The 144,179-nt window shown below is 42.1% G+C and overlaps 1 protein-coding gene and 1 long non-coding RNA gene across 5 annotated transcripts; one reads left to right on the forward strand and one right to left on the reverse strand.

Moving 5' to 3' along the window:
• The first annotated feature begins 1,127 nt into the window (after positions 1 to 1,127).
• Positions 1,128 to 65,631, forward strand: LOC118401232 (uncharacterized). Of its 4 annotated transcripts, none has more exons than XR_008075458.1 (4): positions 1,128 to 1,257; positions 63,805 to 63,975; positions 64,131 to 64,313; positions 64,416 to 64,791. It is a non-coding gene; the product is annotated as an uncharacterized LOC118401232 (long non-coding RNA). The 4 variants fall into 4 exon arrangements; XR_008075456.1 differs by lacking the exon at positions 1,128 to 1,257 and adding an exon at positions 57,834 to 58,998; XR_008075457.1 differs by lacking the exon at positions 1,128 to 1,257 and adding an exon at positions 65,477 to 65,631 and having other exon boundaries at positions 61,421 to 63,975; positions 64,416 to 64,558.
• An 11,907-nt stretch (positions 65,632 to 77,538) lies between these two features.
• On the reverse strand, positions 77,539 to 88,321 carry LOC127910615 (lysM and putative peptidoglycan-binding domain-containing protein 4-like). The gene is made up of 2 exons (XM_052474957.1): positions 87,643 to 88,321; positions 77,539 to 80,494 (listed from the first exon to the last, which is right to left on the reverse strand). The coding sequence occupies exons 1-2, from the start codon at positions 87,907 to 87,909 to the stop codon at positions 79,913 to 79,915; spliced, it is 849 nt and encodes a 282-aa protein (XP_052330917.1). The 5' UTR covers positions 87,910 to 88,321; the 3' UTR covers positions 77,539 to 79,912.
• Positions 88,322 to 144,179: the final 55,858 nt, after the last annotated feature.

The following is a 144,179-nucleotide window of genomic DNA, read 5'->3' on the forward strand; positions in this document are numbered from 1 at the left end:
ATTTAGGAAATGAGGTGCTAAATGTGCTTTCATGGTTACCATAAATGATAGCATTTTGGCTTATTGCAGAGAGACAGTTTTTCAAGTAAATGTTAGTCATTCGATTGAAGTTCCTTACATTGTGTCTTGATGGACTACAATCAAAGTGAGTAACATTCAACCCTGCAATTTGATGATGCTTAAACAACATGTTTATTGACTTTATTATTTACCTCTTTTCACAAGGATTTATTTAAGGGATGCATTTCGACAAACAACTCTTGATTCTTTCATTATGTGTAATGATAAATATGTGTTTGTTACTGATTACTGTATCTATCTCTGTGTGGAGAGTTGCTTTCACTAGCTTAGCTGAGAGGGAGATGGGGAGCGGAGCTGTGTGGATCTCTTCTTTATTGTACTTGGTTAGCAGGGACTGCAGGTATTGATTGCCGTTGGGCTGAGATGAGACAACATTGCTCTAAACTCTTCGACGTGCGAAATGACTTATGGATTTTCTTTCCCCTTAAAGCCCCTCTGATCCCTCAGCCTCTCCTTTCCTGGTGCTTATAGATGGTAGTAGAGGGAAAGGAGGGAGCCTGTCAGTCACTGTGAGAGACAGACATGTTGCTCATACACTCCCTCCTCAACAATGTCTGAAGAAGAAATGTCAGGTGATGAGATGGAGAAGAAGAGAGGTCAAGGAGCAAATGCACATAGCTTTCTTAGAGGTTTAAGGGTATGTTCCAAACGTTTGACTCTACTGCCAGGGGAGTGCACTACAACTCTATTCTCCAACAACTTTCCTGCAAATAATACTACACTCTAAAGTTCGTACTATGAGAAAAAACAATAACTGCCCTGTTCATTATCTTGATATTTCTGCAGTCCATTCAGTAAGTTATTATAGAGGCCTAATGTGTTTCTGTCCTTCATAGTCAATTGAACTGGATCAAAATCATTATCATGCCATCTCAAAACTGCAGCGCCACTTAAAAACAAATGTGAGCTTTGGTGATATTTACAGCTCATGCTCCTTGTGATAATTATGGCTCAGCAAGTCAATCAGAGGGAAACTAACAGCCTGAAGGGCCCCTCCCACTGAGCAGCAGCATGTCTACCCTGCTCAACGATAATGCTCAGGAGATGTTGACTTACTTAAATGAGATGGATGTCCTTCCATGCTTCACAGCTTATTTTCTCCAGAAGGGGTCCTGAGACATTTGTGCAGCCAGTCGGGACTCTCTCGTGTGGTGGTTCTTGCACATGCCCATATTGGTGAGTATAATTTGCAGTAATTTCCTGCTGCTATTTGTTCAGTGCTACTTAGAGGGCCGTGTTGGAAAGCAATACCCTCTCTCCTGTGTGCCCACAATGCCTAACCTGCATCCCCTGAACTAGACATAGCACAGTCTATCTCAGCATTGGATATATAATTCAGTTTGTCTTAAGAATTCCATTGGCTTCACCACGTTTGGCATGATTGTTGTTGTTGTTCTTCATTTGTTTTGTACAGATTTGGTACTATATATGCTGTAAATGAAGTAACAGTTGTTGTTGAAAAGTGATGAGGCCATGTTTTAGAATTCCAGAACAGAGACAACAATTACAGTATACCTTTGGGAAAGGTAGCAGAGTTCCACCTTCAACTTGTGATTGATATCCTTGTATGACAGCGTTTTTCACGCTTTTATTCAGGCGGAAGACATGAGATATGTAATATACTCAGTATTAGTCCTGTTATTTTCCTTGCATGGCAATGTTGTAAAAAATCCTAAGTACCAAGAGGAAATATTATCACTGTCACTGTTGATCGCTGTTATTATGATCCATACCATTGATTTGTTACTTGTTACATGGTACTTGGTTTTTCTTTGCATTTTATCAACTAACCACATCGCAAAAATCTTGTGAAAATATAGCATGGATTTGACCCCTGATCCTCAATGAAAAAGGCATGGAATTACTGAGCTGTTGAACTGGAATATATTTCCCTTTTATTGGCCATGGTTATAAATGGTTTTCCTCTTTATGATGACTGAGGCTCGCTGCATTATGCTGCATAATCCCCAGTGCCTCCTCTATGTTATGTGATCCAGGTGGCAAGCCATCCAGGCTACCACTATTCTACTATACAACACATTGCTGCGTTGATAAGGCATCCGTTGTGTTTATGGCAAAAGAGGACATGTTGACTTTCTAATGCTATGAAGGCAGTAGATTGCCTGTTAAATTATTGTAGCGGTAAAGGCACAGGAAACAACAGTGGCTTCAGTGGCTTCTGTATTTCAGAATACCACAGTTAAACAGATAAAGCAGGAAATGAATATAGCAAAATCATAGTTTACCACTGGAAAATGGGTTGTGTTGTTAGGGTACTGTGTAGTGTTACTGTGTAGATCTCTGCACAAGGATTTTCTTGCTAATTTGGAACAAGCAATTTAGATAAACATGAGGGTAATTTCTGTTATGTGTGCAGACTGAGCATTCATGATTGCTTATTTACAGTATGTCCAGAAGGAAATTATGTTTGTACAGTGCTCTTCCAAAAGTGGTTGAACACTAGAAATCAAAACATGATTGATATCCTGTCTAGCATTGTTCTAATTGTTCACAGAGGGACACTGATAGTATAGTTTTTGATAAGACATAACCTCACTGAACTGGCATTCTTAGCTTGGATGACTTGATGAAAATCCTGCCATGCAATACTGCTTGATGAGGCCCTAATATTGCAGCAGGACTGAAACAGATAACAAATATTAATCACATGTTGGGACAAAAGGACACCTTCACTCTGACACACCCATTATTTCTGCTTTCATCTCTCAATCTGGTCTCCCCTTTTCCTAAACCACAAATCAAATATTTCACATTGTCAATGTGAGCGAGGACTGGGATGTGACTATGAAAAATGACAAGAAACTGCAAGATATCTTAGACCACTTTGGAGGGAAAGAGATTCTCTCAGCCTCATAGCTGTACATTTTTATGAACTGGAGACCATAAGCTGGCTACAAGACAGAAATGTTTTTGGGATACATAACCTAACAGAAAAATAAGTAATGAGATCTCATTTCCATCTCAAATGTATAACAACAATCAATATTTTCATATGCACAGCATACTAATGAGATTTATAAAGAAAATAGAGGAGCATTTCATTTGCAGGCTACATGCACAATTTGGCATTTTAATGCTAGAGCATCGAGCTGATCTGTACTTTGTGGCTTATGCTGAGGGCGTCAGCCACACTCCAGCGTGCCATTAATTCGTAGCACACAAATGGAACCGAGCACAGGTCCCTGCCACACACAGAGACCTCCTTAGCTCTCCCAACTCATTCTCTATTCAAGCCAGGTTCCACGCAGCCACATTTTGGCACCCAGTAGAACATGAGCGGGAAGACTATGGGGAAAAGAGGAAGAAATCTTGGACAAACTTGAAAAGACCCTCTGTCAAAGTTTTAAATAATGCACTGTTCAAATCCGAGAGGATCGTCTACGCTGAAAGGGGTCATAAATACAACACACATGTTGTGAACCCCAGAGAATGTTGGTTCCATCTGTGCTTTAAACAGAAGGAATTCTACTGGAGATGAACATCGGTGAAAAAGGGCACTACAGTTTGTGTGATTGATGTCTACCCATCAGGCTTTCAAATGAGAGTATCTGTGTTTTAGGGTCCTCTAATACTATGTTTTACTATGTGCATTTTATGTCCATATAAGAATAACAATGGATTATTATCAGTACATGTGAAAAGTTATGTCCAAAAAATATATATCAAATTGGTGTCTGCATTAAGCATGTAAAATTCTATGATTTAGGAAAACATTGGGTATGTTATGTACTCCATCCAATCTTTTCATAAACCATAGAGTTTTACATGCTTAATGCAGACACCAATTTGATATATATTTTTGGGACATAACTTTTCACAGAATAACTGTTTATATATGCTACCACAGAAGTGTCAAATGGTTTATAACAGTTGTTGTTATCCGGCAAGTAGCCTAGTGGGGTGGCAAGTAGCCAAGTGGTTAGAGTGTTAGTGTTGGACTAGTAACTGAAAGGTTGCAAGAGCAAATCCCTGAGCTGACAAGCTTAAAATTGGTTGTTCTGCCCCTGAGCAAGGCAGTTAACCCACTGTTCCTAGGCTGTCATTGAAAATAAGAATTTGTTCTCAACTGACTTGTCTAGTTAAATAAAGGTTTAAAAAAAATCCATGTTACAAACCTCTAAAGAGAAATCTGATCTTTTGATTACACGTTTTATAGACTTGAGCTGCTCCGCAGTTCCATTATGTTAACTCTGACATTTGTGGGTATGTAGACGCCTTTGTGATGCCCTTCTTGGTGTAGTTAAATTGTGTGTAAAATAGTGGGAGTGCTTCAGCTGATGCAAGACTCCCCAATACAACGAGCTGGAGAGAGGCCACTATCATTATAAAGGACGTGTCTATTGTAAAAGCCTGTTTCCTTGGAAACATGCCCTGAACTCACTTGCTTCCACTTTAATCTCTCCAGCCATACCCTCTACTCTCTAGATGAGTTGATGCTAAGGCATAGAAATAGTCTAGGGCTTATAATAAATGGATCGTCTTTCCCATTCCTAGTTGCCTAGCTTCGGACTCTCTCAATTTGTCTGGTTAGCGAATAGAAATTTACCCTGACTTTATATAATACCATGAGCTTTCTAGTCTACTCCTATGTGAGAGGGGATTTGCTGAGTGGAGGATCATGATTCAGAGAAGAACAACACTCCCAAGGAGAGGTAAGACCTTTGCCAATACCCAATTAAGAGTGTAAATCACACTGATCGCATGATGTCATTAAACAAAAGCACATTTTCTTTACTCTGGCTGATAGAACAGGACATATGATGCTCAGACCTACATGAAATGGTCCCACCAGATTCAATTGATTTACTATTGCTATCACATACTGTAGTGTTTTGACTTGCAGTATAAGGCACTGTAATATGACAGCACTTGCCAAAATATAAAACATGTTATTAAGCCATATGACATTTTCAGTCTAACAGCGAAAGAGGTTGAAAGTACTGCCAGAGTTCTCTAGACGGTCACAGTTCAAACATGAATTATGTAGATCTCTTGGTCACACCTTTAAGTGGTTTACGCTATGCCTCATGCTTCCCACATTGTGGATTGCAAAGTTGTGTCCTGCAACTTCTTCTGCAAAAAAGTGAATTCATCCATCAACACATTGCACAGCTTTAACTGATGACTAGGGCACCAATGAGCACCGAAAATGCTAAGCCGGCCTGTATGTATGATGAAATTAATAAACTCAGAATATAGGATCAGTGTCATTCCAGGTATTGTTGCTAGCCTACACAGAGGCTTTACACTGAGTACCTGTGACCGTTGTCTTTGGCTATTGCCTACATATTCAAATATTTTAAATGAAGCTGGAGCCATTCTCATCTGAACAGAGTGGACATTCCGTCTGGTTTAAGGACTAGTGATGAGTAACAAGGAGAGGTAAATCCATCTCTCCCTGGTGCTGAGAGGCCTGTTCCTCCAATCAGAATGTGTGCATTCTTTGCAGGGATGAAATCCCTGTGGCATGCGGTTTTGGGGTCATATTCAAAATTCCACCCTTTGAGGAATAGATTTAACTTCACCGTTTCAAATGTAATCATGTTTATTGGTTGCGTATACATATTTGCAGGTGTTATAGCAGGTGCAGCGAAATACTTATGTAACTAGCTCCAAAGGTGCAGTATAATGTCTCGCAAATGCAATACAAATACACAAATAATCCCAAATAATCCCAAAACAAAAAATCTAGAAATGTCAGGACAATAAATTATAAATACCTGATGTGTATAGAAAACATATGATTTCGAAAAGAAAATGTTAGGTATATTAGGATGTTATGGATGTTATGTTGAGAATACAGTATATACAGGACTTACACAGTGAGTAAACAACAATATATAAACAGAATATGAGGTGACCAGTGTTCAATGTCTCTATATACTGTACATGCAGCATTCGTCTCAAGATGCAGGGCAGAGTACTGGACAGGTAGCTGGCTAGTGATGACTGTTCAACAGATGGCCTCGTGATAGAATCTGTTTCTCAGTCCCGACTCTGAGGCACCTTTACCGTCTCTGTCTGCTAGATGGTAGCAGAGTGAACAGAACCGGGTGGCTGAGGTCGTTAATGATCTTCTTGCCCTTCCTTTGACACCGGGTGATGTAAATGTCCTGGAGGGCAGGCAGCATGCCCCGGGTGATGCACCACCCTCTGGAGAGTCATGTGGTTGAGGGAGGTGCAGTTACCATACCAGGAGGTGGTGCAGGCTGACAAGAGTGCTATCAATGGTACAGTACATGTGTAAAGGTTTGTGAGGGTTTTAGGGGCCATGCCAAATTTCTTCAGCTGCCTGAGGTTGAAGAGGCACTGTTGCACCTTCTTCACCATGGTGTTGGTGTGGTGGGAACATTTCAGGTCCTGAGTGTTGTACACACCAAGAAACTTGAAGCTTTTGGCCTTCTCCACTGAGGCCCTGTCAATGCGGATGGGGGTGTGCTCCTTCTTCTGTCACTTATAGTCTACAATTAGATCCTTTGTTTTGTTGATGTTGAGGGGGAGCTTATTTTCCTGGAACCATTCCGCCAGGGCTCTAACCTCCTCCCTGTATCTGTCTCGTCGTTGCTGGTAATCAGGCTGTCGTGCCGCCAGCAAACTTGATGATTGAATTAGAGTTGTGTGTAGCAGGCTTGGGCGGTATCCAGTATCCAGTCATACCTTCTTATCAACTCGTGTCATCCTGGGATATTTGGTAATACAGGCACTGAACACAAGGGGCACTATTTTCAAATCCCACTGAGCCTCTGTAACCCGAAGGTTAGCAATGCTAGACAGTACATGTAAAACCCCATAATAAATGCTTGCTAAAATGCTAACAAGTACATTGCTAACATTTTATACAGTCTCTGACAAACTATTTGCAGGACAGATATCCCAGCTCATAAAGTTATACAAGTAGCTAAAAATGGCTAGTTAAGATTTGTTGCACGCATAAAACAAATATTAGACAGCAAGGCACCTATAGCTGTACAGCCAATCACCAATATGTTTGCTAGCAAATGTAGCCTGTCATTACAGCCATAAACTGTGATGCATTTTCAAAATGCAAGATACAGAAATAAACTGCGTTTTACACCTACATTTTGAGATTAATGTCATTTACGTTAGCAGTCTGTCACGCCCTGACCTTAGAGAGCCTGTTTATTTCTCTATTTGGTTAGGTCAGTGTGTGATTTGGGTGGGCATTCTAGTTTTCTATTTCTTTGTTGGCCTGGTATGGTTCCCAATCAGAAACTGTTGTTTATCGTTGTCTCTGATTGGGAATAATACTTAGGCAGCCTGTTTTCCATCTGAGTTTGTGGGATCTTGTTTTCTGTTTAGTTACTGTTGCCTGACAGAACTGTGCATTTTCGATTTTGTTATTTTGTTTGAGTGTTTCAAACAAAAATAATCATGTTGTATCCTACTTTCACCACCTGGAGGGTGGTCCGTCAGAAAGTCCAGGACCCAATTGCACATGGCGGGGTTGAGTCCCAGGGCCTACAGCTTGATGATGAGCTTGGAGAGTACTATGGAGTTTAATGCTGAGTTGTAGTCAATAAATAGCATTATTACATAGGTATTCCTTTTGTCCAGATGGGATAGGGCATTGTGCAGTCTGATGGCGATTGCGTCGTCTGGACCTGTTGGAGGGTATGCAAACTGAAGTGGGTCTAGGGTGGCCGGTAAGGTGCAGGTGATAGTCATTTAGTTCAGTTGTCTTTGCCTTCTTGGGTACAGGAACAATGGTAGCCATCTTGAAGCATGTGGGGACAACAGACTGGGATAGGGAGCGATTGAATATGTCCGTAAGCACACCAGCCAACTGGTTTTCGCATGATCTGAGGACACGGCTGTCGTTTGGGGCAGCAGCCTTGCGAAGAGTTAACACTTTTAAATGTTATACTCACACCAACCATGGAGATGGAGAGGGGGGGTGGCACAAGTTCTTGTTAGTGGGCCGCGACGGTGGCACTGTATTAACCTCAAAGTGGGCAAAGAAAGTGTTTAGTTTGTCTGGAAGCGTGATGTCGGTGTCCGTGACATGGCTGGTTTATATTTTGTAGTCCGTGATTTCCTGTAGACCCGTCTCGTGGCTGAGCCGTTGAATTGTGACTCCACCTTTTCCCTGTACTGGCATTTTGCTTGTTTGATTGTCTTGCGTAGGGAATAACTATATTCAGTCATATACCAGACCTCTTTTCATGGTTAAATGCGGTGAATCGCGCTTTCAGTAAAAAAAAAAAATCCAGTTTTGTGCGATTGTAATAAGGTCAACTCCAGGATGCTGGCCTTCTAGGCAGAGTTGCAAAGAAAAAGCCATATATTTGCGCTGTTCTCTGAAGGGAGTAGTACACAGCATTGCACAAGATCTTCACTTTCTTGGCAATTTCTCGCATGGAATAGCCTTATATATATATATTTAAAAAAGTAAAAACTTGATATTTTACTCAGAGTATTATTAATATCACCTCCCTTGTCTGATATCTTAACTTTCTATATACCACAACATCTAAAGGTAGAAATGTCATGATTTAGGTCATTACGTAGAATGTATGAACACATGACTGTAAGTCGCTTTGGATAAAAGCGTCTGCTAAATGGCATATATTATATTATATATTATAAAATGTACTGCGACTGGATAATCCCTGTCGTTTCTCCTGATTTAACTTTTTTGTTCACTAAATCTCTGTTTGACAGGATGAGAGGTTTTACCGACATAGCACAGCCCAGAAGGATATTTAATAATGTAAATAACATGGGTGGTGGAATTCGTAATAATGTAATTTATTTGGAACCGTTTTCTTGTATGTGGGTGGCGGAAATATTCACACTTCATCATATTGTTGCACTGTGCGCATCCTCTGCATTTATAGCTACCATTTGGAAGAGAGCATAAAAGAGCCTGGAGATTGACTTTTGTGGCTGGCAGTTGGCATGAACCAATTTATTGCGTAAATTGCGATCTCTCCTATACACAATAAGTGGTGTATTTTTAAATTCAGCCGGCATATGGAAATTGGTCCCAAGGATGAACCAGACTTGTGGAGGTCTACAATTGTTTTTCTAAGGTCTTGGCTGATTTCTTTGTATTTTCCCATGATGTCAAGCAGAGGCACTGCGTTTGAAGGTAGGCGTTGAAATATATCCACAGATACACCTCCAATTGACTCAAATTATGTCAATTAGCTTCTAAAGCCATGACATACATTTCTGGAATTTTCCACGCTGTTTAAAGGCAGTGCATGTAAACTTCTGACCAACTGGAATTGTGATACAGTGAACTCTTAAGTGAAATCAATTATTTGTGTCATGCACAAAATAGATGTCCTAACCGACTTGTCAAAACTATAGTTTGTTAAGAAATTTATGGAGTGGTTGAAAAACAAGTTTTAATGACTACAACCTAAGTGTACGTAAACTTCCGACTTCAACTGTAGATAGAGACATTGAATACTGGTCACATATTCTGTTTATATACTGTTGTTTACTCTGTGTAAGTACTGTTTATACAGTCGTGGCCAAAAGTTTTGAGAATGACACAAATATTAATTTTCACAAAGTCTGCTGCCTCAGTTTGTATAATGGCAATTTGCATATACTCCAGAATGTTCTGAAGAGTGATCAGATGAATTGCAATTAATTGCAAAGTCCCTCTTTGCCATTAAAATTAACTGAATCCCCCAAAAAACATGTCCACTGCATTTCAGCCCTGCCACAAAAGGAACAGCTGACATCATGTCAGTGATTCTCTCGTTAACACAGGTGTGAGTGTTGATGAAGACAAGGCTGGAGATCACTCTGTCATGCTAATTGAGTTCAAATAACAAACTGGAAGCTTCAAAAGGAGGGTGGTGCTTGGAATCATTGTTCTTCCTCGGTTCACCATGTTTACCTGCAAGGAAACACGTGCCGTCATCATTGCTTTGCACAAAAAAGGGCTTCACAGGCAGGGATATTGCTGCCACCAAAGTTGCACCTAAATCAACCATTTATCGGATCATCAAGAACTTCAAGGACAGCGGTTCAACTGTTGTGAAGAAGGCTTCAGGGAGCCCAAGAAAGTCCAGCAAGTGCCAGGACCGTCTCCTAAACTTGATTCAGCTGCGAGATCGGTGCACCACCAGTACAGAACTTGCTCAGAAATGGCATCAGGCAGGTGTGAGTGCATCTGCACGCACAGTGAGGCGAAGACTTTTGGAGGATGGCCTGGTGTCCAGAAGGGTAGCAAAATAATCCACTTCCCTCCAGGAAGAACATCAGGGACAGACTGATATTCTGCAAAAGGTACAGGGATTGGACTGCTGAGGACTGGGGTAAAGTAATTTTCTCTGATGAATCCCCTTTCCGATTGTTTGGGGCATCTGGAAAAAAGCTTGTCTGGAGAAGACAAGGTGAGCGCTTACCATCAGTCCTGTGTCATGCCAACAGTAAAGCATCCTGAGACCATTCATCTGTGGGGTTGCTTCTCAGAGTGGGCTCACTCACAATTTTGCCTAAGAACACAGCCATGAATAAAGAATGGTACCAACACATCCTCCGAGAGCAACTTCTCCCAACCATCCAGGAACAGTTTGGTGACGAACAATGCCTTTTCCAGCATGATGGAGCACCTTGCCATAAGGCAAAAGTGATAACTAAGAGGCTCGGGGAACTAAACATCAATATTTTGGGTCCATGGCCAGGAAACTCCCCAGACCTTAATCCCATTGAGAACTTGTGGTCAATCCTCAAGAGGCGGGTGGACAAACAAAATCCCACAAATACTGACAATTCTGACTCCAAGCATTGATTATGCAAGAATGGGCTGCCATCAGTCAGGCCGTGGTCCAGAAGTTAATTGACAGCATGCCAGGGCGGATTGCAGAGGTCTTGAAAAAGAAGGGTCAAAACTGCAAATATTGACTCTTTGCATCAACTTCATGTAATTGTCAATAAAAGCCTTTGACACTTATGAAATGCTTGTAATTATACTTCAGTATTCCATAGTAACGTCTGACAAAAATATCTAAAGACACTGACGCAGCAAACTTTGTGGAATTTAAAATTTGTGACATTCTCAAAACTTTTGGCCATGACTGTACTGTATTCTTGATGTAGCTCACCCTAATATACCAACTACTGTACATAACATTTTCATTTTGAAATTATATCACATATCACATATTTATAAATAGGATATCTACTTTGTAGGATATCTACTATAATTAGGATATCTACTTGTGCATGACACAATACATTTTTCCAACAATTGTTTACAGACAATTGGCCATCACAAAGCCCTGACCTCAATCCCATTGAAAATTTCATGTGTCTCCTCCTCGCACTCTCCCTGAAGTGCGTGTCCGCAGTCCGGTATGTCCTGTGCCTGCTCCTCACACTATCCCTGAGGTGCGTGTCCCCAGTCCGGTACGTCCTGGGCCTGCTCCTCGCACTCTTCCTCAAGTGCGCCTTCCCAGTCCGGTATGTCCTGTGCCTGCTCCTCGCACTCTCTCTCAAGTGCGCCTTCCCAGTCAGGTACATCCTGTGCCTGCTCCCCGCACTCTCCCTGAAGTGCGTGTTCCCAGTCAGGTATGTCCTGTGCCTGCTCCCCGCACTCACCCTGAAGTGCGTGTCACAAGTCTGGCGCCACCTGTGCCTGCTCCCCGCACTCTCCCTGAAGTGCGTGTTCCCAGTCAGGTACGTCCTGTGCCTGCTCCCCGCACTCACCCTGAAGTGCGTGTCACCAGTCTGGCGCCACCTGTGCCGGCTCCACGCACTAGGCCTCCAGTGCACCTTTCCATTCCGGTGCATCCTGTACCTGCTCCTCGCACTCGCCCTGACGTACGTGTCACAAGTCTGGTGCCACCTGTGCTGGCCCCACGCATCAGCCCTCCACCTGTGCTGGCCCCACGCATCAGCACTCCCTGTCCAGAGCTTCCGGCGACGGTCCACAGTCCGGAACCTCCTGAGACGGTCAAGGTCTGGAACCTCCTGAGGCGACCCACAGTCCGGAACCTCCTGAGACCTTTAATTATGATTGTAATCCAGAGAGGTTAGAAAAACTATGTAGAACCTTTATGAGGCTATGGAGGGATCTAAATTGTGGATTTAAAAGAAAACATGAATCATGCGGTCTTTGTTTTTTAAGTCCATACATTTCTAGCACCTTGATATTATTGTTGGATCTAATATTAATAACAAACATTTCGATGGCCATAATATATAGATATGCTAATATTGGACAACCTTGTTTAACCCCTCATGACAGTTTAAGACTTTCTTAAAAGTACATATTATTTATGAATGTACACCTGTGGTTACTATACACAACTTTAACCCATTGTATAAGACATTCTTCAAAATTGTAATATTCCAGGCATTTATATATAAATTCCAATCATAATTTATCAAAAGCCTTTTCAAATTCAGCTATGAATACCAGACCTTGTGTCCCAAATTTGTCATCGTGTTTCCAGTCATAATGTTTCCAGTACTTGTATTATATTATCTCCAATGTATCATCCATGTAAAAAACCTTGTCTGATTAGGATGAAAAATATCCAATAATACCTTTTTTTATTCTATGCTCTATGAATTTTGCTAGAATTTCGCATCACAACACTAAAGTGTAAGGGTCGTCCAATTATTTTAATAGACTTGGGTCCTGTTTCAGTAATAATTAAATCAGACCTTCATGAGTATCTGATAATCTACCATTTTTATAGGAGTGATTAAAACATGCTAATAACGGTCCTCTGAGTAAATCAAAAAGGTTTGGTATATCTCACACCATCCAGCCCTGGAGTTTTTCCAGAATTGAAGGATTTAATTCCATCAAGAAGTTCCTCCACTGTAATTTGGCCTTCATATGAGTCTTTCTGTACAGCTGTTAATTTTACATCATTAATAGAAAATAAATCCATTCATTCACTTCAGTTAGTGTAGATGGAGGACACTGAAACTAAAACATAAGCTTAAAGTACTTTGCATCCTCTTTCAAAATATTATTTGGTGAATCATGGGTGACTCATTTGTAACAATTTCAGCAAATAATTTTTGGTAGAATTTCTATTTTGAAGATCAAATCAAATCAAATCAAATTTATTTATATAGCCCTTTGTACATCAGCTGATATCTCAAAGTGCTGTACAGAAACCCAGCCTAAAACCCCAAACAGCAAACAATGCAGGTGTAAAAGCACGGTGGCTAGGAAAAACTCCCTAGAAAGGCCAAAACCTAGGAAGAAACCTAGAGAGGAACCGGGCTATGTGGGGTGGCCAGTCCTCTTCTGGGTGTGCCGGGTAGAGATTATAACAGAACATGACCAAGATGTTCAAATGTTCATAAATGACCAGCATGGTCGAATAATAATAAGGCAGAACAGTTGAAACTGGAGCAGCAGCACAGTCAGGTGGACTGGGGACAGCAAGGAGCCATCATGTCAGGTAGTCCTGGGGCACGGTCCTAGGGCTCAGGTCCTCCGAGAGAGAGAAAGAAAGAGAGAATTAGAGAGAGCATATGTGGGGTGGCCAGTCCTCTTCTGGCTGTGCCGGGTGGAGATTATAACAGAACGTGGCCAAGATGTTCAAATGTTCATAAATGACCAGCATGGTTGAATAATAGTAAGGCAGAACAGTTGAAACTGGAGCAGGAGCATGGCCAGGTGGACTGGGGACAGCAAGGAGTCCTCATGTCAGGTAGTCCTGGGACATGGTCCTAGGGCCCAGGCCAGTTGAAACTGGAGCAGCAGCATGGCCAGGTGGACTGGGGACAGCAAGGAGTCATCATGTCAGGTAGTCCTGGGGCATGGTCCTAGGGCTCAGGTCCTCCGAGAGAGAGAAAGAAAGAGAGAAGGAGAGAATTAGAGAACGCACACTTAGATTCACACAGGACACCGAATAGGACAGGAGAAGTACTCCAGATATAACAAACTGACCCTAGCCCCCCGACACATAAACTACTGCAGCATAAATACTGGAGGCTGAGACAGGAGGGGTCAGGAGACACTGTGGCCCCATCCGAGGACACCCCCGGACAGGGCCAAACAGGAAGGATATAACCCCACCCACTTTGCCAAAGCACAGCCCCCACACCACTAGAGGGATATCTTCAACCACCAACTTACCATCCTGAGACAAGGCCGAGTATAGCCCACAAAGATCTCCGCCACGGTACAACCCAAGGGGGGCAACCCAGACAGGCCGACCACAACAGTGAATCAACCCACCCAGGTGACGCACCCCCCCCAGGGACGGCACGAGAGAACCCCAGCAAGATTAAGGCCAGGCAGCACTGGCTGATAGGGATTTTTTTCCCTTTACTCTTGTCAGATTGAAGCTTTACCAGATGAAAGTATACGTAAATACAATATATTATTATATTACTATTTTTTTATAAAAAAAAAAATATATATAAAAAAAAATCTGTTTTTCAACAAATGCTTCAAAGGCAGAATGTTTGTTTTAATTTTATTGTCATAAGACACTCAATGGTCAGACTTTTACAGATTAGTTTATCAAAATATTGTCATTTCATGGAATTATTTAAAAAAAAAACTTATGACGGATGCATATTTTGCATATATTTACAAATAAAATTACACATAAAGTCAAAACGACACAAGATATCCTCTGTAAAAGCCTGACTATAAGACCTAAGAACCTGTGTGTGGAATAAGGTGATAATATGTCCTTTGAAGACTGAGAAAATTTAATTGGCCGATAAAGATAGGCTAATGCAATTAAAATGTACTTTTCATAAATATGACCATTTATGTCACATTAATTAAACTCTTATTCATATATCACTTATAAACTGACAAATAAACATACAATATACATTTTACAAATACATTAGCACATTTAATACATTTGTTTCAAGCAATAGAGCATATGCTTTGACTACTGGTCTGTTGGGCAAATCCGCAATTTGGTCATATTTGATAAATCTTTGCTCAATTTGTCACATACAAGGACTTTGTATGGCTGATGAAATGTACTGAACATTAAGCAGCTATGCCTGCCCCATATGGAAGGCCCTCTTTGAGTTGTTGCTTGTGTCGCTTTACTTTCTTGACTGTCATGGGACCTGCGCCTATGCTTGGCCCAGTCCATTGAAGCAGCATCAGCTCTCACAACTTCTCTTTGATTGCTTTCAGTGTCACCATAGTGCTGTCAAGCCACAATTTGTCCATCACATTTGATATAGCAATGGCTCCCTCATTGAATGTGGCTACTTCCATATTGTTGCCCACGAAGACATATTACAGAGTTCAGGCATCCATTTGCATTATGGGTTCCTCCATGCTACATTATTTTGAGGAGGTTATCTAATGATAAACAGGTACCATATGCTGTGCAATCTCTCTATTAACCCTTGTGCTTTGCTGAAAAAAATTGACATCCATTGTGGTATGGGTCAGATTGACCCACTCAGTTTAAACACACTTAAAACAGTCAAAGAATCAAGTAAAAACAGACTAAACTTTATTTTGTCTTGTCAGACCTTTCAGAAAGAAGAAACACAAGAACATTTGATTTCAAAAACTCTATATTAAGAACTACTTGTGAAACATAATTCTCACAAACAAGCATTTTGTGTTTCCCCAAGTAAGCATTGTTTTTGTATTAACATTAACACTTAGGTGTGATTTGACACTATTGGTCAAAATGATCACATCAGTCTTTCTCTCCACATGTTGAACACAATGTACCTGTGTGCTGTCTGCAGATGTATTTATTGCATTCTACACAAGTGGTGCTGGTTTTACTGTCTTGGCGTGGGGGACAGAGCAAATTGTGTAGGCCCTGGAACAATTTGGATTACATTGGAAGCTGACAGACTACCTTGACTTCGTTGTGGTGACGGTGACCATTCTATATTACCATCTTTAGACTTCTATGTCCTCTCTTCTCTGGATGATGTTTGTTGTATGCTCTCTCTCTCATCTGATGGAGGAGATAGTATGGCGGAGTCCTCATCTGAATCCTCTTCACCAAAGAAAAATTCACAATCTGGATCATCAACAGCATTGTCTTCTATCTCTGAAACCTCTTCTTCTATTTCACTGTCACAGTCCAGAATTTGTGATAAGTCTTTATTGACTGAAAATCTTTTGCAGCTCATGTTTGAGTGTCTGTGTCAGAGATCTGCTGCTCTCGCACTGAGAAGGAGAAGCTTGGGAAACTCCTTTTCACCAAAATATAATTATACAAATGCAATCAGAACCAGTCAAAGCTAAATACATAAATACACCCGCTGGTGGTGGGGGGTCCTGAGACACAAAGGGGGGGAATAGTGGCCCAGACCCATGATGAGCCTTATCGAGGCGGGTGGGGGGGTCGAGACTATGGACAACACCGTACGAGGCCGCCAGATCATAAATCAATTGTAAACTCCCCTTTGAGAACAGTGAGGAGCAGACAGGCCCCAAGTCGGGATTATCTTAGAACACATCTAAGATAGTACTGAGGTGGACCACACTGGTCGTAAAGGAAGTCCAGTGGACTTGTCCACCTCCAAACAAATGGCAACAATAATCATTCCTTGCCATGTGTAGTAGTCACTACAAGACAACTAGTAAAATGCTCTAATCAAGTATTCCTGTAGGATAACATTTCAGAATAAATCGGTAGGACAACTGGACCCCTTGAGTACGAGTACCAATACCACAGTTAGTCCAGCAACACTCAGTAAGAGGATTAGTAACCCCGCAAGTTAAATTGCTATTGATAATAGCAACATAGGAGTCACTCAGAGTGCAACATGGGGAAGGGAATCTCCATTGCGCTCTTCCAATTGTTAACACACGCCACTAATAAATAGAACCCTCTGTTCAGGAGAAACGTTATTAGAGTCATGAACCACGATCACACCACATACGACTGGTCTAATACTTAAAGAGTACTTCCGTTATGAGGTTAGGTCCTCCATGGATAACATAGCTATGAAGTATACTTCTTCATTACCTACCGCCACTACAGTAGTGGAAGACAGTGACTGGTAGTAAAACCACTACAGACTCCCTCGACACCAATTCTGACTGACCACCAGGCATTTACCTGAAAATTACCTGACTCCGTCAGACTCATTCTGAAGTTGTAATCTGCCAGGATACTTGGTTTCCTTCCCTTGACATGTGCGCTTGCATAAGCATAAACTCACATGCACAACGGAACATCCAATTAGGATTTATGCTAGGATCACTTATTAAGGGTGCGAGCAAAATACCAGCCTTAGTAAAGTTGAACATTTATTTTGAGGCCTTTAACTCTACAGCTACAGCACTCACCAGTTTTCTTCCCAGAAGTCCATTGGTAATCCCCGTAGACTGCCCAAAACTAGTGGCTTACAGCTGTAGACTTATCATATAGTTATCAATTTAGGATAGTACCCTAAGCAACACCCCGCAAATTAGGAAAGCCCTAGATGTGACATTAGACAATGCCAGGATAGGGTCATTTTGCCAAGACCATGGACGTAGATAGAATACAGTCCAATTAGATGATTAAGGGGGCATAACAATATTTTGTTTTGTTTATGCTTTCATTCATTTTGTTTCATTTTCTTCCTCACTTAGAAAGTGATAGAGCCATAAACAACTTCCCCAAACTTTTTTTTTCCACCTTTATTTAACCAGGTAGGCTAGTTGAGAACAAGTTCTCATTTGCAACTGCGACCTGGCCAAGATAAAGCATAGCAGTGTGAACAGACAACACAGAGTTACACATGGAGTAAACAATTAGCAAGTCAATAACACAGTAGAAAAAATGGGCAGTCTATATACAATGTGTGCAAAAGGCATGAGGTAGGCGAATAATACAATTTTGCAGATTAACACTGGAGTGATAAATGATCAGATGGTCATGTACAGGTAGAGATATTGGTGTGCAAAAGAGCAGGAAAGTAAATAAATAAAAACAGTATAAAAACAGTATGGGAATGAGGTAGGTGAAAATGGGTGAGCTATTTACCTATAGACTATGTACAGCTGCAGCGATCGGTTAGCTGCTCGGATAGCTGATGTTTGAAGTTGGTGAGGAGATAAAAGTCTCCAACTTCAGCGATTTTTGCAATTCGTTCCAGTCACAGGCAGCAGAGTACTGGAACGAAAGGCGGCCAAATGAGGTGTTGGCTTTAGGGATGATCAGTGAGATACACCTGCTGGAGCGCGTGCTACGGATGGGTGTTGCTATCGTGACCAGTGAACTGAGATAAGGCGGAGCTTTACCTAGCATGGACTTGTAGATGACCTGGAGCCAGTGGGTCTGGCGACGGATATGTAGTGAGGGCCAGCCGACTAGAGCATACAAGTCGCAGTGGTGGGTGGTATAAGGTGCTTTAGTGACAAAACGGATGGCACTGTGATAGACTGCATCCAGTTTGCTGAGTAGAGTGTTGGAAGCCATTTTGTAGATGACATCGCCGAAGTCGAGGATCGGTAGGATAGTCAGTTTTACTAGGGTAAGCTTGGCAGCGTGAGTGAAGGAGGCTTTGTTGCGGAATAGAAAGCCGACTCTTGATTTGATTTTTGATTGGAGATGTTTGATGTGAGTCTGGAAGGAGAGTTTGCAGTCTAGCCAGACACCTAGGTACTTATAGATGTCCACATATTCAAGGTCGGAACCATCCAGGGTGGTGATGCTAGTCGGGCATGCGGGTGCCGGCAGCGATCGGTTGAAAAGCATGCATTTGGTTTTACTCGCGTTTAAGAGCAGTTGGAGGCCACGGAAGGAGTGCTGTATGGCATTGAAGCTCGTTTGGAGGTTTGATAGCACAGTGTCCAATGACGGGCCGAAAGTATATAGAATGGTGTCGTCTGCGTAGAGGTGGATCAGGGAATCGCCCGCAGCAAGAGCAACATCATTGATATATACAGAGAAAAGAGTCGGCCCGAGAATTGAACCCTGTGGCACCCCCATAGAGACTGCCAGAGGACCGGACAGCATGCCCTCCGATTTGACACACTGAACTCTGTCTGCAAAGTAATTGGTGAACCAGGCAAGGCAGTCATCCGAAAAACCGAGGCTGTTGAGTCTGCCGATAAGAATATGGTGATTGACAGAGTCGAAAGCCTTGGCGAGGTCGATGAAGACGGCTGCACAGTACTGTCTTTTATCGATGGCGGTTATGATATCGTTTAGTACCTTGAGTGTGGCTGAGGTGCACCCGTGACCGGCTCGGAAACCAGATTGCACAGCGGAGAAGATACGGTGGGATTCGAGATGGTCAGTGACCTGTTTGTTGACTTGGCTTTCGAAGACCTTAGATAGGCAGGGCAGGATGGATATAGGTCTATAGCAGTTTGGGTCCAGGGTGTCTCCCCTATGAAGAGGGGATGACTGCGGCAGCTTTCAATCATTGGGGATCTCAGACGATATGAAAGAGAGGTTGAACAGGCTGGTAATAGGGGTTGCGACAATGGCGGCAGATAGTTTCAGAAATAGCGGGTCCAGATTGTCAAGCCCAGCTGATTTGTACGGGTCCAGGTTTTACAGCTCTTTCAGAACATCTGCTATCTGGATTTGGGTAAAGGAGAACCTGGAGAGGCTTGGGTGAGGAACTACGGGGGGGGCGGAGCTGTTGGCCGAGGTTGGAGTAGCCAGGCGGAAGGCATGGCCAGCCGTTGAGAAGTGCTTATTGAAGTTTTCGATAATCATGGATTTATCGGTGGAGACCGTGTTTCCTAGCCTCAGTGCAGTGGGCAGCTGGGAGGAGGTGCTCTTGTTCTCCATGGACTTCACAGTGTCCCAGAACTTTTTGGAGTTGGAGCTACAGGATGCAAACTTCTGCCTGAAGAAGCTGGCCTTTCCTGACTGACTGCGTGTATTGGTTCCTGACTTCCCTGAACAGTTGCATATCACGGGGGCTATTCGATGCTATTGCAGTCCGCCACAGGATGTTTTTGTGCTGGTCAAGGGCAGTCAGGTCTGGAGTGAACCAAGGGCTGTATCTGTTCTTGGTTCTGCATTTTTTGAACGGAGCATGCTTATCTAAAATGGTGAGGAAGTTACTTTTAAAGAATGACCATGCATCCTCAACTGACGGGATGAGGTCAATGTCCTTCTAGGATACCCGGGCCAGGTCGATTAGAAAGGCCTGCTCACAGAAGTGTTTTAGGGAGCTTTTGACAGTGATGAGGGGTGGTCGTTTGACTGCGGCTCCGTGAAGGATACAGGCGATGAGGCAGTGATCGCTGAGATCCTGGTTGAAGACAGCGGAGGTATATTTGGAGGGCCAGTTGGTCAGGATGACGTCTATGAGGGTGCCCTTGTTTACAGAGTTAGGGTTGTACCTGGTGCGTTCCTTGATGATTTGAGTGAGATTGAGGGCATCTAGCTTAGATTGTAGGACTGCCGGGGTGTTAAGCATATCCCAGTTTAGGTCACCTAACAGAACAAACTCTGAAGCTAGATGGGGGGCGATCAATTCACAAATGGTGTCCAGGGCACAGCTGGGTGCTGACGGGGGTCGGTAGCAGGCGGCAACAGTGAGAGACTTGTTTCTGGAGAGAGTAATTTTCAAAATTAGTAGTTCAAACTGTTTGGGTATGGACCTGGAAAGTATGACATTACTTTGCAGGCTATCTCTGCAGTGGACTGCGACTCCGCCCCCTTTGGCAGTTCTATCTTGACGGAAGATGTTATAGTTGGGTATGGAAATCTCTGAATTTTTGGTGGCCTTCCTGAGCCAGGATTCAGACACGGCAAGGACATCAGGGTTAGCAGAGTGTGCTAAAGCAGTGAGTAAAACAAATTTAGGGGAGGAGGCTTCTGATGTTGACATGCATAAAACCAATACTTTTTCGATCACAGAAGTCAACAAATGAGGGTACCTGAGGACATGCAGGGCCTGGGTTTACCTCCACATCACCCGCGGAACAGAGAAGGAGTAGTATGAGGGTGCGGCTAAAGGCTATCAAAACTGGTCGCCTAGAGCGTTGGGGGCAGAGGATAAGAGGAGCAGGTTTCTGGGCATGGTAGAATATATTCAGGGCATAATGCGCAGACAGGGGTATGGTGGGGTGCGGGTACAGCGGAGGTAAGCCCAGGCACTGGGTGATGATGAGAGAGGTTGTATCTCTGGACATGCTGGTTGTAATGGGTGAGGTCACCGCATGTGTGGGGGTGGGACAAAGGAGGTAACAGGGGTATGCAGAGTGGATCTAGGGGCTCCATTGTGAACTAAAACAATGATAACTAACCTGAACAACAGTATACAAGGCATATTGACATTTGAGAGAGACATACAGCGAGGCATACAGTAATCACAGGTGTTGAATTGGGAAAGCTAGCTAAAAACAGTAGGCGAGGCTAATCAGCTAGCACAACAAACAGCAGGTAAAATGGCGTTGACTAGGCAACTGGGCCGACAGATAAACAAACAAGCAGAATGGGGTACCGTGATTAATGGACAGTCCAGCGTGCGTCAGCTGTATAGCCAAGAGATCAGTGTCCAGGGGGCAGCGGTGGATGGGCAGGGAAGCTGGGCTGGCGAGTGTTATCCAGGTTTTAAAAAAACTAACAATGACTAAATAGCTTGTAGCTAGTTAGCTGGTTAGCGTCTGGAGGTTCTTGAGTGTGTCGTAAAAATAAAATAAAAATTAAAAGTAATAGCGATTCCGTATCACAGTGGGTGAGGCAGGTTTCCGGAAGGTATAAACAAAATAAAAATCAAAGAGAGATAGAGAGTAAATGGGTTCAGAGTGTTTGGGATGCGGTGATTCAGATGGTTAGCAGGCCTGTGCTAACAAGCTAACAGTTCGTAGGCCCGGGCTAGACAAGCTAGCCGTTAGCAGGCCGAATTAGCAAGCAGGGAGATAGCGAGGGCTAGAGAGCTAACCTTTGGGGGACGTCGCGATGGGGTGAGTCTGTTTATTCCTCTTCATGCGGTGACATCGACAGACCGGTCGTGGGCCCGGGTAATTGTAGCCCAGGAGTATGCTACAGGTGCTCTAGTACGCTAGGTGAGCTGGAGACACAGCGTTTCAGAAAGCTCGCGGGCCTTGGCCAGCAGGTGGATCTTTGGCGATGTCGCAACGAAAAAGCCTGTTGAAACCACCTCGGACGATTATGTCGGCGGACCAGTCGTGATGGATCGGCGGGGCTCCGTGTCAGCAGTAAAGGGTCCAGGCCAATTGGCAAAAGAGGTATTGTTGGGCCTCTTCGGCTAGTCGGGAGATGGGCTTAGCTCAAGGCTAACTGGTGCTGATGGTAACAACCATCAGTTAGTGCCACAAGGGGGCTCATTTGGGAGGAAATGTAATCATATATTTCATGAGTGCGTGTGCGTTGTTAACATCTGCCTAAGTTACTGCCCAGATCTTCCAGTCTAGACGAACAGACTACGGGTCCGGAACGGCAATCCCAATCCGGACATCCGCTGCCCAGCCATGGAGCGGACTTCTTCATTTGCAGACACCCTACCCAGGTCGACCACCATAGGGGGACCACAACGATGGTCCACAACCAGGGCAAGCCACGGTAATTTTTATGTTGATTTGCAACATGCAGGTTAATCGCAAGATTGAACCCAACATGGGAGGACTGTCATGACGTTGGCCTGGGGATAGGTTTATGACAGTCATAAATACCTCTTCCCCCCTTTTTCCTCTCTCTACCCTACTGATGTTACATTTGAAAACCCCTTTAGTTAACATTGATATTCTGGAAACATCAGAAGGTGGGGGGAAATGAACTATATTCTGGTAATCCGACCAATTGAACATATGCGGTGGTACTTAATGAATATGATGTCAGTTCGGTTGTCATCTGATACATTCTCATCAATGATAAGATGACATAAACTCTACAGTGTAAAGTTTACACATCAGAGTTATCGGATTCACATGGAATTGTTGTTCAATTTAAATGTTTGAATATGAAATTATTCATGATGGGATGAAATGTGACTTTAGCTTCTAAAATGTGAGATTTGGGTTTTCATAAGGTAAGGCTCTGCTCAATCAGTGGCCCGCACCTGTGAACGGACATGGGCTATAAATCTTTTCAAACATGCCCTCCTCTCCCTTCCTATATAAAGCCTTGACAACAATATAACTTCCTGTTCCGAGGATGTGAGGATGACGGTCCGATGTCAGAATGGTTCAGATAACGAAGCCAACATCAGCATGAGCTTTGGTTGCGAATGGTATGAACTTCGAACTCTTATTTACTACAGAAGTGATACCTCCTAGCCGTTGAGTTAGAAACAGCAGATGCAAACGAGGGTCAGGAAGGAACAGACAGAGTATCCTGTCTATCACTTAATGACGTTACTACAACATATCCAATTGACCACCAGAGACATTCTTCAAAGGATAAAGGACTCGGTTTGGCAACACGGCCTTCTATCTACCACCAACCTACCGAAGCGTAGCTCAGAATTAATATTTATTGAATTTTCCTTTTCCAAATGGGCGGTAATTTAGAATGCATAAGATACTGTATTTACGATAGCACAGCTTCGCCCTATGTTCCTCAGTCTTCCCGCTCTTTCACTCAAACCCAGCCCTTTTGCTTTTGTGTAACCAGCTGTCATATCTGTTCCGCCCACTAAGGACGTTTTCCTTTGTGACATAATTGTAATCAAGTTGATTAATTATGTGTATGTGTAATTCTGTGTGATTAGTTAGGTATTAAGTAAATAAATAATGAAACCCAATTTTGTATTGCTGATTCAACTTGTTAGCCAGGGTTCGTGCAGATAACCAAGAATTTACAACTTTCAGATGAGACTGAATTAAGATGACGATTAATATTTATTTATTTATTTTATTTTATTTATTTCACATTTAACATTTACACTTAAGTCATTTAGCAGACGCTCTTATCCAGAGCGACTTACAAATTGGTGCATTCACCTTATGACATCCAGTGGAACAGCCACTTTACAATAGTGCATCTAAATCTATTAAGGGGGGTGAGAAGGATTACTTTATCCTATCCTAGGTATTCACCTTTATTTAACCAGGTAGGCAAGTTGAGAACAAGTTCTCATTTACAATTGCGACCTGGCCAAGATAAAGTAAAGCAGTTCGACAGATACAGTACAACGACACAGAGTTACACATGGAGTAAAACAAACATACAGTCAATAATACAGTATAAACAAGTGAGCAAATGAGGTGAGAAGGGAGGTAAAGGCAAAAAAGGCCATGGTGGCAAAGTAAATACAATATAGCAAGTAAAACACTGGAATGGTAGTTTTGCAATGGAAGAATGTGCAAAGTAGAAATAAAAATAATGGGGTGCAAAGGAGCAAAATAAATAAATTAATTAAATACAGTTGGGAAAGAGGTAGTTGTTTGGGCTAAATTATAGGTGGGCTATGTACAGGTTCCAGTAATCTGTGAGCTGCTCTGACAGTTGGTGCTTAAAGCTAGTGAGGGAGATAAGTGTTTCCAGTTTCAGAGATTATTGTAGTTCGTTCCAGTCATTGGCAGCAGAGAACTGGAAGGAGAGGCGGCCAAAGAAAGAATTGGTTTTGGGGTTGACTAGAGAGATATACCTGCTGGAGCGTGTGCTACAGGTGGGAGATGCTATGGTGACCAGCGAGCTGAGATAAGGGGGGACTTTACCTAGCAGGGTCTTGTAGATGACATGGAGCCAGTGGGTTTGGCAACGAGTATGAAGCGAGGGCCAGCCAACGAGAGCGTACAGGTCGCAATGGTGGGTAGTATATGGGGCATTGGTGACAAAACAGATTGCACTGTGATAGACTGCATCCAATTTGTTGAGTAAGGTATTGGAGGCTATTTTGTAAATGACATCGCCAAAGTCGAGGATTGGTAGGATGGTCAGTTTTACAAGGGTGTTTGGCAGCATGAGTGAAGGATGCTTTGTTGCAAAATAGGAAGCCAATTCTAGATTTAACTTTGGATTGGAGATGTTTGATATGGGTCTGGAAGGAGAGTTTACAGTCTAACCACCTAAGTATTTGTAGTTGTCCATGTATTCTAAGTCAGAGCCGTCCAGAGTAGTAATGTTGGACAGGCGGGTAGGTGCAGATAACGATCAGTCGAAAAGCATGCATTTAGTTTTACTTGTATTTAAGAGCAATTGGAGGCCACGGAAGGAGAGTTGTATGGCATTGAAGCTTGCCTGGAGGGTTGTTAACACAGTGTCCAAAGAAGGGCCAGAAGTATACAGAAATGGTGTCGTCTGCGTAGAGGTGGATCAGAGACTCACCAGCAGCAAGAGCGACCTCATTGATGTATACAGAGAAGAGAGTCGGTCCAAGAATTGAACCCTGTTGCACCCCCATAGAGACTGCCAGAGGTCCGGACAGCAGACCCTCCGATTTGACACACTGAACTCTATCAGAGAAGTAGTTGGTGAACCAGGCGAGGCAATCATTTGAGAAAACAAGGCTGTCGAGTCTGCCGATGAGGATGTGGTGATTGACAGAGTTGAAAGCCTTGACCAGATCAATGAATACGGCTGCACAGTAATGTTTCTTATCGATGGCGGTTAAGATATCGTTTAGGACCTTGAGCGTGGCTGAGGTGCACCCATGACCAGCTCTGAAACCAGATTGCATAGCAGAGAAGGTATGGTGAGATTCGAAATGGTCAGTAATCTGTTTGTTGACTTGGCTTTCGAAGACCTTAGAAAGGCAGGGTAGGATTGATATAGGTCTGTAGCAGTTTGGGTCAAGAGTGTCCCCCCCTTTGAAGAGGGGGATGACCGCAGCTGCTTTCCAATCTTTGGAAATCTCAGACGACACAAAAGAGAGGTTGAACAGGCTAGTAATAGGGGTGGCAACAATTTTGGCAGATAATTTTAGAAAGAAAGGGTCCAGATTGTCTAGCCCGGCTGATTTGTAGGGGTCCAGATTTTGCAGCTCTTTCAGAACATCAGCTGAACAGATTTGGGAGAAGGAGAAATGGGGAAGGCTTGGGCGAGTTGCTGTTGGGGTGCAGTGCTGTTGACCGGGGTAGGAATAGCCAGGTGGAAAGCATGGCCAGCCGTAGAAAAATGCTTATTGAAATTCTCAGTGGTGACAGTGTTTCCTATCTTCAGTGCAGTGGGCAGCTGGGAGGAGGTGTTCTTATTCTCCATGGACTTTACCGTGTCCCAGAACTTTTTTGAGTTAGTGTTGCAGGAAGCAAATTTATGCTTGAAAAAGCTAGCCTGCTTTTTGACTGCTATTGATGTAAAATATTACTAGTGTCACGGTTTTCATATGGTGAAGGAGAGTCGGACCAAACTGGAGCGTGTATATTGTGATCCATGTTTAATAAAACAAACGTAACACGAATCAATACAAAAACTCAACAAAACAATAAACGTAATGAAAACCGAAACAGCCTAAACTGGTGCAAACTAACACAGAATAAGGACGTCAAGACACTAAGGACAATCACCCACAATACAACCAAAGAATATGGCTGCCTAAATATGGTTCCCAATCAGAGACAATGATAAACACCTGCCTCTGATTGAGAACCACTTCAGACAGCCATAGACTCTCCTAGAACACCCCACTAAGCTACAATCCAAACTAAGCTACACACCACATACAAAAACCCATGTCACACCCTGGCCTGACCAAATACATGAAGAAAAAACACAAAATACTTTGACCAGGGCGTGACAACTAGGTCTTTAAGAGTTTATTCGGAAGATAACAGCTCCATAAATATTATTTTGTGATGCCCGAGTCTCTAGTGAATTACATTTACATGATTAGCTCAATCAGGTAATATTAATTAGGGAGAAATTATTTTATAGAATAGCATGTCATATCACTTAATCTGGCATAGCCAAAGACACGACAGTGGGAATGTGTCTCCCAGTGTCTGTTGGAAAGCAGACTTAACCAGTTTTTCCTCTAGGATTTTGCCAGTGCTATTACATGTATTTTTTATCGTAAATAACTCTCTAATCCTTGCAGATGACAAGCATACCCATAACACGATGCAGCCACCACCATGCATCAAAATATGAAGAGTGGTAGTCAGTTTTGTGCTGTGTTGGATTTGCCCCAAACATAACGCTTTGTATTCAGGACAAATTTGCCCAATTTTTTGCAGAATTACTTTCGTGCCTTATTGCAAACTGGATGAATTTTGGGGAATATATTTATTCAGTGTTGAAAGCCGAGTTTGGCCTTGTTCGACTGCAGTCCATCTCCCAAGGGGTCACTCACCCAAACCCACATGCAAAAAAGGTGTAACAAAAATCAAGGAGAAACATGAGACACAGCCATGAAGATCTTACCCGATAACATTCCATTTCCAAATCCTAGAAATATTTCACCTCAGATCTGCATCAAACTGCTGTTGACAGAGTAAAAAGTGTCTATGCACACATACAAATGTCCTGTAGGTATTACTGTTCCTTTGTCCCAGAGTAGGTACCTTCTACCTGGCATGGATTGAGTGTTGAGCACACTCACGTCAAATGTAACACAGCATGTCTAATCTTTTCTTTTAACCCAGCTTCTAGAACTCTATTCAATACCCCCATAGGATTGAGCCACGTGTCGGATGATGGTCAAATAAGGCATGGGGTGGATGGACTGTGTTTAGACCTGTTGCAAAATGCAAACATGCATCCTTGAAAGACCAATGCATTTCTAGCTTAAACTGAACTCCTCGTATTGACACTTGCAAATTCAGAAAAAAGACAGCAAAACGTGTAATGTGATTCATTCATATTTAATTTCCAAATATCCAGGGGGCCTAATTTGCTTTCATGGTTTAATGTTAGCTCTTCTCTGTAACAAGGACATTAAGATAGATCCTGATTGACATGCACACCTAGTAGACAACGCTTGCAACAAAAAGCTTGTCAGACTTGTGCACGCCTGCACACACGCATGATCTGAGACTACCCTGGAGATAATCCAAGTCCTTTGTTATTTAATACAGTCTGATCTACCACCAATCAATGCCTACATCCTACAACAAGACCATTGATTTGGATTCCAAAACACATTGATCCTCCTCACTCAATAAGTCACATGGGAGAAATAGAGGGTCATTGTGTCTTCTACGAAGGAAACAAAAGCAGAAGCTCTTTCTAAGGTATCCTAAGGGAGCCTGTTCTGAAGGTTATAAGTAGGTCAACATCAAAATAGTACTGCCTTGTAATGAAATTATTATAGCCTACAACATGCTGTGCATATAGAATAAACGTACCATGCTTCTACTTACATAAAGTAAATGTTCTTTTATAGGCTACAAGTTAGCATTTAACTGAGTTGCAATCAAAGTCTGTATGAAATGCAACATTGTCTAAAAATTAAACATTAGCATTGCATTTAGTTGTTAGTGTCTTTTTCAGTTTTCACATGCACAGTGGTGGAAATGTAATCAATTGTCATACTTGAGTAAAAGTAAAGATACCTTACTATAAAATTACTCAAGTAAAAGTTAGTCACCCAGTAAAATACTACTTGAGTAAAAGTCTAGAAGAACTTGGTTTTAAATATACTTAAGTATCAAAAGTAAAAGTATAAATAATTTCTTATTCTTTATATTAAGCCAACCAGACGCACAATATTATTGTTTCTTTTGTATTCATGGATAGCCAGGGGCACACTACAATACACAGACATCATTTACAAATAAAGGATTTGTCTTTAGTGAATCTGCCAGATAAAATACAGTGGAGATGACCAGGGATGATCTCTTGATAAGTGTGTGAATTGGACCAATTCCCTGTGCTGCTAAGCATTCAAAATGTAACCAGTACTTTTGTGTGTCAGGGAAAATGTATGGAGTAAAAAGTACATTATTTTCTTTAGGATTGTAGTGAAGTAAAAGTAGTCAGAAATATAAATACTAAAGTAAGGTACAGATACTCAAATAACTACTTAAGTAGTACTTGAAAGTATTTTTACTTAATTAAGGACATTACACCACTGCACATGCAGCAGCAATAGCTTCAGGAGGAAAACTAATCCTTAAAGTATTTTAACTTTCAGCAGGAGTAGCCTTCAGAAGGACATCAGTGTCCAACATCAAGCATATGTGGTGGCAGGGAAATGGTCTATATATAGTCTGTCTGGGATCTTTATGGAGGCCAGTAATGGATTTAACCATGATCCTGATATGAAGGGGACCTCGGTTCCACCAGTCCATGAAAGTTGATAAAGCTAGACAGTTTCATATTTGACAGCATTGCCGTGCTAGCAGTGCCAGTGGAAAGGCAATCCATTCAAGAGCTTCTCCAGCAGCCCTCATTGTTTTCTCGTAAAATTGTTTGTTTGAACACCCAGCATATATCCTCCATATGTATTTTTAGAATGCCATAATCAGATGAGAAGAAACTAATGCTACACACCACCTTATATCAAAAATGATTTGGAGCACTGCCTTGCCCTGCCAGACACTATCCAGAAATGCACTATCCATTTATAGTATGTTCTTCTTCTCACCTGCCACCCTCCTATCACCTTACATACCCTATTCATTTCCTCAATCTCCATCTGACTACAAGTGCTGCTACATTATCCTGTGAAAGCCAAGTGAGGAGAAAGCCTAAGGCCAATGGAAAGTTACAACTGGCAGGTGCAAGTCTCTCAGAGCTATCAGCTACACAGGACATGCTGGCTCAGTTCCACCAGGCCATGAAAGTTGATTAAGCTAGACAGTTTCATATTTGACAGCGTTGCCGTGCTAGCAGTGCCAGTGGAAAGGCAATCCATTCAAGAGCTTCTCCAGCAGCCCTCATTACAGAAGCATTTTCACAGGTACTGCCTGTTTCTCCCAGGAAAGTATTTCATAGTAAGGAGTAATTGCCTTGGAATGGAAATGTCTGGCAGATGTGACCTAAGAATATTCTAAGAAGGTGTTTGACAGAATGCCCATAGCCTTTACAAACTTGCCAATTAACTGTAAAATGTAAATATGTAAGCAAAGAGAGTGATGCAATGCATGTGTATTTGGACTGATCATACACATCTGCTTATTGCCTTCTTTATAGCATGCCATTACTGAATGGAATGTGCATAGTCAAAACAGACACAGGTGACATGAAACTGTGTGCACGACACTAATCACTTGCATTGAAAGTGCTGGTTAACTTAAAATGGCTTGTGATGACTACAATGGCCCTGGTAACGTCATCTGCTCATCAACTCACACCTCAGCCTTGAAGGCACCTGCACCTTATACACTTTCCATAATCCCAACAAGTTCCGATCTGATAGGATCCAGTGTAACATATGCCAAAACCGCATATCTAAAATGCTATCTCTGAGCAACCAGTTGAGCGTAAACCAATCTTACACTTGGCCCTTGTGATTGAAATCTGTATTTTCTATTACCTCTCTGTAAACAGATGGCAGATAAGGGAGACCAGGAGCTCTGAAATTATTTCCTTGGAGCCCTGCATGGCAATCCCAATGCGTGAAGTAGAGTCTCTCCTGACTGAGGTAGAGGTAGGGATGATTAACCCCAGCCTGTCTGTAGACCTCCCTGGGAGTTGGGAGAGCAGCCAGAACTAGGTCATCCAACAGCCCCTGACAGCCACAGTCCCTTCCCTGAGATCCCAGCCTGATGGCAGGGTCACATGCTAATTCGCTAATGCATAACCTCAACATGTATCCTATTCACTACCCCTACATTATGAAGGTGTATTGAATAGCCGGCATGCATGGGCATTGCCTCTGTTATTGTTGCTGTGTTACAGGGTATAGTACATGTATTGATTTCAAAAGAGGAGAATATGTGCTCAGCTATGAGGTAAACAAAATGCTGTGGTTTCTTCAGAGTAGCAACTCTCTGGCTGACAGCCTAATAAGAGCTCGTCTTAACTGAGAAAATAAGTTTAAATGGTTACTTTATTTCAGAATGTTTTTTTAAAGCTACCTGTATGTGTTTTATTTCCGTCATTTTAAAAAGCAGTAATACTGCTAAACGAAACGAGAGACAATGCCAAAGATATATTGAGGAACATTATATGGTGAATTAAGCAATAACTTCAAATAAACAAAGTTCCTCAGCTCTGTCCATAACCTCTCAGCTTTAAAACAGGCTGGATTTCAACAGTATGAATTACGGTCTGTCTATTGTAGTTCTTCTTCTGGCAGTGTGGGTTTGGATTAGTCCCAGACAAGAGCCAGTACAATCAGAAAAATGTCCTCCTCAGAGAGGGTACTATCCAGACTCAGCGCGAGAGAGTACTGCACTAAACAAACAACCGCAGAGTAAGCACACATTTACTCTTCTCGTAAAGGGGAAGCTTGACATTCATTGTATGTAATGCTCTATGATTAATGCAATCCCACCAAACTGCATATATTCTGCTATATTATTATTCTTAACTCACCTTCCTCAAATAGCTGCAAAACATAGAATGTACAGTATGAACTACAAGCAAGTAGATAGGCTGCATGACTGCACAAATAATATGTCATTTGCATACATGCTCACACCTGAATTACATGGAATTAAATAAAGCAGTGAGGCGAAGATAGTGTGCATGATACATCTACTGGGATTTTTAGGGAAATAATTATACACTTTGCAGAATTATCTAAGTCACAAGAAAATGATAGATTTTACTCCATTCTTAATTGAATGTAAAGATGATTCCACTCTTGTAAAAAGGTTGTTATTTTCTTTACATAATATACAACATATTTAACTGTACTGACCAGTCCAACTGGCGTAAGACTGCAAGTCCAGATCCTCACACATAATAATTTGTCAAAGCCAGGCAACAAACTAATCCTCAACAATAGCAGAGCATTGGAGGAGTTAGCACACCTAGTAGGTTGTCCTGGTGATGGACTCCTAAACAGATAATAACTTAATGCTAGGGCCATATTTAGAAGCAGCTGGAGGCAAGGCAGTAGAGGCAGCTGTTTTAGCTCAGACCAGCACAGCACTGAGAACCACCAGCAGCAGAGGAATGACTGGGGCATCTCTGCATAGCCAGCCAATTCATTTACATACTGTGCATTATCACAAAACATGTGTAGCGCTAGACATAAAGGATATGAGACATCCACACACAGCATTTAGATGCAAATGGCCTGTATTTAGATGCACAGCAGAATGCATTGTCACTGATGTACAGGTGAAGTATGTTTACTTTTGTATTCAAAGCACTGTTTGCTCTTTCATGCATGGATTTAGAAAACAACTCGTTGGAATTGAAGACATCGATCTGAAATAAACAAAAGATAAAGAAGCATTTCATGGGAATTTCAAACCAGTGGGCCTAATTAAGAATGAGCATCAACAGAGATGTAAATGTCGATGCTAGCGCTTTACAAGACCATATATTTATAGCACAATAAAACAAATTAGCACAGAGGGAAATTAAAACAAATACTTTTTACTGCATCAATCCCATATCATCTTTTGCAATTCAAAGGAGTCTTCTGGTTTGAAAAAATGACTCATAGGGGTTATTGCTCAAAACGTGGAATCTCTCTGGGAGGCCTTTGGGGTGAAAATGTAAATCACACCCCAACAACAACCCCTATGACCCAATTGGACAGTTGGGGGTAGAGATGGTGAGGGAGGAGGGAGACGCCTATATTACATATAGAAGAACTGTATCCCAGAAATGTCGCTTTATCATTAGGCCTCATTTATCATTGAGAGATAATATTGAATTAAATCAAATCAAATTTTATTGGTCACATACGCGTGTTTAGCAGATGCTATTGCGGCTGTAGCGAAATGCTTGTGCTTCTAGCTCCGATAGTGCAGTAATATCTAACAAGTGATATCTAACAGTTTCACAACATATACCCAAAATACACATACATCTAAGTAAGGAATGATTTCTAGATATGATCGTATTTGAAGCTGAGTGGATGCCACATTACAGTATATCCATTCCCTGTCCATGGCATCCCATCTAACCATTCACCACAGTCTGGAAGACCATTAGGACACATGGTGCCCTCTACTGGTAGCAAGTCTCTTGTGTTTGTGGTTCCAAAGAACATATCCAAGGTCCTCATTAAAAACCTTTGCTCACATTTCCTTGGCCACAAGACATAGATACTGTAATTTTGTGGCTTGGACTGGATGATTTTCTTGGACTAGATGACAGAGGTTCTCCACAGTTGCTTTCAGTATCCTGCTCTTTCTATTTAAAATGATACAATGTCTTTCTCCTTTGGTTGACTGATCATTTAAACTGCATACAAAACCTTCCATGACATAGACCACGTGTCAAACTCATTCCACGGAGGGCAGAGTGTCTGCAGATTTTCCCTACTCCCTTGTACTTGATTGCTGAATTAAGGTCACTAATTAGTAAAGAACTCCCCTCACCTGGTTATCTAGGTCTTAATTGAAAGGAAAAACCAAACTGAACTAGAATGGGTTTGACACCCCTGACATAGACTGACCAGGTGAATCCAGGTGAAAACTATGTTCCCCTACTGATGTCACCTATTAAATCCACTTCAATCAGTGTAGATGAAAGGGAGGAGACAGGTTGAAGATGGATTTGTAAGCCTTGACACAAATGAGACATGGATTGTGTATGTATGCAATTCATAAGGTGAATGGGCAAGGCAAAAAACTTAAGTGCCCTTGAACAGGGTATGGAAGTAGGAGCCAGGCGCCCCAGTTTAAGTGTGTCAAGAATTGCAACACTGCTGGGTTTTTCACAATCAACAGTTTCCCATCTGTATCAAGAATGGTCCACCACCCAAAGGACATCCAGTCAACTTGACACAACTGTGGGAAGCATTGAAGTCAACATGGGCCAGCATCCCATGCCCCAATGAATTGAGGCTGTTCTAAAGGCAGAAGGTGGTGTAACTCAATATTAGGAAGGTGCTCCTAATGTTTTGTACACTCAGTGTGTGTGCGTGCGTGTGTGTGTGTGTATATATATATATATATACACACACTCTACCTACATGCACATACTACCTCAACTAACCGGTGCCCCCGCACATTGACTCTGTACAGGCACCACCCTGTATATATTGTTATTTTTTTACTGCTGCTCTTTAAGTACTTGTTACTTTTATCTCTTATTCTTATTTTGAAACGTCACTGTTGGGCTCGTAAATAAGCATTTCACTGTAAGGTTGTATTCGGCACATGTGACTAATACAATTTGATTTGATATATACAGTACTAGTCAAAAATTTGGACACCTACTCATTCAATTATTTTTATGAAATAACACATGGAATCATGTAGTAACCCAAAAAGTGTTAAACAAATCAAAATATATTTTAGATTTTAGATTCCTCAAAGCAGCCACCCTTTTCCTTGATGACAGCTTTGCACACTCTTGGCATTCTCTCAACCAGCTTCACCTGGAATGCTTTTCCAACAGTCTTGAAGGATGCTGTGCACTTTTCCTTTACTCCTCGGGCCAACTCATCACAAACCATCTCAATAGGTTTGAGGTTGTGTGATTATTCAGGCCAGGTCACCTGAGGCAGCACTCCATCACTCTCGTTCTTTGGTCAAATAGACCTTACACAACCTGGAGGTGTGTTGGATCATTGTCCTGTTGAAAAACAAATGATAGCCCCACTAAGCGCAAACCAGATGGGATGGTGTATCGCTGCTGAATGCTATGGTAACCATGCTGGTTAGGTGTGCTTGGAACCAAAAATCTCAAATTTGGACTCATCAGACCAAAGGACAGATTTCTACCAATTTAATGTCCATTGCTTGTGTTTCTTGGCCCAAGCAAGTCTCTTCTTATTGGTGTCCTTTATTAGTGGTTTCTTTGCAGCAATTCGACCATGAAGGCCTGATTCACGCAGTCTTGATGTTGAGATGTGTCTGTTGGAAGTATGCTTGGGGTCATTGTCCATTTGGAAGACCCATTTGCGACCAATCTTTAACTTCTTGACTGATGTCTTGAGATGCCGCTTCACTATATCTACAAAATGTTCCTGCCTCATGAGTCATCCATTTTGTGAAGTGCACCAGTCCCTCATGCAGCTATACACCCTAGCAACATGATGCTGCTACCCCCGTGCTTCACAGTTGGGATGGTGTACTTGTCAAGGCTGTGTGGAGAGACGGACCAAGGCGCAGCGTGCTCTGAGTTCCACATCTTTATTTTTGTGAAACTTACAAAACAAGAAGGAAACAAACAACGAACCATAACATAAGCGGTGCAACATGCAGTAACTCCAAACAAGATCCCACAAAACACAGTGGGAAAATGGCTGCCTAAATTTGATCCCCAATCAGAGACAACGATAAACAGCTGCCTCTGATTGGGAACCATACCAGGCCAACATTGAAATAAAACACCTAGATAGGAACACCCCCCCTAGTCACACCCTGACCTAACCAAAATAGAGAATAAAAAGGCTCTCTGTGGTCAGGGCCTGACAGTTCTTTGGCTTGCAAGCCTCCCCCTTTTCCTCCTAACATAACAATTGTCATTATGGCCAAACAGTTCTATTTTTGAGGACATTTCTCCAAAAAGTACCATCTTTGTCCCCATGTGCAGTTGCAAACAAAGGCTTGCTTTTTTAAACAGAAATTTGCATACAGTAGCACTAATTCCAAAACGTTTTGGGACACTGTAAAGCCCATGGAGAAAAAGAGCACCTCCTCCCAGCTGCCCACTACACTGAGAATAGGTATCACTTTCACCAACATCGGCAAACATCTCAGCACCCCCTGCAGCAACTTGCCCAAGCCCCCACACTTCTCCTTCACCCAAATCCAGACAGCTGTTGTTCTGAAAGAGCTGCAAAATCTGGACCCCTAAAAATCAGCTGGGCTGGACAATCTGGACCCTCTCTTTCTAAAATTATCCGCCAAAATTGTTGCAACCCCTATTACTAGCCTGTTCAACCTCTCTTTCATATCGTCTGAGATCCCCAAAGATTGAAAAGCTGCCGGGGTCATCTTCCTCTTCAAAGGGGGTGACACTCTAGACCCAAACTGTTTTAGACCTATATCCATCCTGCCCTGCCTTTCTAAAATCTTCGAAAGCCAAGTTAACAAACAGATCACCGACCATTACGAATCCCACCGTACCTTCTCCACTATGCAATCTGGTTTCCGAGCTGGTCATGGGTGCACCTCAGCCATGCTCAAGGTCCTAAACGATATCATAACCGCCATCGATAAAAGACAGTACTGTGCAGCCGTCTTCATCAACCTGACCAAGGCTTTCGACACTGTCAATCACCACATTCTTATTGGCAGACTCAAATGACTGCCTCGCCTGGTTCACCAACTACTTCTCAGATAGAGTTCAGTGTGTCAAACCTGAGGGCCTGTTGTCTGGCAGTCTCTATGGGGGTGCAACAGGGTTCAATTCTCGGGCCGCCTCTTTTCACTGTATATATCAATGATGTCGCTCTTGCTGCTGGTGATTCTCTGATCAACCTCTACCCAGACGACACCATTCCATATACATCTGGCCCTTCTTTGGACACTGTGCTAACAAACCTCCAGACAAGCTTAAATTTCATACAACACTCCTTCCGAGGCCTCCAACTGCTTTTAAGTACAAATAAAACGAAGTGCATGCTCTTCAACCAATTGATGCCAGCACCCTCCCGCCTGACTAGCATCACTACGCTGGACGGTTCTGACCTAGAATATGTGGACAACTGCAAATACCTAGATGTCTGGTTAGACTGTAAACTCTACTTCCAGACTTACATTAAGGATCTCCAATCCAAAATTAAATCTAGAATCGGCTTCCTATTTTGCAACAAAGGCCAAACATTCCCTCGTAAAACTGACTAACCTACCGATCCTTGATTTTGGCGATGTCGTTTACAAAATATCCCCCAACACTCTACTCATCAAACTGGATGTAGTCTATCACAGTGCATTCCATTTTGTCCCCAAAGCCCCATATACTACCCACCACTGCGACCTAAATGCTCTCGTTGGCTGGCCCTCACTACATATTCGTCGCCAAACCCACTGGCTCCAGGTCATCTACAAGTCTCTGCTAGGTAAAGCCCCGCTTTAGCTCTGTTGGTTACCTTTATAATCCCTATTTAACAATTATGAGCCATGAGGTAGAATAGAAGTAGTGAGCTTTGTTATATTCAGACACCTGGTGAAAATACTAGGTGGATGTCTGTTGTAACCCCTACGTAAATGACACAGATGAAAGTCTGATATTAAATTAGACTAATTAAGCACAATATTGGGAGCAAATTGCATGGTCTGAAAAGTGCTTAGCCCTGTTTAACTGGGCTAATTTATTGCAATGGCTTCCCTTGCACTCCCATCAGGCGTTGCTGCTGCCTAATGGGTATCCTGAATGGGAATCCATAATAAATACAAATAGTAGTAGTTGGAATCTTACCGCACTATTCATGTATGCATGTCTACAGATTTAGATAATGGATATTCGCTATCGTTCAAGTTAAAATGTTTATTTTTTCTGGCCTATTCTCACTCGCTTTTAGAGTTACAGTATTATCTGAAAGTCAATGTGGGGGCCATTCTGTGACCTGTGAATGTGACCAATAGCGCTAGCTGTGCCACTAGAGATCCTGGTTCGAGTCTTGGCTCTGTCACATCCGGCCGCAACCGGGTGACCCGGGTTAGGGGAGGGTTTGGCCAGCAGGGATATTCTTGTCCCATCTCACTCTAGTGACTCCTGTGGTGGGCTGGGCGCAATGCACGCTGACACGGATGCCAGGTGTACGGTGTTTCCTCTGACACATTGGTGTGGCTGGCTTCAGGGTTAAACGGGCATTCTGGCAAGAAGCAGTGTGACTTGGCTGAGTTGTGTTGTGTTTCGTAGGATGCATAGCTCTCGACCTTCGCCTTTCCCGAATCCGTACGGGAGTTGCAGCAATGAGACAAGACTGTAACTACCAATTGGATACAACAAAATTGGGGAGAAAAAGGGAGAACAAAAAATCTAATAAATAAAGATTCTTCCCTCAGCTGTGAACCATTACTAACAGTGGATGGAACTCCTTGTGGGTATTAAAATCAAACCATCATTGCTGAAATGTCTTGGTCAAAGTGGCAAGGCATTCTATAGACTATGTTAACCCTCTGCAGTGCAAATGTTTGTTTTTCATCAAATAACAGCCAATCAATCAATCAATCAAATGTATTTATAAAGCTCTTCTTACATCAGCTGATGTCACAAAGTGCTGTACAGAAATGCCCACGGTGCCTAAAACCCCGAGAAAGGCCAGAACCTAGGAAGAAACTAGAGAGGAACCAGGGTATGAGGGCTGGCCAGTCCTCTTCTGGCTGTTCCAGGTGGAGATTATAACAGAACATGGCCAAGATGTTGAAATGTTCATAGATGACCAGCAGAGTCAAATAATAATCACAGTGGTTGTCGAGGGTGCAACAAATCAGCACCTCAGGAGTAAATGTCATTTGGATTTTCAAAGCCGATCATTCAGAGTATATCTACCGTTCCTGCTGTCTCTATAGAGAGTTGAAAATAGCAGGTCTGGGACAGGTAGCACGTCCGGTGAACAGGTTAGGGAGCCGCAGCAGAACAGTTGAAACTGGAGTAGCATCAGACCAGGTGGACTGGGACAGAGAATCATCAGTCCTGAGGCATGGAGGGCTCAGAGAGAGAGAGAGAGAGAGAGAGAGAGAGCATACTTAAATTTACACAGGACACTGGATAAGACATGAGAAACACTCCAGAAATATAACAGACTGACCCTAGCCCCCCGGCACATAAACTACTGCAGCATAAATACTGGAGGCTGAGACAGGAGGGATCGGGAAACACTGTGGCCCCGTCCGACAATACCTCAGGAGAGGGTCAAACAGGCAGGATATACTTTTCCAAAGCACAGCCCCCATACCACTAGAGGGATATCTCAACCACCAACTTACCATCCTGAGACAAGGCCGAGTATAGCCCTTAAAGATCTCCCCCACAGCACAACCCAAAGGGGGGCGCCAACCCGGACAGGAAGAGCACCAGTAATCCAGTGACTCAGCCCCTGTAATAGGGTTGGAGGCAGAGAATCCCAGTGGAGAGAAAAGAACCAGCCAGGCAGAGACAGTAAGGGCGGTTTATTGCTCCAGTGCCTTTCCGTTCACCTTCACACTCCTGGGCCAGACTACACTCATAGGACCTACTGAAGAGATGAGTCTTCAATGAAGACTTAAAGGTTGAGACCGAGTATGCGTCTCTCACATGGAAAGACAGACCATTCCATAAAAATGGAGCTCTATAGGAGAAAGCCCTGCCTCCAGCTGTTTGCTTAGAAATTCTAGGGACAGTAAGGAGGCCTGCGTCTTGTGACCGTAGCGTATGTGTAGCGTATGTGTAGGTATGTACGGAGGGACCAAATCGGAAAGATAGGTAGGAGCAAGCCCAATGCTTTGTAGGTTAGCAGTAAAACCTTGAAATCAGACCTTGCCTTAACAAGAAGCCAGTGTAGAAAGGCTAGCACTGGAATAATTTGATCAAAGTGTTTGGTTCTAGCCAAGATTCTAGCAGCCGTGTTCTGCACTAGCTGAAATGTATTTTGTGCTTTATCCGGGTAGCTGTAACGTAGAGCTTTGCAGTAGTCTAACCTGCATCTAGGGTATTGCCCAATGTTAAATTGTGTTCTTCAGTTAGGTGGTTAACTGACTTTTGTACTCTGTGTAGGTGGAGGGAGTCTGGAAGGGCATCTAGGAATCTTTGGCTTGATCAAGAATTTTTAGCACGACTTTTGATGATCCTTGGTTGGGGTCTGAACAGATTATTTGTTGCGATATCAAACATAATAAAATGGTGGTCGGATAGTTCAGGATTATAATGAAAAACATTAAGATCCATAACATTTATTCCACGGGACAGAACTTGATCCAAAGTATGACTGTGGCAGTGAGTAGGTCTGGAGACATGTTGGACAAAACCCACTGAGTCGATGATGGCTCTCAAAGCCTTTTGGGGTGGATCTGTGGACTTTTCCATGTGAATATTAAAGTTAGAATATTATCTGCCATGACTACAAGGTCCGATAGGACTTCAGGGAACTCAGTGAGGAATGCTGTATATGGCCCAGAAGGCCTGTTAACAGTAGTTATACAAAGTGATTGAGTAGGCTGCATAGATTTCATGTCTAGAAGTTGTTGTTTTTTATTGAAATTTGCTATTGTAAATGTTAGCAACACCTCCGCTTTTGCGAGATGCGCGGGGGGATATGGTCACTAGTGTAGCCAGGAGGTGAGGCCTCATTTAACACAGTAAATTCATCAGGCTTAAGCCATGTTTCAGTCAGGCCAATCACATCAAGATTATGATCAGTGATTAGTTCATTGACTATAACTGCCTTGGAAGTGAGGGATCTAACATTAAGTAGCTGCATATCCACACAAAGATATGCAGCTAGAACAGTATAATCTAAAACTGCAGCACATCTTCAGGGACACATCTACAGCATGTTGTTTCGCAATCGCCTCAAATGTAATTTCTGAAAGCCCATATGTTGTTAATAAAAATGAAGAAACATTTTAAAGGTGGCAAAGTATAGACATGTTGAAAGTGTTACTGTGTCTGAAAGGCTGTCTGGCTCAGTAGAACCAAATGAACATGTAAGAAATTATATGGTTTCTGCATGCATCATTCTAAATGTATGAATCATCAAACATTGCATGCTTGCGCGTGCATGTGTGCACACACACCTCACTTTGTGTGGAGGTGGTGAGTGTGAATCAGACCCAGGGGATCACGTCACATCATAGATAGCCACCATCGCCTAGCAACCTCACCCCCGAGGCCTAGAGGAGGAAGTGAAAACTGAAAGTTGATCCTCTTTTAAAGTATCATAATGCATCTTTTCAACAGGGGGACAAAAGGCTTAACCCCTTTGATGTTGATTTCTGTTTTGTTTTTATCAGCATTAATTTAGGATACCTGATACTTAAAATACCCATGTGAGGACCATTTAACGTCACATAATTTAGTACACACACTTTGGTATGGGATTTGATTGTATGTAGAGTAGTTCGTTTTTTTGTGACGTTTAAAATGATTACCATCATAATACTTGTCTCAAATTGTAAACAGTGCAATTTAATAATGCTACAGTAAACCAGCATTCCCTCTGTGTGGCTGTAAATTACTCTCAAGTTGTTTTGTTACCAAGGCAACTACTGTAGCTATCTAGTACACCTGCTAGCTACTTCAGTGGCATTTTCTGCCTGCAAATCTGCAAATGAACACATTTCTAGCTGCAAATGTGGTAAATTATAGCAATGGTGTTAAAGGGATAATCCACTTGGGCCTCTATGTTTTCTCTGGAAAATATTGCAACTCCATGGAAGGTTAGTTCCATTCCACTAGCATCTTGTGGAACACACCTTAAATGTTGTTCATTATTTTCCATAGAACGCATAGCCCCCTTGTAGATTATCGTTTTCATAATAATTCACATTTTCCTGCTGTAGCAAACTGGCTTAAATTAAGATCCTACACATGTAAATGGTCCAGCCAGTGGCGTCCAGACTCTGAGCTCCTTTTAACCTTGTAACTAGACAAATTATTATCTTCCTGCTCGACAGTTCCGAGGAGGCACACCCATACTGCAGGTGTAGCTGGGCCTAAAATTTGCATTGTTTAAACTTGTCAGGTTGGACCGGAGATTTAAAAAATGTTCAGTCCTCAGGCAAGTGCAAGTGGTCTCAGCAGGAGCTGCAGACATCTCATCCCCTGAAGACGCACTTCTCTGAGACACACAGACTTGTTGCTTTGGATCTGAGCTGAAGACATGATTCTTAGATGTAGATATCTCCACCCTTGTAGCAGTTTAGACTGTTACATTCCTCCAAGACATCTTTCAATAATTATATTGTTTATCATCACATTCTTTTGGGTCTTTGGACACAATCTGAAAGTTGTTGATGTTTACTACTCTTCTTTCTCATTGCTGTTACTATGGTGTTTGAGGCAAGCTGTTAAAATTGTAACACGCAAATTGAACACTGCAGTAAACAACGTCAATGATTGATGATTCATACATTTAGAATGATGCATGCAAAAACCATATAATTTATTACATGTTAATTTGGTTCTACTGAGCTAGACAGTCTTTCAGACACAGCAACACTCTCTCTCTGTCCACCCCCCGAGCAGGGTCTTCAGCACCACTCTGTTGCTCTGTCCACCCCCTGAGCAGGGTCTTCAGCACCACTCCCTTGCTCTGTCCACCCCCTGAGCAGGGTCTTCAGCACCACTCTCATATTAAAACACTCAAGACCTGGGTCTCAGCCTTTCTGTGGGATTTGTTATTCATTTGACCCCCACGAGACGGTCTGCAAGGCGTAATGTGTTGAAAATGTAACCAAATTAGCTGTGGTTCAGTCATAATTTAGGTGTATCGATAATCCGTAACAAAAATAACTTAGTTGGGGTTACATGGTCTCAAGCCTTTTTCCAATTTAAGATGGTCGAGAAATGTGTAATGACAGTCTGTGCTGAGTGAAAACACATTCTCTCAGTTGACTGTTTTTCAGAGAAATGTATTCAACAAATAAAAATCTCAAGGCAAAGCGTCCCAACTGCAGACAACAGCCAGAGAGAGAACTCCCAAAGCTCAGGGTGCATGCTCAGCCAACAGAGCCCCCTTTCACCCATGTCTGGGACATGATGGGGTAACTCTGTGACCCACTAACATGGCTGTGTAAACACACACACACACACACACACACACACACACACACACACACACACACACACACACACACACACACACACACACACACACACACACACACACACACACACACACACACACACACACACACACACACTCCAGTGGAATAAAGGACCTGCCACTATATATTTATCTGGATCAGGAGCAACTCACCAGAGGGAATGGGCTGACCCCCCCACTGTATGGCAGCTTTGTCACCATGATGAGAGATAGGTGTCTGGCTCTTGGGTCCATCTTCAGTGTTGACCAATCCATCTTTCAAGTCCTCAGCTGATAACCTCTTTGTTTGGCCTCGCCAGTCACCGGTGGTTTGTACAATTATCTGTGTTATGTCTGTTTATTGAATGGACTCCAAGTGTAAAGTATAACATGTGATGTTGAGATGTTGTCTTGAGTGACCCTATCAACAGGGTCAGTCACCCTATAAGAATACAGATGAGAATGAATTGGTTAGATGCTCATAGATATAAAGATACAGTAGAAATTACTGGTGAAAAATTATTTTAATAAAGAGTGAAAACATGAGACCAAACATATGTTGTGTGTAGGCACAGTGTAATGTAAACATGTAAAGAAAAACTATATTGTTGAGAAAATAAATATCAAACACATCAGCTTACTGTACGTGGGCCACCCAAACGACCATGCAGTTCATGACAGTTCAGACAAAAAAAAAACAAATTCAATTATTTTCCGTGATGGCAACCTACACTACTATTATATGACACACACAGAAAAACATACACATTCTCCCACTCATGACGCTCACCCATACAGGTGTGTCAGGCACCCAAAAAATCTGAGGGGGCACAAAGTACATGAGGATGGCTGGGGGGTGGGCCAGCCATTTTTCAAGCAGCTTTTTCCTGCAATCTAGAGACATAATTATTATGCTGAATTCTATGTAAAAAAAATAAAAAAGATCTAAGGTCTACGGTATCTAAGCTTACCTCTTGAGATGCATGTATCCTCCTGACTATTGGTTATTATTTAAAGAAACTAAATATGCTTCTCTGCATCTCTGCTAAAAATCTGGGTAACATTTGGAAAGGAATGTGAGTCTTGTTCAGTAGATTTAAAGGGAGATTTCACCCTGGCTCTGCCACAGTATATACAGTGCATTCAGAAAGTATTCAGAACCCTCCACTTTTTCCACATTTTGTTACTTTACGGCCTTATTCTAGAATTGGTTAAATAATTGTTTTCCCTCATCAATCTACACACAATACACCATAATGACAAAGCAAAAACAGGTTTTTTGAATTTTTTGCAAATGTATAAAATTAAATTTTTACATAAGTCTTCAGACCCTTTGCTAGGAGGCTAGAAATGGATCATTCTTGAGATGTTTCTACAACTTGATTGGAGTCTATCTGTGGTAAATGTAATTGATTGGACATGATTTGGAAAGGCACACACCTGTTTATATAAGGTCCCACAGTTAACAGAGCATGTCAGAGCAAAAACCAAACCATGAGGTCGAAGGAATTGTCCGTAGAGCTTCGAGACAGTATTATGTCAAGGCACAGATCTTGACACATATGTGTCTTATATCGGTTGAAAGCTTAAATTATTGTTAATCTAACTACACTGTCTGATTTACAGTAGCTGTTACAGCGAAAACATGCCTTGCAATTGTTTGAGGATGGCGCCCCACATCAAAATATTTTTACACCGGCAGTTTCATACATTCACAAATAACGATTAAATATGCACTCACTTTTTGAAAATCGTCCTCTGATTTGTCATCCAAAGAGTCCCAGCTATAACATTTAGTGTTGTTTTGCTAGATAAAATCCTTCTTTATATGCCAAAAAGTATGTTAAATTGGTGCCATTGATTTGTGTAATCCACTCGTTCAACATGTAGAGAATTGAATCCGAAAATCTACCCGTAAACTTTGTTTCAACAAGTCAAAATACGTTTCGATCTACGTTTCGATCTACTCCTCAGATACCCTAAAATGTAATCAAAAGATTTAGATGCACTATTGTAAAGTGGCTGTTCCACTGGATGTCATAAGGTGAATGCACCAATTTGTAAGTCGCTCTGGATAAGAGCGTCTGGTAAATGACTTAAATGTAAATGTAAATGTAATAATATTTCTTACGGAAAGAATGTTCAATAGGAAACAGATTTTAGCAGGTGCGTAATCTCTTCATAGCGCGCACATACACAGATATCCACGAATATCCTTCTGCTAAAACTGATATTTCTCAATCGTTTTTGAAGTTACAAGCCTGAAACCTTGAGCATAGACTGCTGACATCCCGTGGAAGCCATAGGAATCCATGGAGCTAATTTTCAATATGACCATTCTCTTAAATTTCTAAGAGAATGGTCTCTCTCTCAAAAAATACATTCTGGTTGTTTTGTCTTTGTATTTTCTCCTACCATATCTATTGTGTTATATTATCCTACATTATTTTAACATTTCTACAAAATGGAAGAAGTTTGTAATGTAACAAAATGTGGAAAAAGTCAAGGGGTTTGAATACAAGCCAGAACAAACGCAGTTTCATTTCACTGGTAGAATCTGCAAGTTTCGACCTTGTGTAAATTTGTCTGCTCATTGTGAACAACAAGGTCCGGCATTCATAGGGAATGCAGATACCACCCTGCTAGGTAGATGGGTGTGCCCACAAACTTGCAAGATTTTTTTTAAAACATCTGTTTTTCACTAACTTTTGTCATCATGCCTGTGAGGTGTTCTGTGTCTGTCTGTGTTAATTACAAATGAATTCGAAAATGAGTTACTGTATCTTTCATTGTTCTACCTACCAGAGATTTAGCCCGATACTGCCAGTGACGTGCGGCAATCAAGAATGACGCTTACGGTGCTGAAAGATTATTAGAGGGATTATGAGGCTGAACTGATGGGGAATCCATTTCGATGATAGCTGAGAAGTTTTTTCCTTCACAACATAACAGAAGATTCTTGATTAGAAAATGCTAGCATGTTAGCCTAGCTGGACTAGGTAAGTTAGCTTGCTAGCTAACATTACAGTCCTGTATTGAACTCTGAAAGCCATCAGCTAAACCATATAGCTAGCTAACTATATTTTGGATGCAGACTGTCAATCAATTTTCACCTATGGCATGGTAGACACTGCTAGAATGGTACCTTCAGCAGAGTAAACATGTTTGTTTGTTTTATCTTTGACTAGGGTTATTTAACGCAAACTCGCTAACGTTAACAAATAAGAGTTGCTCAATCTGGTAGCTCAACCCTTGTCTGGAAAATACTAAAAATAGATCTGTCCACCTCTGGCCTGCTCGCCTCCCTACCACTGAGGAAGTACAGTTCCCGCTCAGCCCAGTCAAAACTGTTCGCTGCTCTGGCCCCCCAATGGTGGAACAAACACCCTCACGACGCCAGGACAGCGGAGTCAATCACCACCTTCCGGAGACACCTGAAACCCCACCTCTTTAAGGAATACCTAGGATAGGATAAAGTAATCCTTCTCACCCCCCCCCCTTAAAAGATTTAGATGCACTATTGTAAAGTGGCTGTTCCACTGGATGTCATAAGGTGAATGCACCAATTTGTAAGTCGCTCTGGATAAGAGCGTCTGCTAAATGACTTAAATGTAAATGTAAATGTAATATAGCTAACTCACTCTCTGTTTGTGTGTTTTTAGCAATGATGAATGTGTACATTCATGGCCAAAAGTTTTGAGAATGACACAAATATACATTTTTACAAAGTCTGCTACCTCAGTTTGTATGATGGCAATTTGCATATACTCCAGAAGGTTATGAAGAGTGATCAGATTAATTGCAAAGCCCCTCTTTGCCATGCAAATGAACTGAATCCCCCAAAAACATTTCCACTGCATTTCAGCCCTGCCACAAATGAACAGCTGACACCATGTCAGTGATTCTCTCGTTAACTTCTTTGGGGTAGGGGGCAGTATTGGGTAGCTTGGATGAAAAAACGTGCCCAAATTAAGCTGCCTGCTACTCAGCCGTAAAAGCTAGAATATGCATAAAATTCAATTTGGATAGAAAACACTCTGAAGTTACTAAAACTGTTTGAATTATGTCTGTTAATATAACAGAACTCAGATGGCAGGCAAAAACCTGAGAAAAAATCCAACCAGGAAGTGGGAAATCGAGGTTTGTAGTTTTTCAACTCAGTCCCCATTGAAGATACAGTGGGATATTAGTTATGTTTCACTTCCCAAGACTTCCACTAGATGTCAACAGTATTTAGAACCTGTTTTGAGGATTCTACTCTAAAGGAGGGGCTCATAAGAGCTCTTTGAGTGAGCGGCAGAGTGCCACAGCCTCGGTCTGGCGCGCTCACGTGAAAGTTAGCTACGTTCCACTTCATTTGTACAGACAAAGGAATTGTCCGGTTGGAACATTAATGAAGTTTTATGTTAAAAACATCCTAAAGATTGATTCCATACTTAGTTTGGCATGTTTCTACGGGCTGTAACAGAACTTTTTAAACTTTTTGTCCGACGTTCGGCACGACCTGAACGCGCTTTTGGATTTGTTTAGCAAACGCCCTTACAAAAGAACATATTTCGACATAAATGATGGACATTATCGAACAAATCAAACATTTATGGTGGAACTGGGATTCCTGGGAGTGCATTCTGATGAAGATCATCAAAGGTATGTGAATATTTAAAATGCTATTTCTGAGTAATGTTGACTACCCAATATGGCAGCTATCTTTTTGGCTGCTTTGTTGTCTAAAGGCTGTACTCAGATTATTGCATGGTTTGCTTTCTCTGTAAAGTTGTTTTGAAATCTAACACAGCGGTTGCATTAAGGAGAAGTTTATCTAAAGTTCCATGTATAATAGTCGTATCGTTATCAATGAGTATTTCTGTAAATTGATGTGGCTCTCTGCACAATCACCGCATGTTTTAGAACTACTGAACGTAACGCGCCAATGTAAACTCAGATTTTTTTAGATAAATATGAACTTTATCAAACAAAACATACATGTAACATACATACATTGTTTAACATGAAGTCCTATGAGTGTCATCTGAAGAAGATCATCAAAGGTTAGTGATTCTTTTTATCTCTATTTCTGCTTTTTGTGACTCCTCTCTTTGGCTGGAAAAATGGCTGTTTTTCTGTGGCTTGATGGTGACCTAACATAATCATTTGTGGTGCTTTCGCTGTAAATCCTTTTTGAAATCAGACACTGGGGCTGGATTAACGAAAATTAAATTTTTCAAATGGTGTAAAACACTTGTATGTTTGAGGAATTTTAATTATGAGATTTTGGTTGTTTTGAATTTGGCGCCCTGCACTTTCACTGGCTGTTGCGGGGGTTCCCCTAGCGAAACGGGGTTCTTGTCCTAGACAGGTTAACACAGGTGTGAGTGTTGACGAGGACAAGGCTGGAGAACACTCTGTCATGCTGATTGAGTTCGAATAACAGACTGGAAGCTTCAAAAGGAGGGTGGTGCTTGGAATCATTGTTCTTCCTCTGTCAACCATGTTACCTGCAAGGAAACACGTGCGGTCATCATTGCTTTGCACAAACAGGGCTTCACAGGCAAGGATATTGCTGCCAGTAAGATTGCACCAAAATCAAACATTTATCGGATCATCAAGAACTTCAAGGAGAGTGGTTAAATTGTTGTGAAGAAGGCTTCAGGGCACCCAAGAAAGTCCAGCAAGCGCCAGGACGTCTCCTAAAGTTGATTCAGCTGCGGGATCGGGGCATCACCAGTACAGAGCTCAGGAATGGCAGCAGGCAGGTTTGTCTTTCTGCCAAATTATTGGCAGAAAGACAAATTCAACTCCATCTTTCATCGAATCAGATGGCTTATTCATCACAAAACCATTTGAATTTGCCAATTATTTTAGTCAATAACGAACAGTAAGCCATCGTATTCATCCATAAAAAAAACAAATCATGAAAGAAAACTATTGGAAGTTTGAATTTTGAAAAGTTGGTTATCGATCAATAATGACAATCCTCGTGGCATTTACAACTTAGATGGAAAGATACTGAGGATGGTAGCTGACTCTATAGCCACTCCTATGTGTCATATCTTTAATCTGAGCCAAGAGAAAAGTCTTTGTGTCACGCCCAGGCCATAGAGAGGTTTTTATTCTCTATTTTGGTTAGGCCAGTGTGTGACAGGGTGGGCATTCTATGTTCATGTTTCTATGTTTTCTATTTCTTTGTGTTTGGCGAGGTATGGTTCTCAATCAGGGACAGCTGTCTATCGTTGTCTCTGATTGGGAATCATACTTAGGTAGCTTTCTTCCCTCCTTCAGTGTGGGATCTTGTTCTTTTGGTTGTGTGCATGTAGTTGGCACAACGAAGCTGTTCGGTCGTTGTATTCTTTATTGTTTTGTTTTTACCCAAAAGGTTTCACTTCATTATTAAATTATGTGAAACTCAAGGAATGTTGCGTCTTGGTCTCCTCCTTCCGATGACACCCGTTACACTTTGTTCTCAGGCCTGTGTAATGGCGTTCGTCTGTTGAAGGAGAGTCGGACCAAAATGCAGCGTTGTGGTTACTCATGTTCTTTAATGTAGAATAGCGATACATGAAATAACTTATAAATAACAAAACAACAAACGGAACGTGAAGAACCTAATTACAGCCTATCTGGTGAACACTACACAGAGACAGGAACAATCACCCACTAAATACACAGTGAAACCCCGGCTACATAAATATGGTTCCCAATCAGAGACAACGAGAATCACCTGACTCTGATTGAGAACCGCCTCAGGCAGCCAAAGCTATGCTACACCCCTACTCAGCCGCAATCCCAATGCCTACAAAACCCCAATACGAAACACAACAAAATAAACCCATGTCACACCCTGGCCTGAACAAATAATTAAAGAAAACACAAAATACTAAGACCAAGGCGTGACAGAACCCCCCTAAGGTGCGGACTCCCGGACGCACCTCAAAACCATAGGGAGGGTCCGGGTGGGCGTCTGTCCATGGTGGAAGCTCCGGCTCGGGACGTGGACCCCACTCCATAAATGTCATAGTTTCTCCCCCTCGCGTCCTGGGATAATCCACCCTTGCCGCCGACCATGGCCTAATAGTCCTCACCCAGAACCCCACTGGACTGAGGGGCAGCTCGTGACTGAGGGGCAGCTCGGGACTGAGGGGCAGCTCGGGACTGAGGGGCAGCTCGGGACTGAGGCAGCTCGGGACTGAGGGGAAGCTAGGGACTGAGCGGAAGCTCGGGATTGAGGGGCAGCTCAGGACTGAGGGGAAGCTCGGGACTGAGGGGAAGCCCAGTACTGAGGGGAAGCCCAGTACTGAGAGGAAGCCCAGTACTGAGATGAAGCTCAGGCAGGTAGTTGGCACCGGTAGATCCTGGCTGGCTGGCTGATCTGGAAGATTCTGGTTGGCTGGCTGATCTGGAAGATTCTGGTTGACTGGCAGATCTGGAAGAATCTGGTTGACTGGCAGATCTGGAAGATCATGGCTGACTGGCGGATCTAGCTGCTCTGGCTGCTCCATGCAGACTGACAGCTCTGGTTGCTCCATGTAGACTGGCAGCTCTGGCTGCTCCATGCAGATTGCAGCTCTGGCTGCTCCATGCAGATTGGCAGCCCTGGCTACTCCATGCAGACTGACAGCTCTGGCTGCTCCATGCAGACTGGCAGTTCTGGCTGCTCCATGCAGACTGGCAGCTCTGGCTGCTCCATGCAGACTGGCAGCTCATGCTGCTCCATGCAGACTGGCAGCTCTGGCTGCTCCATGTAAACTGGCAGCTCTGGCTGCTCCATGTAAACTGGCAGCTCTGGCTGCTCCATGCAGATTGACAGCTCAGGCTGCGCTGAACAGGCAGGAGGCTCCGGCAGCGCTGTAGAGGAGGAAGGCTCTGGCTGCGCTGAACAGGAGGGAGACTCCAGCAGCGCTGTAGAGGAGGAAGGCTCTGGAAGCGCTGAACAGGCGGGAGACTCTGGCAGCGCTGGAGAGGCGAGACGCACTTTAGACCTGATGCGTGGTGCTGGAACTGGTGGTACTGTAAAGAGAACACGCACAGGAAGCCTGGTGCGGGGAGCTGCCACCGGAGAACTGGTGTGTGGAGGTGGCACTGTATAGACCGGACCGTGCAGGCGCACTGGAGCTCTCGAGCACCGAGCCTGCCCAACCTTACCTGGCTCGATGCCCACTCTAGCCCGGCCAATACGAAGAGCTGGTATGAACATCACCGGGCTATGCACCCGCACTGGAAACGCGCTCCATAGCATAACACGGTGCCTGCCCGGTCTCTCTAGCCCCCCGGTAAGCACAGGGAGTTTGCGCTGGTCTCCTACCTGGCATAGCCATACTCCCTGTAAGCCCCCTCCCAATAAATGTTTGGGGCTGCTTTTCGGGCTTCCTTGCCAACCGTGTTCCCTCGTATCGTCGGCTCCTATCTCCGGCTGCCTCTGCTCTCCTAAGTGCCTCCACCTGTTCCCATGGGAGGCGATCTCTTCCGGCCAGTATTTCCTCCCAAGTGTAACAACCCTTGCCATCCAAAACGTCTTCCCATGTCCACTCCTCCTTTCGCTGCTTCTGCTCTCGCTGTTGCCTGTTACCACGCCGCTCGGTCCGGGTGTGGTGGGTGATTCTGTAACGGCGTTCGTCTGTTGAAGGAGAGTCGGACCAAAATGCAGCGTGGTGGAAGCCAAAGTAATTCCGCTATCCAAGAGTGGTAAAGCGGCCTTTACTGGTTCTAACAGCAGATCTATAAGCTTGCTGCCAGCTCTTAGCAAACTGTTGGAAAAAAAACGTTTGACCAAATAAAAGGCTATTTCGCTGTATACAAATAAACAACAGACTTTCAGCATGCTTATAGAGAAGGGCACTCAACATGTACTGCACTGACAGAAATTACTGATGATTGGTTGAAAGAAATTGATAATAAGACAATTGTGGGAGCTGTACTGTCAGATTTCAGTGCAGCCTTTGATATGATTGACCATAAACTGTTGTTGAAAACAACCTGTGTTATGGCTTTTCAACCTCTGCCAAATCGTGGATTTAGAGATATCTATCTAATAGAACTGAAAGGGTTTTCTTTAATGGAAGCTTCTCTAATGTCAAACATGTAAAGTGTGGTGTACCACAGGGCAGCTCTCTAGGCCCTCTACTCTTTTCTATTTTTACCAATGACCTACCAATGACCTGCCACTGGCATTAAACAAAGCATGTTTGTCCATGTGTGCTGATGATTCAACCATATACGTATCAGCAACCACAGCTAATGAAGTCACTGAAACCCTAAACAAATAGTTGCAGTCTGATTTGGAATGGGTGGCCAGCAATAAACTAGTCCTGAACATGTGTTAAACTAAGAGCATTGTATTTGGTACAAATAATTCTAGACCTTAGCGGAATCTGGTAATGAAGGATGTGGCTGTTGAACCAGTTGAGGAGACTAAATGACTTGCCATTACCTTTGATTGTAAAATGTCATGGTCAAAACACATATATTCAATGGTTGTAAAGATGGGGAGAAGTCTGTCCGTAATAAAGAGATGCTCTGATTTTTTGACACCACACTCCAAAAAGCAAGTCCTGCAGGCTCTAGTTTTGTCTTATCTTGATTATCGTCCAGTCGTGTGGTCGAGAGCTGCAAGGAAAGACCTACAGTAGTTAAGCTGCAGCTGGCCCAGAACAGAGTGGCATGTCTTGCTCTTCATTGTAATCAGAGGGCTGATATACTATGCATGCCAGTCCTTCTTGGCTAAGAGTTGTGGAGAGACTGACTGCATTACTTCTCGTTATAAGAAACATTGTGTTGAAAATGCCAAATTGTTTGCACAGTCAACTTACACACAGCTCTGACACACAAACTTACCCCACCAGATATGCCACCAGGGGTCTTTTCACAGTCCCCAAATCCAGAACAAATTCAAGAAAGTGTGCATTATTATATAGAGCCATTATTGCATGGAACTCCATTCCATCTCATATTGCTCAAGTGAACAGCAAACCTGATTTAGATTTTTTTATAAAGCAACACATCAAGGAACAACACCTCTCTCCTATTTGACCAAGATAGTTTGTGTGTATGTATTGATATGTAGGCTACAGTACCAGTCAACAGTTTGGACACACCTACTTATTCAAGGGGTTTTCTTTATTTTTACTATTTTTTACATTGTAGAATAATAGTGAAGACATCAAAACTATGAAATGACCTATATGGAATCATGTGTAACCTCTCTTTGCCTTGATGACAGCTTTGCACGCTCTTGCCATTCTTTCAACCAGCTTCATATGCTGAGTACTTGTCGGATGCTTTTTCTTCACTCCGCAGTCCCCACTTATCCCAAACCATCTCAATTGGGTTGAGGTCAGGTGATTGTGGAGGCCAGGTCATCTGACGCAGCACTCCATCACTCTCCTTCTTGGTGAAATAGCCTTTACACAGCACGGAGGTGTGTTTTGGGTCACAAAGACACAGCGGTTGGAACAGAAATCTCAAATTTGGACTCATCAGACCAAAGGACAGATTTCCACCGGTCCAATGTCCATTGCTCGTGTTTAATGACCCAATAAAGTATTTTCTTATTATTGGTGTCCTTTAGTAGTGGTTTCTTTGCAGAAAATCGACCATGATTTATGCAGTCTCCTCTGAACAGTTGATGTTGAGATGTGTCTGTTACTTGAACTCCGTGAAGCATTTATTTGGGCTGCAATCGGAGGCTGGTAACTCTAATGAACTTATCCTCTGCAGCAGAGGTAACTCTGGGTCTTCCTTTTCTGTGGCGGTCCTCATGAAAGGCAGTTTCATCATAGCGCGTGATGGTTTTTGCGACTGCACTTGAAGAAATGTTCAAAGTTCTTGAAATGTTCTGTATTGACTGACCTTCATGTCTTAAAGTAATGATGGACTGTTGTTTCTCTTTGCTTATTTGAGCTGTTCTTGCCATAATATGGACTTGGTCTTTTACCAAATAGGGATATCTTCTATTTACCACCCCTACCTTGTCACAACATAACTGATTGGCTCAAACGCATTAAGAAGGAAATATATTCCACACATGAACTTTTAACAAGGCACAACTGTTAATTCAAATGCATTTCAGGTGACTACCTCATGAAGCTGGTTGAGAGAATGCCAAGAGTGTGCTAAGCTGTCATCAAGACAAAGGGTGGCTACTTCAAAGAATCTCAAATATAAAATATATTTTGATTTGTTTCACACTTTGTTAGTTACTACATGTTTCCATATGTGTTATTTCACATTCCACAATGTAGAAAATAGTAAAAATAAAGAAAAACCCTTGAATGAGTAGGTATGCAGTGGTAACATCCTTCAGGGCTAAATGCAGCAAATACTTCCTTCATATTTCCCAGCCCTCACAAAATGTTCTCTGTCTGCATATATATTCTTACTATTCTGATTGTGCTAGTTAATATTATTTATTACTTTTTTGCCTTTAATTGTACACAACTGTAACAGGATTGCTTAATCTTTGTTTTGCTTCCAGAGTGGTTAATTGGAGGAAGGTTTTTTAAAAATGTATTTGGCAAGTTAGCATCTGTTAGCATGGCCACTGGGAACTATTGTCTGACAAGGCAATATCCTATGGCAATTGCTACTGAATACTATGCAACTGAAGAATTCCTTTCGCAAGCAAACAGTTTATTCTGAAACTGCTTTTCTAGTCAACATTTATACCACAGCTGTACAGGAACATCTGAGATGGCAGGAAATGTGTCAGCTGTCAGTGTGATGTGCGAAGAATGTTTGTCTAAGTACTGCAGAGGATGAGCAGAAAATCAGCCCCTTACCCTTCAAAGCCCTGTAGAATGTTCAGTAGACTCCAGCAGCAAGTGGTTCTATTAAACCATGTCATCTGCTTAACAAATTGCTGTGTTTGTCTCACATCTGGGGTTGTACTTATTATGTTATTTACCCCATGTTGTGTCCCGGCCCCTGGACAATTAAAATTAGCATGTCTAATTTCCACAGCAGTTCAATCTGGATCTTCCCAGAGCATTTATACTATTTTCCTTCTTAGATTAACTTTCAGTTAAGTTTAATTACTTATTACTTACTTATTACTTACAGAATGTTTAATGGCTATCAGAAAGGTATTGGCCATGGACTCTAGATTGTATGGTGAATCTGTGACTATTATCAACCTACTTTCTTGCAAAGCTGCCCAGAACCCCAAGGGCCAAAACAACAATTTAGTTGAGAGAGATGTGAGAGACATGAGGAATCCCCCACCTCCGTGCAAGGAGAGGCATTCCAGTTGGCATAGCTAGCCATTATTAACAGCCTTCATCTGGTTTTGTTTGGCAGTGGGGAGCTGAGAATTATTCAGAAGGAATTAAGGTATAAATTGTTCCTCGGACAGGAGAAATGAACTGAGTGCACCTAGACTGACATAGCTGTTCTTTCAAGGTCACGTGTGTGTATAACAAATGCTTCATCCCTTTACAGCATTTACAGACATTTAAGCTCCTCCTGGGTTGAATAGCAGACGCTGTACATTATAGAAAATACACAGACTATTAATCAGAAAATGCTTCAGACCATCTAGCCAGACTAGCCAACACTGTGCTAAAGATATGAAATACAGTATATAAATACAGAAGAGTTGACTTCCTATTCACCAATCACCACTCTTGCATTACAAGTTATAATGCTTTATTTACACACATCTCATATTTTTTTAATCCCGACGAGTCACATATTAGTGACTGCAGCAGCTGTAATTCATTAGCTGTGTGAACACTGATCCCCATTAGAACTGAGTCATCAGCCAAGCCAATCTCTGTTGATGGTGTGCTGCGCTCCAGTGGGCCATGCCAAGCAGGACACAGTGCTAGTACAAGGGCACAGATGAGGAGGCTCCCCTCATCCATGTGTATCTCAGTTCAGGTTCTGCATACCAGCCATTCACTCAAGGCTCGAGTATGTCATCACTTTCAAGGGTAATTTCACCATGGCTCTTCCATGGCATATAGTCATAACTATAATAACAACATTTTGTTTTTGTCATAAACATCACAATTATCCAAACCACAAGCTAGAACTAGCACATTTTCATTTCACTGGTAGAATCAGGAAGTATATACTTTCGTTGTATTCATCTGCTCATAGTGAACCACACAGTCCGGCATTCATTGCAAATGCAGATACCGCTGCTAAGGTAGATGGGGCCTGCCCACAAACGTGGATGATGGCATTGTGTACTTCGAAGGAACAATACAGAACTTCTGCAGGCAAGATTTGTTTTTACAATGTTTGTTTGTCGTCATGCCTCAACTACGTAGAGTAAAAATCTTATGCCACTTGTTTGGGAGGCAGTCATCCCATCCAGAACAATGTTTCAATTGATATAAACTAAGACAAGCTTCGATGTCTAAGAAACAATATACTGTATAACTGGAGGTGTTTCTTGGATGACATTTGATATGAATTTATGTAAGTGCGAGTAATGTGTTGCTTCAGAGAATGCTCAGAAGTACAGTTGAAGTCGGAAGTTTACATACACCTTAGCCAAATACATTTAAACTCAGTTTTTCACAATTCGTGACATTTAATCCTAGTAAAAAATACCTGTCTTAGGTCAGTTAGGATCACCATTTTATTTTAACATTGTGAAATGTCAGAATAATAGTAGAGAGAATTATTTATTTCAGCTTTAATATCTTTCATCAAATTCCCAGTGGTACAGAAGTTTACATACAGTATTTGGTAGCATTACCTTTAAATTGTTTAACTTGGGTCAAACGTTTCGCGTAGCCTTCCACAAGCTTCCCACAATAAGTTGGGTGAATTTTCACCCATTCCTCCTGACAGAGCTGGTGTAACTGAGTCAGGTTTGTAGGCCTTCTTGCTCTCACACACTTTTTCAGTAAGGCCCACAAATGTTCTATGGTATTGAGGTCAGGGATTTGTGATGGCCACTCCAATACCTTGACTTTGTTGTCCTTAAGCATTTTGCCACAACTTTGTAAGTATGCTTGGGGTCATTGTCCATTTGGAAGCCCCATTTGCAACCAAGCTTTAACTTTCTGACAGATGTCTTGAGATGTAGCTTCAATATATCCACATAATATTCCATCCTCGTGATGCCATCTATTTTGTGAAGTCCACCAAGCCCTCCTGCAGCAAAGCACCCCCACAACATGATGCTGCCACCCGCTTGGTTCACGGTTAGGATGGTGTTCTTCGGCTTGCAAGCCTCTCCCTTTTTCTTCCAAACATAACGATGGTCATTATGGCCAAACAATTATATTTTTGTTTCATCAGACCAGAGTACAAACTTTGTTCCCATGTGCAGTTGCAAACCGTAGTCTTGCTTTTTTATGGCGTTTTTGGAACAGTGGCTTCTACCTTGCTGAACGGCCTTTCAGGTTATGTCAATATAGGACTCGTTTTACTGTGGATATAGATACTTTTGTACCTGTTTCCTCTAGCATCTTCACAAGGTCCTTTGCTTTTGTTCTGGGATTGATTTGCACTTTTTGCACCAAAGTACATTCATCTCTAGGAGAGAATGCGTCTCCTTCCTGAGCGGTATGGCAGCTGCGTGGTCCCATGGTGTTTATACTTCCATTCTATTGTTTGTACAGATCAACGTGGTACCTTCAGGCGTTTGGAAATTGCTCCCAAGAATGAACCAGATTTTTGGAGGTCTACATTTTTTGCTGTCTTTGCTGATTTCTTTTGATTTTCCCATGATGTCAAGCAAAGAGGCACTGAGTTTGAAGGTAGTCCTTAGGTACACCTCCAATTGAAATGATGGCAATTCGCCTATCAGAAGCTTCTAAAGCCATGATATCATTTTTGGGAACTTTTCCAGCTGTTTAAAGGCACAGTCAACTTAGTGTATGTAAACTTCTGACCCACTGGAATTGTGATAGAGTGAAATAATCTGCCTGTAAACAATTGTTGGAAACAAGTACTTGTCTCATGCAGAAAGTAGATGTCCTAACCGACTTGCCAAAACTATAATTTGTTAACAAGAAATTTGTGGAGTGGTTGAAAAACGAGTTTCAATGACTCCAACCTAAGTGTATGTAAACTTCCGACTTCAACTGTTGGTCAATACAATTAAAATTGTGTATTGCTATGTATTTTGTTGTAGATGGTACTGTCGTGACTGTCCTGTGAGGATCCAGATTGATCGGATCAGCTTTGCAGTGGAAGACTTCGGCCAGACCCCCTCTCACCCGCAGAGGGGGAGAAGGAAACTTTGTGTGGTTGACAGTTCACGCCCTGTTGTAAATTCAACTCTGTCTCATTAATTATGCGAAAATAAGCACAATGTTTTTCAGACTGGGTAGTTTAAATTAAAGGAGAGGGTATCCATGTTCTCCCTCTCCAAATTCACAAAGGAATGTGCTTTTGTCTAGACAGACGTTTCCCCACCGAAACTCTAACATGTTCTAAAGTGAATACTGGAACAATATTTCTAACATAGAATGTGGGGAATGGTCAGAGGCGATCTAAATAATAATAATGTAATTTGGGTTGTTATTTTGTGGTGTCATTTAAAAATGTTATTAAGGAAATACTGTAACTTGAAAAGTATACAAACTTTATATATGAAGTGTCCATTCTCTACATCGTGTATGAAATATGAACAATTATGAAAGTGTTTTTGTGAAGAGAGGGATGTGATCTTAGAAACTATAAGAGGACATTTTCTCCCCTTGTGTGAGGTCAGAGAGCGTGTCAGTCTGACGAACTGCCCCTTTTGAAGAGCTGTATAAAATTAGGGGTTATGAATTAACATATTATACCAGAGAGGCGTTGAACTGCAGCTCACATCCAAACTTGTTCTAACTCTGAAATCTCAACACGAGGCAGAGAAGATAGTCACCTCCCGGACAATCCCAAGTTTAATTTGGGAGATGGTAAACAACCGCTCTCAAGGTGCCCCAAATTCCTAATGAGTTAATTATTACATGATTAATATAATCAGGTAACAAATAAACATAGTTAGTTGATTGGATAAATAACAGTCATCAGATAAATGAAAGTAAAGTACCAACATTTGCTTCCAACTCCTAGCTCTGCACAAGATAAGTTGGCAAAAATATTTACAAGCTGACGGCTACGATAGCTACATTTACAGTAAGCATGCATACACATGAATTGGGTAGTGTTTGTATGGTTTGTGTTTGTGTTTGTGTTATGGGGTTACAGGTGGTTAGAGGTAGCCTGAGGACCACAGAGTACCTTCTGGACCATGTCATCAATTTAGTTTACTCCTCTTTTTACCTTTTCTCTTTGTAAAACTCTGGAGTCATTCCACAGTGCCCCACTGAAAAATATCCTAAAGTGGCATTTTGAGTACACAAGCATAAGGGAGCGGACACACCATGCAGTAATGAAGAACAACAAGATCGTGTGACAGAAACCAGCAAGGGACACTGAAAGGTATAAAATCAAGACTACACCAGTAATGACACAACCACTTCATTCTTCCCTCTGTAGATTCTCAAAACAATATACAAAGAAAGACATGTCTAGAATAATCACCATGCAATGGGCTACAATTGACAAAAATGTTGTGTCAGTGGGCTAGAGGAGGTTTACAGACAGTGTATGAGAGTGATTTAGAGGTGCCATTTCTCCTCAATCTTCCATACACAACAATGCATACTGTGTATGAACTGCCCTCCTAAGACTTTTCACACCTTCTGTAGCCCACCAGCCCATTCAATTTGTTGACTGATCTTTCGACTCAAAAGCAGCTTGTCCATAAACAATACGCTAGCTGGTCCCATTCAGTTGACACCTTCACCAACAAAAGTGTGTTGGCCTATGTCCCGTTCACATTAATTGGTCTTTTGATCAATCAGATCCGTTCTGAAAAAGACAGATGTGATTAAGACCAATTAGTGGAAAAACGATCAGAATTGGGTTGCCTATGCAAACACAGCCAGCGTGCTCAGCATAAGACCATGTCGAACAAAGGTCTCCAACCCTGTTGCTATAGAGCTCCCCTCCTGTAGGTTTTTGCTCCAACCCCAGTTGTAACTATCCTGGTTCAGCTTGTCAACCAGCAAATTATTAGAATCAGGTGTGCTAGATAACCTACAGGACAGTTTTTTAAATTTATCCATTTATCCATACCAGGTAAGTTGACTGATAACACATTCTCATTTACAGCAACAACCTGGGGAATAGTTACAGGGGAGAGGAGGGGAATGAACAAGCCAATTGTAAACTGGGGATGATTATGTAGCAATGATGGTTTGAGGGCCAGATTGGGAATTTAGCGAGGACACCAGGGTTAACACCCCTACTCTTACGATAAGTGCCATGGGATCTTTAATGACCTCAGAGAGTCAGGACACCTGTTTAACGCCTGACTTCCATGCACCAGCTACACCCACCATTGACAGAATGTTTATTTGTCAAAATCTAAAATACAGGGAAGTATACATTATTTAATGCAAACTCAAAGACAACTGGTTATTCAACAAGAATGTTATATGGTAAAAGTAACACACAAAATGTGCAGAGAACTGTAGCTACAGATTGTTACACCAGACATCTTGTCTATTTCAAGTCTTCTCTCATTGATCGAGACAGGCAAAGTGCTGCATGTCATGATGACAGAGACCTGTCTCAATCAATGAGAGAAGACTTAAAATAGACAAGATGGCAGCGCACACATTGTTGGGTTATTTTATGGAGAAATTTATTTATTTATTTTAATAATGGAGCATTTTCTAAATTCAAACAGACTCCCTGCAACTGGACATAGACATTTTATGAGACTCCTGTTTCCTCGAATCGAGGACGAAGACAGCATCGCTAAGGTTGACCGAACATTCTCTGTGATGCACCAAACAGTACCTATCTTGTAACCCCCAAATCTTTGGTTAAGCCACATTATCTGTAGCTAAGAGAACTGGTGATCAACTACGCCAAACAATCTGTTGCTAAGAGAACTGGTTGTCATGATGAAATTCTCATTCACAAAGAAAAATACCATCAAAAAATACAGTATGATCTGTGTAGTAATGTTCAGGGAATACATGCAAAGCTGTGGGAGGAGTTGTCATGATCAAACTGCCTCAATAGTCATCTGCTTGAAACCCAGCTTGATGTCTAGTCCCTCGAGAAGGATAAAGTTCACAGGATACAGTTCTGCTACAATGACACACACAGGCAACTGAATTCTGTTTCTGTATCTATAATCCACTCCACGAAGGCAATGTACGGTATTGTCTGTAACACAAAATATGTAATAAATTATACTATATTGTGTAGTTTGAACGACAGTTGAACTATGCCAGCATAACATCAACATTAGTGTAGACTAGTTGAACATGCATACATGTGCACATGCACATATATTACATTTACAACAATATCTACCCTAATAAAAGAAAGAAATATGGCATAACCCTCAACCTTTGCACAGTGACCAGACTGTACAAATATACCTAGGCAGGTAGGCAGACAGTATCTACCTATATCCATGTCTATCAGGCATGATTAGGGAAACCTTTTGTATAGTAAAACCAGTTTCAGTTATATAGCTATAAAATCAAATCAAACTTGATTTGTCACATGAATGTAGACCTTACCGTGAAATGTACAAGCCCTTAACAAACAGTGCAGTTCAGAGTTAAGAAATATTTAACAAATATCCTAAAGTAAAAAAATAATAAAAAGTAACACAATAACATAATAATAACGAGGCTATATACAGGGGGTACCGTTCAGTGTATGGGGGTACAGGTTAGAGGTAAATTGTACATGTAGGTAAGGGTTAAGTTACTATGCATACATAATAAACAGTGAGTAGCAGCAGTGTACAAATGGAGGGGGGTCAATGTAATAGTCCGGTGGCCATTTGATTAATTGTTCAGCAGTCTTATGGCTTGGGGTAGAAGCTGTTAAGGAGCCTTTTGGTCCTAGAAGGGGAGAGGTGATTGGCGCTCTGGTACCGCTTGCCGGTAGCAGAGAAAACAGTCTATGACTTGGGTGACTGGAGTGTCTGACAATTTTATGGGCTTTCTTCTGACACTGCCTATTATATAGGTCCTGGTTTGCAGGAAGCTTGGCCCCAGTGATGTACTGGGCTGTACGCACTACCCTCTGTAGCGCCTTACGGTCAGATGGCGAGCAGTTGCCATACAGGGCGGTGATGTAACCGGTCAGGATGCCTCGATGGTGCAGCTGTAGAACCTTCTCCTGAGGGGGAAAAGGTTTCATCGTGCCCTCTTTACAACTGTCTTGGTGTGTTTGTACCATGATAGATTGTTGAGGATGTGGACACCAAGGAACTTGAAACTCTCAAACCATCTCCACTACAGCCCCGCTGATGTTAATGGGGGCCTGTTCAGCCCACCTTTTCCTGTAGTCAACGATCAACTCCTTTGTCTTGCTCACATTGAGGGAGAGGTTGTTGTCCTGGCACTACACTGCCAGTTCTCTGACCTCCTCCCTATAGGCTGTCTCATCTGTGTCGTGATCAGGCTTACCACTGTTGTGTCGTCTGCAAACTTAATGATGGTGTTTGAGTCATGCGTGACTACACAGTCGTGGGTGAACAGGGAGTACAGGAGGGGACTAAGTACACACCCCTGAGGGGCCCCAGTGTTGAGGATGAGCATGGCAGAAGTGTTGTTGCCCACCCTAACTACCTTGCGGTGACCGTCAGGAAGTCCAGGATCCAGTTTCAGAGGGAGGTGTTTAGTCCAAGGGTCCTAAGCTTAGTGATGAGATTCGTGGGCACTATAGTGTTGAACGCTGAGCTGTAGTCAATGAACAGCATTCTCACTTTAGTGTTCCTTTTGTCCAGGTGGGAAAAGGCATTGTGGAGTGCGATTGAGATTGCGCCATCGGTGGATCTGTTGGGGCGCTATGCAAATTGGAGTGGGTCTAGGGTATCCGGGAGGATGCTGTTGATGTGAGCCATGACCAGCATTTCAAAGCAATTCATGGCTACCAACGTGAGTGCTATGGGGCTGTAATCATTTAGGCAGGTTACCTTCGCTTCCTTGGGCACAGGGACTATGGTGGTCTGCTTGAAACATGTAGGTATTACAGACTCGGTCAGGGAGATGTCAGTGAAGACACTTGCCAGTTGGTCCGCGCATGCTTTGAGTACACGTCCTGGTAATCCATCTGGCCCGGCAGCTTTGTGAATGTTGACCTGTTTAAAGTTCTTGCTCACATAGGCTACCGAGAGCGCTATCACACAGTCATCCAGAACAGCTGGTGCTCTCATGCATGCTTCAGCGTTGCTTGCCTCGAAGCGAGCATAAAATACATTTAGCTCATCTGGTAGGCTTGCGTCACTGGGTAGCTTGAGTCTGGGTTTCCCTTTGTAGTCTGTAATAGTTTTCAAGCCCTGCCACATCCGACGAGCGTCAGAGCCATTGTAGTAGGATTCATTATTAATCATGTATTGATGCTTTGCTTGTTTGATGGATCGTCTGAGGGCATAGTGGGATTTCTTATCAGCGTCTGGATTAGTGTCCCGCTCCTTGAAAGCGGCAGCTCTAGCCTTTAGCTTGATGCGGATGTTGCCTGGATTCCATGGTTTCTGGTTGGGATATGTAGGTACGGTCACTGTGGGGACTACGTCGTTGATGTGCTTATTGATGAAGCCGATGACACACAGCCCCATCCCTCGTCTTACCAGACATAGCTTCTCTGTTCTTCCGGTACATTGCAAATCCCTCCAGCTCTATATTATCTGTGTCGTCGTTCAGCCACGACTCTGTTAAACAGAAGATATTACAGTTCTTAATGTCCCGTTGGTAGGATAATTGTAATCATCGGTCATCAATTTTTTATCTCCAATGATTGCATGTTAGCAAGTAGAATTGATGGCAGTGGGAGTTTACTCGCTCGCCTACGGAATCTCAAAAGGCAGCCCGATCTGCATGCTATTTTCCTCCATATTTTCTTCATTCAAATGAAGGGGATCTGTGTCACGTTCTGACCTTAGTTCTTTTATTATGTCTTTGTTTTAGTATGGTCAGGGCGTGAGTTGGGTAGGTTGTCTATGTTCCTTTTCTATGTTTTGGGATTTCTGGTATGGCCTGGTATGGTTCTCACTCAGAGGCAGCTGTTTATCATTGTCTCTGATTGAGAACCATATTTAGGTAGAGTGGTTTCACTTTTGAGTTGTGGGTGATTATTTTCCGTGTTAGTGTTGGTTACCACACTGGGACCATTTCGTTTGTTTCACTTTGTTATTTTGTATTTTTGCAGTGTTCATTTTGTCTCATTAAAATGGACACTTAAGACGCTGCAAATTGGTCCGACCTCTCTTACTCCTCATCAGAGGAAGATGACGAACGTTACAATCTGGGCCTGTTCCAGGGAGAGCAGTAAATCTTTCTCATCTGACTCATGAAAGGAAAAAGCTTCATCTAGTTTGTGGTGAGTAATCCCAGTTCTGATGTCCATAAGTTATTTTTGGTCATAAGAGACGTTAGCATCAACAGTATGTGCAAAATAAGTTTAAAAAAATAAGTATTATTGTTTATCCTCTCTTTCTGCTTGTAAACTGTGTAAACTGTGTTTCTGTCCTGGAGTGTGTTTCCGGTGTCCTGGAACGCACCCTGTCTGGTTGCCGGGCGAATTAGCTTGTTGGGAGATCGATGTTCACCCGCACCTGTATCCCATCAGTAATCTGCACACCTGTCCTGATCATCACCTCTCCCCTTCAAAAGCTCTGACCTGACATCCATTCCCCGCCGGATCGTTAGCCATGGACAGTATGTTGTGCCATAGTATCAGCCTCAAGTTGGATAGAATTAGTTTTGTTGTTTTTTACGTATCGCTTGCCTTAAACTTACCTCCGTTTGTTCTGTCTTCAGTTACTCACCCGAATCATTTACCCCATTCCCGCCTGGTCGTCGGAGGATTCCACTACCCCATTGGATCCACCTATTTACTCCCATCAACTCACCACCGCTGCCCGCTACGCCACCTGGATATATCTACCCATTCACATTCACTTGTAAATAAATACTCACCTTCTTCCTACTCCTTGTCCTGGTCTGCTTCTGGGTTCGATTTTGAAAGAAAGTGACACTTAACTTTCCAGCTTTCTTGATATACAATACTTGTTATTTACATCTGTTTGGAATCCTATCTTGCATCATGCCTATAATGTTGTGAAATCTAAATGTATCCACGGTCATAATCATAACCATTGTCAACCCTCGTCAATTATGTTACATAGCTAGCTCGTAAAATAATTTAGTTTCTGATGTTACACATGTTTGCTAAAAAAGTTACAAACACAAGGTGTGGAGCATAACAAGTTAGCAGGCACCAGGCTAACTAGCTAGCCAACTCCAGTCATGTGCTAACATTTTCTGGTAAATGTAGCTGGTTTTAGCTTGCTGTTTAGCACCCATATCTATGACTAAAAAGCAAAGAGGTTTTACAATTGAGATACAAAATATCTCAGATTGTAAAACCTCTTCTATTTTTTTGTCATAGATATGGCTACAGGTAGTTTTTAGCTAACTTAATTAATGTTAGCTAGCTAGTCTAACTAAGTTGGCAAACGGAAACATTGTTCAATTTCCCCCCACTGTAACACAGTAGAATGTTAGCCAGCAATACATTAGGTTTCAGTAAACTAAAGCTAGCTAGCTACAGTAGGTGGCTTGCAGGAAAAATTACTTTATTTGTCTGCCCTCTTGGTGCTGGCATTGGCTGTGAGCTTCTAAATTAGCTAAATTGTCACACCCTGATCTGTTTCACCTGTCCTTGTGATTGTCTCCACCCCCTCCAGGTGTCGCTTATTTTCCCTGATGTATTTATCCCTGTGTTTCCTGTCTCTCTGTGTGCCAGTTTGTCTTCTTGTATGTTCAAGTCAACCAGCATGTTTTACCCATGCTTCTGCTTTTCTATTCTCTTTTCCTAGTCCTCCCGGTTTTGACCATTGCCTGTTTTTCTGGACTCCATTCTTGCCTGCCTGACCTCGAGCTTGCCTGCCATTCTGGAACTCGTTTTGACCTTTTGACTGTCCATGACCATTCACTTGCCTACCCCTTTTGGATTGTTAATAAACATCTTGGACTCTAACCATCTGCCTCCTGTGTCTGCATCTCGGTCTGGCCTTCTGCCCATATATAAATCAAACTCTTTGTTTGAAAACATGTATGGTTGAATGTCAAAAACGAACATCAAAAATTCTCCATCGTCAAATTTGTGTTGCTGAGAGGAATCACTTGAAGGCATTGCTTCTGGTCAGTACTTTCAGTTTTGCCCAAAGGATTGTGTTTGTGTCCGTGTCCTTTAAAAAAAGCACACCTTGGTGGAGGGACAGGGGCCAGAACATGAAGCACCACCCAAAACAAGTTGTAGTCTTTCAGAGATTGGAAAAAATGTGTCTGCTTGTATATTTAGCAATTTATCTGCAGATAGGAACTATATCTACACGCATGTCTACACGCACAAAAATGTATAGCGCGATCAGTATTACATAAAGCCTTTGAAAAATGCCACAAAGCAGGACTACATTTATTTTGAGATCTCACCCCCCGCATCAGTACTCCATAAGCCGTCATAGGGGGTATCATTCAGCGTGCGAAGCACGGATATGCCTTCCTCAATTAAGTGTGAAACATATCTCACTGTCCTAGAAATGCTTTGGACATGATGTAAACAAGCACAGTTTCCCCCAGGTTGAAATGTCCCTTTAACCACTGCCCCAGTTGACTGACAAACATGCTGCTCTCAGCACGCTTTAAACAGGAAAAAATGTGGTTCCTCTGTACAGCAAGGGGACATGTACTAGTGGATGGCCTTATATTTAGAATATGTTGCGATATAAAGTGTCCATATCAATGAGACGCAATAGATGGGTTCTTACCACTAATGTAATTTGCTCTGGATAACAGCGTTTGCTGTAAATGCCAGAAATGCATGAGACAATCTGAAATAATGTTGACAGTTATTTTTGCCAGTAACTGACAACAGGTCTCCCTAATGAAACTACCCAGCCATAAAAAAAGATTTTCCTATTGACTTTTCTAAGTTTATTGAGGGAAAATGTACTTGCTAGGACTGTGATATGTGGTTGTCGCACACAGCTAATTTAAGATGAATGCACTTAATGTAAGTAGCTCTGGATAAGAGTGTGTGCTAAATTACTAAAATGTAAATGTAATCATTGAATGCAGGTTGGCATTTATTGGGATGACTGAAGGCAGCTCTGCTGAGCGGTCACTAGCTGGATTTTAAATCTATCCCTAACCTTAACCACAGTGCTAACCTTAATGCCTAACCCTAACCTTAAATGAAGACCAAAAAGCAATAGCCAATTTTTACTTTGCAGCTGGCCCATCTAGCGGAAATCGCTCAGATCTGCCTCCATGGCAAGATTCATAACAATTAAACGTCAACCTGCATAAAATATTAAATAATGAGGTGCAATGTTGTTTCTATATGAGAGTGCTTCTCCAGTCAGTATGCTCTGTAGCATCTAGAAATCCCAGTGACGACACTGTGTCAAGCGTTACTATATATCCATATCCATGTTATATGGATTTTCAGAATGGTAAAATATGTGTGTGAGTATTCAATTATGCCTGGGTAGCTTTGGCTGGAAGCATTCCTTGTTTCTGGAACTCTTGGCCCCCCGGTGGAATGCAAAACAGGTGCCGCACCATTGGTTCCCTCCCAGCGGGGTTAGAAGAAAAACACCCGCCCCCGCAGGAACATGACTGGCAGCACATCACAATCTCCAGCCAGCGCTGATCCTTCAGACAAACACATGGACACAGACAAGGTCTCTCGAGGACAAGGTCTCTCTCTAAAACAGGGGTTCCCAACACTAGCTTAATTTTGTTTCATTTGAAGGAGCTAGGAAAAAAATACTTTCCTGCAATTCTACGTAGTTTAATAAGACTCATGACATGTTTTAGGTAAGCTATTTAATAATAATAATAATTGATAAGGGAAAAAAAGTCTTGACCTGATTTTCCCAAATGTTATTCTGCTACCAAATATGTATCATTATGATTATGAACCAATGGAGGCTGGTGGGTGGAGACGTAGGAGCACAGGCTCAAGGTAATGGCTGGAATGGAATCAATGAAACAGAGTCAAACATGGTTTCCATATGTTTGATACCATTCCATTTATACCATTCCAGCCATTACAATGAGAAATGGTCAGAAAACATTCTACATGTGTTTGAAACTGAATCGAACCAAACAGACAAGTTTTTTTCAAAGTGTCTTCTCTGATTTTATGCTGTCCTAATTAATCATCAATGTTGCAGTATTTTCACTGGAGGAATTCCAATCTCACAGATGCTGTCCTCTGATATTAATTAAAATATGTTGATAAAAGGGAATTAAAGAATCATATTTTTCCCTTGACACTCCATGTGTGTTTCTTGCGGTGCTCACGTCTGGCATAACATTATACGTTATAATTTTGGCAGAGAATAGTGGAGTTTCTATTTGAATCCACACCAAAGCCTACGAGATTAAAATTAAAAAGTCTCCTGCCATGAACCGCCAAATGCACACTCGTTGCTTCATCATCTGGGACAAACTCTCCCAGATTCTTTTTTTTTGTGACAACAAAAAAATAGGAAGTAATTTTCTTCTCATCTGAAATCAAACCAATGATACACTATATCAGATCATGTGTTCGTTGGTCATATTCGATTTTGATCTTTAGGTTGTGCTGACTCGAGGCACAACAGATTTAACAATCAATACGATTCTGCTATGTGACACAGATATTGCTCGGAAATTATGCACATGGCAGGGTAAAGAATGAGCAGAGAGAACATGTACATCATGAACCCAGGCACTGCTATGTTGAGCAGCTTTGAGCTGCAACATTTTTTAAAGGAAATTTGCTAATCAAGAGGTGACATTAGCATTGAAATAAAGCTCTGCTCCCTCTATGTGGTTCTGAATGGGGATATCATGAACTTTGGTTGTTGATGCATGGGGATAAATTACTCATGACATCCTGTATGCCTTCACTGCTATGGAATTACTTTTGTGCCTTTATCAAGCAAACATTATAATTCGATAACAAATGTCTTATTATTGCAAACAAAAATAATGACATTGAAGGCAAAAAATGTACCCAAAAGTGTTGAGAGCAAAACTAACAATATGGTAAGGAAATACTTTTTAAAGGCAAGAACAAATTCATTGTAAATTCATGCAAATAATATGTTTTCATTGAAACAGTTTAAATTATAATCCGATTGCTAACCCTGGCTTTTGCGGCGTTTTTTGCATTTCCAAAGTTTTGCCACCTTTACTCCATCCATGTAAGTGGGGTTTAGAGGGAGGCATAGATGATGCATCCATTGGTCAACTGGTTTTGGAGGTACAGTTCATAACAATAATATATATCCCAGCTAGCAGGTTAAAACATGGCCAGTACAGCTATGTTATATAGCAATGCTGAGAGCCTACAGTGTTTCTGCTAACTAGCCACCGAGTGCATAAAAAAACAAACATTTTAATTGATTTAACTCTTCCAGCCCACTGGGACTGACTAGCCTAGCTAGCTAACGGTAGCTACCTTTACAGCAAGGAGGACATCAGGAAACACCCTTAGGTAAGTGTATTTTCTGTCTTGTAATTTCACATTTTAGAAGATGCATTGGAACAATCAGCTAGCTAGCTAAATAGCATGGTTGTTGACACATCCATGATGCCCCATGATGATTCTTGACAAATCATCCAGGATTAAGGGGCAAGGCAATTTGTGTCCGTTTTTTTGGTAGTCAGGGGCTGTATTGGATGGGGAGTGGTTGCAAACTATTTTCTGAGTATATAACCAGCTTCTCAGGCTCCATCTCAGTGTACTTCCTTTTATAGCTAGAGGACTCCTGATGTCTATCTACATATAATTGTTGTCTAATTGTTGTCTAGTACTGTCTTTTTGCTAGCTAGGGCCATCTACTTTAAGTCCTGCCTGTCTTCCCAGTAGCCAACTTGGTGTGTGAACTTCTGACTGCTCAGAACTTGCAGATGATTGTTGATACATCAACCAGGATTAAGGTGCAGGTCAATTTGTGACTTGTTGTTCTCATAATCAGTGGCTTTATTGGAGGGGGAGTGGTTTCTCCTCTCTTAGCCAATCAGCAATTAGTACCGGGAGTTGTGCTCTTCCCATCTGTAAGGCAAGTAGCAATTAGTGTTAGTACTTCAGTCTCCTCTGTTTTCTCAGTGGTGGTCCTGTCAGTGGCGGTCTCGTCACAAAACTAAGAAGGTCCTGCAGAGTTGTTCTGACGAGTTATTTGAGGAGGGCTCTACACCACTCTCTCACTTGAGTATCTTACCTAGTTATTTTCAGATCTCGTTTTCCTATAATATCGTTTTCCTATTTTGTAGCGTTGGCTACTGTGTGTTTTCTAAACCTGTTTGCTCCTCTCCCTGTAGGCGTTATAGACGCTCCCAACTCCCTAGTTGCAACTTTTCTAATTTAGTGTACCCTGCATGCACAACCCATGTGGAATTCCTGGTCTCTGGCAGTGCTTGAAACTGCTGAGCTACAATCAAGAAGATAATCTCAGCTTTTGCAGCCCTTCAGTCCCTTTTACTTTTTGGGCCATACAGAGACATGGATCACCCGAAAGAACAATGCTACTCCAGCTGCTCTCTTTTCAACTGACTGTTTTCATAGTCTGTGAGCATCTGGTTCTCACGTGCGTTGAAGATGTCGTTCCCATAGCAACGATAAAAACATTCCCTAACCAGAAACCGTGGATTGATGGCAGCATTCGCGTGAAACTGAAAGCGCGAACCACTGCTTTTAATCAGGGCAAGGTGTCTGGTAACATGACCGAATACAAACAGTGCAGCTATTCCCTCCGCAAGGCTATTAAACAAGCTAAGCGTCAGTACAGAGACAAAGTAGAATCTCAATTCAACGGCTCAGACACAAGAGGCATGTGGCAGGGTCTACAGTCAATCACGGACTACAAGAAGAAACCCAGCCCAGTCACGGACCAGGATGTCTTGCTCCCAGGCAGACTAAATAACTTTTTTTGCCCGCTTTGAGCACAATACAGTGCCACTGACACGGCCTGCAACGAAAACATCCTTCACTGCAGCCGAGGTGAGTAAGACATTTAAACGTGTTAACCCTCGCAAGGCTGCAGGCCCAGACGGCATCCCCAGCCGCGCCCTCAGAGCATGCACAGACCAGCTGGCCGGTGTGTTTACGGACATATTCAATCAATCCCTATACCAGTCTGCTGTTCCCACATGCTTCAAGAGGGCCACCGTTGTTCTTGTTCCCAAGAAAGCTAAGGTAACTGTCATCATGAAGTGCTTTGAGAGACTAGTCCAGGACCATATCACCTCCACCCTACCTGACACCCTAGACTCACTCCAATTTGCTTACCGCCCAAATAGGTCCACAGACGATGCAATCTCAACCACACTGCACACTGCCCTAACCCACCTGGACAAGAGGAATACCTATGTGAGAATGCTGTTCATCGACTACAGCTCGGCATTCAACACCATAGTACCCTCCAAGCTCGTCATCAAGCTCGAGACCCTGGGTCTCGACCCGCCCTGTGCAACTGGGTACTGGACTTCCTGACGGGCCGCCCCCAGGTGGTGAGGGTAGGCAACAACATCTCCTCCCCGCTGATCCTCAACACGGGGGCCCCACAAGGGTGCGTTCTGAGCCCTCTCCTGTACTCCCTGTTCACCCACGACTGCGTGGCCACGCACGCCTCCAACTCAATCATCAAGTTTGCGGACGACACAACAGTGGTAGGCTTGATTACCAACAACGACGAGACGGCCTACAGGGAGGAGGTGAGGGCCCTCGGAGTGTGGTGTCAGGAAAATAACCTCACACTCAACAAAACTAAGGAGATGATTGTGGACTTCAGGAAACAGCAGAGGGAACACCCCCCTATCCACATCGATGGAACAGTAGTGGAGAGGGTAGCAAGTTTTAAGTTCCTCGGCATACACATCACAGACAAACTGAATTGGTCCACTCACACTGACAGCGTCGTGAAGAAGGCGCAGCAGCGCCTCTTCAACCTCAGGAGGCTGAAGAAATTCGGCTTGTCACCAAAAGCACTCACAAACTTCTACAGATGCACAATCGAGAGCATCCTGGCGGGCTGTATCACCGCCTGGTACGGCAACTGCTCCGCCCCTCAACCGTAAGGCTCTCCAGAGGGTAGTGAGGTCTGCACAACGCATCACCGGGGCAAACTACCTGCCCTCCAGGACACCTACACCACCCGATGTTACAGGAAGGCCATAAAGATCATCAAGGACATCAACCACCCGAGCCACTGCCTGTTCACCCCGCTATCATCCAGAAGGCGAGGTCAGTACAGGTGCATCAAAGCTGGGACCGAGAGACTGAAAAACAGCTTCTATCTCAAGGCCATCAGACTGTTAAACAGCCACCACTAACATGACATTGACACCACACTGACATTGACACTGACCCAACTCCAGCCACTTTAATAATGGGAATTGATGGGAAATTATGTAAATATCACTAGCCACTTTAAACAATGCTACCTTATATAATGTTACTTACCCTACATTATTCATCTCATATGCATACATATATACTGTACTCTATATCATCGACTGCATCCTTATGTAATACATGTATCACTAGCCACTTTAACTATGCCACTTTGTTTACTTTGTCCACATACTCATCTCATATGTATATACTGTACTCGATACCATCTACTGTATGCTGCCCTGTACCATCACTCATTCATATATCCTTATGTACATATTCTTTATCCCCTTACACTGTGTATAAGACAGTAGTTTTGGAATTGTTAGTTAGATTACTTGCTGGTTATCACTGCATTGTCGGAACTAGAAGCACAAGCATTTCGCTACACTCGCATTAACATCTGCTAACCATTTGTATGTGACAAATAAAATTAGATTTTGATTTGATTTGGTAGCACAGGGCTATTAATTTGTCTTAAGTGGAGATTTTCTCTGTTCTCCCTCAATCACCTGTCTAGCTCATGTGAATTCCCTGCTGTCACTAGTCCACTCAAGCTTAACATTGTTTTCGTATATTGCCTACCAGGTGCCCTTAGTTCCTCAATGAGCTTGACACCTTGATAACCTCATTTCCTGACGATGGCTGACCGCTCTTGTGACAATACAGAGGCGGATGCAAGATGCAAGCAACGATGGTTTAATGAATACAGTTTACAACAGCAACAGGACAGACAGACTGTACTCAGACGGAATCCGACCCAGGGACTAGGGCGCATCTTCCAATGATAGCGTGCTGAGAAATCCAGGGGAGTGTGTCCGGATGGGTAGGAAGGAGCACAGCAGATAATCCACACAAGGGCGGCGAGAGAAGAGCACAGACACACGACACAACCTCAGGGAAGTAACAACGATCTGACAACAAGAAACACTGGTTACAGAACATATAAAGGGAAGATAAGTGGTTCCAGCTGGCGCAGACAATCAGGCCGAGATTGGGAACCACGCCCACACAAACGAGAGAGAGAGAAAGAGAGGCAGTGGATTCATGAACCGTGACAGCTCTTCGTACCCAATGTCTGCCTTCAATTAATTTCTTTCCAACGAGTCCCTTGCCTCTTGACCTTTCCCTGTCTTCTCCCACTCACAAGGCAGGCAATACACTAGACCTCATCTTTACTAGAGGCTGTTCACCTACTAATCTCACTGCAACCCCCTCAGATCTGACTACTACTTTTCCCTTTTCGGTCTCCCTCTCCACCAACCCTAGCCACTGAGCCCCTAACCATATAATCATGCACCATTGCAGTCTTTGCTCTATTTACTCTTCTATCCTACCATCTCTCCCTTCTAAATCATTCTCGCTCCTGTCTCCTGATTCTGCCTCTTCGACACTACTCTCCTCCCGCATCCTATGACTCGCATTACTCCGTTTCGGCTCGGCCCTCCCCTCCTGCTCTGTGGCTGAGTGACTTATTGTGATCGAAAATCGTCCTTTCACTCCTTCTCTCTATCTGCTGCTGAGGACACTTTCTATCGTTCTACATGTCAAGCTTCTGCCTCTAACCCTAGGAAACTCTTCCACCTTCCTCCTCAATCCTCCAACCCCTGCCCCTCCTCCCTTTCTATGGACAACTTTGTTAACCACTTTGAAAAGAAGGTTAACGACATCCGCCCGTGATTCACTCAGCCTATTGAGTCCACTGGTCCCACTCACATAGAACTACCCTACGCCTTGACTTCTTTCTCCCCTCTCTCTCCAGATGAAATACTGCAACTAGTGAGGTCTGGCTGGCCACTCAATCCCACCACTTGCTCCAGACCATCTCTGGAGACCTTCTCACTTCCCTCAACTCATCCCTGACCATCGGCTGCATCCCCTCCAACTTCAAAATGGCCCGATTCGCTCCCTTCAAGAAACCAACAAAAAAACTACAGACCAGTATTATTTTCTTTCCAAAACACTTGTGTGCGGTCTCTGACCAAATCTCTTGATATCTCTCTGAGTGATCTTCTTTACCCAAACCAAGACAGGTCAATCAACCGAGACTGCTCTTCCATGTGTCACAGAGGATCTCCAGACTGCCAAAGTTGACTCTCTCTCCTCTGACACTGTGAACCATCAGATCCTCCTCTTAGGGCTGGGCGTCTTAGGCTCTGCACACTCTTGGACTGCATCCTACCTGGCAGGCTGCTCCTACCAGATGATGTGGAGCGGATCTGTGTCTGCACCATGTACTTTCACTACTGGTGTCCCCCAGGGTTTGGATCTAGGCCCTCTCCTCTCTATACACCTAGTTACTGGGCTCCGTCATATCCTCACATGGTCTCCTATCATTGCAATGCGGATAACACCTTTGTCTTTCCGCCCTTGTGAGACACAGGTGGCACAATGCATCTCCGGCTGACTGGCGGATATCTCAGCTTGGATGTCAACCCACCACCTCAAGCTCAGCAAAACGGAACTGCTCTTCCTTCCAGGGAAGGCCTTCCCGCTCCAAGACAACTCCAGTGTCCCCAGCCCAGAGTGAAAAGAACCTTGGTGTGACCCAGGACCACACTCTGTTCTCTGAAAACATCACAGGAAGCTGCGCATGTACTAATCTGGGCACTTGTCTCCCGTCTGGACTAGTGCAACTCGCTGTTGGCTGGGCTCCTCACTTGTGTCATCAAACCCCTGCAACTTATCCAGAATGCTGCAGCCCACCTGGTGTTCAACATTCCCAAGTGCTCCCATGTCACCCTGCTCGTCCGCACAATCTACTGACTTCTGGTTGAAGAACAAGGGCACTAGCTACTAGCCCTTCTCATGACTCCACTGCTGTATGGTATTGGGTTCTTGGGAGCTAGAGCGTAGTGCTGAAAGCGTTTTATTAAAGTACACTATTCAGTGTGCATGTCCTATAGACAAATTCTCTATTTGTTTGTTTTTTTGTGGCCAGGCTCTCACACTGGCTGTGCCTGTCTGTCTTGGCTGCCTGCCTGTGTCTGTTTAGGAGTTCCAGATGTGGCTGGAAGAGAGTGATGATGGACAACAGTAGAGGGCATCTTCACTGAGTAGTGATCACGTAGGAGTTCATCTTCATGGAGCAGCTGGAGTTCATCTACACAAGTAGGTATCCTATATTAGGTAGGCCTACTTCTACATGAGCACGACAGGTAGCCTAGTAGGTTGCTGGTTTGAATCCCCGACCAGACTAGGTGAAAGATCTGTCGATGTGCCCTAGAGCAAGGCACTTAACCCGAATTGCTCATGTAAGTTGCTTTGAATCCCAGGGGTAGGGGGCTGCAGGGGAGAAAGGAGGCACTGCACAGGGACAGGTTAGCCCCATACAGATGGGCGTCTTCTCCTCAAACCCCCACAACATTCCCCAAGCATCCACACCCAGGTGCCGCAGACAAGGCTCCAGAAGGACCACTCAGTCTTCCTCTCTGTGTCTGAGTGGTTCCCCAGAGCCATGGACTGTATCCCATTTCCTCATTCTTGTCCCCCATGTCCCTGCCTTCATCCCCTGGGCCCCAGAGGGGCAGCCCCCTGTCACGGACTGAGCCCCCTGTTCCACATCTGGACCCTCTGCTCCCATCGCGGCCACACAGGTAAAGGTGACATCTATGGCACTTCAGAGACTTTGTTCTCTCAGGGATGAGGAAATTTGTGGTGGGGGGGCTGTGTAGCGACCCGCACGGACCGCTGTGTGTTATGAGTTATGCTGTTCGTTTGTTGTCGTACTTACCAGTACCCAGTGTTTGCAGGGTCTGACATGCCAGTCAACCTGCTATCTGCCAACCACGGGAATGCCTGGAATGTTCCGGTGCCGGGCATCCTTGTGGTTGGTGCAGAGAGGGTTTGGCATGGGGGTGGAGCACTGCAAGTTTAAGACCATGCTTAGCCATTGTTCTCTTACGTTTTGTCGTAACAAGAGCTGGTCACTGTTTTATACTGTGATCCTTGATTTATATGGTGTGGGCTATGGCCGAACAGTAGCCTATGTTGGGTTAATAAACCGGGAATTCGTAAGCTCAATCGTCTGTCTCGTCAATCCTGTCTTCATTTATGATCTAGCCTGGTCAATACACCTTTCTCATTAATTTGTTATTGCATTTCAAAAAGTGTTTTCTTATTTTACTCTCAATACTTTGGTATTGACTTTGGGTTAGTGATCTCCTTTTAAATATATTTTTCAATAATCAAATTCTAATGTTTTGCTTAATAAAGGCACAAAAGTAATGCCATACACTACCTCCCATTGGACCTGCCCCAAACAGTGTATACCATAGCCACCTACCTGTCACTGTGCAACAATGTTCATATTCACAGCCCGCAGACAGCAAATTGCTTGTCTCATTCCCCAACATGCCCTGCATTCATTCACAGGCACCTGCAAAACCAACCCTGCTGGAAATTGCACTACAAATTACAATGTGTCTGCCAACGCCCCTGGGGAGTTGAGGAAAATCAAAACTCTGGTTTTCCCAACTGAAACAGGCCTTACCTAACACAGGGAAATAGTTAATTGTTTGTACCTTCTGTTATTTAAGTCTTTGGATTTGTTCTTTCCCTAAATGATCAGCGGGGATTCAAATGGAACCTACAATTCAAAGCCTTGGGTTTAATTGTCAGTTTACAGCACCTTTGAACTCACTGAAATCTGTCAGATATGGAGTCCCTCAGACTCAGGCATACATTTCAGAGAAAGACTGGAAACTGAGTTATGTTTTCGCTTCTGTGGCAAATTAAAGCAGCACATACCCTTGAGTGAAAAATTCACGAGACATCGCCTTGTTCATTTAAGGGCAACACTGTCTCCTGGTGGCAGCTCTGCAGAACTAGACAGTGACAGGAATGTCAGTGAGGGAGTCTGTGGCCAATGTGCCAGAGAGATGAGCACCGAAAGCTCCTTGGAAAAAAGTATTAGGGCTGTTTACATGGCCAACTGCTCAAGTGTGCAAACTTCTTAAAGCTGCAGCGCTTGGAGTTGTCCATGAATCTATTTACACAAAACAGTACAGATGGGGTCTGCTTTATTCAGGGGTTGGGGTGTCATAAATAGAGCTCAACTGCAATCCCCATCTCTCCTGCATGATCTACAGCAGTGTTTCCCAACTCCAGTCAAGGATGATCAATGGAAACGGGATGCACCTAAGCTCAATTGAGTCTCATAGCAAAGGATCTGAATATGTAAAAATGTAATACATTTGCAAAAATGTGAAAAATAACTTTCACTTTGTCATTATGGGGTATTGTGTATATTGAAGAGGGTAACAATACATTAAATCAATTTTAGAATAAGGCTAACTCAATTTTTGTTGTAGTCCCAGACAAGCACACCTGATTCAACGCAAGTTTGTCTGGGGCTACAACAAAAATGTGTGCTGTTGGGGATACTCGAGGACTGTAGTTGGAAACACTGATCTACAGGTTGGAGAGTTCACTAAAGCAGAGTGGAATTAAAATGACTATACATGTACAAATATCAACCTATACAGTATGTATCACTGGACATTTATTTTGTAGGCTTACAAACATTTTTTTGCAATATAAGAAGGGATTAATCCTTCAAATTGCAACAAACTTGCTTTAAAATGTCAAGATTTCATTTTTTTTTAAAGGGTTTGAAGAAGGCCCAACTTGAATCAAATACAATACTCCGAAGTCCTACTGTGCTTTGTCTTAATCTAAAACAGTATAGGGCATAAAGTAAATGCATTTTTCATCCAGGAAAACTATTGAAGGTATGTCCTATGTTTAAATCCACAAATAAATGCTTCAATAAATAACACCAATTTATTTTTTCCCCCCCATTTAAAATGTATTAAACTGGTGGATTATAGAAATGGTTTAATATTAACTCAAAAGTTAATAACTTGTGTAATTAATGCATTCACATTCTCACAGTTTTGGATTTAAATGGAACAAAGACAATTGCAATATCAGGCTACATTTTTCCAGGAGTAACATTAACTGATCGGCACAAAGAGTGAAAGCACCTGATTGAAATGGATTGTGACTACTAAATATAAATAAATGGCAGCTTTGCTTTCTAGTGGGTGCTTATACAGTGCCTTTAGAAAGCATTCGCACCCCTCAACTTTTTCCACATTTGTTGTGTTACAGCTTGAATTTAAAATGGATTAAATTTAGATTTTTTTCACTGGCCTACACACAATAACCAATAATGTAAAGTGGAAAATGTTTTTCAAAATGTATATGAATTAATAAAAAGTGAAAAGCTGAAATGTCAAGTCAATAAGTATTCAACCACTTTATGGCAAGCCTAAATATACAGAAAAATATAAACGCAACATGCAACAATTTCAAAGATATTAGTTACAGTTCATATAAGTTAATATACGTCACAGATTCCTTAAAATAAGGTAGGGGCGTGGAACATAAATCTGATGTGACCACCATTTGCCTTATGCAGCACAACATCTCCTTTGCATAGAGTTGATCAGGCTGTTGATTGTGGCCTGTGGAATGTTATCCCACTCCTCTTCAATGGCTGTGGGAAGTTGCTAGATATTAGATCCAGAGTATCCTAAACATGCTCGATGGGTGAGTATGCAGGCCATGGAAGAACTGGCCTTTCAACTTCCAGGAATTGTGTACAGATCCTTGCGGCATGGGGCCGTGCATTGTGCTGAAAGATGAGGTGATGACGGCTAATGAATGGCACGACAATGGGCCTCAGGATCTCGTCATGGTATCACTGCATTCAAATTGCCATCAAAAAAATGCAATTGTGTTTGTTGTCCGTAGCTTATGCCTGCCCATACCATAACCCCACCATGGTGCACTCTGCTTATTACATTGACATCAGCAAACCGCTCGCCCACATGACACCATACATTTGGTCTGCGGATGAGAAGCCGGTTGGACGTACTGGCAAATTCTCTAAACCAACGTTGGAGGTGGCTTTGGTATAGAAATTAACATTAAATAATGGTGGACATTCCTGCAGTCAGCATACCAATTGCACATACCCTTAAAACTTCTGTGGCATTGTGTTGTGTGACAAAACTGCACATTTTAGCAGCCTTTTGTCCCCAGCACAAGGTGCACTTGTGTAATGATCATGTTGTTTAATCAGCTTCTTGAGTTGCCACACCTGTCACATGGATGGATTATCTTGGCATAGGTGAAATGCTCACTAACAGATGTAAACAAATTTGTGTAGAAACTTTCAGAGAAAAGCTTTTTGTGCATATGGAACATTTCTGGGATCTGTTATCTCAGCTCATGAAACATGGGACCAACACTTTACATGTTGCGTTTATTTTTGTTCAGTGTATGTTCAGGAGTAGAAAAATGCTTAACAATAAGTTGCATAAAGGTGTGCAATAGTGTTTAACACTTTTTTTTGTGTTTTTTTTAATGACTACCTCATCGCTGTACCCCACACATACAAGTGTCTGTATGGTCCCTCAGTCGAGCATTGAATTTCAGACAGATTCTGTCACACACACAGGAGGTTTTCCAATGCCTCGCAAAGAAAACAAACATCTCTATAAAATTGCACTACATTTGGACATGAAGACTAACAAACACACAGATATTTTACAATCAGTTCAGAATGTTTAAGCAAGTCCGAAACTGAATATCAATATTCAATTGCAGTTGTAAGGTTGTCACACAGCAAACGTGTTAAAATGTTTTCAAAATAATTAGCACAAAGAAGAAAGAACCGTTGACTGGATAAGTCAGACATCTAATAAGGCACACATCTGAAACCATGAAGTCCAATGTCTGTGATAAAACACTTACAGAAATCCATACTACAACTTCAATCTTTTGTAAAGAAATGTTACACAACACTTCTTTGATGACCTTTAAGCAGAACACTGGTTTGGTTCTTAAAGTGACGTTAAGCATGAAGTCCATAGACATTCTTTCCCTGAACTATGTGTTTGGTTCGTTCAGACTGAGGGACATTTTCCTGGCTGCTAAAAGTGTTCCTAGGGCTTTCTGTGCTGAGGCCTGTCCCTGAGCTGTTTGAGGTCGCTACAGCAGCAGGCACTCCAGTGTCTTGTGTTTTGATATAAACAACATAAAAGACAGGCAGGATAATGCCTATCAGGAGCATGGCCACCACAGCGTTCCACCACTGGATGCCCCAGTCTGCTCCATAGCTGGTCAAGCGCTGGCCTCTGTAGCCCAAATTTTGTGGCCGCCCTGCGGCCTCTAAAAAGACCCCATTCTGTGCATCTGTGGTTTGAATCAGTCTCTCGATGTCATGATCCACTTCCTTGAGGAAGTCAGTGTATTCCTGTAAATGTGGCCTACCAGATAAGCTGGCTGTAGGTCTGTCCTGTGGTGTGGATGAATTTGAGGTACTGTGTTCTGTGTTAGTCAATAAGCTGTGTTTCTTCACAGGGATTTTGATTGATTTCAATGCAAACATATCCTGTTCCTGAATCAGGTTGTTCACCCTCTTTATGTCGGCCACCTGTTGAGAGGAAGAAGAGAGTCAATATTGGCATAATGTGAGCACACATTATCAGTAGCCTATGCAGACACATACAGGTAACTCAAAATAAAGAAAACACGAGTACATGAGGGGAAACATTTTGAAAGAAGTTGCTTCTACAGATGTGGTTCATGAATTAAGCAATTAACATTCCATCATGCTTAGGGTCATGTATAAAATGCCCAGTTGCCCATTATTTTGGCTTACAGGGCTAGAAGAGATTTCAATGACTTTCAATGAAAGGACTGATGCACTTTCAATGAAAGTGCGAGCATAGGGGGCTTAAAGGGTGTGTGTGTGTGGTCCCCGATTCAAATGTTAAAGATAGAAGTGCATCAGTCCACGGAATCAGTCCACGGACCCCGAACCAAACCAAATGTAGCATGCATTGAATCACCGGTTCACATTTTTTGGGGGGGCTCATATTACATTATTTTTACTTTCCAAAAACAGGCCTACCTCTCATATTTTGTCAACTGATGCATCCTCTCCTTCAGTGTCAAACTGCATATAATGGTGTTGACATTGAGCTTCAAGTCATTTTGCAACCTATGTAATTTATTGTTAACTATACGCTGTTGAAAATGGTGTTTTACTGAAATAAAAGTAAGCTACTGGAGACAACTCTTCTGGCGATACCTGCTGAACAGGGCTTACAATAGATTTATTTTGATTTCCAGTTCACCATTAGAAATTGTTTTGCTTTAAACAAATCAGTGTATATGCCTATTTTTAGACATGAAATTATCAGCACTACCCTGTATAACAAGTACAGCAATCCCTTTTGTGAGGTGCAGTGCATGGCCGAAACGAGAGGAAATCACTAAAATCTTCAGAACTGTAAAAACCATTCTGAGATGGTTTGAAATCTAAAGTTGTGCTATAATATGCTGTTCATAGACTACAGCTCAGCATTTAACACCATTGTACCCTCCAAACTCGTCATTAAGGCCCTGGGTCTCGACCCCACCCTGTGATACTGGGTCCTGGACTGCCTGAAGGGCCGCCCCCATGTGGTGAGGGGGCGGCCCTCCTGTACTCCCATGACTGCGTGGTCATGCACGCCTCCAACTCAATCATCAAGTTTGCAGACGACATTACAGTGGCTTGATTACCAACAACGACGAGACGGCCTACAGGGAGGAGGTGAGGGCCCTCGGAGTGCGGTGTCAGGAAAAGAACCTCACACTCAATGTCAATAAAACAAAGGAGATGATCGTGGACTTCTGGAAACAACAGAGGGAGCACTCCCCTATCTACATCGACGGGACAGTAGTGGAGAAGGTGGAAAGTTTTAAGTTCCTCGGCGTACTCGGCGTCACAGACAAACTGAAATGGTCCACCCACACAGACAGCGTGGCGTAGGCGGCACAGCAGCGCCTCTTCAACCTCAGGAGGCTGAAGAAATTCAGCTTGCCAACCAAAAACACTCAAACTTTTACAGATGCACAATCGAAAGCATCTTGTCGGGCTGTATCACCGCCTGGTACGGCAACTGCTCCGCCCACAACCGTAAGGCTCTCCAGAGAGTAGTGAGTAGAGGTCGACCGATTTAATCGGAATGTCCGATTACAAGTTTTCATAACAATAGGAAATCGGTAATTTTGGACGCCGATTGACAATGGTTTTTAATTTTTTTTTTTTTACACCTTTATTTAAGCTTTATTTAACTAGGCAAGTCGGTTAAGAACAAATTCTTATTTTCAATGACGGTTTAGGTGGGTTAACTGCCTTGTTCAGGGGCAGAACGACAGATTTTTATCTTGTCAGCTCAGGGATTCAATCTTGCAACCTTACGGTTAACTAGTCCAATGCTCTAACCACTTGCCTCACGAGGAGCCCGCCTGTTACGCGAATGCAGTAAGAAGCCAAGGTAAGTTGCTAGCTAGCATTAAACTTAATCAATCATAATCACTAGTTATAACTACACATGTTTGATGATATTATAAGTTTATCTAGCGTGCCCTATGTTGTATATAATTGATGTAGAGCGCATTCGCGAAAAAAGACTGTCGTTGCTCCAACGGTACCTAACCATAAACACCAATGCCTTTCTTAAAATCTATACACAGAAGTATATATTTTTAAACCTACATATTTAGCTAAAAGAAATCCAGGCTAGCAGGCAATATTAACCAGGTGAAATTGTGTCACTTCTCTTGCGTTCATTGCACGCAGAGTCAAGGTATATACAGTTTTGCGAACTAATTTGCCAGAATTTTACGTAATTATGACATAATATTGAAGGTTGTGCAATGTAACAGGAATATTTAGACTGATGGATGCCACCCGTTAAATAAAATACGGAACAGTTCCGTATTTCACTGAAAGAATAAACGTCTTGTTTTTGAGATGATAGTTTCCGGATTCAACCATATTAATGACCTAAGGCTCGCATTTCTGTGTGTTATTATGTTATAATTAAGTCTATGATTTGATAGAGCAGTCAGACTGAGCGATGGTAGGCACCAGCAGGCTCATAAGCATTCATTCAAACAGCACTTTTGTGCGTTTTGCCAGCAGCTCTGCGGTTTATGACTTCAAGCCTATCAACTCCCGAGATTAGGCTGGTGTAACGATGTGGTGTGAAATGGCTTGCTAGTTAGCGGGGTGCGCGCTATATAGCGTTTCAAACGTCACTCGCTCTGAGACTTGGAGTAGTTGTTCCCCTTGCTCTGCATGGGTAACGCTGCTTCGAGGGTGGCTGCTGTCGTTGTGTTCCTGGTTCGAGCCCAGGTAGGGGCGAGGAGAGGGACGGAAGCTATACTGTTACACTGGCAATACTAAAGTGCCTATGAGAACATCTAATAGTCTAAGGTATATGAGTATGATTTTTAAGTAATGAAAAATCATACAATGTGATTTTCAGGATTTTTCGATTCCGTCTTTCACAGTTGAAGTGTACCTATGATAAAAATTACAGACCTCTACATGCTTTGTAAGTAGGAAAACCTGCAAAATCGGCAGTGTATCAAATACCTGTTCTCCCCACTGTATATACTGTACTCTATACCATCTACTGCATCTTGCCTATGCCGTTCAGCAATCACTCATTCATATATTTTTATGTACATATTCTTATTCATTCCTTTACACTTGTGTGTATAAGGTAGTTGTTGTGAAATGATTAGATTAGACTACTTGTTAGATATTACTGCTTGGTCATTAGCATAAGCATTGAGCTACATTCACATTAACATCTGCTAACCATGTGTATGTGACAAATAACATTTGATTTGATATAGCACTATTGGCTATTCATTGGCTATGTCATAGCTCATTTGTAAAAAATATTGATACATTACTAGCGCTAACACTTAATCTGCCTACATAGTACATACACATACAGTATATCACAAAAGTGAGTGCACCCCTCACATTATGTAAATATTTGAGTATATCTTTTCAGGTGACAACACTGAAGAAATGACACTTTGCTACAATGTAAAGTAGTGAGTGTGCAGCTTGTATAACAGTGTAAATTTTCTGTCCCCTCAAAATAACTCAACACACAGCCATTAATGTCTTAACCGCTGGCAACAAAAGGGAGTACACCCCTAAGTGAAAATGTCCAAATTGGGCCCAGCGTGTCAATATTTTGTGTGGCCACCATCATTTTCCAGCACTGCCTTAACCCTCTTGTGCATGGAGTTCATCAGAGCTTCACAGGTTGCCACTGGAGTCCTCTTCCACTCCTCCATGACGACATCACAGAGCTGGTGGATGTTAGAGACCTTGCACTCCTCCACCTTCCGTTTGAGGATGCCCCACAGATGCTCAATAGGGTTTAGGTCTGGAGACATGCTTGGCCAGTCCATCACCTTAACCCTCAGCTTCTTTAGCAAGGTAGTGGTCGTCTTGGAGGTGTGTTTGGAGTCGTTATCATGTTGGAATACTGCCATGCGGCCCAGTCTCCAAAGGGAGGGGATCATGCTTTGCTTCAGTATGTCACAGTACATGTTGGCATTCATGGTTCCCTCAATGAACTGTAGCTCCCCAGTGCCGGCAGCACTCATGCAGCCCCAGACCATGACACTCCCACCACCATGCTTGACTGTAGGCAAGACAGACTTGTCTTTGTACTCCTCACCTGGTTGCCGCCACACACACACACTTCACACCATCTGAACCAAATACGTTTATATTGGTCTCATCAGACCACAGGACATGGTTCCAGTAATCCATGTCCTTAGTCTGCTTGTCTTCAGCAAACTGTTTGTGGGCTTTCTTGTGCATCATCTTTAGAAGAGGCTTCCTTTCTGGGACAACAGCCATGCAGACCAATTTGATGCAGTGTATGGCGTATGGTCTGAGCACTGACAGGCTTACCCCCCACCCCTTCAACCTCTGCAGCAATGCTGGCAGCACTCATACGTCTATTTCCCAAAGACAACCTAAGGATATGACGCTGAGAACGTGCACTCAACTTCTTTGGTCGACCATGGAGAGGCCTGTTCTGAGTGGAACCTGTCCAGTTAAACCGATGTATGGTCTTGGCCACCGTGCTGCAGCTCAGTTTCAGGGTCTTGGCAATCTTCTTATAGCCCAGACCATCTTTATGTAGAGCAACAATTATTTTTTTAAGATTCTCAGAGTTCTTTGCCATGAGGTGCCATGTTGAACTTCCAGTGACCAGTCAGTATGAGGGAGTGTGAGAGCGATGACACCAAATGTAACACACCTGCTCCCCATTCATACCCGTGACTTTGTAACACTAACGAGTCACATGACACCAGGGAGGGAAAATGGCTAATTGGGCCCAATTTTGTTGCCAGCGGTTTAGACATTAATGGCTGTGTGTTGAGTTATTTTGAGGGGACAGCAACTTTACACTGTTATACAACTGTACACTCACTACTTTACATTGTAGCAAGGTGTCATTTCTTCAGTGTTGTAAATATTTGAGTATATCTTTTCATGTGACAAAAATGAAGGGTGTACTCACTTTTGTGATATACTGTACATTATTTACAGTGCGAAAGTATTCGGCCCCCTTGAACTTTGCGACCTTTTGCCACATTTCAGGCTTCAAACATAAAGATATAAAACTGTATTTTTTTGTGAAGAATCAACAACAAGTGGGACACAATCATGAAGTGGAACGACATTTATTGGATATTTCAAACTTTTTTAACAAATCAAAAACTGAAAAATTGGGCGTGCAAAATTATTCAGCCCCTTTACTTTCAGTGCAGCAAACTCTTTCCAGAAGTTCAGTGAGGATCTCTGAATGATCCAATGTTGACCTAAATGACTAATGATGATAAATACAATCCACCTGTGTGTAATCAAGTCTCCGTATAAATGCACCTGCACTGTGATAGTCTCAGAGGTCCGTTAAAAGCGCAGAGAGCATCATGAAGAACAAGGAACACACCAGGCAGGTCCGAGATACTGTTGTGAAGAAGTTTAAAGCCGGATTTGGATACAAAAAGATTTCCCAAGCTTTAAACATCCCAAGGAGCACTGTGCAAGCGATAATATTGAAATGGAAGGAGTATCAGACCACTGCAAATCTACCAAGACCTGGCCGTCCCTCTAAACTTTCAGCTCATACAAGGAGAAGACTGATCAGAGATGCAGCCAAGAGGCCCATAATCACTCTGGATGAACTGCAGAGATCTACAGCTGAGGTGGGAGAGACTGTCCATAGGACAACAATCAGTCGTATATTGCACAAATCTGGCCTTTATGGAAGAGTGGCAAGAAGAAAGCCATTTCTTAAAGATATCCATAAAAAGTGTTGTTTAAAGTTTGCCACAAGCCACCTGGGAGACACACCAAACATGTGGAAGAAGGTGCTCTGGTCAGATGAAACCAAAATTGAACTTTTTGGCAACAATGCAAAATGTTATGTTTGGCGTAAAAGCAACACCCTGAACACACCATCCCCACTGTCAAACGTGGTGGCAGCATCATGGTTTGGGACCTGCTTTGCTTCAGCAGGGACAGGGAAGATGGTTAAAATTGATGGGAAGATGGATGGAGCCAAATACAGGACCATTCTGGAAGAAAACCTGATGGAGTCTGCAAAAGACCTGAGACTGGGACGGAGATTTGTCTTTCAACAAGACAATGATCCAGAACAAAGCAAAATCTACAATGGAATGGTTAAAAAATAAACATATCCAGGTGTTGGAATGGTCAAGTCAAAGTCCAGACCTGAATCCAATCGAGAATCTGTGGAAAGAACTGAAAACTGCTGTTCACAAATGCTCTCCATCCAACCTCACTGAGCTCGAGCTGTTTTGCAAGGAGGAATGGGAAAAAAATTCAGTCTCTCGATGTGCAAAACTGATAGACATACCCCAAGCGACTTACAGCTGTAATCGCAGCAAAAGGTGGCCCTACAAAGTATTAACTTAAGGGGGCTGAATAATTTTGCACGCCCAATTTTTCAGTTTTTGATTTGTTAAAAAAGTTTGAAATATCCAATAAATGTCGTTGCACTTCATGATTGTGTCCCACTTGTTGTTGATTCTTCACAAAAAAATACAGTTTTATATCTTTATGTTTGAAGCCTGAAATGTGGCAAAAGGTCGCAAAGTTCAAGGGGGCCGAATACTTTCGCAAGGCACTGTACATTCACACACATTGATCCAGCTCAGAGGCCTAGCTCATGAACTCCATCAGCAGAAGATTTGAATTTACAATGGAAAATATGTATCGAATCGATTCATTCTCTAATTTAACCAAATTGCATTGAATTGTTTCAAGCTAAAATGTTTTATTCCTTTATTGTAGCCAATGTATCTACATAGATACATATTGATTTGTCTTGAAAGGGAAAGATGCACATCACTATTGTGTGTCTCAACCCAATTGAAAACTTATGGGAGATTCAGGAGCAGCACCTGACACCGCATTTTCCACCACCATCAACAAAACACCAGATTATAGAATTTTCTGTGGAAGAATGGTGTTGCATCCCTCCAATAGAGTTCTAGAGACATTGAAGCTGTTCTGGCAACTCGTGGTGGCCCTATTCCCTATTAAGACACTTTATTCTGGTTTTTCCTTTATTTTGGCAGTTACCTATATGTACAGTGTCTGACGTTAAGTGTACTGTACAGTACACTATGTACAGTTTGCTGACAGCAAATACATGGGCTCAAGGACTTACTTACTTTGCAGCCATATTGCAGAGCAAGTTTGTTGAGGTTGTCCCCAACCAATACATCCCTCTCTAGCAGCATGAGGCTGCCCAGTCTGTCCTGGTCCGGCTCCTGCCGCCCCCGGGGCCTAAGCGCCATCACATTGAACTCTTCTTCTTCTGAAGAGCCTGCAGAGCCATTTGGCTGGCCGTTCCTGAACATGTACACCTGGCCATCTAAACTAGCATGGACATCCACTGGGGCCTGGAAGGCCCGGGGAACAAGGTCTCCTCTCCGCATCACAACTAGCTACTTTAGGTGGAAAGAAGACACAAAATTATCAAGTGTGATAAGGGTTTTATAATAAGTAGCTTGCTATGTAAACTGAATACAAAAATACCTCTGAGACTTTCTATAGCTAGTGCACAGACAATCACAAGTACATTGTTTGAACAGTAAGTTGCCGAACTTTAATTCCCTTATTTTTTATATTCTTCATTAGCTCAACTGACGTTCAACCAACATTACAGGAATGAGTTTACCTTTACCAAAGCCACTTATAACCTCTCTAAATTGAGAGCTACCTATGCCTTTACTCAGCTATAGCTAGTCTACTCTTAGACACTGTGTTACGCAAGATATGTGATAACAATATTTCCATACTTGACGTTACAGGGCAGCTTATACAAAATGCTTCCATAGATTCTTCAACTAACCTTTTTCGTTCTTGATTCAGGAAAAAGGTTATCCTTTAAAATGTCTGTGTCCAGTTGCATGTGGTTCTACAAAAAACAGAAAACTCTGAAAGATATTAAATCCATGTTTTGTACCACGTGAGGAGGTTCCTCGCCATCTTAGTTGCCGCACATCTAGCATTTCCCAACATCTTTTCAGGAACTAGTCGTTTCCATGAGACGCAGCAAAGTGAAGATGACAGCACGTCACATTGCGACCACTCCAAAAACCTTTTTGTTTTCATTTTTTATTTAGTACAAAAAGTTGTCACCTAATGTCATGTCTTTTTGTCCCTTTAAAAAACGTTTTGGGAGTGCTGCCATTTCCCAATGTTTCTTGAACTTGGGATTTAATTTGAAGTTCATGACATATGGCAGAGCACCCAGCTATTAAAATGAGGCCGCGCCCATGTTACCCACTCAACTCAAAGATATTAAATCCATGTGTTCTCTGGTTTTTGTAGAACCACCTGCAACTGGACACCGACATATTAGATAATTTATTTGTTCTTGATTCGGGGAAAAGTGTTATCTCCAAGAGCAGGTTAGTTTAAAAATATATGGTGGTGTTTTGTATAAGCTACCCTGTAAAGTCAAGTGTGGAAACATTGCTAGCTAGTTATCGCATAACCCATTCATAGACGCTAACTGCTTTAGTGTCCTTTGATGACGTATCTTCTGTTGAATTCCAACTTGTAGTGCAGTCTTGTTTAGGCCTTAGCTCAGGCATCCTCATCTGGCGTTGTGTAGACTATAGTTTTTCAGCAGCTACTGTGCTCCTGTGGAAGCATTCCACAGCTGCTTTCACTTTGTGCACAATGGGCTTCATCAACTTTAGAGCATCTCTTACAATCAGGTTGATTGGGCAAGACACGGATGATGGGTCCATTTTAACATTTTCATGGCTTTGGTTATGTTAGCTGCATTGTCGTTAACACAACAGGCTACTTTTCCATCTACTTGTCATTCTCTGGCCACTCAACAGTTCCTCTGCCAAGTTATCTGAGGTGTCTGTCGCTGAACTCGAAGCAGTCCAGAAGACAGACATTGAAAAATCTTCAATGAAGTGACATGGTGGTGGTTACCTTTGATGTCCAGCAGTCAGTGGTAAGGCTAACTGCAGTAGCTTTTTGGACTCTTTCCCGCACTGAATCCTGTGTGCTCTTGTACAGTCGTGGAATAAGTGACTTTGAAAGAGTTTTCCTGCTGGTAATTGCATACATTGGATTTAGAGTACTGCTACAATTTCTAAAACCTCTATCCTCCACAAACGAAAATGGCTGGAAATCGGTGGCAATCATTTTAGCCAATACAATATCAATTTGGCCTTGTTTTGCTACAGACATAGACTTTGGCATAAAGTGGTCCATAGAAGACTGCATTGCTGTGGGTCGCGGAGTAGGCCTACTTGACTGAGTGGATACGCTGGATCCACCACTATCACTAGCAGGCCCGCTAGTTTTGGCAAATTCTACACTGTGCTCTAACATTGTCTACATTATTAAAATGCATCCAAATGCTACTGTGCTTCAGACTAATTTTCCAGCTGTTGTTTTCACAGCTGTCCTTCCTCTCACTACTCGGCTGCTAAGTGTGTGACTGAGTGAGTTGGCTCGGCCCTCCCTCACGCATCTTTGGTTGACACTGTGTGTCTGATTGACAGGAACAACAGGTGAGAAGTGTGAGAAGACAGCCAGAACGAATGTGTGTGCGCTTGAGCATTGGGCAATTGTATTATTATTTTTAAAGTTATTTGAATTAGTTAATTATATTCATATCAATTGTTTTATACGTTTATAAATAGATTCGGCTCTTCTGATATGCGAGCCGACTCCCAAAGTTCACCTACAAGAGCCGAATCGTTCGCGAACGACCCTTCACTAATAACTGGAGAGGAAGTGTAGTTCGTCAACTGGATGCACACACAGCTTGTGGATTTGTGCAAAACTACTACAGTAAGTATCTTTATTTGAGAAACATTTTTGCTAACATGACAGATAAGCGGCACATCAGCATATGTTTCGAAAACAATAATTAGACGTTTCTAAACCTTTAAACACAACACAAATTGTAGTTCACATCGAGCCAACCGTGGGCGAATGTAACCGCTAAAAACTATACTCTGTAAAGTTAAGGGTTTTCGAGAGCTGGCTAGTTATGACATGCAATGTACCTAGTCAGACCATGCGAAGTTGCATTACATGCAACAGACAGTCCTGAAACTAGTCTAGATGTGTTATGAATTCGTTGGAGAAATCTCAACTCCAGGTAGATGCATAACTACCTGGAGTTGAGATGTGTCAGCTAGCTTCTGTACCTACTAGTTATACATGTGACTAGCTAACGTTAACAGGTCAGACATTAAGTTTCATAAAAACTATGACAATCGCTTGCAAGCTACTATACATACTATCAAAACGTAAACAGATTAACAAAATAACCAGCAAGTTGCGTGGCGACTGGTACGTAGCTAGTACCAGCTAGCTGTTTAAGTCAGCGAACAGGCCGAATATATTATGACCTTGCACACTTAACGTTACTTGCTTCACTCACGGACTGTGGACGTGACATTATAGTAAACCTAAATTACCTAACACATTACAGTAGCTAGCTTGAACCAAATGTAAATCAATCAATCGAAAAAATGTACAAAAGACGTTTATTCATTTCAAATCAGATTGGCTAATAAAGTTTGAGCTTGTAACTCGTCCAGTTTTCCCATAGTGTCAAATCCCCCGCAACTCTCACTTTTTACAGAGCTGCAAAGACAGGACTCTCCTTTCAGTTTTGGAAAATCCAGTCTAAGGCGTAGTTTTTCTTCTTCGTGTAGTTTTCCGGCAGACTAAATTCTTTGGTCGTTTTTCTTCTTCGATGAGATTTAACGACGGTTGGCATCCAATACATGTTGAATTACCGCCACCTACGAGAATGGAGTACAACTCCCTTATACTTTGCTTGAATTTGTAAAAATTAACTACAATCTAAAACTACACTCACAAAAAATATATATATATAACAGCCTTGAAATAGTGGAGTATAGTGTTTATTTTATATATATATATATACGCTATACTCCACAATTTAGTCCTACTTCAGGCCAACAACCTTGAAAGGATGGGACACCACCACTCAAAACACCCTGTAACTCTGACGTCAGGTCTAGCACACCCAAACACCTCTCTGCACCTGCCACCACATCATCAATTTTCTGCAACTTATGTTCCATCCCTATAGTACAGTTGATCACCATTGCTATAAATGCAAAACAATTCAATCTTACTGAAACATATATCACTTGTTGGTTTATCACTCTGTACTGGTACAGATCTACTACTCACACCACTCCTCTTAGGATCCCTCCCCCTTGACCCATCTTCCCATCTTCCTCTACTATCTTCACTGCCTCAGCATATGACAACTTTTGCACTACTCGAACCCTGGAAACCTCAACCTGCCTCTCTCGCACCAGACATTTCTGATCCCCAGCCCCATGGGCACCCCTACAATTAACACATACCACTACTTTCCCCAATGCTACACATTCCTTTGTCTCGTGCCCTTTTGCACATTTCTCACACCTAGGAACCTCCCTCCTACACACTGCTGCAACATGCCCATAAGCTTGACACGTGTAACGACGTAATGTATTTGGCACAAAAGCTCATACAGCATAAGTTATATATCTTAACATCACGTTGGTCGGGGCAAAGAGTCAACATCAAAACAACAGACAATGACTTCTGTTTCACCACTCATGCCACCCTGTCTGAATCACACCAAACAATGAGCATCACAAACACCTGGAATCTTCACCTTTAGCTTTCACATTTACCACTACCCGAGTAATCACTCCTTTCAATGGCACCCTTTTCTTGAGAGTAAAAATATTCACATCTCTTGCCCCTATTCATTTAACGTGGAGCAGCTGCTCCATCTGACCAGCAGAAACACAAACAATTATCACAAGACCACTTCTGTTTACCCTCACCAATTCCACAGCACCCGATTCTGTTTTCACCCACCCTGAAACCACAAATGAATCAGCCAAAAGGCAAGGGTCCACTTTTTCCAAAAACATCAAGCCTACTGTCACAGACTCATCTTTATCCTGACCCTCGGTGCAAGCCTCAGGCTCTGAGAACTTCACCACACCTACCACCTCCAATACTTCACCCTCATACACTTCCATTTCTCCTCCGGTCTTCAGCTTACACTGCTTACACTGCTTACACTTTCTACCATTCTTCTTTTAACAAACCATTTCCCTTTTCCTGCCATTTTTAATGAACTCAAGCAGGCCAGGTCATCTGATACAGCACTCCATCACTCTCCTTCTTGGTCAAATAGCCCTTACACAGCCTGGGGATGTGTTTTGGGTCATTGTCCTGTTGAAAAACAATGATAAACCCACTAAGCGCAAACCAGATGGGATGGCGTATCGCTGCAGAATGCTGTGGTAGCCATGCTGGTTAAATGTGCATGCTTCATTGTGGGAACCACACATGCGGAAATCATCCGTTCACCTACTCCGGGTCTCACAAAGACACAGAGGTTGGAACTAAAAATCTCACATTTAGACTCATCAGACCAAAGAACTGATTTCCACTGGTCTAATGTCCATTGCTTGTGTTTCTTGGCCCAAGAAAGTATTTTCTTCTTATTGGTGTCCTGTAATAGTGGATTCTTTGCAGCAATTTAACCATGAAGGCCTGATTCACGCAGTCTCCTCTGAACAGTTGATGATGAGATGTGTCTGTTACTTGAACTCTGAAGCATTTAATTGGGCTGTAATTTCTGAGGCTGGTAACTCTAATGAACTTATCCTCTGCAGCAGATGTAACTCTGGGTCTTCCTTTCCTGTTGCGGCCCTCATGAGATCGAGTTTCCTCATAGCACTTTATGGTTTTTGCGACTGCACTTGAAAACTTAAAAAGTTCTTGAATTTTTCCGCATTGACTGACCTTCATGTCTTAAGTAATGATGTACTGTCGTTTCTCTTTGCTTATTTGAGCTGTTCTTGCCATAATATGGACATGGTCATTACCAAATCAAATTATCTTCTATATACCACCCCTACCTTGTCACAACACAACTGATTGGCTCAAATGCATTAAGAAGGGAATTAATTCCGCAAATGAACTTTTAACAAGGCACAACTGTTAATTGAAATGCATTCCAGGTGACTACCTCATGCAGCTGGTTGACAGAATGCCAAGTGTGCAAAGCTGTCATCAAGACAAAGGGTGGCTACTTTGAAGAATCTCAAATATATAATATATTTATTTGTTTAACACTTTTTTGGTTACTACAAGATTCCATATGTGTTTTTTCATGTCTTCACTATTATTCTTCAATGTAGAAAATAGTAAAAATAAAGAAAAACCCTGGAATGAGTCGGTGTTATATACACACTACATGGTCAAATGAGTGGATTCAGCTATTTCAGTCACATCCGTTGCTGACAGGTTTATACAGTCGAGCACACAGCCATGCAATCTCCATAGACACACATTGACACTAGAATGGTCTTACTGAAGAGCTCAGTGACTTTCAACGTGGCACTGTCATAGGATGCCACCTTTCCAACAAGTCAGTTTGTCAAATATCTGCCCTGCTTGAGCTGTCCCTGTCAACTGTAAGTGCTGTCATTGTAAAGTGGAAACATCTAGGAGCAACAACGGCTCAACCGCGAAAAGGTAGGTCACACAAGCTCACAGAACTGTACCGCCGAGTGTTGAAGCACATAGCTCGTAAAAATCATCTGTCTTCGGTTGCAACACTAACTACCGAGTTTCAAACTGCCTCTGGAATCAACGTCAGCACAAAAACTGTTCGTCGGGAGCTGATGGAGGAATAATGGTCTGGGGCTGTTTTTCATGGTTCAGGATAGACCCCTTAGTTCCAGTGAAGAGAAATATTTAACACTACAGCATACAATGACATTGTAGATGATTCTGTGCTTCCAACCCCACCTCTTTAAGGAATACCTAGGATAGGATAAGTAATCCTTCTCACCCCCCCTAAAAGATTTAGATGCACTATTGTAAAGTGGCTGTTCCACTGGATGTCATAAGGTGAATGCACCAATTTGTAAGTCGCTCTGGATAAGAGCGTCTGCTAAATGACTTAAATGTAAATGTAAATGTAACTTTGTGGCAACAGAGATCGGTGTGGAAGAGCTTTACTGGCCTGCACAGAGCCCTGACCTCAGCCCCATCAAACACCTTTGGGATGAATTGGAACACTGACTGAGCTAGGCCGAATCGCCCAACATCAGTGCCCGATCTTACTTCCATTAAGCCAAAAGAGCATTAGTAAGTCCTCGCAGCAATGTTCCAACATCTAGTGGAAAGCCTTCCCAGAAGAGTGAAGGCTGTTCTCGCAGCAAAGAGAGGACCAACTCCATATTAATGAACTTGATTTTGGAATGAGAAGTTTGATGAGCAGGTGTCTACATACTTTTGGCTATGTAGTGTACAACATACCCCACCACCCCTTCTCACTACTTTGGCACCAACAGATCCTACAACAGGCCGTCGGTCTGGTTGGATGGAACGCCTTCTCTCAAAACCCACTGTAATTCTTCTGCACCAAAATCTGACACCCATAAACTTCTCTGCTGCTGCTACTATCAACCAAACTTTCTGGGATTTCCTTTCCATCTGTGCGGTACAATTAATGACCATAGCAATAAGCACCAAGATGGCAACCTTACTAAAGCACAAACTGTTCGTGTCACTGACCTACTACTCACAGGGATCCTCTCAGGCTCCTTCACCCTTTGCCCACAATCCTCTACTTTCCCCACTGCCTCAGCATATGATACTTTCTGCACTGCTCTCACCCTGGATACGTCAACCTTTCTCACTTGCTCAGGTCATTCCTAATCCCCCAGCAACATGAGCAACCCCACAATTGAAACACACCACTTTTTCACCGAAACTACATACGCCTTTGTCCCATGCCCTCCTGCACACTTCTCACACCTCGGAATCTCCCTCCTACATACTGATGCAACATGACCATAAACTTGTCCCCTGAAATAACTTAGTAGGATTGGAAAACAAAAGCTTTCACGGAATAACTTCGATACCCTAGCATGACTGTATCCGGCAAACCCTCTGCATCAAAACTCAGAAGGACAGTCAGGGTCTTCACAGTCTCGCGCTCCTCGCCAATCCTGTCTGCGTCCCACAAAACTTCAGTCGATCCACACTCAACGCCACCCCAGTTATCACTCCTTTCAGCTGCGCTCTGCTCTGGAGAGAAAGGAGCACACAGCTCTAGTCCCAAGTCACGAAACACGCAATGTCTTCTCCCTCTGAGCAGCACACACACACACACACACACACACACACACACAAAAAAATCACAAGTCAATTTCTGGATACTTTGACCTAATTGACAGATCGCAGCTCCTTCTTCACTCGGCTTCATACCACAAATAGATTGGCCGAAAGGCATGGATCCACTTTCTTCACAAATCATACTCCAACTGGGCCAGAGTCATTTTGGACATTTGCTTGATAGTTGGAGCAAGGCTCAGAAGCCTTGACCTCACCTGTCGGCGCAGGTTCTTCCTATTCACTTTTGTCAGGTTCAATTTCCATTGACAGCTCAGGGTTTTCAGGAGAGGAGCATCGATACCCCTTTACTTATTCCACATTTTGTTGTGTTACTGTCTGAATTCAAAATGTATTAAATAAAAAGCGAGTGAGAACATGCTTTTAGAAATGTTTGCAAATGTATTGAAAATAAAATACAGAAATATAACATTTACATAAGTATTCACACCTGAGTACATTTGGCAGCAATTACAGCTGTGAGTCTTTCTTGATAAATCTCCAAGACCGTTCCACACCTGGATAGGACAACATTTGCCCATTTATTATTTTCTAAATACTCTGTCAAATTGGTTGCTAATCATTGCTAGACAACCATTTTCAGGTCTAGCCATAGATTTTCAACAGAATTTTACTCAAAACTGTAACTCGGCCACTCGGGAACATTCACTGTCTTCTTTGTAAGCAACTCCAGTGAACATTTGGCCTTGTTTTAGGTTATTGTCCTGCTGAAAGGTCAATTCATCTCAGAGTGTCTGGTGGAAAGTTGACTGAACCAGGTTTTCCTCTAGGATTTTGCCTGTGCTGAGCTCCATTCCATTTCTTTTTTTTAACCAGAACAACTCCCCAGTCCTTAATGATTACAAGCATGCCCATAATATGATGCAGCCACCGCTATGCTTGAAAATATGGAGAGTGGTACTCAGTAATGTAATCAGTAATGTGTTGTCTTGGATTTACCCCAAACATAGCACTTCGTATTTAGGACAATTATTTTTGTATTATTACTTCAGTGCCTTGTTGCAAACAGGATGCATGTTTTGTAAATGTTTTATTCTGTATAGGCTTCCTTGTATTCACTCTGTCAATTCGCTTAGTAGTGTGGAGTAACTACAATGTTGTTGATCCACCCTCAGTTTTCTTATCACAGCCATTCAACTCTTTAACTGTTTTAAAGTCACCATTTGCCTCATGGTGGTTTCCTTCCTTTCTGGCAACTGAGTTTGGAAGGAGGCCTGTATCTTTGTGGTGACTGGGTGTATTGATGATACACCATTCGAAGTGTAATTTATAACTTCACCATGATCAAAGGGATATTCAACGTCTGTTTTTTTTATACCAATCTACCAATCTTGGTGATGCATTGGAAAACCTCTCTGGCCTTTTTGGTTGAGTCTGTGTTTGAAATTCACTGCTCGACTGAGGGACCTTACAATTTATCTGTATGTGTGGGGTATAGAGAGGTAGTGATAGTGAGGTATTGTTTCAAAAATCATGTTCAACACTATTATTGCGCACAGGGTCCATGCAACTTATTATGTAACTTGTTAAGCAATTTGTTTTAGGCTTGCCATAACAAAGGGGTTGAATACTTATTGACTCATGACATTTCAGGTTTTCAAGTTTAATTAATTTGTAATGCAATTCGAAAAACACAATTCCACTTTGACATTATGGGATATTTATTGTGTGTAGGCCAGTGACAAAAAAATATCAATTTAATTAATTTTAAATTCAAGCTGTAACACAGCAAAATGTGGAAAGTCAAGGAGGGTGAATACTTTCTGAAGGCACTGTTATTATCTTTCCTGTACCTGACTCAAAGGAGAAAGTACACGGCTTGTATTTCGCAGACGTCGGTTTGTAAGATTTGTACATCACGCCCTTCTTTCGGGCCTCCCGTAACGTCGCCATCCAGTAACTGGTTTCCGGGTCACAGCGAGAGAGGATGGAGGGTGGTCTTTTGACCAAACCAGAAAACCCCTGTAACAGTTTAAGCCAACCATACTCTAAAAGGCATTCATTGAATCATGTTATTCTCAGTCAAACCAGTTACTTACTGTATAGTCAGGAAATACACATTTTGAGGTAAAAGAGTGAAATTACTTTGACAGGGTGAGATTCTCAATTACTGAATGAACTATTTATGTTGTCTTGCCTTCCCTGTGGATAGTTTTCAATGCAATGAAATACTTGTGTTTTTTCACGTCAGTAAGAAAAGATCAGCAGTTTACCTGTGCCACATCCCCCTGGACTGTAACCAGAGAGGAAGAAGTGAAGCGAGAGGGTTTAGTCCGCCAAAAAAACACAACACTTTTATGGAGGTCAATGAGTGTCGAGTTTGGTGAACAAAAAAATGTATGTGCTACTTGAGGCTTATTTGATCTAATAGAAATTTAGTAATCCTTAGGTTGTTACGAATGCACTGATATAACTGAATACACACGGCATTTCGGCAACTTAAAACAAATAAATATTTACGGAGTTGTGCTGGTTGTTCACGCGTACCTGTCCTCTCATTGGCTAGAATGCTCCCACCTCCCATCCCGCCTGTCTTCCATTTTGAGGACTTGTATTTCCATCACTAGAGAGGTCACTCGACTATCTTAGATCATCTTTGCTGTAACATAACATCCCGATTAGAGGGAGGGCAGGAGCCGCTCACAGGTAGGTTTGAAAGTTAAACAATACCATATTTCATATTTTCAATTTGACGTTTGCTTTCAAAAGCAGCTCAAACAGAACATGTTAGACTTTAGAATGAACTGTCTATCCATTGAATATTTCCGTGCATTATAGGGAATTAGAAAATGGGTGTGTCTAATCTTGAAAGTTTATTGATTAAAACCGCAGTTGTTCCAGCAGTTGTCTATTCCACATTCCAGCAGGCGTCTATTCCACAAGTTACCACCGGCTAAAGCTATGACATTAAAACGCCTATTTACTATGTTCCATTGACCGCACAATCCACTGTCTCACTGCCCAACCAGGCAATTTATAAACTTGATCTCCACCATAAAAAGCATCTAGACATTATATCACACCTATTTTAGACCTACATTTCGTTTTCAACAGACGACATTTGTATAAACCTGTCTCTCTGACATTTGCAAAAAAAAAAAATCTAGATTAAAATTACTTCTCCAGCTGTTGCATAGTAATGAACGTGTCGGGAGTCGGCATGAGACATGTTGGAAGGCAGCTTTTCTCAGTCAGTCGAAATCATGAATCAGCTGCATTTTTATGGCTATATACAAAGAAATATCAATAGAGAACAGGTAAAATGAAACGAAGTGCAGCTCGTTTGCAGTCTTTCCAGCTTATTTTTGAAGTGATTGTTTTAGCTGTGGTGTTGACTAGGTCCTCTGAACAACAGTGTCCTGATGAGAGAGCACATTTTCTATGCCAGGTGAAATTGTGCATCATTAGCTCATTGCTATGGATGTATCCAAATAAATGTCACTGGGAAACAGCTTAAACAAATGCAAATGCAGCCACTTAGTTGTTATTCTGGCTGCACTGTTTGAGGTGACTGTACGTTAACCATAGTTGGCTAGCTAGCAAGCAAGGGATAAGAATGTTGCCAGCCAGTATGGCAATAGAACATTTAGAACAAATGACTGGGTCGCGTCCATAGACTGGGTCGCCTCCACAGAACAAAAATACTTAATGACTGGGTAGTATCTCTGTCAACTGAACGAATGACCAGCCGGCTTTGGTAGCAACCCTAGATTTATGTCAGGACTATATCTTATGGAAGGATTAAATAGTATGAATAAATGAATCAAAATAACTTTTTTAAATTAAAATATGTCATTCATTATTTTAATATGTAACCCGTTGTATAGAAGTGATAATTCCCTCGAAGCTGGTGTTTGGTGGATATATTGGCACGGTTTGCTGGCCCTCGACTTCATCTCGGGCTTAACAACACCCGTGCCAATATATCCTCCAAAAACCTGCTTCGAGGGCATTATCACTTAAATAATGCACACTCCATAATGCACGCTCTAGAATGCCTTTCAAGCCAATCAGAAACTAGTATTCAACAATGGCATGGTATAAAAATGTCTTATATCTTTGGTTGTGAGTGAGTGACAATGTTTTTTTGTGCAAAGGTGATGACTAAAGTGTCTTGTATGCAATTTAAACATTTCTCTATGGGGCTGTCTATGGGAATTGTATTTTTGGGCTTAAATTCAGCTAAACTGCAGTACTCAAAGTTGTCCTCTGGGTACAGTGGAAACCATGCTTCTAGACCAAAACCCTGGGGCCTTGAAACAAACAGTCCCTCGAACCGGGAAATAAATAATTCAGTTTGCTTCAACGTTTGCTATGTTGTGCGATGGTTTGTACTGAACCACATGTTACCCCAAAATGGTGAGCACTGTTCTTCAACAGCCTTTGAGGTACATTTGCTCCCGTTTGGTGGATATGGCGAGGTGTGACCTGATCAATATGGGTGTGACCATCTGAAATTACAAAACTTGTGCTGCACACCATATGGTAACTGCCATCTGGGCCACCATAATCACAATGTTTTTTAATGCGTCATTCAGTAAAGTACTGTTTCTGTTGAATTCAACATTGTATAATGTTCTGTCGTACTGAACGCAAACCTGGTCACCCCCTGGATTATAACTGAGACCAAAATGGCCTAGAGCAGTTAAACCTGTTGGTATCCTTGAATTAGAGATAACCCTATAGGAAAGAGTATTTGCAATGAGAATAAAATCCTATAGTATTGGCCCTGGAGTCTATTTTCAATAGAGACCAAATTGGCTCTACTAGCAGACAATTGAGCCTCTAGATGGTGCTGTTTGACTTTAGAAAGAACATCTGTGGGGATTATAGGCTGTGTTTACACAGGCAGCCCAATTCTGATAATTACCCAATTATTATTGGTTTGTGACCAACCAGATCAGATAGATATATTGCCAATAATTGGGCAAAAGATCAGTATTGGGCTGCCTGTGTAAATGCAGCCTAAGAATGGCATTTTCCACTTTCTTGCAAAATGGTTATACCGACAGTCAGAATTCTTCATACTTATTTTCAACAAGTATGTCTGAATTTCACCATCAAAGTGTGTCTTCTAAGACCAATGGATGCTGAGGCACAGGGTTGAATTACAGTGCATGTCTTAATCAGGAGGTAGATGTGCTTATGGAAGGCTATCCACAGGTTAGTGAGCAGCCTTGTAATACTCAGGGGGAGCCTGACTGTCTCCACTCATCCAGAGACAGACACTGATGTCTAGAACAGTGGGACAGTTGTCAGTCCTCTTTGCCTGGCTATGGGGTAGTTAGCAGTTGCACACACATCTTCCCTCTAGAACTGATGAAGAATGTGCTGTGGAGGATCATAGGGTCATCATGACAATAATGTGTCAAAACATGTTTAATGTATGTAGGCCTTTTGCTGAGTTGAATAATGGTTTTTCGGCTAGGGTCGATCAGAAATCTTTATTATGTTTAATTCAGTTAAGAGTATAATTTCTAGAAAAGTGAAACTAGTTTTTGGGCTCAATTTAAATAACACAAATAGATTGTAATTGTTTTTTTTAAAGAGACATGTTGTAGAATAGAACTGCATCCAACCTGTTGATGTGTGAAGGACCTCATCTGCAGTGGCACTATTACTGGAAAGGAAACAGGATTGTTATGAACACCTTTTTAATAACAGGAGGAATAGGTCTGTTAACGGATCAGTTGCTGCAGCAAAGGGACAATGCCTGAGTTAATTACACAATGTAAGATGTAATGTATTCTCCCGGGCCATTAGGCATACATTTTTCTAAACCATGACATCTTGTTTATTAGCTTCAGTACAGTACAATATAATGCTTTTTCTAAAGCTTTTGGAAATGACAGTGAAACAGGTGGAAATGTGGTGGCTCAATTATCTAACCTATCTTTACAAACACCACCCACCGCCACCATGCAATCGGGCATGTGTGCACTTTCAACTGCATGATCTAATGTGTGAACAAGCCAGTGTTTCCCCTATATGCAATTAGCAGCAGCACCTTTTTTTAAAGTAATTGTTTTAATCATTTTTATTTATAGATGTATCTCCCAGGAAGACACCCCCCAGGAAGAGCCCCCCTCCCGTGCAAACTCTGCCACCGCTGCTAAAATAAATCCTAGGGGAAACACTGCAAGCTGTCAACTAGGTCAACGCTTGTCTCATATTTCACGCCTGGAAAGATCTAGCATGCCTGCATTATCTCAATTCCAAGCCACAGTGAATGGTTCCTTACAAATATGAGAACATAGATGCACTTCTAAGATAGTCTTCCCTTGACATCATCATACAACACTGAGTTATGAGCATGCATATGACTAAACGCTAAGTTAATAGTAGGCATGCATATTTCAGTGTTTTCCCCCATATAAAACTCACATCCATCCTACCAGCTGAAGCCCACAAGACACCTCCAGACAGTTGACCCCTTTAACATGACAGCAAAGCAACAGCATTTCAACCAGTCTTTTATTTGGCATCCTATATGTCTATTTGATACAGGCTTGATCTTCATGTCAAGATTATTTTCCTCATGTCCCCTATGTACTGTTTAGCTCTATGGTCTCAAAATGCCTTGGTCTCCCACTTCCGTTAGCTGGAAGTGAACCTTGCTCTTTACGTTATAGTCTGTCAACCTTTGCACTTTGAAAAAGCTAAAGCAATGTAAATGCTGCCTTAGAGGAATTCATCATATCATTTACATCACATTCAGATGCAGGGAGCAACACTGAACGATGATCAACAGAGCGGCATAACATGCTGTGTTTCAGGGCCACTGAGCAGCTTGTGTGCGTGCGGGCGTGCGTGCGAGAGAGACCAACAAAAAGGGCCTCACTTTGAATGACTCATAACAAAGATCAAATATTTATTGACTTTAATGATTAATGTAGGACATTTCTATGAACTCAGCCGCAGCCCACGTTAAAATCTCTGTGGTGATGTGCTCGGTTGTTCATATTGTGTTGTTGTAGCTACAGTGCGAAAGCTAACACTGTAGGCATCATTTAAAAGGTGAAAGTTTGAAGATATCATCTCACCTTTTGCTGTAGAGCCAATGTTTTGTTTAAAATTAAAATGATTACAGCGCCTAGGCCCTTCTTTGACTATGTAAACTCATCATAATGACCCATAACAAATATTTGGTTTTATGGGCTCCTTTTGTAGTGAATGTTATGTTGAATTATTGATTATGTCTTTATGTGATATAGCTGGCACTTTATTTGGAGTATAGATCAGTAGACGGCAGTGGTTGGCCTTATTAGCAGAGCAGAGCCCAGGATGGATGGAGCAATCAGAGGTCTCAGGAAAAAGAGTCCTGACAAACACATGGGCTACCACTAAGGAAGGAGGGCTATAATGTAGATCTGTTCTTTGAGGATTATGCAGTAAGCGCTGTCTGTAGCAGCCGATCATCCACAGGTTGAAATGTTTCAAATAGTTAAACTCGGAGGAAAGACAGACCCCCATTCTGTCAACTGTATAGGGTAATGAGAGACTTGAATAGCAAAAATATAATGTTCTCTTGATTAAAGTGTGATGCTGAAGTGTGAAAGTGAAAATGTGCACAGTGAGAAAGGGGGAAAAAATATATATATTTTTTCTACATACTTAACTTGGGTGCAAAATAATTAACTTGGCTAATAACACGACTCCTATAAATAAGGCAGAGTGTGACATAACCCAATGACAAAGCGTCAATATAAATGTTGTTTTCGAAAGTTCAATTAGGAAGGCTGGTCTAAATGCTCGTTTAACTTCATCCAGTAAGCATAACGTAATTTACTTCATTTCCTAGTCTACAGGCATAGTGGGAATAAATACAAACGTTATTATAAGTTCTTATACCCTGATGAAGACAGCTTGTCTGTCGAAACGTTGGTTATTAAATTATTGCATCTGAGCTCCTAGAGTGTGGATCTTTTCTTTTCAAATGAATACAAATGTAGCATCATCAGCATAGCATCTTGTTTCTTTGCCTCTTTTCTATTAGCCATGTGCAGAATGTCATTTACCTTAAAGAAGGGCTCTCCAACCCTGTTCCTGGAGAGCTACCATACTGCTTCTTGACACACTGCTCACTTAACCCGGAAGCCAACCGCACCAATGTGTAGGAGGAAACACCGTACAACTGGCGACCGAAGTCAACGTGCTTGCGCCTGGCCCACCACAAGGAGTCGCTAGTGCGCGATGGGTCAAGGAAATCCCAGCCGGCCAAACCCTCCCCTAGCCTGGGATCGAAATGTAGTAACGCCTCTAGCACTGCGCTGCAGTTCCTTAGACCACTGCGCCACCCGGCGAGACCCCTCAGTTTTGTTTTTCAAATCCATTTTGGACTACTGTCTGTCCAAACAGCAAGTTACAAGTGACCAAATCAGATGTGTGTGTGTTCAGACAGCAGTTATTTGCTGACAAGGCTTTACTAATTCAAATCAAATTTTATTTGTCACATACATATATTTAGCTGATGTTATTGTGGGTGTAGCGAAATGCTTGTGTTCCTAGTTCCAACAGTGCAGTAGTATCTAACAATTTGCAAAAATGCACATCTAAAAGTAAAATAATGGAATTAAGAAATATATAAATGTTAGATTGAGCAATGTCAGAGTGGCATTTACTAAAATACTGTACAATAGAATACAGTATATACATATGAGATGAGTAAAGCAGTATGTAAACATTATTTAAACATGATTAAAGTGACTAGTGTTCCATTATTAATGTGGCCAGGGATTCCAAGTCTATGTATATAGGGCATCAGCCTCTAAGGTGAAGGGTTGAGTAACTGGGTGGAAGCTGGCTAGTGATGGCTATTTAACAGTCTGATGGCCTTGAGGAAGAAGCTGTTGTTCAGTCTCTCAGACCCAGCTTTGATGCACCTGTACTGATGCACCTGCGGTTGATGTCCTTGATGATCTTTTTGGCCTTCCAGTGACATTGGGTGCCGCGTTGGGCAGATTGCAGCACCCTCTGGAGAGCCCTGCATTTGCAGATGGTGCAGTTGCCGTAACAGACAGTGATCTGTAAAAGTTAGAGTTTTAGGGGCCAAGCCTAATTTCTTCTGCCTCCTGAAGTTGATGAGGCTATGTTGTGCCTTCTTCACCACACTGTCTGTGTGGGTGGAACATTTCAGATCGTCAGTGATGTGTACGTCGAGGAACTTGCAGCTTTCCACCTTCTCCACTGCAGTCCTGTCGAGGAGGATAGGGGCGTGCTCCCTCTGCTGTTTGAAATACTTGTCCATAAAATATTGTCGTTTTTACCTTCCAAAAGTGTTCATTGGGATTATTGTCATGGCTGTGTACATCCCGCCCCAAGCAGACACCAGAAAGGCTCTCAAAGATCTTCATTGGACCCTGAACAAACTGGAGACTGCATTCCCGGAGGCAGCGTTGATTGTCAAGTGGGAGAACCGTGCTCCCAAATTATTACCAACACATCAACACAACACTGTGTAACTCTCGGAAATTCTGCTCTTGACCACTGCTACATGCCTTTTTTCGACAAGGGTATAAGGCCCTCTCCCGTCCACCTTTCGGGAAATCCGACCATGACTCCATCTTGCTTCTCCCCGCCTACAAACAAAGACTCAAGGGAAGTTCCGGCGACCAGGTCTGTACAGCGTTGGTCTGACCTATCAGAATTCACACTCCAACACTGTTTTGATCACATGGACTGGAATATGTTCTGGGTTGTCTCTGGAGAAAATGTCAATGAATACGCCGACTTTGTCACCGGATTTATAAAAAAATGCATAGACGACATGATACCGAAAGTATATTTCAAATCCTACCTAAATCAAAAACCGTGGATTTATAGCAGCCTGGGGAAAACTAAAAAATATAGGTGCTGCTTATAAACAGGGGATGGAGAACAGGGACAATAGTTTGGTTAAACAGTACAAATATGACTTATGCAGATCAATCAAGATGGCGAAACACAAGGATAGAGACAAACTGGAGGAGCAATTCAGCAGGTCGGACAAAAGGCGTATGTGGCAGGGGCTCCTGACAATCATGGATTACAAAAAAAAAAGCCAGCCACATCACGGTCACTAACGCCACCCTACCAGACGAGCTAAATACGTTTTTCTCAAGCTTCAAGCACAATGACCATGAGCTGCCGAGGAGAGCCCCCGATGACAACATGGGCTACACACTGTCTCCACTGAGGACATATGTAAGTCTTTCAAGTGTTAGCGTGTTAGCGCTCACAAGGCTGCCAGCCCAGATGGCATCTCTAGGAAAGTAACTGAACTGAATGACTACCGACCAGTAGCACTCACTTCCTTCATCATAAAGTGCTTCGAGAGGCTAGTCAAAGACCATATCGCCTCCTCCCTCCCTGACACACTCCACCCTCTCCAATTTGCCTACCGCCCTGACAGATCCATGGATGACACATCGCCATTGCACTGCACACAGCCGTGACCCACCTGGACAAAAGGAATGCATATCTGAGGATGCTGTTCATCTACTACAGCTCGGCCTTCAATACCATAGTTCCCTATAAGCTCATTACATTGCTCACAGCCCTGGGCCTGAACTGCAACTGGGTCCTGGACTTCCTGAAGGGCTGTCTCAGGTGGTGAAGGTAGACAATATTACCTCCTCGACACTGATCCTCAACACAGGGGCCCCACAAGGGTGCGTACTCAGACCCCACCTGTATTCTCTGTATACCCACGACTGCGTGGCCTCGCACAATTTCAACTCCATCAAGTTTGCTGATTATCAGACAGTTGGACTGATCACCAACAACGACGAGATCGCCTACAGGGAGGAGGTAGGCACTCTGACAGTGTAACGGATGTGAAACGGCTAGCTTAGTTAGCGGTGTGCGCTAAATAGCGTTTCAATCGGTTACGTCACTTGCTCTGAGACCTTGAAGTAGTATTTCCCCTTGCTCTGCAAGGGTCGCGGCTCTTGTGGAGCGATGGGTAACAACGATGCTTCGTGGATGACTGTTGTTGATGTCGGTTATGGGCGAGGGGACGGTTTAAAAGTATACTGTTACAACAGCGTGGTGCCAGGTAAACAACTTCTCCCTCAACGTGTGCATAACAAAGGAGCTGATTGTGGACATCACTGTTGCAGTTGTTACTATGTATATTAACTTTTTGTTTTTTTACTCCACTCAATGATCATGCTGCTGCTCCTGCTATGGTCATTCCACCCCACCCCGTTGACAGTCTTTACTCTGCCTCCAAACCAATGGACATATATTGATTCATCACTGCCACAGTTATTATTATGTAAATAGTGCGCTTTCTATTGTTTTATTACCATTTTCATTATTTATTTTACTAGTCCTGCATGTTGGATGATTTTAACTGTACCCTGCAATCACACCTGCAACCGTGTACATATGACTATTAAACAATCTGAATGTGATTGGTCAAGACACAGACCAGAACGCAAAGAACCTGCAGCACTCCGTAAATAAGGGAAACATAGGCTTACATTGTGTGTGAGATGACAAATCTAGTCTCTGGAGTCATACAGCTCAAGTCCATGTTAAATCATGAGTCATAGATGCTCGAAAATGACAATGGAAGCAGCTTATGGTACAGAAATTAACATTCAATTATCTGACAACAGCTTTGGCGTTGTGTGATAAAACTGTACATTTTAAAGTGGCCTTTTATTATCCCCAGCACAGGTGCACCTGTGTAATGATCATGCTGTTTAATCAGCTTCCTGATATGCCACAGGTGGATGGGTTATCTTGGCAAAAGAGAAATTCTCACTAACAGGGATGTAAACAAATTTGTGCACAACATTTGAGAGAAATATGTTTTTTGTGGAATTTAAAAAAAAATTCAGCTCATGAACCATGGAACAAACACTTTACATGTTGTGTTCATATTTTTGTTCAGTGTATTTACTACAGTGAAGTGGGTCCAATTAAATGGGACGAATGGTAGCCTATCCTAACTTGTTCTAGGCCTATAGGCTATTTCATGAGTATGAAATGATCATAGTAAAAAAAGTGGGGGATTTGTTCTGCAATGATCATGGACATAAAACAAATAATTGGAAATAGATTTCTAATTATTTTAGAATGCAAAGATAAAATAAATAGATTTTCGCTCTTCTCACTAACAGCAAATGATTGCATCTTGTTATTATATTTAGCTACCTGTTTTATTTTATATTCCTCAATTGCACAGGGCTACTAGGCTACTTTTGCTTTCTTGCAATGCAAATATTTCAACCATTAGAAACTGTGAGTGCCCATGGTCTAAAGTTTGTAGGAGGATAAGCACATTATCATGTCAAGTTATTTTAATAAATTACAACTTTTGCCTGAAAACTGGTGCACGCATGTTTTAGGGCATATTTTGTGCATAGGCTATGTTTATAAATGAGGCCCCATGCTATCACCTGGCTGGCATAAACCAACTTTGAAAACACCCGTAAAATGGGAGAAACCAAATAACAATTGGCACGCACACAGTCGTTTCTAACTAAATAAATGTCTACTTATATGATAACCACCAGTACATAGCAGACGTTTCAAGGGACTAGCAATAAAAAAGTTAGATTGGAAACGAGTCAAGTTTGTAGCAACCAATTGGTCCGTTTGTGTGGAGAGAAGTAGGCATATCATCCAAACTAATTATTTATGTGATTTGGGGCAGCAGGTGGTTAGAGCATTGGGCCAGTAACTAAGAGGTTGCTGGATCGAGTCCCTGAGCTGACAATGTAAAAATCTGTTGTTCTGCCCTCCCCCCTCCAAACAACCCACTGTCCCCCGGCAGGCCGTCATTATAAATAAGAATTTGTTCTTAACTGGCTTGCCTTGTTAAATAAAGGTTAAATATATATTTTTGTATATAAACCCTGGATTGCTGATGCTATGGCCAGTGAGAGGCTTTGAAACCATCGGTTGGCCATATTGGCACTCCCCAGGAGAGCAGTCCTCCAATTTTATTTTATTTTATTTCACCTTTATTTAACCAGGTAGGCTAGTTGAGGACAAGTTCTCATTTGCAGGCTATTTTGGAAATGAAATCGTCGAGGATCGGTAGGATGGTCAGTTTTGCGAGGGTATGTTTGGCAGCATGAGTGAAGGATGCTTTGTTGCGAAATAGGAAGCCGATTCTAGATTTTATTTTGGATTGGAGATGCTTAATGTGAGTCTGGAAGTAGAGTTTACAGTCTAACCAGGCACCTAGGTATTTGTAGTTGTCCACATATTCTAAGTCAGAACCGTCCAGAGTAGTGATGCTGGACGGGCATGCAGGTGTGGGCAGCGATCGGTTGAATAGCATACATTTAGTTTTACTTGCAATTAAGAGCAGTTGGAGTTGTATGGCATTGAACCTCGTCTGGAGGTTAGTTAACATAGTGTCCAAAGATGGGCCAGAGGTATACAGAATGGTGTCGTCTGCATATAAGTGGATCAGAGAATCCCCAGCAGCAAGAGGGACATCATTGATGTATACAGAGAAGAGAGTTGGCCCAAGATTTAAACCCTGTGGCACCCCATAGCCACTGCCAGAGGTCTGGACAACAGGCCCTCCGATTTGACACACTGAACTCTATCAGAGAAGTAGTTGGTGAACCAGGCGAGGCAATCAGTTGAGAAACCAAGGCTGTTGTTTCAGCTGATAAGAATGTGGTGATTGACAGATTCGAAAGCCTTGGCTAGGTCGATGAATACAGCTGCACAGTAAGTTCTCTTACCTATGGTGGTTATGATATCGATTAGGACCTTGATTGTGGCTGAGGTGCACCCATGACCAGCTCTGAAACCAGATTGCATGGCGGAGAAGGTACGGTGGGATTCGAAATGGTCGGTAATCTGTTTGTTACCTTGGCTTTCTAAGACCTTATAAGTCTGTAACAGTTTGTGTCTAGAATGTCTCCCCTTTTAAAGAGGGGGATGACCGCGGCAGCTGTCCATACTTTGGGAATCTCAGACTATATGAAAGAGATTGAACAGCCTAGTGATAGGGGTTGCAACAATTTCGGCAGATAATTTTAGAAAGAGAGGGTCCAGATTGTCTAGCCTGGCTAATTTTTAGGGATAGATTTTGCAGCTCTTTCAGAATATCAGCTATCTGGATTTGTATGAAGGAGAAATGGGGGAGGCTTTGGCGAGTTGCTGTAGGGAGTAGAGGGCTTTTTGATCGGGGTAGGGGTAGCGAGGTAGAAAGCATGGTCAGCCGTAGAAAAATGTTTTTTGAAATTCTCAAATATAGTGGATATATCGGTGCTGACAGTGTTTCCTAGCCTCAGTGTAGTGGGCAGCTGGGAGGAGGTGCTCTTGTTCTCCACGGACTTTAGTGTCCCAGATATTTTTTGAGTTTTTGCTACAGGATGCAAATTTCTGCTTGAAAAAACTAGCCTTAGCTTTCCTAACTGCCTGTGTATATTGGTTCCTAACTTCCCTGAAAAGTTGCATATCACAGGGGCTATTCGATGCTAATGCAGAACTCCACAGGATGTTTTTGTTCTGGTCAAGGGCAGTCAGGTCTGGAGAGAACCAAGAGCTAGATATTTTCCTGGTTCTACATTTTTTGAATGGGGCATGCTTATTTCAGATGGTGAAGAAGGCACTTTTAAAGAATATCCAGGCATCCTCTACTGATGGGATGAGGTAAATATCCTTCCAGGATACCCGGTCCAGGTCGATTAGAAAGGCCTGCTCGCTGAAGTGTTTTATGTAATGTTTGACAGTGATGAGGGGTGGTCGTTTGACCGCAGACCCATTACGGATGCAGGCAATGAGGTAGTGATCGCTGAGATCTTGGTTGAAAACAGCACAGGTGTATTTGGAAGGCAAGTTGGTTAGGATGATATCTAATAGGGTGCCCGTGTTTACTCATTTGGGGTTGTACCTGCTGGGTTCATTGATAATTTGTGTGAGATTGAGGGCATCAAGCTTAGATCGTAGGATGGGCGGGGTGTTAAGCATGTCCCAGTTTAGATAGCACCTAGCAGCACGAGCTCTGAAGATAGATGCGGGGGGCAATCAATTCACATATGGTGTCCAGGGCAGAGGGTGGTGAGAGACTTGTTTCTGGAAAGGGGGATTTTTAGAAATAGAAGCTCAAATTGTTTGGGTACAGACCTGGATAGTAAGACAGAACTCTGCTGGCTATCTCTGCAGTAGATGGAAGTGTCAGGGTTTTTGGTGGTCTTCCTAAGCCAGGATTCAGACATGGCTAGGACATCCGTGTTGGCAGAGTGTGAGAAAGCAGTGAATAAAACAAAGTTAGGGAGGAGGCTTCTAATGTTAACATAAATGAAAACAAGGCTTTTACTTTTATAGAAGTCAACAAATGAGAGCACCTGGGATGTAGGATTGGAGCTAGGCACTGCAGGGCCTGGATTAACCTCTACATCACCAGAGGAACAGAGGAGGAGTAGGATAAGGGTACGGCTAAAGGCTATCAGAACTGGTCATCTAGTACGCTCAGAACAGAGAGTAAAAGGAGCAGGTTTCTGGGCGCGATAGAATAAATTCAAGGCATAATGTACAGACAAAGGTATGGTAGGATGTGAGTCCTTTGGAGGTAAACCTAGGCATAGAGTAATGATGAGAGAGATATTGTCTCTAGAGACGTTTAAACCAGATGATGTCACCGCATATGTGGGAGGTGGAACTAAATGGTTGGTTATGGCATATTGAGCAGGGCTAGAAAGAAGCTCTACAGTGAAATAAGACCATAATCAGTAACCAGGACAGTAATGGACAAAGCATATTGATATTAGGGAGAAGCATGCGTAGCCGAGTGACCATAGGGTTCCAGTGAGTGGTTGGACTGGCTGGAGTCACGGTGATTCAGACAGCTAGCAGGCCGGGGCTAGTAAGCCAGCAGAAGGGCCTTAGAGGGATGTCTCGACGGAGGAAAGTCTGTTTTAGCCTCCGCGTGCGGTGGCGTCGATACACCAGACGTGAGGAATTAGTAGGGTTCCGAGTAGCAGAGGGGTCCAAGTCCATTTGGCAAAATAGGTATAGTGGGCCAAGAAATTGGCCGATGGATCTATTCAGCTAACAGTCCAATATGCTCTAGACAGCTAGCGGGCCGCAGGTAGCAGGCTAGTCGATGGGCATTCATTCACAATCCAGTCGTGAAGGTTAGGCGGGGTTTCGTGCCCTGTACCGGCAGTAGAAGGGGTCCGGGTTTTGTAGCTCAGGATTGGCTGATGGGCCTCTTCAGCTAGCTGGGAGAGTAGGCCTAGCATGGGCTAGCTCCAGGCTAATTGGTGCTTGCGTCGGGATAGATTTTAGCCAGGAGTAGTCGCTCGGGTAGCAGCTCGTTGGCTGTGATGATCCAGTTGAAAAGGTCCAGAGCTTGCGGTAGGAATCCGGGGATATGGAGAGTCCGGTCCGGTATGCTCTGGTTTGTGTCGTATTGTACAAACTGGCGAGAGCTTTCCGAGCTTAAGCTAGTGAGCTGGCTAGCTACTGTTGGGGGATTCTGGTTCTGAGGTAACTAAAAATACTTTAGAAAAACAGATCCACACCACATTGGGTGAGGTGGTTTGCAGGAGAGTATTTTGAAGTTGAGGTTTAGAAAAAATATAAGAAAGATATGCGAAGAAAAATATATATACACGCCAAGACGAAGGACAAAGATGTCTGACTGCTACACCATCTTGGATTCTGATTCTCCATAGTAATGAATGGAATTCTACAGTATTTATATTAAATATTTCAAGGACAAAATTACATGTATTTTTGTTGTTGTAGTGGGGACAGTCAAATTTGAACTTAATAAACATATAACTTTCAGGTAATTTTTTAAATATATTATTGTATTTTAAATGTTTATGTTTAGCTCACATAATATAATTTAAAAGTGTTATTTAAGGTGTCTGCAATCAGAATAAATGTGGCAAAAACAAATGTAGACATGAATAATGCATTTCTATAGCTTCCAAAATATTTTTTTACAAATGTGGGGCAGTGCCAAGATGGCTTTAAAATAGCGCCTCATGTCAGTCACCTAGTGTACTGTATATATAAATAATTGGTCCCAACAGGCTTGATTGTATTTCTACACGCCTCATCTATACAGTCATTGCTTCACGCTGTGAGAAACCCAACTGAATTAGTTGATTATTCTTTTTTCCCACACCGACTCCTGCGGACCCCATGGAGCTCAATGACCCACCCCAAGCATATCGTAAAATCCCCTGTAGTACGTGTCCAACCACCCAGCAGATGAAACAACAATCTTCTGCTCTATTTTTTTGCAAAACAAATCTTCACAGCTATGGGTCACGACAACAGGTCAGATGTGTATTGATTAAACATCAGCTTCCTAGGTGAAGATGATTCATAACTCAGAGGAGGCCTCCGAAGACAATCAATCACACAATATCCACAGGAAGATTCAAACAAATAGAAAGCAGAGCTGGAGTAAAGGCTTGAGCCATCAGTCTGACCTGCAGGGCCTTGGGAAAGCGATCTACTGAAGAAGGCAGAGACACTGCAACAGGGGTAGTTTGGATCCTCAACACAACAAGCCTAATGGTAGTCCTTCTCATGACTCCCACGTCCATTTTGATGAGCTGAGGGTAGATGCACCGACGGTCCGACACTGAACCAAAGCTCTTTCTAAATGTTGATATTCCTCGTTTGCGATACGGTTTTGTATTTATTTGGAATTTAACTTTCATAAAGGCAAATGTTTTTCTTTAAAAAAAAGGTTAAAATGCAATACACCTTTATAGGGTTAGTTCCCACACAGCCATTTTTTCCATGTTACAGCTCTTTTTTTGTTTAGCAAAGACAGACGAATGAGAGATGGAGTACAACAAAAAATATACATACATCTTTCTTATATTTATGAATATTGAAAAATATAAATGTAGAATATATACCATTTTTGATTTGGCATGTCTATATTTTTCAATATTCATAAATGGATGTAAGAAATGTTATTTAAATCAAAATACTACTTACAGTTGAAGTCAGAAGTTTACATACACCTTAGCCAAACGCATTTAAAGCCAGTTTTTCACAATTCCTGACATTTAATCCAATTAAAAATTCCCTGTTTTAGGTGAGGTAGGATCACCACTTTATTTTAAGAATGTGAAATGTCAGAATAATAGTAGAGAGAATGATTTATTTCATATTTTATTTATTGCATCACATTCCCAATGAGTCAGAAATGTACATACACTCAATTAGTATTTGGTAGCATAACCTTTAAATTGTTTAACTTGGGTCAAACGTGTCGGGTAGCCTTCCACAAGCTTCCCACAATAAGTTGGGTGAATTTTGGCCCATTCCTCCTAACAGAGCTGGTGTAACTGAGTCAGGTTTGTAGGCCTCCTTGCTCGCACACGCTTTTTCAGTTCTGCCCACAAATTTTCTATAGGATTGAGGTCAGGGCTTTGTTATGGCCACTCCAATACCTTGACTTTGTTGTCCTTAGCAATTTTGCCACCGCTTTGGATGTATGCTTGGGGTCATTGTCCATTTGGAAGACCCATTTGCGACCAAGCTTTAACTTCCTGACTGATGTCTTGAGATGTTGCGTCAATACAGTGGGGCAAAAAAGTATTTTTTGAGCCACCAATTGTGCAAGTTCTCCCACTTAAAAAGATGAGAGGCCTGTAATTTTCATCATAGGTACACTTCAACTATGACAGACAAACTTTTGTTATTGACCAAATACTTATTTTTAATTTTATCTCAATACTTTGTTATATACCCTTTGTTGGCAATGACAGAGGTAAAACGTTTTCTGTAAGTCTTCACAAGGTTTTCACACACTGTTGCTGGTATTTTGGCCCATTCCTCCATGCAGATCTCCTCTAGAGCAGTGATGTTTTGGGGCTGTTGCTGGGCAACACAGACTTTCAACTCCCTCCAAAGATTTTCTATGGGGTTGAGATTTGGAGACTGGCTAGGCCACTCCAGGACCTTGAAATGCTTCTTACGAATTCACTCCTTCGTTGCCCGGGCTGTGTGTTTGGCATCATTGTCATGCTGAAAGACCCAGCCACGTTTCATCTTCAATGCCCTTGCTGATGGAAGGAAGTTTTAACTCAAAATCTCACGATACATGGCCCCATTTATTATTTCCTTTACACGGATCAGTGGTCCTGGTGCCTTTGCAGAAAAACAGCCCCAAAGCATGATGTTTCCACCCCCATGCTTCACAGTAAGTATGGTGTTCTTTGGATGCAACTCAGCATTCTTTGTCCAAACACGACGAGTTGAGTTTTTACCAAAAAGTTATATTTTGGTTTCATCTGACCATATGACATTCTCCCAATCTTCTTCTGGATCATCCAAATGCTCTCTAGCAAACTTCAGATGGGCCTGGACACGTACTGGCTTAAGCAGGGGGACACGTCTGGCACTGCAGGATTTGAGTCCCTGGTGGCGTAGTGTGTTACTGATGGTAGGCTTTGTTACTTTGGTCCCAGCTCTCCGCAGGTCATTCACTAGATCCCCCCGTGTGGTTCTGGGATTTGCGCTCACCGTTCTTGTGATCATTTTGACCCCACGGGGTGAGATCTCACGTGAAGCCCCAGATTGAGGGAGATTATCAGTGGTCTTCTATGTCTTCTATTTCCTAATAATTGCTCCCACAGTTGATTTCTTCAAACCAAGCTGCTTACCTATTGCAGATTCAGTCTTCCCAGCCTGGTGCAGGTCTACAATTTTGTTTCTGGTGTCCTTTGACAGCTCTTTGGTCTTGGCCATAGTGGAGTTTGGAGTGTGACTGTTTGAGGTTGTGGACAGGTATCTTGTATACTGATAACAAGTTCAAACAGGTGCCATTGATACAGGTAACGAGTGGAGGACAGAGGAGCCTCTTAAAGAAGAAGTTACAGGTCTGTGAGAGCCAGAAATATTGCTTGTTTGTAGGTGACCAAATACTTATTTTCCACCATAATTTGCAAATAAATTCATTAAAAATCATACAATGTGATTTTCTGGATTTTTTTTCTCCTTTTGTCAGTCATAGTTGAAGTGTACCTATGATGAAAGGTACAGGCCTCTCATCTTTTTAAGTGGGAGAACTTGCACAATTGGTGGCTGACTAAATACTTTTTTGCCCCACTGTATATCCACATAATTGTCCTACCTGATGATGCCATCTATTTTGTGAAGTGCACCAGTACCTCCTGCAGCAAAGCACCGCCACAACATGACTCTGCCACCCCCGTGCTTCACGGTTGAGATGGTGTTCTTCGGCTTGCAAGCCTCTCCCTTTTTCCTTCAAACATAATGATGGTCATTATGACCAAACAGTTCTATTTTTGTTTCATCAGACCAGAGGATATTTCTCCAAAAAGTACAATCTTTGTCCCCATGTGCAGTTGCAAACTGTAGTCTGGCTTTTTTTATGGCGGTTTTGGAGCAGTGGCTTCTTCCTTGCTGGGTGGCCTTTCAGGTTATGTCAATATAGGACTAATTTAACTGTGGATAACAGATACTTTTGTACCTGTTTCCTCCAGCATCTTCACATGGTCCTTTGCTGTTGTTCTGGGATTGATTTGCACATTTCGCACCAAAGTACGTTCATCTCTAGGAGACAGAACGCGTCTCCTTCCTGAGCGGTATGATGGCTGTGTGGTTCCATGGTGTTTGTACTATAGTTTGTACAGATGAAAGTGGTACCTTCAGCCATTTTGAAATTGCTCCCAAGGATGAACCAGACTTGTGGAGGTCTACAATACAATATTTATTTTGATTTACCATGTCAAGCAAAGAGGCACTGAGTTTGAACGTAGGCCTTGAAATACATGCACAGGTACACCTCCAATTGACTAAAATGATGTCAATTAGCCGATCAGAAGCTTCTAAAGCCACAAATTTACCAAGCTGTTTAAAGTCACATTCACCTTCGTGTATGTAAACTTCTGACCCACCGGAATTGTGATACAGTGAATTATAAGTGAAATAATCTGCCTATTAACAGTTGTTGGAAAAATTACTTGTGTTATGGACAAAGTAGATGTCCTAACCAACTTGCCAAAACTACTGTATAGTTTAAGATATTTGTGGAGTGGTTTAAAAACTAGTTTTAATAACTCCAACCTAAGTGTATGTAAACTTCTGACTTAAACTGTATATTACCGAGTAAGTGGTGAAGCTTTATATGACACAAACTTTGCTTTGTACCACCGACAGATGAAACATTATGTCGTCTTAAATTAGGCCTGGGTGAGGCCAAAATGTCACAAACATTCCAACTTCAATTCATTATTTTTCTATTGTGCATAAAGATACATATGTCAACAATTCTTACTCCATTCTATGGATTAGATTTAGTGAAAATCCCCTAAATTATGGTATTTTTTTGTCCTAGTTTTGTGAGGAATCATCCTAAGGGACCCCCCAAGTCCATAATGGACAAATTCTAGGGAGAACCATTCTAAAGAGAAGCACTGGCATGATCTCCGAGCTGGCCATGAGCGTTCAGTGACACATAACCTTGCCCTGTCGCCACCCTCACCAGTGTGTCAGCTGATATTACTGTGATTGACGTTGACCCAGCACTCCAGTCCTATGAGTTTTGAGGCTCTGTATAACCTCGCCCTGACACACAGTCAGTTATAGAGGTTAGATGTGGGCCCTGGTACTGTGTATGATGAGGCCGTCTTCAGCTGTGCCCTGTATCCTATGGTAGACAAGAGCAAATGCTTTTGCAGCTTCATGTGAATTAGAATAGCACATTCCTGGTTTTAAAGTTTGGTACATGTCGGCTAGGGTTGTACAGTACATGAACACAAAGCTTTTTACCTTAGGTATTTTTGTTTATTTGTTTGCTCATTGTTGTCAATTCGGATGAATCTTGACATTGCCTCTGCAATCATTTGAATATCATGAACAGATTTGTGACAAATAGCTGCATATAACTAACTCAGTTGTTACCATTCCCTTTGTGAAAGATAAACAGTTTTACGTTCAAGCGCAAACCATGTCCAGAAACAAATATAAATGTAACTCTTTATATCGATGTTAGATAATTGAAGTGTGCACCATCCTTCCACATTGTGTATTGGAAAAAGCTTCAGAATAGAATGTCTGGGCCCGCTCTGCCTGCCTGGGTCCGCTCTGCCTGCCTGCCTGGGTAGCCAGGGACAGAGCTGCATTAAAGATGGATGACAGACAGTGGAAAGAGGAGAGCTTCTGTTTCCATGATTCCCTGTTAAAATATGCAATGACCCGCACTGTAAACAAAACTGATATCATGAACATTACGTTTCAGAGTTAATGTTGTGTGCTGTGCTGGGTTACCCCTGCACTAAGAACATGCTTTGATATGCACATGCAAACAACCACTAACACTGTTCTGTGGGGAGTTCTGTGTGGTTCTTAGAATTATGACCGACCCCATATTGAAAAGATATAGAAGAATATAACAAGATTCCTGTATGTTCTACCTGGACCTTGTAAGTAATACACATGGCAGCAAATACACATACAAAATTCAGAGAAGACCCTTGTAATAACTGACTTATATGGATGCGTAACATTTAGACATAACAGAAATAAGGCATGTATTGTATAAAAAACGTATAAGAGACTTGTAAGCCAAGCCTTCTAAGGTCTCACATACATGGGACATACACATTTCAAAGCACTTGCATTCCACTGTCGGACGTCATTGACACACGTAACGCCGCACTTATTGAAGAAGAAGGAGAAGGAGAAGGAGAAGGAGAAGAAGAAGAAGGAAGGGGGAAAGTAGAAGGAGAGGAGGTGGAAGTGAAGGAGTAGGAGGGGGAGAAAGTTGGGGAGGAGGGGGAGAAAGAGAAGGAGGTGGAGGAGCAGAGAATAACAAGGAGAGGAGAAGGAGGAGGTGGAATGACTTCGATAGCAGCAGTGAATCTAGTTAATTGTTAAGTGGAGATCCTTCAACATCCATTCTCACCATAGCACATTGGTAGTAGTCAGTAGTGATGTTACGTTTGATTGCGGAGCTCTGAGGTGTGCGTCGAAATCGCTAAGCAACTTTGAAGCAGTGTGTAGATTCCTGTATTCATTTATTATAAGTACATCATCAATGACGTCTAAAGCTTTGCTTGATCATATGCTTTCTTAAACCGTGTGTTGCGAAATGCGAGATCCCACTGATTTCGCCATTGTTCTGGTGCTTTCTTCGATTGCAAGCTGCTTTCAACCAGCAACCTCTACTGGACACGATACTTACAAATATAGTTATAATTTTGTACATGTAGTTTCACCTGACCGGCAGCTTAGTAGGTAGAGTAGGGAACTTCATGGACAGAGTATGAGGTTGAATCCTGTTGATGGGACACTATTTAGATTTTAAAAAATGTGAAACCACACTTTCTGCACTGTTCAAATAATTAGTTTTATTAAGCTTCTGTTTTAAGCATCCTAAATAATGCCATAGAGTAAACTTTTTGCCTTCAAGTAAACTTGAAGGCAAAAAAGGGAAGCATGATGTAAGATGCAAACCTGGTATACCAACTGAATATAGGCTATGAAAGCAAACTACTTACAGTTGTGCCACAGCACTTCGATGAAAACAGTGGGGGAAAAAAATGATATCTGAAAATGACATGCTGCAATTTATTTCTGACCAGCAGTTGTCACTAATGTGCATTCTGGCCCAATAAAGAAGCTCAGAGTAATGAACCGTCTGACACAATTTGGTGAAAGTTCCCAGGCCTTCAGAAAGCCTCCGTTTCCCATCACTAGTAGTCGGTGACAACTATCAAAACTAAGCAGGGCTGGGCTTGGTTAAAACCCTGGATGGGAAGCCAAAGGCATAGCTGTAGATAAATCAACTTTCCAGTAGGAGGTGCAGCCTTAACCATGGAAACTCATACCTGAGACTGTACTGTATATGCAAATATTGTATTTTTCTTATTGTATTTGTCATGTTTTTTATGTTGAATTATGAAAACAAAGTAAAACCTATGAGGAAAGCATTTATTTGGAAGAGGTTACATTGTCAGAACATACACTTTTCTTATAATATTCATGTTGGTGCTGAAATTCAACCCAAGTTTGACTGCCTTTTCCTATAATTCTAGGAAATGCAATGCCATCTTGTGTCCCAGATGGGGACAGTAAAATCTAAAGTTTATATCAGATTTATGAATAAAACATATCAGCAGTTAAGTGCAATGGTAATGTGCTCAGTTTTGTTATAGGAATCAATTATGAAACACCAAGAATGATGCATGCTAAGGTGACTTCTCCCTATTGCCTTTTAAATGGGCTAATTCCCATAGTGCTGTGTAGGAGTTGAAAGGCGTTATATAATGCACCATTTGAAAAAGAAACTCACAGTATGAAACACAAGGCAAGAACTATTGAACCTATAATGGTTAGTATCCTCACTGCGAGTTTAAACTAAAGTCAAAGGCATCACTAGCTCTCTCTCATTTGTGATAGGATGTGAGTTTCCTCATGACCTAGGGATTTTAATCATGTATGCCCAATGCATTCAAGCACTGCTCTGTGGGTTTATCTCTGTTTAACCATTACATGACCTCAGCAGTGCAGGATCTAAATGATCTCAGAAGCTGCGGAGAAACACATGCCTGGAAATATTAATCATTGTTTAGACCGGGGTCTTCATTCAGTCGCTGGCATATGACACAGGGTAGAATGCTGTATAACAACAGTAAACATAACAGTAAACAGACCATCTTGGATCTAAAATCACAATACCTCATTCCATTTATTTCCCCCCTGAAAATGTAAGCTATGTAGGCAACAATATTAGAGTAGGCCATGTGTAAGTCAAAATAATTATTTAGATACTGATTATGTCATCCAAAGTGGACTTTGAGCATCAGTCATGAGGAGCTTGCAGTGCCCATAAGAGCACACAGCTCTCTGGTGGTTGGTGGGATTATACCAGCAACTGGCATGACATTGAAATACAGTACTGTGTGGCAAACCTCTGCAAGATTGGTTGTTGGTTGCAAAAAGAGAGTCCTGTCCTTTAGAAGGTAACTTAGTTGTTGGCCACTCTCTGAAAATTATCCTTCGTTTGAATCTGATCCAGATTTTGTTAGGACATGATACTTGGGCAGGTTAGGAGATGTGTATTTCTGTACATGTGTCTTGTCACTATCACCAGAGGGCAGGGAAGATATTTAGACTTATTCCCACATTCATCTCCCCATTCCAAAATGACCTCCCCCTCCATCTGTCATTCTAAATGAGCAATCACATGCAGGCCACTGCCTCAGTGAACCACACAAATGTGAGCATGGTACAAACTGTAGGGACCTTTGAACACCTTTGTCTGCTGTTCTGGAGAGGATGAAGTGTGTTAAAATACACGGTAGCCTAGAAATATGGGATGGGAAGGGTGGAGAAGCAGACAATGCCTAGAGCTGTGGATTGTCAGATTTGGTTGAAATGGGGGAAAATCTTGCATGAAGACACTTACTGTTGATGCCCTCTGAATGAACTGGGGGGAGTTAAAACATAATACATGATTACAATCAATGTAATCTCTGTACATCTTTAGTTCTTACTTTACAAAACAGATTAAACACCAGGAAGCTAAATGGCAAGATATTGGAAATCAATGAATTCAATATTTATTTACATTAATGTAGAAAATGTCAGACTTTGTTCTAAAATTATTAGAATGTAAATATTGAAAAGTATTTATTTCACAGCTAAGAAAAACAAATCCACACTCAAACTATGATCAGAGATTAATCTGCTTTATTAACCTAAGTCAGTTGCATTTCCACTTTCTTTTCCGAAGAGTATTTTTCTTCCCATTTAAGCTAAATATGTGATGACCTGCTGATTAGAATGATGTTCTCCCACCCCCACACCCCATGGGCATCCATTGGGAAAGACAACAATCATTAAGGAAAATGGTCAACGTCAGAAAATGATACCTCTGCTTCTGACTATGCATTCACTGCTGCCCTTTGTTCATTGAGACAATAGAAAAGGACAGGCTGTGCAGGGAGTCAAATCGAAGGTTAATTGGAGCCAGGAATATGTCAACCAATTTTACCAATCTACCCAGGAGGATTAACCAGCCCTTGGTGAAAGGGACCTGGGGGGAGTGCTACAGGATATATCATTAGAGGGAGGATGCAGAGAACCCGAGCTCAAGTGGTTCTGTCCTCTTATACATTGCTGTGCTGTCAGATCATCAGTCTGACTGCAGCAGATGTCATAGAGAGAAAGGTTCCTGTGAAGACCCTCTTATGTCTCCCTAGGGGAAAGCACAGATGCTGTGGCTACAGCTCCACTATTTGAATCATTTCCAGCATTCGCTTCCTCTAAAAGCATTTTGAAGTGTGTGTGTGTGTGTGTGTGTGTGTGTGTGTGTGTGTGTGTGTGTGTGTGTGTGTGTGTGTGTGTGTGTGTGTGTGTGTGTGTGTGTGTGTGTGTGTGTGTGTGTGTGTGTGTGTGTGTGTGTGTGTGTGTGTGTGTGTGTGTGTGTGTGTTATGCTTCATTGTCAATGTTGTTAATGGAGATGCAACCTCCCTGAGAACTGACAGGTGTTGGCACTAAAATCCTGACACCTTGGCGGTCATGACATTTCCATCCTCTCCAGTTAGAATAGCACCAACCATGTTTGTTTGACAACAACCTCTCAGCTGGTGAGTTTAAAAGGGAAAACGCTCCTATTCGGCATTGTTAGGGAGTGAACGTTATTTATAATAAGGGTTACATGGGGAAAATCAAACCTCTCTGAGATGAAAATATATTTTACCTAAATCCTTCCTGAACGCTTGAAAAAACAACAAATGACCCTCCCCTATACCCAAAATAATAATTAAAACATAAAGTGGATAGCAGAGAACATGTCTACCGTTTACCCCCACTAAGGCTCTGGACAGTCCAGAGTCTTAGATATGCAGTTTTAGAAACTGTTTTTTGTCGTGTAAGCACTACATAGCAATGCTGGAAATGTGATTGGTTGTGGGTTCGCACACCACTGTGGACAAGAGTAAGGTTGGAAAGATCTCCTTTTATAGCAAAATCATTTTATGAATAAATAATCGTATTTGCAGGTCCGAGAAGAGAATTGCCCAAATTTATCTCATTTTACATATTAGCAGAATATTTTTTAATACCACACAAATTACCAAAATTACAGGCTAAAAATTGACAGATATAGGTCTATGTGTTCATCTCAATGCCAATTCATCTCAATGTTCATCTCTTGTTTGCAATGAAACTGTCTCTGTTTGCAAATAATTAGTTCTGAGACATCATTAGGAATCTAAGCATACTATTTTCAAAAGTGAAGTCTACCTTTCACCCCAGACAGAGTAGGCGTACCGACACAGAAAACTGTTGGCTACTCTTCTTCTGTGGCTTAACTCAAGGACAGAAAGTAACAAGTGTCTCCCTAAAGCTATCTGGGTTTAAACATGTTCTATTGTACAGGAAGTAAATAGCTTAATCAATTGATAGTGACAAAATTAGATTACTTGCAAAGTACATTTTTACATGCAAAGTACATTTTTTTAAGGTTAGCTCAGCCTCTGAACGTCAAATAAACTAAACAATGGAATCCCCATGTGCATCGGATTCACGTCTTCACCGGGCATTTTAGAGCTTGTTGCTAGCATATAGCATTGTGTACTAAAGTGCTGTTGTCATTCACATTATATCATCTAATCCGTTTGGCTTTATTCAAAATCTTAAACTAACAAGGGGAAGGCCTGTGCTTTTTGCCATTTTCTTAAATAAAAAGTAGGCCTATGGCATCCCCTCTCGTACCCTCTCAATTCAAGTCTTTGTTTTAACTTAACAGCCCTTCACTTACATGGAGCTAGACTATTTAAAGAGTGCATGGTTGGTGGAGGAATTGACCTACATATATGGATATAGCAGCCTATAGCCTAATTTCATCTGACAAACAGGTAGGCCTATCTCTTATTTCTAAAGTAGGAAGAAATAGGCTCCAACTCAAAGCCCTCGTTGTTAGTAAAGTCTAACTAAAATGAAGATGGTTAAAATGAATTATGCCTACTCAAATGTGCCTAATTCAGGACCATGCGCTGTCCATTTCCAATTGATTGGATGCTACTTCAAGTTTCGGCACCACAATATAATTTACTTGAATCTGGCTTATTGTGAGGTCAATAAGGGATAAATAGGCCTACATCATGGTCAATATGAAACAATAAAAAGTATTATAGAGGTAGCAAGCTTTCAAAGTTGACCTCCAGTACTCTTTCTCCAACTGAGTAGAACATACTGTATGCTATAGGCTAGTCCACATGCAAGTGCATTGTTTTACTAAGCCTAATCAACAAAAACATTTGGGCAAGAACTTTGAACCTTTGACTTTCCTGAACTGCCAACTTAGTCCTACATAGCACAGCCATTGGTTAGGCAGCATACAAAAAAGGTTTTGATCAGCAAGAGCAGGCCTAGGCTCAGGGATGGAATATCCATTCCAGTGTGTAATGCAGCCTAGTTTATTTATACAATCCCAGCAGCTAGCCTAGAAATATAACTTTGCTCTGTGGTACTCCGAGCATGCACTTCGTAGCCTATAGGCTATGGATCATTTGATTGAGACCACATTAAATAGCCTATAGGAGCAATTGATATTGAGCGCCCAGTGGAGAATGACACGAGGGGCAGCATCGGGCACATGTTGATATATAGCCTAATAAGCAACTAATTCTAAAACTCTAGGAAATATTGAAATTTCATCAATTACAACTTAAATGACCCTCCCCTGGACTAGATATAAAGAAATATTAAACCCTCCCCTTGACTGAGATTTTAAAAGCATGACACTCCCATTTTCTTCTATGTACACATTATGTACATTTTGAGCCATCCCTTTTTAATATAGAAATGAGATAAGCAATATTGAGAATGCATCTTCTGTAACACTTTGAAGAAGGACTTTGTTTGAAACTGCTGTTTCTGTTGAAGCATATGTCCAACAGCAAATTGCATCAGAATGTCCCCTTCAGGAGTGCATTAAATTCAGCAACCTCTATTGAAACATCCTGGGAAATGATTGCTTTTCTGTTGTCCACCAAAAACAAGGTGCCTTAGAAATAAATAGACAAGGAACATTTAAAAATAAAGTGTGAAAAGCAAAGGAAAAAGAAGAATGCTCACTTTTAAGGTTAATTGGAGCCAAAAATGTCACATCAATTTAGCAGTTTACCAGAGGAAATTGGCCTGGCCTTTTGTTGAGAAATGGCTTGGTTCACCACATGGGGTTTTTACACAGACACTCAGTTGTTAAATTTGTAATGGGCTTGCTTTGTCTGTGACCTGGACCAGACTGATGTATAATCCAGCCAGGCAGAAGCAGGACCTGTGGTCCCCCACAGATTGTATTAAATTCATTTTTCTGGCCTCCTGTGGTTGAATAACAACCATCCTGTATGAAGTTCCTTGCAAGTCATGCCCTCCTGTTTGTTCAAATGGATAGATAGACATACAAAAAGAAAATGCATCTTCGTTCTAGAATATATATTTTTCCCCATCAAAAGCAACTTGTGTAATATTGACATTTACTGATATGATTGAAAGTCAATGTTAATTGCATTGCAATTTGTGGAATTGATTTGTTCATGCAGATGTCTGCATGTACAGTGAGCTTATTTGTTCTTGGCACAATAAGGGCAAGTAAAACTTGATCCTCCTCAGATGATTGCAGAAGCTAATGATAATAAAAAGGATTACTCCTGTGGTAAAGAAAGGATCATGCTGGGCTAAGGTCTAATTGGTGAGTTCCCTTACAAAGTTCATCAAGTCCTGAGGCTGCCAGTTAGTGAACTGGTCAATTAATCTTTCTTCTCCCCTTAATGAGGTGGGGGATTTCCTGTGGCTGGAGCCCGACACAAAGACAGCCATAGTGCCCAGAGGATGTGGTGTCCCTGTACCAAGTGACCCTCCAATTAAAAATTGTACTTCCCTACCTCCCCCACCTCACCAGGGGGCAAATTGGTCTGACCCAGCCTCAAAAAGAGAGGACTTAACCATGACTTCAAATCAACTTTACAGACAGAGGACAGGGGAAAGGCTAATTTCCTCCATGAAATAGGATTGTTCTGGTCAGACTTATGCCCCCATATGTGCCCTCATCATTTTCGGGGTAAATGAAAAGAAACGTGTGGAGTAGCCCCTGCTGAGTGGAGTGGCTTTGGTTAACTCCCCGAGAGGAAACATCATGTAGCAGGCTGACATTGGATTTGGGGGCTTGTTGGCACGACAATGAAATAAGCCAGATCTATAAGGGTTAAATGTGGCTTACTGGGTTTCGCAATTTTAAACGAAATCAATTTTGGAAGGACTAGGCAAAGGAGGGATCAGCAATGGTCAAAGTCCATACATGGACCTTGTGTAAGATTTTGTAACCCTTATTACCAAACTCTGTTTTCTATATCCTTTCTAGTCAACAGCTGAACGAGGCATCATGTTAACATATTCATCTGTCAAACTGTATTTTTGAATTTGCACCAATTTACCCTCATGTGAGCTGAGCTCAAATGTTTTCATAATCAGAGCAGATTTCTAAGGGGTAGATTCAATCAACCTATCAGATCAATGGTCCTCACCTTGACCAAGAATCATAGCTTTTCGAGCAAAGGACAACTGTACTCCATGAAGTCATCATTTTTTAAAACATTTTTTAACTAGACAGGTCAGTTAGATAATAAAATCTTATTTACAATGATGGCCTACACCAGCCAAACGACTCTGGGCCAATCACAGCCAGTTGTGATACAGCCTGGATTCAAACCAGGGTGTCTGTAGTGACGCTTCAAGCACTGAGATGCAGTGCCTTAGACCGATGCTCCACTTGGGAGCCCATAATCTGTCTCCTCAGCCATTTCAACACTCATCTGTAGAGAAGCTGTTGATCTTGGAGTGCCTTACCTGCCACTGGTTGAAAGATCAACATCCCAGAGCTCTGTAAAGGTAAATATACTGTAGTAATACAGCAGTGCATGTCTCCATTACACCAGTGATGTAGGGGGCTTCAGTGGTAAACTTCAGGGTTTTGGTTATGTTGGAGTTCAGTTTTCTTAAACAAAGGCCTGTGGACCAGGTCTGAGAGATAATGCTCAGTGTTCCTGGAGCTGCTGCCATTGCAGAAGGCTGGGTGCCACAAACCAGAATGTATTCCACTCAGAAACACTTCTCTGTGGCTCTCCCCCTGGCATATAACCGTGGGTTTAATACAGCTTCTGCAGTGATCTTGTAGTATATAAGCTTTCTCTAGTTATCTGTGGCTTGTATATGTTTTCCACTGAAACATCTACTGTAATTGTCCTTCCCAACTAATTTGTTGATGTTGAGACAACAGTTTGGATTACAAGTGAGAAAGCTACTCTGCTCTTTTGCTTCACTTCTTTTAACTCACAAACAAAACAAGCTACTTGTAGTGATTGTATCCAAAAACACATGAACTCACATACCAGCAACTCCTCCACATCAGTCAGAATGAGTGGAGGAAGATACAAACAAACAAACAGGCTCCATGGCTACAATATCCACCACTACAGGTGATTGATTTTGTCCAATAAAATTAAGTTGGACTGGGCTTCCAAGAACATGGCAGCCCAGTGAAATGGAGGTCAGAGTTTGTGTTTCTCCACCAGTAGGGGGTAGTCACATTACATCAGCATTGTGTATTTTTAAAGGCCCAGTGCAATCCAAAGTGATTTTACTGTGTTTTATTTCCATAATATGTGGTTGAAATAATACTGTGAAATTATGAAAATTATGATAATGCCATTTTAGTGTAAGAGCTGTTTGAAAAGAGCACCTGAGATTTCAGCCTGTTTTGGTGGTATGGAGTTTTGGCCTGCTTGGTGACATCACCAGGTGGTTACCAGGTGTTTAATTAGTTAATTGACCAATAAGAAAGAGAACAGTTTTCAAATGTCCCTTCCCCATTCAGACCATTCCCAGACATTCCTAGCAACATTTTTTTGCTTACGAAATTGCTCTTTGCTAAAAAGCTATTTTTTTGTTTATTTTTGACCATTGAAAACAATCACAGTAAGGTCATTAGCTTTTAGAAAAATCTGCATTTTCAAAATGCAGACTATTGAATAATCTCAATTTTAATCCATTTGACCTGTGTTCTATATTGAAAGTCAACAGTTTTTTTTTTTTTGCTTCAACAGAGTGAGCAGTGGCACACAACTATTTTTTTCTTCACACAAAATACATTAGTGCAACACATTCGGCAGAAAATAGCTTAATTTTCATCAGATGACAGCAGAAGTACAATTCTATTTGGCTAGCAGCCACATGGAAGTACATTTAGCTTACAATGAAAAAACAAGGTATTTTTTTACCAAGAATTATGCATGGCCATGATATTTCTAAAGGTTATCATGTAAAGATTGTGGCCAGCTATATTTCCAAATGTTTTGTTTTAAGTTAATCTATCTTTTTACCAGAGAAAATAACACAGAGAAAAGTACACTAGAAAAATAGCTTCACATCAGTCAGAGCGCTCTCTACTAATTGAATGACCGTTGGTGAATGTGGGAATTTTATTAGGTTGATAACAAGAGCAGACTTAGTGAAGAAGTGCAACTGAATCACAAAAGTATTCTAAAGCTGAGCAGAAATTACAATAAGAAGCATTTCAGATCTACAAAACGCAACAAGACATGTCTTATGTTTATCTTCTTTCTTTTTAATGAAATACACAACATTCTGCCTAAACACAACCCCTGAAGTTACTTAATCGTTACCCATATTGATATTGAGATAAAAACGGATACTGCATATTATAGCCCAAAGAACCATTGCACTTACTGTAGCTCATGAAAGTGATCAGTGTTTTCAGCAAACAGGTTAAACAGTCATTACTGACGATGCATATTGATGTAGTTTGTGGACAGCTTGTTGCAGCTATGTAACAATAGACAGTTGTCAGAATAATGTATTGATTGTACTCTCAGGACATCAGTTTGACCAACATACAGCAGACTAATTATAAACATGATAAGCCCTATCTTATTTTTCATTAATGCTGAATGAAGAGTTCAAACAACTAAAAACCAGAGAAAAAATTATTGAATGTTAAAACTGAATGTACCTTAAGTAAGGGTCAACTTTGAAGTCAAGTTTTTTACTCTTTCTTGTAGATTGCAGACTCAACATGGAGTGATTATTTGTGGAGGGTTTAGGGCCCTGGGGATAAGGGAGTGTGCGGGAGAGGCACAGGGTGCGCTGAAACGGAAAGCACGCCAGTCCAGCTCAGCGTTGATGCTCAGTGAATCTGAAAGGTCATGTCATGCTTTCTGGCAATTGACTCGATAGGTTTGGATTCTGCAGCATAAGGCCGGGACATTGTTGTGTACGTGTTTTTTTTCTTTTTTTCTGCTCTGCACGTTTACTGGGAAATGTGCCCCTGGGTTATTTTTCACATTGACCTTATTACCCTGCATTGTTACGAGCCTGCCACACTACTTGCTATCTCTTGAGCTTTCTCTTTCACAGATGCACACACATCCATGTACAGTAGCCTACAACTATTTATTTTCTTTCTCCCACTCACTGACTGGTCTGGCTGAAATCTCTATGCACATATGTCATTATTGGAAAAGAGACGAGTCTTTATATTGAATGCATTGATAGAAATCAGAAATTAAATGTATATGATGTATGATAACATGAACAAGGGCATTGTTATTTGGATATCTATACATTAATATTTTTTCTGAAATACTTTTAGTTTCTCCTATATTTTTCTAAAGGAAGAGGGAGGGGATTAGGTGTGCCTATGCCTGTCCCCATCCCTCTAAATGAAATGAAACAAATACACAGGGTGATGACAATAATGTTAGCACATTTAATTAAGACTGATATATATGATCAAACACAGACTGCTTGCATCCAGAATCCATCTCAGTCATACAGTACTGTATGTCCAGAGCTGCAGTCTTTTAGGATTTATTCACTGATATCTGCCCGGCGGGGGATTCTCAGAGTAATTTACCAGAACAGTGTAATCTTAACGTCACCCCTATATTCACCATCTGGAACTGCTCCAATGTGAATAATATTGCAAAACGGAAACTGTTTCTTTATTTACTGTAGATCTAGTTTACGTAGTCTATCCAGAGTTTAACATACATAGGCTAAACTTTTCTTGCTTATATCCTTTCACATGTATTCAACAATAATGTGGACAAAACATGATTTCAGAAGTTGTGAAAAGACACCTAGTGAGAACAACAATGATGAGTTGCCATCCTTTAGTCGGGAGCACACGACAGAGTATTTTGCCATGTACACTCTCTTCATCAGCACTCGCACTTTCCTGCCTTTGCTGCTTTGGACTAGTGCTCTCCAGTGGATCGGTGGCTGAGCTCCAAAATCACTTAGATCATTTTACTTGGGGCAGAGAGGAGCCAGTGACCCTGCGCTCGTCGGGCAGGGCTTTATGCCTCGCTGGCTTCCCTGGTGTGACATTTTTCCTGTATTTGCCCCTTACCAATGCCTCCCTATGTAACCGCCACTGCAGTGCAGAAAAAAGATCATTGTCTGTACAGATATCAATCAAATGAACAGCAGCTGGGGTCAATCTGCTGTCACAGCATTACCCCTTTGCTGCTCCAGCTCTCAAGTAAAATGACAATATTGACAGAATGTCAGAGAAACTATCAAATGTAGTCTTTTTAGGAGAAGGAGAGACATTTGTTTCTATACAAGGAACATGTCGATTTTTCTATCTCTCATCACCTGACCCTAACACACTAAACTTCTCAACTGCCGTTGTATGGTCTTCAAAAGAATCGTGCTATTTTGTGTGTTTTTTTGCATTGTTTGTAACTTATTCTGTACATAATGTTTCTGTTACCATCTCTTATGACCGAAAAGAGCTTCTTGATATCAGAACAGCAATTACTCATCTTGAACTGGACGTAGAATGATTTAATGAGTCTGACGCGAAGGATATACTGATGCTCCCGGACCAGGCACAAATCATTTGCATGAAGAGGAGACAGAGATACAGATCCAGGTGCCTTGTGAGAGTGGGTAACTCACCTCTACTATCCATCCTATTGACCAACGTGCAATCACTGGAGAATAAACTGGATGAGCTCCATTCAAATCAAATCCAATTTTATTTGTCACATACACATGGGTAGCAGATGTTAGTGCGAGTGTAGCGAAATGTTTGTGCTTCTAGTTCCAACAATGCAGTAATAACCAACAAGTAATCTAGCTAACAATTCCAAAACTACTGCCTTATAGACACAAGTGTAAGGGGATAAAGAATATGTACATAAAGATATATGAATGAGTGATGGTACAGAGCGGCATAGGCAAGATGCAGTAGATGGTATCGAGTATAGTATATGCATATGAGATGAATAATGTAGGGTATGTAAACATTATATTAGGTAGCATTTTTTAAAGTGGCTAGTGATATATTTTACATAATTTCCCATCAATTCCCATTATTAAAGTGGCTGGAGTTGAGTCAGTGTGTTGGCAGCAGCCACTCAATGTTAGTGGTGGCTGTTTAACAGTCTGATGGCCTTGAGATAGAAGCTGTTTTTCAGTCTCTCGGTCCCAGCTTTGATGCATATGTACTGACCTCGCCTTCTGGATGATAGCGGGGTGAACAGGCAGTGGCTTGGGTGGTTGTTGTCCTTGATGATCTTTATGGCCTTCCTGTGACATCGAGTGGTGTAGGTGTCCTGGAGGGCAGGTAGTTTGCCCCCGGTGATGCGTTGTGCAGACCTCACTACCCTCTGGAGAGCCTTACGGTTGTGGGCGGAGCAGTTGCCGTACCAGGCGGTGATACAGCCTGACAGGATGCTCTCAATAGTGCATCTGTAGAAGTTTGAGTGCTTTTGATGACAAGCCGAATTTCTTCATCCTCCTGAGGTTGAAGAGGCGCTGCTGCGCCTTCTTCACGATGCTGTCTGTGTGGGTGGACCAATTCAGTTTGTCTGTGATGTGTACGCCGAGGAACTTAAAACTTACTACCCTCTCCACTACTGTTCCATCGATGTGGATAGGGGGGTGTTCCCTCTGCTGTTTCCTGAAGTCCACAATCATCTCCTTAGTTTTCGAGACTATCCCACCAACAGGACATAAATGTTCTTAATTTTATTTATCCATTATTTTATCAGGTAAGTTGACTGAGAACACATTCTCATTTACAGCAACGACCTGGGGAATAGTTACCAGGGTGAGGAGGGGGATGAAAGATCCAATTGTAAACTGGGTATTATTAGGTGACCTGATGGTTTGAGGGCCAGATTGGAAATTTAGCCAAGACACCGGGGTTAACACCCCTACTCTTACGATAAATGCCATGGGATCTTTAATGACCTCAGAGAGTCAAGGCACCCGTTTAAAGTCCCATCCAAAAGACAGCACCCTACATAGGGCAGTGTTCCCAATCACTGCCATGGGGAATTGGGAATTTTTTTTATGTATTTTTTTTAGACCAGAGGAAAGAGTGCCTCCTACTGACCCTCCAACACCACTCCCAGCAGCATCTGGTCTCCCATCTAGGTACTGACCAGGACCAACCCTGCATAGCTTCAGAAGTAAGCCAGCAGTGGGATGCGGGGTGGTAAGCTGCTGGCAGTATCTTGTGTTTTATCGAGTCGTGGCTTCAAAAGGACATGGATTATATACAGTTGGCTGGATTTTCTGTGCATCAGCAAGACAGAACAGCTACCTCTTAAGACGAGGCGTGGTGGTCCATGTTTATTTGTAAATAACAGCTGGTGTGAAATCTCAAATATTAAGGAAGTCTTGAGGTTTTGCTGGCCTGAGGCAGAGAACCTCACGATAAGCTGTGAACCACACTATCTACCAAGAGTTTTCATCTTTATTTTTCATAGCTGTCTATTTACCACCACAAACCGATGATGGCACTAAGACTGCACTCAACGAGCTGTATAAGGCCATAAGCAAACAAGAAAATGCTCATCCAGAAGCCATGCTCCTAGCTAATGTAGGAAAAAGTACATTTTACCTACTTCTACCAGCACGTCACATGTGAAACCAGCAGGGGAAAAAAACTCCAGACCACCTTTACCCCACACACAGAGACACATACAAAGCTCTCCCTCATTCTCCATTTGACAAATGTGACCATAATTCTATCCTCCTGATTCCTGCTTAAAAGCAAAAAATTAAGTAGGAAGTACCAGTGACTCGCTACAGGACTGTTTTGCTAGCACAGACTGGAATATGTTCCGGGATTCATCCGATGGCATTGAGGAGTATACCACCTCAATCACCAGCTTCATCAATAAGTGCATCGAGAGTTCGACCCCACAGTGACCATACGTACATATCCCAACCAGAAGCCATGGATTACATCCGCACCGAGCTAAATGCTAGAACTGCCGCTTTCAAGGACCAGGTCTCTAATTCGGATGCTAATAAGAAATCTCGCTATCCCCTCAGACGAACCATGAAACAGGCAAAGCATCAGTACAGGACTAAGATAGTAGGATTCAACATCAGCTCTGATGCTCGTTGGATGTGGCAGGACTTGAAATCTATCACAAACTACAAAGGGAAACTAAGCCGTGGGCTTCCCAGTAACGCAATCCTACCAGACGGGCTAAATTACTTTTATGCTCGTTTTGAGGCAAGCAACACCGAAGCATGCATGAGAGCGGCAGCTGTTCCGGACGACTGTGTGATCATGCTCGCCATAGCATATGTGAGTTAAGACCTTTAAACGGGTCCACATTCACGAGGCCTCAGGGCCAGACAGATTACCAGGACGTGTAGTCAGAGAATGTGTGGACCAACTGGCCAGTGTCTTCACTGACATTTTCAACCTCTCCCTGGCCGAGTCTGTAGTACCTACATGTTTCAAGCAGACCACCATAGCTCCTGTGCCCAAGAACACCAAGGTAACCTGCCTAAATGACTACCGCCCCGTAGCACTCACATCTGTTGCCTTGAAGTGCTTTGAAAAGCTGATCATGGCTCACATCAACACCATCATCCCAGAAACTCTAGACCCACTCCAATTCGTATTCCATCCCAACAGATTGACAGATGGCACTATCTCAATTGCACTCCAAACTGCCCTTCCCCACAAAAGTAACACCGATGTGAGAATGCGCTTCATTGTCTACAGCTCAGCATTCAATGCCATAGCATCCACAAAGCTCATCTCTAAGCTAAAGACCCTGGGATTTAACACCTCCCTCCGCAACTGGAACCTGGACTTCCTGACGGGCCTCCTCCAGGTGGTGAGGGTAGGCAACAACATATCTGCCACACTGTTCCTCAATATGGGGTCCCCTCAGGGGTGCGTGCTTCGTCCCCTCCTGTACTCACTGTTCACCCACAACTGAGTGGCCAAGCACGACTCCAACACCATCATTAAGTTTGCTGACGACACAACGGTGGTAGGCCTGATTACCAGCAACGACGAGACAGCCTATAGGAGGAGGTCAGAGACATGGCAGTGTGGTGCCAGGATTAACAACCTCTCCTTCCACATGAGCAAGACAAAGGAGCTTATCATGGAACACAGAAAAAAGAGGACTGAACATGCCCCCATTCACATCAACTGGGCTTTAGTGGAGCAGGTCGAGAGCTTCAAGTTCCTTGGTGTCCACATCACCAGCAAACTGTCATGGTCCATACACACCAAGACAGTGGTTGAAGAGGGCACTACAACGCCTATTCCCCCTCAGGAGAATATTTGCATGGGTCACCAAATCCTCAAAGTTCTACAGCTGCACCACTGAGAGCATCCTGACCAGTTGCATCACCGCCTGGTATGGCAACTGCTCGGCATCAGACCTTAAGGCACTACAGAGGGTAGTGCGTACGGCCGAGAACAATTAATAACATGGCTACCCGGATTATTTGCGTTACCGCCACTTGCTGTTTATTACCTATGCATAGTCACTTTACCCCTACCTAAGTGTACATGCAGTATAGGTCTAAAAAGGGCCTAAGATGTCATGATTTTCAAAAAGGATCTGTCCTACCCAATAAAGTTTCTATGCAAGAATTGCACGACCATTCTGAGATCCTAAAAATATTTGTGGAATTTTCTGGAGTGGAATTGCCCTATGGGTTACACAATGGTCATGACATTATTAAACTATCAATTGTGCCTTAAAACACAGCCTCTCCACCATGGGGATAAGGCTGGAACAGATGGGGCTTATGCAGATCGGCTTTAATATCTATTTAAAGAGGTTTATAGACAATGATCTAATGAGACATTTACATTTTGTTCCTATGGGTTTGAGGCAGCTTTGACTAAAGCAACACTGACGGGTCTGGCTGATGTAATGCTGTTGACTACATGCACAATTGGATCGCTGAACATCCTCTCAGTACAGCCTCAAATTAAAGATCCAATCTTTTTTTCACTGGGAAGAGGTAGCCATCTCTATTGTCATTTTCATATTAATTTGTATACAGGCAAGCATTTTGTGTTTATAAAAAAAAAAAATCAGTTCTGCAACCATCTAAATGGAATGGATATGATTGGTGCCAGTCATTTATAGACACAGTTAAAGTGAATAAGCTCGGTATCTAAATTGGGCAGGCAGACATATATTTGGTGTTTAGTTGGGCTCCTGGGATGACAGTGTAGTGTTGAGTGCATGTGTTATGGACATTTGAGAGGTTGTTCCAGGGTTGGAAGGCCTGCATTCTCATTCTATAAAGCGTCTGTCAGGGGAGTTGAGAGAAGAGGAGGGGGATGGGGAGGTAAAAGCTAGGACACTCTGTGCTGGGATCAACACGTGTCGACAAAAGCCTGGAGGTTCCACAACAATCTGTTCCACTTGGCTCACTCCTGCTCTGTGACCTCGATTTTTGACTGTTGTTGGAGGTTCCTTGCACTCTGCGTTGACACAAGCACAGCACAGGCAGCTACCCAGCCAGTTGTGCAGGGTTGGGTCTGGCTGTGTGGAGGAAGGACAGAGTGGAGGAGCAGCTCAGCTCTGAGACAATGGAGAAGAGGGGTGTAGGAGCTATGTCTGCATTAGTGCCCCCATTCTGGGTTGCATGTGCATCAGTAGAACTTGGCAGTCTTGAGAAACGACACTTTCAATTGGGGTCAATTGGACCCCTGCCTCTGGATTTCAGATAGCAGCTCTGCCTAGGGGTAATCACGGGCTGAAGAAATAATTGGTAGTGGAATAACAGGCTTCCCCAGCCCAGGCAGGCAGAGCAACAGAACATTTCAGCAGCAACACTAGGGGTCAGTGGCAGTCCATCCATGTTCTCACGCTGTGGGGGTGGGACACTCTCAAACATATAGAACACTGTTACTGTATGTGGTACAGTACAGTAAGAGGACAGTTATTACAATACTATGAGATACTGCACATTACTGAATTATATTCAGCATATTTCTAAGTGTATTTATTTATGTATTTATTTATTGATAATGATGATGATGATGTGATGATGATAATTTATATTATGTTGTTTTTAAAATTATAATTATCAGAAATAGCTGAAGCATATCTATTCATACATAGGGCGCTCCCATACAGTTAGTCAGATCCTTCACATCCGCCCTTCCTTTATCCATTGACATTTGGTACCAGAATAATTATAGTAAATCAAATCAAGGTTTATTGGTCGCGTACACAAATCTGCAGATGTTATCGCAGGTGCAGAGAAATGCTTGTAGTATTCTCAGAGCAGTTTTGGTGCCTTCTCCTTTTCTCTCTAAAGCGGTACAGAAAAACAGTGGTGACATGGTGGTCTAGTAATTATCTAATTGTTTGAGCCATGTCTTTCTTTGATTTATGGTGTTGTATCAGTGGCTGACCTGATTTATAATGAGGTACCCCCAGTTGTGAAAAAATGAAACTGAATTATGTGGCACCAGCCCAATTATTTCTTTGAGGCTCAGGCTCCTGTCAACATTGATGGTGTGCATCGCAAATAGCTGCCATCCAAGCTTTCGCCTAATAACAATAATATGATCCATCATTTAGATTGGCCCAATCGCACCTCCCACAACCCATTTTTTATTTACTGTAAAGATCCATGCACTGTGCAACATCTATCAATATATAGATGCACCCTCATCTGTAAAGATTCTAATCAGACATTATCAATAATGGAGCGTATTTTTAGGTAGATGTTCAGCCTGTCACTGGCAAACCACAGAAGCAGCTGAGGAACAAAGTGACACCCCCTTCCATAAATCCCACATGCCTCCCATTATCAAGTTCAGGCCACAAAGTCAAAAAACTGGGTACGAAGTAGAGCAAGTTCCATGGCACAAGGACAAAGCTGACAGAAAACATAAGGCCCCCACACATTGTCTGGACAGCAGGAGGCCATGAGCGGCGTGTTTGAAGAATAGACTGGGCTGCAAACACATCCACTATACAGATGAGCTTCCCCCCTCAAATTAGCACTGAGCAGGGTGACTGCTGCTGGTGGCTGATGAAGAGAGGCACGGCTGCCACTATTTATGCCACTAAGGCATTCATCAAATTAATTACTGGTGCGTCCAACCACCTATCTGATACCTCTTTATTTTGAGGCCTGTAAATGGGGACTCAGACTGGGCCTGACAGAGGGGCCTAATACACCCAGAGTCCCTCCATGCACATAATTAATTGAAAACTTTGTCGGCTTGACAAATTGGAATGATGAATCTATCTTCTATGAATAGCTTAGGAAAAAAATGCATAATCAGTCAAAACATAGACGCAACATCTCTCTCTCTGGCTTTGCAGTGTATTGAGATCCATTAAGGTGAGAAGACATAGCTTTGTGAAGAGACTTCCCCTCTCTTTTACAGCTCGATTGATAACTTTGACTTCTGGATTTAATAGAGCGGTCAAGGTGGAGTTGTTCCTTTGTATAGTTCAGGAGGAATAAAACAGAGAGTATCATAAATCAAACTGTTGTTCTTTGCCATGGAATATAGATGGACTCCAGTCTCTATAATCTCTCCAATATCATAACAATGCTCATAGTCAATGCTTCTAGGAGCTGATTGTGGATTATAGGAAAAAGAGGAGGGAGCACGCCCCCATCCACATCGACAGGGCTGTAGTGGAGCAGGTCGAGAGCTTCAAGATCCTTGGCATCCACATCACTAAGGACTTAACATGGTCCACACACACATGCACACTCATGAAGAAGGCATGGCAGCGCCTCTTCCCCCTCAGGAGGCTGAAAATATTTTGCATGGGCCATCAGATCCTCAAAAGGTTCTACAGCTGCACCATCGAGAGCATCTTGACTTGCTGCATATCACTTGATATGGCAAATGCATCGTCCTCAAATGCAAAGCCATACAGAGGGTGATGCGGACATCCCAGTACATCACTGGGGCTGAGGTCCCTGCCATCCAGGACCTTTTATATCAGGTGGTGTCAGAGAAGGGGCCGAAAAATTGCTAAAGACTCCAGCCACCCAAGCCATAGACTGTTCACTCTGCTACCGTCCAGAAAACGTTACAGGAGCATCTAGTCTCGAACAGGCTCTGACAGCTTCGACCCCCAAGCCATATGACTGCTAAATGGCCATAAGACTGCTAAATAATAAATGAATGGTTACCCGGACTATCTTAGACTGACCCTACACACACTCACTAGACTATACAGTAAATACACACTTCTGTATATACACACTCACTCACACACACTATATTGACACTCCCACACAAACCGAAACACATTCGCATACAATGCATACACACGCACACACCCACACATACCCAGGACCGCACATATGTAAAATGTATGCATGCATGACTGTAAGTAGCTTTGGATAAAAGCTTCTGCAAAAGGGAATATATTGTATATTGTAACACAAACAAACATGCATACACTCACTCATAAACATACACAAACACACTTTTGCGCTCATCCTAGTTTGCTGCTGCTTCTTCTGTCCTTTATTTTACCCTATTGTTATCTATCCTAATGCCTAGTCACTTTACCCTGCCTTTGTATACATATCTACCTCAAATACCTCTGCAAATTGATCTGGTACTGGTACCCTATGTATGTAATGTAATGTAATGTAATGTAATGTATGTATGTATGTATGTATGTATGTATGTATGTATGTATGTATGTATGTATGTATGTATGTATGTATGTATGTATGTATGTATGTATGTATGTATGTATGTATGTATGTATGTATGTATGTATGTATGTATGTATGTATGTATGTATGTATGTATGTATGTATGTATGTATGTATGTATGTATGTATGTATGTATGTATGTATGTATGTATGTATGTATGTATGTATGTATGTATGTATGTATGTATGTATGTATGTATGTATGTATGTATGTATGTATGTATGTATGTATGTATGTATGTATGTATGTATGTATGTATGTATGTATGTATGTATGTATGTATGTATGTATGTATGTATGTATGTATGTATGTATGTATGTATGTATGTATGTATGTATGTATGTATGTATGTATGTATGTATGTATGTATGTATGTATGTATGTATGTATGTATGTATGTATGTATGTATGTATGTATGTATGTATGTATGTATGTATGTATGTATGTATGTATGTATGTATGTATGTATGTATGTATGTATGTATGTATGTATGTATGTATGTATGTATGTATGTATGTATGTATGTATGTATGTATGTATGTATGTATGTATGTATGTATGTATGTATGTATGTATGTATGTATGTATGTATGTATGTATGTATGTATCACACACTTCGTCAACAAAACAAAGGAGCTGATAATGGACTTCAGGAAACAGCAGAGGAAGCACCCCTTTATCCACATTGACAGAGTGAAGAAGGTGGAAAGCTTAAAGTTCCTCGGCGTGCACATCACTGACAAACTGAAATGGTCCACCCACACAGACAGGCACAACAGCACCTCTTCAACCTCTGGAGGCTGAAGAAATGTGGCTTGCCAACTAAAACCCTCATAATTTTACAGATGCACAAATGTATCACCCCCACCCACAACCGCAGGGCTCTCCAGAGGGTGGTGCGGTCTGACCAACGCATCACCGGGGGAAAACTACCTGCCCTCCAGGACACCTACATCCCCGATGTCACAGAAAGGCCAAACAAATCATCAAGAACAACATACACCCAAACCACTGCTAGTTTTGGTAAAAGATAGGGCCTTCCTCTGACACCGCCTGGTGTAGAGTTCCTGGATGGCAGGCATTTTAGCCCCAGTGAAGTACTGGGCCATACGCACTACCCTCTTCACAACTGTCTTGGTGTTGTTTGGACCATTCCAGTTTGTTGGTGATGTGGACACCAAGGAATTTGAAGCTCTCAACCTGCTTCCCTACAGCCACGTTGATGAGAATGGGGGCGTGCTCGGTCCTCCTTTTCCCGTAGACCACAATCATCTCCTTAGTCTTGGTTACATTGAAGGATAGGTTTGTTGATCTGGCACCACCCAGATCTCAGCCTTTAGGGAGGAGGTCAATCTCGTTGTTGTCGGTGATCACCAACAGCAAACTTGATGATGGTGTTGGAGTTGTGCCTGGCCATGCAGTAGTGGGTGAACAGGGATTACAGGAGGGGACTGTGCATGCACCCTTGAGGGGCTCCAGTGTTGAGGATCAGCGTGGCAGATGTTGCTACCTACCCTCACCACCTGGGGGTGGCCCGGTAGGATGTCCAGGATCAAGTTGAAGAGGGAGGTGTTTAGTCCCCAGGATCCTTACCATAGTAATGAGCTTTGAGGGTACAGTGGTGTTGATTACAGCTCAGTGTTCAATGAACAGCATTCTCATGTAGCTGTTCCTTTTGTCCAGGTGGGAAAGGGCAGTGTGGAGTGCAATAGAGATTGCATCATCTGTGGATCTGTTTGGGCAGTATGCAAATTGGAGTGGGTCTAGGGTTTCTGGGATAATGGTGTTGATGTGAGCCATTACCAGCCTTTCAAAGCACTTCATGGCTACGGACATGAGTGCTCCGGGTCTGTAGTCATTTAGACAGGTTTCCTTGGTGTTCTTGGGCACAGGGACTATGGTGGTCTGCTTGAAACATGTTGGTATTACAGATTCAATCAGGGACATGTAGAAAATGTCAGTGATGACACCTGCCAGTTGGTCAGCACATGCCCGGAGAACACGTCCTGGTAATCCTTCTGCCCCCACGGTGTTGTGTATGTTGACCTGTTTAAAGGTCTTACTTAGGTCAGCTATGGAGAGCGTGATCACACAGCAATTCAAATAAATAATCATAAAAATTATGGATATTATATTATTATCTAGGTACATACCAGTGTCTTATATCGTTTAAAACCTTAAATTGTTCTTATTCTAACTGCATTGTCCAATTTACAATAGGCTTTAAAGCGAAAGCACGCCATGCGATTGTTTGAGAATGGTTCCCCACATCAAAATATTTTTCAACCAGCACAGGCTTCATAAAATCACAAATAGCAATTAAATATTCACTCACTTTTTGAAAATCTTCCTCTCATTTGCAATCCAAAGGGTCCCAGCTACAACACATGCATGGTCGTTTTGTTAGATACAATCCTTCTTTATATCGCAAAAAGTCTGTTTAGTTGGCGTCATCGATTTGAGTTATCCACTTGTTCAACATGCAGAGAAAGGAATCTAAAAAGCTACCGCTAAACTTTATTAAAACAAGTCATAATATGTTTTTATTTAATCCTCAGATAGCAGGTGTGTGTCCTCTTCCTCTCGTGCGCACAAACTGATTTTCAACTCTGACTTCCAGTACCAAAACTCAAAATCCTTCCTCGTTTGGGAAGAAACAAGGCTGAAACCTTGAACAAAGACTGTTGATATCTAGTGGAAGTGATAGGAATTGCAATGTGGAAGCAGGAATTGCATATTCCCCATAGCTTTCCATTGGAAGAGAATGGGCTCTCAAAAAAATCTATTTCCATTTGGTTTGTCTTTGGATTTTCTCCTATCATATCAATTGTGTTATAGTCTCATATATTATTTTAACATTTCTACAAGCTTCAGTGTTTTCTATCCAATGGTACCAATTATATGCACATCCTGGCTTCTGGGCCTGGGTAACAGGCAGTATACTTTGGGCACGTCAGTCAGACAGGAAGTGGAGAAAAATAGACCCTAGCCTGAAGAAGTTTTAATAAACAGCAATGAAAAGTATAGATGAAAAATATCTTGGCAAATAATGTGGTTTGCAGTTCTTCATAAGATACTCTTCTTCAGGCGAGCAAAATCTAGAATCTTCCTTAGATTTCGTGCAGCAGCTGTTATTTACAAATATGCACATACCCCTCCCTCCCGGTGCAGCGTATATCCCACTAGCTGAATATCCATGTCATCATTCAGCCACGATTCCGTGAAACATAAGATGTTACAATTTTTGTTTTCCCTTTGGTAATATATTCGTGACCATACCTCATCTAATTTATTGTCCAATAATTGCACGTTGGCAAGTAATATTGACGGTAACGGCAGCTTTCCCACTCGCCTTCTGCAGATCCTTACGAGGCACCCCACTCTGTTTTCCTCTGTACCTGCGTCTCTTCCTCTTGCCAATAACGGGGATGTTGGCCCTGTCGGGTGTTCAGAGTATGTCCTGTGCGTCCTGCTTGTTGAAGAAAACAATCTTTGTCTAGTCCAAGGTTGAAAGTTCACTGCCCTCATATCCAGAAGCTCTTTTTTGCCGTAAGATACGGTGGCAGAAATATTATCTACAAAATAAGTTACAAATAACACGAAAACCCCCCACATAATAGCATAATTGGTTGGGCGCACGTAAAACTGCTGCCATTTCTTCCGGCGACATTTAACAGCCATCAGACTGTTAAACAGCCATCACTAGCACAATAGAGGCTGCTGCCCTATATACATAGACTTGAAATTACTGGCCACTTTAATAATGGAACGGTAGTCACTTTAATAATGTTTACATATTTTGAGAGAAAAAAAATAACTCTGAAAATTCATTACAATTAAAACAGTAAAATACCCTATTTGGATAAGTTAACACCCCCCTGAGTAAACACTTGGCGGAACCCCCTTTTGCTTGAATTACAGCCATGAGTCTCTTTGAAGACGTCTCTACTAACTTTGCACACCTAGACTGTGCATAATTTGCCCATTCTTCCTTGCAGAATTGTTCAAGCTCAGTCAAATTGCATGGTGACTGCTCATGGACTGCACTCTTCATGTCATTCCATAGATTCTTGATGGGATTTAGGTCGGGCCTCAGACTAGGCCACTCAAGTACATTCACCTTCTTGTACTTTAACTACTGTAAGGTTGCTTTGGCATTGTGCTTTGGGTAATTGTCATATTGAAATGTGGACCATCTTACCATTTTCAACTTCCTGGCAGAGGGCTGCAGGTTTCCACAAGAATCTGTCGATATTTTGCACTGTCCATTTTCTCTTCTATCCTGTAGGCATGGTGTTCTTTTGGTGAAAGATGTATGGGGTTTTTGCCAGACATACCGTTTTGCGTTCAGGCCAAAAAGTTCAATTCTGGTTTCATCTGACCACAGCACTTTTTGCCACTTGGCCTCGGAATCTACAATGTGATTTTTGGCAAAGCTCAAACGAGACTTGATGTGACTTCTTTTGAGGAGTGTTTTTTATTCTTGCCACCCTTCCATAGAGGCCGGATTTGTGGAGTGCTTGTGATATTGTGGTCACATGCACACATTGATCAGTCTTTGCTATAAAGGCCTGAAGCTCCTTCAAAGTCACCATTGACTTCTTGGTAGCCTCTCTGATCAGTCTCCTTGCCCGGTCATCCAGTTTGGAGGGACGGCATGATATATGCAGGGCCTGGGTGGTGCCATACATCTATCACTTCTTAATAATTGTCTTATCTGAGGGATAGACAAAGCCTTTAAAATATTTTATTTTCATCCCATGACTTGTGGCTTTCCACAACTTTATCTCGTAGATCTTTTGAAAGTACCTTTCTGCCCATAGTGGATTATTTACTTTGAATTGCACTACTAAGCAGTGGAGTCCTCTATGAACAACGGCTTTTATTCTGAACTAATCAAAGTCACTATAATTGATCACAGATGGAAGCCAATTAGCTTGATTTGTGATCTGGAAGTTGGTTTGATATACCTCAGCTTGTTTACAATTGCAATTCTAGGGAGGGGGGTGTTCACTTACCCAAATAGGGAATTTAAAAAATAATAATAGTAATTGTGCGTTACTGCGTGTAAATGAAGCCAGACATAGTCAAATTTGACGTGTTTTCATTTCAGACTGTAAAGCAACAAAAGGCGAACATTTTGAAAGGAGTCGTGGTGACTTTCTATATCCACTGTATATACTGTATTCTATTCTACTGTATATACTGTATTCTATTCTACTGTATATACTGTATCCTATTCTACTGTATATACTGTATTCTTTTCCACTGAATATACTGTATTCTATTCTACTGTATATACTGTATTCTATATCCACTGTATATACTGTATTCTATTCTACTGTATCCTAGTCTTTGCCGCTCTGACATTGCTTGTCGAAATATTTAATTCCATTCCTTTACTTTTTGATTTCTATGTAGGGTAGTGAAATTGTTAGATATTACTTGTTAGACATTACTAAACTGTTTG

The sequence above is a fragment of the Oncorhynchus keta genome, chromosome 22, assembly GCF_023373465.1.
Source record: "Oncorhynchus keta strain PuntledgeMale-10-30-2019 chromosome 22, Oket_V2, whole genome shotgun sequence".
NCBI lineage: Eukaryota > Metazoa > Chordata > Actinopteri > Salmoniformes > Salmonidae > Oncorhynchus > Oncorhynchus keta.

Excerpts from the sequence above, each read along its gene's own strand:
- LOC127910615 (XM_052474957.1), bottom strand. The coding sequence starts at position 87,909 with ATGCGGAGAGGAGACCTTGTTCCCCGGGCCTTCCAGGCCCCAGTGGAT. Across the intron at positions 80,495-87,642 it reads CTCTGCAATATGGCTGCAAA|GTGGCCGACATAAAGAGGGT; the intron begins GTAAGTAAGTCC and ends TCCTCTCAACAG.